At 39.7% G+C, this 144179-nt stretch overlaps 2 protein-coding genes and 36 non-coding genes across 41 annotated transcripts; 24 read left to right on the plus strand and 14 right to left on the minus strand.

The window, feature by feature from the left end:
- Positions 1-8306: 8306 nt before the first annotated feature.
- Positions 8307-53125, plus strand: LOC118216754 (doublecortin domain-containing protein 2-like). Of its 3 annotated transcripts, none has more exons than XM_035398322.1 (10): positions 8307-9026; positions 9441-9492; positions 15180-15256; positions 17257-17307; positions 18350-18484; positions 20764-20913; positions 21434-21488; positions 22255-22438; positions 46275-46375; positions 51713-53125. In XM_035398322.1, the coding sequence occupies exons 1-10, from the start codon at positions 8737-8739 to the stop codon at positions 52262-52264; spliced, it is 1647 nt and encodes a 548-aa protein (XP_035254213.1). In that variant the 5' UTR covers positions 8307-8736; the 3' UTR covers positions 52265-53125. The 3 variants fall into 3 exon arrangements, with proteins under 3 accessions (XP_035254213.1, XP_035254137.1, XP_035254301.1); XM_035398246.1 differs by having other exon boundaries at positions 8308-9026; positions 51710-53125; XM_035398410.1 differs by lacking the exon at positions 17257-17307 and having other exon boundaries at positions 8308-9026; positions 51710-53125.
- A 6317-nt stretch (positions 53126-59442) lies between these two features.
- Positions 59443-59514, plus strand: trnap-cgg. The gene has a single exon. It is a non-coding gene; the product is annotated as a tRNA-Pro (tRNA).
- A 1046-nt stretch (positions 59515-60560) lies between these two features.
- Positions 60561-60632, minus strand: trnar-ucu. The gene has a single exon. It is a non-coding gene; the product is annotated as a tRNA-Arg (tRNA).
- Positions 60633-60743: 111 nt separating this feature from the next.
- trnap-agg lies at positions 60744-60815 on the plus strand. The gene has a single exon. It is a non-coding gene; the product is annotated as a tRNA-Pro (tRNA).
- Positions 60816-62802: 1987 nt separating this feature from the next.
- On the plus strand, positions 62803-62874 carry trnap-cgg. The gene has a single exon. It is a non-coding gene; the product is annotated as a tRNA-Pro (tRNA).
- Positions 62875-63920: 1046 nt separating this feature from the next.
- Positions 63921-63992, minus strand: trnar-ucu. Its single transcript has one exon. It is a non-coding gene; the product is annotated as a tRNA-Arg (tRNA).
- Positions 63993-64103: 111 nt separating this feature from the next.
- Positions 64104-64175, plus strand: trnap-agg. The gene has a single exon. It is a non-coding gene; the product is annotated as a tRNA-Pro (tRNA).
- A 1986-nt stretch (positions 64176-66161) lies between these two features.
- trnap-cgg lies at positions 66162-66233 on the plus strand. Its single transcript has one exon. It is a non-coding gene; the product is annotated as a tRNA-Pro (tRNA).
- A 1047-nt stretch (positions 66234-67280) lies between these two features.
- On the minus strand, positions 67281-67352 carry trnar-ucu. Its single transcript has one exon. It is a non-coding gene; the product is annotated as a tRNA-Arg (tRNA).
- A 111-nt stretch (positions 67353-67463) lies between these two features.
- On the plus strand, positions 67464-67536 carry trnap-agg. The gene has a single exon. It is a non-coding gene; the product is annotated as a tRNA-Pro (tRNA).
- A 1986-nt stretch (positions 67537-69522) lies between these two features.
- trnap-cgg lies at positions 69523-69594 on the plus strand. The gene has a single exon. It is a non-coding gene; the product is annotated as a tRNA-Pro (tRNA).
- Positions 69595-70640: 1046 nt separating this feature from the next.
- On the minus strand, positions 70641-70712 carry trnar-ucu. The gene has a single exon. It is a non-coding gene; the product is annotated as a tRNA-Arg (tRNA).
- Positions 70713-70823: 111 nt separating this feature from the next.
- Positions 70824-70895, plus strand: trnap-agg. The gene has a single exon. It is a non-coding gene; the product is annotated as a tRNA-Pro (tRNA).
- A 1986-nt stretch (positions 70896-72881) lies between these two features.
- Positions 72882-72953, plus strand: trnap-cgg. Its single transcript has one exon. It is a non-coding gene; the product is annotated as a tRNA-Pro (tRNA).
- A 1046-nt stretch (positions 72954-73999) lies between these two features.
- trnar-ucu lies at positions 74000-74071 on the minus strand. The gene has a single exon. It is a non-coding gene; the product is annotated as a tRNA-Arg (tRNA).
- A 111-nt stretch (positions 74072-74182) lies between these two features.
- trnap-agg lies at positions 74183-74254 on the plus strand. Its single transcript has one exon. It is a non-coding gene; the product is annotated as a tRNA-Pro (tRNA).
- A 1986-nt stretch (positions 74255-76240) lies between these two features.
- trnap-cgg lies at positions 76241-76312 on the plus strand. Its single transcript has one exon. It is a non-coding gene; the product is annotated as a tRNA-Pro (tRNA).
- Positions 76313-77358: 1046 nt separating this feature from the next.
- Positions 77359-77430, minus strand: trnar-ucu. The gene has a single exon. It is a non-coding gene; the product is annotated as a tRNA-Arg (tRNA).
- A 111-nt stretch (positions 77431-77541) lies between these two features.
- trnap-agg lies at positions 77542-77613 on the plus strand. The gene has a single exon. It is a non-coding gene; the product is annotated as a tRNA-Pro (tRNA).
- A 1986-nt stretch (positions 77614-79599) lies between these two features.
- Positions 79600-79671, plus strand: trnap-cgg. Its single transcript has one exon. It is a non-coding gene; the product is annotated as a tRNA-Pro (tRNA).
- A 1222-nt stretch (positions 79672-80893) lies between these two features.
- Positions 80894-80965, plus strand: trnap-cgg. Its single transcript has one exon. It is a non-coding gene; the product is annotated as a tRNA-Pro (tRNA).
- A 1046-nt stretch (positions 80966-82011) lies between these two features.
- Positions 82012-82083, minus strand: trnar-ucu. Its single transcript has one exon. It is a non-coding gene; the product is annotated as a tRNA-Arg (tRNA).
- Positions 82084-82194: 111 nt separating this feature from the next.
- Positions 82195-82266, plus strand: trnap-agg. Its single transcript has one exon. It is a non-coding gene; the product is annotated as a tRNA-Pro (tRNA).
- Positions 82267-84253: 1987 nt separating this feature from the next.
- trnap-cgg lies at positions 84254-84325 on the plus strand. Its single transcript has one exon. It is a non-coding gene; the product is annotated as a tRNA-Pro (tRNA).
- A 1222-nt stretch (positions 84326-85547) lies between these two features.
- trnap-cgg lies at positions 85548-85619 on the plus strand. Its single transcript has one exon. It is a non-coding gene; the product is annotated as a tRNA-Pro (tRNA).
- A 1046-nt stretch (positions 85620-86665) lies between these two features.
- On the minus strand, positions 86666-86737 carry trnar-ucu. The gene has a single exon. It is a non-coding gene; the product is annotated as a tRNA-Arg (tRNA).
- Positions 86738-86848: 111 nt separating this feature from the next.
- trnap-agg lies at positions 86849-86920 on the plus strand. Its single transcript has one exon. It is a non-coding gene; the product is annotated as a tRNA-Pro (tRNA).
- A 1986-nt stretch (positions 86921-88906) lies between these two features.
- On the plus strand, positions 88907-88978 carry trnap-cgg. Its single transcript has one exon. It is a non-coding gene; the product is annotated as a tRNA-Pro (tRNA).
- A 1222-nt stretch (positions 88979-90200) lies between these two features.
- trnap-ugg lies at positions 90201-90272 on the plus strand. Its single transcript has one exon. It is a non-coding gene; the product is annotated as a tRNA-Pro (tRNA).
- A 1046-nt stretch (positions 90273-91318) lies between these two features.
- trnag-ucc lies at positions 91319-91390 on the minus strand. Its single transcript has one exon. It is a non-coding gene; the product is annotated as a tRNA-Gly (tRNA).
- A 104-nt stretch (positions 91391-91494) lies between these two features.
- Positions 91495-91566, plus strand: trnap-agg. The gene has a single exon. It is a non-coding gene; the product is annotated as a tRNA-Pro (tRNA).
- Positions 91567-101332: 9766 nt separating this feature from the next.
- nrsn1 (neurensin 1) lies at positions 101333-111257 on the minus strand. Of its 2 annotated transcripts, none has more exons than XM_035407072.1 (3): positions 111111-111257; positions 104709-104915; positions 101333-104243 (listed from the first exon to the last, which is right to left on the minus strand). In XM_035407072.1, exons 2-3 carry the CDS (start codon positions 104904-104906, stop codon positions 103845-103847), a joined length of 597 nt encoding a protein of 198 aa, XP_035262963.1. In that variant the 5' UTR covers positions 104907-104915; positions 111111-111257; the 3' UTR covers positions 101333-103844. The 2 variants fall into 2 exon arrangements, with proteins under 2 accessions (XP_035262963.1, XP_035262973.1); XM_035407082.1 differs by having other exon boundaries at positions 104709-104943; positions 111111-111243.
- Positions 111258-113588: 2331 nt separating this feature from the next.
- trnap-cgg lies at positions 113589-113660 on the minus strand. The gene has a single exon. It is a non-coding gene; the product is annotated as a tRNA-Pro (tRNA).
- Positions 113661-113778: 118 nt separating this feature from the next.
- Positions 113779-113850, plus strand: trnar-ucu. Its single transcript has one exon. It is a non-coding gene; the product is annotated as a tRNA-Arg (tRNA).
- Positions 113851-114896: 1046 nt separating this feature from the next.
- On the minus strand, positions 114897-114968 carry trnap-cgg. Its single transcript has one exon. It is a non-coding gene; the product is annotated as a tRNA-Pro (tRNA).
- A 1222-nt stretch (positions 114969-116190) lies between these two features.
- trnap-agg lies at positions 116191-116262 on the minus strand. The gene has a single exon. It is a non-coding gene; the product is annotated as a tRNA-Pro (tRNA).
- A 104-nt stretch (positions 116263-116366) lies between these two features.
- Positions 116367-116438, plus strand: trnag-ucc. The gene has a single exon. It is a non-coding gene; the product is annotated as a tRNA-Gly (tRNA).
- A 1046-nt stretch (positions 116439-117484) lies between these two features.
- Positions 117485-117556, minus strand: trnap-agg. Its single transcript has one exon. It is a non-coding gene; the product is annotated as a tRNA-Pro (tRNA).
- Between the last annotated feature and the right edge of the window lie 26623 nt (positions 117557-144179).

Genomic DNA, 144179 nt, shown 5'->3' on the forward strand with positions numbered 1-144179 from the left:
TTAATGAGATGAGCCACACAGCAGCCCTGATTTTTCTTATTGCCTTGTTTCTCAAGATGCATTCTGGAGTCACCACATCCGGATGAACAAACAGTCATTAAACACTCCACAGTGTAATTAGCTTGAGAAATAATAATACTACAGTAAGTTAATTTACCAGATACTCTTATCCAGAGCAAATTACATTACAGAAAAACAAAGGTGCATTTAATGTATATGAGTAATAGTGTCAGACTGGGCTAACAATATACTTAGACCAGCAGATATATATGTAACATCACAAAAGCACTAATTCAAATTAATGCTAAGCAGGAACTAAAATACAATTCCTGAATACACAGTTTACATCCATAGCGAAAGTGTAGTTACATCCATAGCTTAAGTTTTCTCTTCAGCATATATAACAGATGTTCAATTGGATTCAAATCAGGTTTGCCAGTCAAGAATTTTATCTTTTTTTGGCTTTGAAAAACTTTTTTCTTTAGACAAATCTAAAATTGTGCAGTATAGTGCCAAATCAATAAAAATATGTCTTTCACTCAAATATTATTGCACTCACTCACTGAATCAAGTATCTTAATGTGATCCAAAACAAGAACATTTCCTGTAGAATCAAAAGACAAGAGCTGGTGGCCATCTCCCAACAGAAAATAAATAAAAATAAAAAATTTGTCACCTCTCTGCCAATAGGTGGGGCTATACCAAATAATTTAAATGCCTACAACTTTACCAATCAGGCTGGAATTTTGTATGCTATATCTTTGTCAAAGGCCCCCCAGTGGCCCAAAAGACAAAAAAGATATTTTAGAAAACATGGCCGGCATCAGCCAATCAGATATCAGCAGCCATTTGACAGGCTTAGCAATGGCCAATTATCCTAAAACTTGGACTGCATTCAGAATGGCTCCCTAATTTTCATTATGAATTTGACACTCTAAATAGTTTGCTCAATATTCCCCAAAATGCACCATGAAATGTAGGGTACATGCAATGTACACGACTTGATCACCAGAGGAATTTCTTGTCAAGATGGCGATGGCTGAGCCTGAAATGAAAACAGGTAATTTGATTGGTTATTCATAAATCCAGCTGCACCATACCCACGGCTAATATATTGAGTATAACCAGCCCTGTTTCCAGGTGCACCGCACATTTAGCTCAGTCTGCTCCTTGGCTCTGATCTGAAAAATACCAATATTCACTAGCCACACCCTGAGCGCCCACGTGCCGCCCCGTTGACTGCACCCATGCGCCGTGCGACATTGATTCCACATAATAAAGCCCAGAGACTAAACATTTTTACCATTCATCCAATATGTCAGCTTAGAAATTTGTAATAGTTGCATGCTGCTTAGACCCCATTCATTTATGCTTGCGGTTATATTTAAGGGACCAAGCACAAAGTGCTGCAACCCTATTGTCTTCATTCTGATTATTACCAATGATGTAACAACATCAGCCCACATGGAGGAGTTCAAATATTGGGGTCTGATTCTGTAGTGAGGGAATAAGGGATTTGGAGATTAACCGCTGTGTAGGTGCAGCGGCCAGAGTAATGTGGCCATCGTGTTGGACGGTGGTGGTGAAGAAGAAGCTAAGCTGAAAGGCAGACCTCTTGATTTACCAGTCGATCTTTGTCCCTACTCTCACCTACGGTCACAAGCTATAGCTAGTGACTGAAAGAGTGAGATTGTGAATACAAGTGGCCAAAATGAGGTTCCTCCGTAGGGTGGCAGGGCTTACTCTCTTTGATAGGATGAGGAGCTCAGTTGCCCAGGGGGACCTCAAAGTAGAACCGCTGCACCTCCGCATTGAAAGGAGTCAGGCGAGGTGGTTCGGGCATCTGACAAGGATGCCTCATGGGCGCCTCACTCTGGAGGTGTTCCTGGAATGGCCACTGGGGAGGACACCCATGGGCAGACCTAGGACAAACTGGAGGGATTATATCCACTGACTGGCCTGGGATTGCCTTGGGATCCACTGGGATCAGTTGGCAGAAAGGGATTTCTGGGCTTCTCTGTTGCCCTGTTGCCACTGCCACCCTGATCCAGCAGTTTAAAAAATGGATGGATGTAACAACACGTGTAAGTTCTTTGAGGTGGTAGGCTCATTAACCCAAATAAATCAGACCCACAAGGTTTAATAAAATAAAATTTATTAAACAAACATCTAAACTAAAATTTTGAATGAGAATTTCAAATATTTCATATAAGGATATGGAAAGTGGACTAGCGTGTTGCTTGTGCTCACCAGCACACGTGGTGTCTGAGAACAAAAGCTCCTCTGTTGAATCAGCTTTTAGCATTTATTGCTAGCTAAATATCTCCAAGAAACCAGGGAAATGGCATGAACAAAAAGCTATTTAAATTATCTACGTCTAGCTAATCTCAGTGCACCTTGACATTATAAACATATGAGACCATATATCAAATGAGTATATATTAGTACAGGAGAGACCACATGAACTGACCTTGGTTAAAAGGAATGCAGACTGCAAACTAATGATAGCAATGGAGTACGTTAGCTATGTGGGCTAGGCGGCTGTAGCCAACTAAAAGATAACATACAATCGACAACATGCTTATTTGAAAACAAAGAACAAACAGAAGTTCCCTAAGCTAATTTATGTCTGGGTGTTTGTCAGTCCTACTGCGGGGGCACAGATGGTTCCGTGTGGTGCTAGCCTGTCCTAGGAAACTCAGACTTGGGCACTGTCTCTGGATCTCCATTGCACTGTATGTAGAAAAAGCCAGTCTCCATCCTGGATTTTCTTGTTGATCCTTCCATCCTTTTGGGAAGCCTGGAAGCTGTGATAGCTCGCTGTTGCAGGAAGGTACTGTAGACTACGCGCATTTAACCTGTTGCTATGTGGCAGAACAACAGCAACATGTAAAGTTAGGTTATGTTTACATCCAGGTCTTGATGCCTAGTTCAGATTTTTTTTCCCTATATCTACTTTTAAAAGTGACCCATATCCAATACCTGTGTTTACACAGTTTGCACTGGAAACAATCCGCATGTGTGTACGAGGGTTTGGTTACTGATATGAAAGTAATCAACCACACCTCCACAGCCATATTGCCATCTGCAATGGACACAAAACAAGACATAAATAATAATTCAAGCTATTGCTTTTCGAAGAATCCTAGGTCAACAATGAACATCCCCTGTATTTTGGCCTATACCAACTCGTTGCCCCACATAGGCATGTAACCTTGGTACTCACCACTGTACTGAGCTGTTGTCCTCCGTTAAACTTCTTTTAACATTCACTGTTACCAGCAGAAAGTGGTTGTGCAAGTAGTATGTGTTACGTGTAATTCAAATGCTAAAAAAGTATGAGAATATTGCATTTTGTATGATATGGCAATCGCAAGGACTGGGAAATTCCGATCTGTGCATTTGGATGACAGTTGCATTGGCTGATATCCGATTCCAACTGGATTTATTTCCACATATGGACATGGCCCAAAACGGATCTGAAAGTATTGGATTCCGTGAGCATATGTTTATAGTACAAATCCGATCTGTGCCACATGTGAGCAAAAAATCAGAATTGGGTCACTTTTACCAGGTGGTGTAAACCTAGCCTTAGTAAACTCCTGTATTTCCTCTAGCTTACTAGCAGTATAACAAAAAAGTATAGGAAAAACCTGAATAAATGAGTAGAGAAACATAACAAATGCAGATGCGTCCATACAGGAGTACTGCACGATGCAATAAAGCAATTAACATCCTATCATGCTCTGTGGCATGTATAAAAATTTTTGACTGTGTGGCTTTTTGGCACCAGTGCATGTGCACTGGGTACATACATGTGAAGAATTATGGTAAACCAGTAAACACAGAGCGGACATGTGAACCCACGGGGACGTGGTCCAAGAAAGCTTTCAAGCCATCTGACAAACTGAACAAAGAAAACAAGTGACTCATTGTGAAAAGACATTGCTAATGTGGTTTCTAATGTTTCCGTAAGTTAAAGTCATAAATAAGGCAGTTGATATTTTTGTAGAAGCATTCGGTTACACTTCAATAACATTAACTGTTAGCTATATACATCCGGAAAAGCTAGCTGGTAAGCTAGATAAGACTTTCAGTTAGAAAGTGATTTGCTAGCTACCTAACTGACCATTACTGTGTTTGACAACGTAGCTATAGAGCTGGATAGCTACAACTGTGCAGCCAGATAGACTGTAGAACAGTTGTACTAAGTAACTTTTCCGAACAATACAAACATTCATTGGCACTCGACTGTAACATAAGCAATTATAGCTAGCAGGCTAGCCACAACTTCTTATTTAAATTTTAGTCAAGAAGTGTGCACTGTCAGCCATTCTGTGTTCTCACAGCTATAAATAGAAATGTGGTCAGCAACTTGGTAATTCTATTTTGGCTATGTATATAAACAATGTGTAGTAATAAGAGCTTGTCATCTAAATGCAATATTGGCTTGTTTTCATTACTTACAGGAAAATGTACAATAGGGGCAAAGACAGCATTTCTATACAATTTGCTATACTATGTTGTTACTATCCTGAACTCTGGTACCGATATAATTTAAGCAGTACAAGGTGGAAATTATTCAAGATGTAATTGCCTATTGCTGAAAAATGTACTCTGTCACTTAAAAATGGAACCAGTTAATTATGCTGACTCAATTAAGTGACATTTTTTAATCATGAAATACTTGGTAAGAGATTTCAAATTCACCGAAAAAAATTTACATTCATATCCTTGTCAGCACTGGCGAGGGAATGGACCCAAATACAGAGTAAAAAACTCAAACTTCAAAAGGCAAATCCAAAAAAGACTTTAATCACAAAATGTAACAAAAGCAGGGAACCAAAGTAGAGGCCATGTAGGGCTACTCAAAAAAAAAAAAAAAACTCAAAGGTAAAACGGCAAAAAAATCAAAAAGTCCAAAAACACGCAGAAACAGAACTCGGGTGGGGCAGAAAGATGATCAGGCAGAATACACAGGCAGGAACACATGGGCAGAAAACACAAGCGGAAACACATGCAAAAACACAAGGAACCAGCCCCAGAGTCAGGGAAGCAAAGAGCTTAAATAGTCACAAAGCGAACAAGACACAGGAGGGCACAATTCACAATCAACCAGGGAGGGAAGGGGAAAACTGTCAGGCGAGGGTGCGGGAGTGGACCCAAACGCAGAGTAAAAATCGAAAATCCAAAAAATGGGGAAAACAAGACTTTAATAAACAGAGAACAGGGAACAAAGGGACTTGCAGGGCGAAACTTACAAACAACGAAAAACTTCAAAAATTCACAAGAAAAAACAAAAAATACAAAAACCCAAAAACGAGGGAAAACAGGGCAGGCAGGGCACAGGCAGACAAGCAACAGGTGAACAGGAATCAGGCGGGAACAGGTACAAACAGGTTGCAAGGCAAACAAACAAACCAAAGCAAAGCAAAAGATTCCAGCGCCAGAGTCGGGGAGAGGGAGACTTAAATAGAAAGACGCAGACGAGACACAGGAGGGCACGATGAACAATCAAGCCACAGAGAGGGAGGGGAACACGAGACAGAACGCAACTAATAATTGGATAATGGGAACCAATAAAACAATTAACAGAACACAAAACCGAGGTGCCGCCATCTGGCGGCCCAACAGAGAAACAACACAGGGGGAAGACACAGAACCCTGACAAAAACGAGACATGAACCCAAAAAAATGATAGAATAATTGAAAACAATTATATAATTAACCACAGGGGAACGAGCAGGACACAAAACAGAAGTGCCGCCATCTGGCAGCCCAAAAGGGAAAAACAGAGACAGAGGCAGAATCCTGACAATCCTTCTAAAAGTGGCTAGTAGTAGCCTACAGTTAAAAGTGGAATGTGACTTAAAGTCACTATCTGCAAAACTAGCTCTAAAAGAACGTCAATACAGATAGCGGTAGGCTATTCTATAAACTCCTGTAGCCACTGATGTTCAGTACACAAGCAAAATTTCAAGCTTACTGAGCCCACTGAACTATGAGAGTAGCCAATAATTACTAAATAAATAGAAAACACACAAAAATTACATAAATTCTGCTGATAAATTTGTCTTATGTATTATTTTATATTCTGCAGTCATCATCTTTGTAATTGGTAGGTTTTCTCATCTTTATCATCACCACTTCACCTTAATCACCAACATAACATTGTCTCAAAATAATTTAAGAGCAAATTAAATATATTAAGCTATTCTCATTATTTATTAATGTTGACTTATTTATTTTTCAAGTGATTACTCTTTTTCGTCATCAGTTCCATCATCATGCAAAGACAGAAATACTACAACTAATAACATTTTTAATAACAGTAAGCTATTAGTAGCTATATCAAAATAACAATGTAGTCAAGATAATAATATGGTGGAATCAGCATAATAGCTCCTTAATCTAAGAGCAACATATGCTAGCTTTACTGTGTAATTATCATTCATTTATTCATCATGATTCATCACCATGGGCAATGGACACGAGAGCATTATGGCACGTAACATTATTATTAGTAATATTAATAGTAGTATATAATATCAAATGAACAATATGATCAAAACAATAATGACATTTGATTCATGTAATCCTAGGTCAAGGTTTAATACTCAAAGTATTCTGATTTTGGCACTGATTTAAACCCTTGTTAAATGGCATAATATTGGCTGTATGTGCTTGGACTCCATGTATTGCTACTCCCAGCTACACTATAGGACCAAAGGTATCTGGACATCCCTTTGTCTGGGGCTGTTTATCACGGTTTGGGCTAGGCCCCTTACTGTAGTTCCAGTGAAGACAAATCTTAATGCTACAGCATACAATCACATTCTAAGATAATTCTGTGCTTCCCCAACAGTTGGGGGAAGCCCTTTTCCTGTTTCAGCGTGACAATGCCCCTGGGCAAACAGCGAGGTCCATATGGAAATTGTTTTGTCGAGAACGGTGTGGAAGAACTTGACTGGCCTGCAGAGAGATCTGACCTCTACCCCATCCAACACCTTTAGAATCAATTGGAAAGCCAACTGTGATCCAGGCCTAATAATCCAATCAGTGCCTAAACAAATGCTCTTCTCGGTGAATGGACGCAAATCCCTGCAGAAATGATCCAACATTGAGTATAAACCCTTCCCAGAAGAGTGGAGGTTGTTATAGCAGCAAAAGGTCGACTAACTAAAACGTATGCATGTATATACCATAAAATAAATGCACTCAAATCCACTTTAAGTAAATAGCAAAAAGGACAAATTTCACTCTACTGTTACCAAACTTTTGGAGGGCACGGCACATTCATATCGCACCCTTTTAATGTACCAATAAACACATGTACAGTCAGATGGGGTCACAACCATAATGTGTAGAATACATGTTACTGGTACTGGAAGGAGGACTGTTTGGTTATTCTCAGCATCTTGCTATTTTACAAACCACCTGTTAATTGTAATCTTAAATATTTCCTATTTACTCCTCTATCACATAAAGGGAGGATATATAGGCTACAGCCTATATGCAGTTTGCATAGATTTAACAAACACAGGCATGCACATGTAATGAAACAGAAAAAAATAAAAAAATTAATTTGAAGTTGGAATCTATTTGTAAGTCATTGGGTTACTTGACAAACGAAATTGCACAATACTTTTTTATAATCAAAGTTTATTTTGAGGCAGATGTCAATGGACAAATATATTTCCAAACTGGTGGTGCAGTAGCTGACTGTGCAAGTGTGTCCGTGTAGCCTAGTGTGGAGCAATAGTGGTATTTCCATGCGTGTAGAACTGTATCGCAGCCACGTGTCAAAACTGGAGATATCTCCAACACGTTTCCACTTGAGATTAAATGTACTTTTTTCACTGGACGACAACACTAATATCAAACCATTTGCTTCTCTGTTGTCATACAACAAACGAAACAAACATGTTTTGTTTTCCGCACATAACCATATCTAAGCAATAGCAATAGACTGGTGAGAGCAAGGGGTCCCTTGACACCTAATTAAAACGCTGGTTGCACGAGAGTTTTCTTTGATTCAGATCTGAGCATCGCCCGAAAATACCTTAAGTTGATCCACACAGCTGATGCATTCGATTCTAAACATTAACCCTCAATAGCCAGCACATTTGCAACCTTATACATTGGTATACTGATTGTTACACGGGGAAATACTGCACACAAAAATATGCATTCAGCAATTAGTAGCTGTGAGATTTGCCAGCAAGAGATGTTTCTATAGAAACTGTTCAAAATAACACAGATTTTCCCATGATACCCTCCTGCACCATGCAACGCGAAGTGCTTCGCTTAATAGTTTATTGGGTAGTTGCCGGTAACTACAGCGCCTCGAGCTCGGCTGCAGGCAGTTCAGGCTTCACTTTGAATTGTTTTCGCGTCCAGTCATTAGTGAATATTAAGTTTATCGTCGATAAGTATCCACCTGTTGTGAAATTTTGGATTAGAGAGTTCACTTGACATTTCAGGAGCTTTAGCCTAATTTTTCTCGGTGTGATGCATTACTTTTGCTTCGGGTAATTTCTGCTTTGTTGAGCCAGCGTGTATAGCGTATAGGTTATAATACCGACTCATGGCATTTTAATTATGACAACAATTGGATACATGCACGCTCCGGTTTTACACTTCGATTTCGAGTTCTTAACACACGTATCGCCTTTGAGAACAGATACTGCGTGATATTTCATATATTAGAACTAAATTAACAGATCATCTAACTGCATGATGAACTCAGACAAACCAAATTTTCTGTCACAGCCAGTAGTGAAAAATATTTTTGTGTATCGCAATGGAGATCCGTATTATGAAGGCCGACGTCTTGTGATAAACGAGAAGAGGGTGAGCAATTTCGAGACATTTCTAAAGGAAGTAACCGGCGGCGTGCAAGCTCCGTTTGGGGCTGTGAGGACCATTTACACCCCAAAAGCGGGACATCGAGTGTCTTCGTTGGAGCACCTACAGAGCGGGGAGCAGTATGTGGCGGCTGGAAAGGAGAAATTTAAGAAACTAGAGTAGGTAAAATTGGTCGCTGTATCTGAAGAATGACGCGGTCTCAGTTCTGTGTAATTGTATGTTACTTTTTATCATATCAGAAATGAGCAATGCTGTTGTTAACGTTTTTCTTTGCCTTATTTGGATGCAAGTGGACGCAACTGCAGTTACAGTACAGTCTGTGCAGGCATTTGGTGTCTTAAAGGTGTTAAGTTAAATGCTAAATATTGAGCACCTCACACATGAGCAAACGAAAGTTTGTGGTGACCTTTGAAACTTACAAAAAGGTCTTTAAAATAGTTTGAAATCAAAATTGTCACCACCTTTCCTTGAAAGGCATGTCGTGCAGATAATTGCTAACTTAGTGCTGCATGTTGTCTATATATTATGTACTGAACTGCTGTTTTATTTTTCAACTTGCTTGTCATTTGCAGTTATTTGCAGATTGGAACCAAGAAGAAAAAAATGCTGCAGAGTAATGGCCAGGTAAGACTTCAGGGTGTTTTGCACCAGTGGCCTGTTTACATATTTAGCACACCTGTTATGTAATACGTGTGAAAATCTGAAGAAAGTACCATCACAAGTTATCAACACCTGAGACATGTTTTTGGCTGTAAATGTGGTTAAACATATTCTGCAGTAGATGGGGCAACATTTTTTTTGTTTTCATAAAAAATAAATTGAAGTATATTCTAGTTGAGATGAAAAAGGCAGTGTACAATGTCTGAAAGTGACTGTCAAAATATGTAATAAGAAAGCTGTAGCAAAGGATATTGAAATCTGGTAAAAAAAAAAATTAAAAAGACCATTTTCAGTGTGTTATGGATCACACACAGTGTTTTGCAATCTTTTAACTAAGAGTTTCTAATCTGTTTACGAGAGTAAAGTTATTGAAATATGTACAACTGTGCTATTGCGTTTGCATGGAAAATATAGTTATTGGTAAAACTTAATCATTTATATTATAATTTAATGAGGTATTTACATTATGCTTTACCATTTGGTAGAGTCTTTCTTAGGGGAGTGCTGGTGTACTTCTCAGTATGAAAGTTTTCTGCTCCCAAAAGTATGATGACAGCTCCACCTGGTAAATTTTTTGTTTCCAGTTTATGTGTTTGAGGAAAAACCGATATATTGGCACAAAATAGGTGTGAATATTGTAATTTTTTAGCGTAGAACTGAAATAACACTGAAATATCACATGGACACTTATTAATAACATCAAAAAGTATGAGGTTGTGGTTCTTTCATCTGAAAGAGAATAATAAAAATCATCAATATTTTGTAAAAACAGAAACATGCTAATTAATTTTACACTACAGGAGATATTTCAATAATACAGCTTGAACTGGTAAAAGTATGGTTCATTCATTATGGACATTTAAATATTAATCTTTCATTTTCATATTATATTCAAATGTTTGATAGTTCAGGGTGCAGGTTTCAATTCTTCTGTTATTTACAGAACTTCACATGCTGTGCTTAGTATATATGCACCAAATCGGCTCTCTAATTTTACATCTGCATGATTATAACCTGTCACCTTTTATATACTTAATTGCTTGAAGTAATGTGTGCAGAGGTCATGTCGAAGTTGTGTTGTTACCCTTGGGTCATGGAAGTCTTGGTAGGAACACGCAGTAACAAAAGATCATTATTGCTGTGACTGTGAAAGAGATAAGTAATTTACCATGCATAATGCATGCCCACTATAATGTCACTGTGGGAATTGATTCCATGGAGCCTTGAACAGATAAACGGAACATGCAAGGGATTATTTGCACTTAAGGAAGCAGAACAAATACATGATAAGGGGTTGCCCTGCTGTTTGAGGGAGTTCCTTCGTTAGCAACCGTTCCTGTAATCTGCAGTGCTTGTCCAGAGTTTGCAGCCTCTTGTTGTATTTTGCAGATAGTTGTACCCTGGTAACCTAAGCGATGAGCAAATCTGCATGTTTGTGCTTGCAGAGATTAACCTCAGGAGTTAATTAAGGGAGAGTTACACCTACTCTGTGTATATTTTATGTGTAATACACAACGTAGTCTCAGTTTCTGCTCAGAAACTGCTATGTTTGCCTTTCTGCACAGACAAGATGCATGGCAATTCATGATCATACCATGTAGACATTTATAAAGCATTTGTGTTGTCTCTGTGGCCATTTACTTTTCTCCTTCCACACAGACCAAAACAGTAATGAGGTTCCTTGTGAAAACAAAACACATATAGGCTAGAGAAGTACAGTTTTTGTATCTGGTGGTTCAGCAAGATATGTAAAAATAATAAAATATAATAATAAGTCATCAAGTTTAACCCTCTTAAAATATGAAGCTATGTTAGAGTGGATGTTTATGTTTGCTCATCGGTTAACCAAAATGATAGAAAAGTACACTTTGGTTCAAAGAGTCATCTCAAAACCTGCAGTTTAGCTTTTTTATGTAATTTGATGTTGGAGGGGAGGGTCTGGGGCGGTGGGTTTGAACAGCCTTGGAATGGGAGTCCTAACATAAGTGGACAAATAGGGGCTAGATGTTTTTGCAGGGCCATTCATATTTCTTGCCACCATCCTTGTAACACACCAGTGAAAGATAATTTTTAAAAGAAACTGCGGTTTGTTTTGTTTATTGTCAGGCATCCCATCTTCATCACTCGCAGTTGCGTGTGAGCTCACTCACAATAGGGTGCCTGTTTTTTAGGCGGGGCCTTGATGTTAGAAAGGTGTGTTTTCTATTTCACAGGAAGGTGCGACATTTACCCTTCACTTGGTCGTTTGAGTCCGTAATCAGTTAGGCGAGGTGTAATGTTTCGCCGTCTCTCTTGTCGTCTGGGAAGGATCAATTTGTTGATGGTCTCTTTGACTGTGAATTATTAATTCCCTGGGCATAATCAGTGCCCTTGAAAGCCTGTTTTAATTCAAGTGCATACCATGGTGCCCTTGCCCAGCTCTCTTGCTGTTGTTACCATTAGCTCTTGAGTGATGGTAAAAATATCCTTTTGGTACATTCACATTGGCTTTTTCCTCTTTGCTGTGCCTCCCTTAAAGCAGAAGTATAGATGGTGGAAGCGGGTGCAGGCAGATTTTTCCGTGCCTACAAACAAATAAAATTTGGCTGGGTGGAAAAGAACCAAGACAATGAACCAGATTCCCCAGTCTGGTATGGCCAATTGTATTTTTTCTGTGTGCTGTGTCCCCAAAACATGTCAACCTCTGCTTCTTGTTACACTGTAGTTTGCAAGTTGGCCTTCCACAGACGCAAGTTAGAGGACAGCACTTTATGTGCAGCTCAACAAGCGGACTTCCTTGGTGACACGAAGGGCAAATGTGTGTTGCCCTGCAGGGCTGCTGCTCAGCGGTGACGCCATCAGGCGTTTAGGCTTTAAAATTAAAATTACTCCAACAAAAAGCCTTCAATGGCTTTTCCTAAATATTTGGGCTTAAACCTCATTGAACTCTCTGGTGGTTTTGACATTTTCACTACCCTGTTTATTTATTTATTTTTTTTACAGTTTAACCAGGTTTATCCTATACATAACCCCTCATGCAACCTCTCATTTTGTGCACAAAACTTGCCCCAAACAGGAATGGTCAAGCTTAGGCCAGGAACCAATGACTACATTAACCAATAATAAATAATAAAATATTAACATTATACATAACTATATGATAAAACACAAATAAATACCTTTACGAATGACTATCCATATAAATAAAATTATTTATTTATTTAATGCCAGGAACTGAATAATTAGGTTACAAGCTATTGAAGCAGGTGACAAATAAAAGTGACATGAATCCCAATGTATCAAACACAGTTTGAGAATAACTAGGTTTTGTAATGCCTGTAAAACAATGGTTATATTCCTATAGTTATAATACTAAATATAGTAGAATATATACATAGTATCCTTTGCATTCCATTGCACAAATAGTAACAACAGCACCCACCATATTAGAATAGCATGAATGTGTCATTTTCAGTTTCACTTTGTCCTGCATTGCATGTCGTCCTTCATGGAAATAAACATCCTCATCCCCAGAGAGTGTACTTTCACTTTCCCCTTCTGAACCATTTTCTTTTTTATTTGAATGAAGTGGTAGTTCTACTGATGATGTTTATTTCTGAGGCATGTTTCTTAAGTATGACAACTGCAGTGCTGTGTGCTTTGTGCTCAGTGTGTGTTTTCAACAGCTAATAATATTGGTGGAAAAACACTTGAAATTTAGCAAAATGCTGCCACGGTCTTCGAACACAAATATGCTTTTATTGTCGGTCGATTCAACATGTTTGAGAGTCTCCACTGCATAACAGAAAAGAAAACAATCCTATGTTTAGAAAAAAGGGTGTTATTCAATGGACATTAAAGGGAGTGTTAAAATAAGTAATTCTAGTAAACTGAATAGACTTTTAAAAAACATGCACTGTATGTACCAAAAGTATCTGGACACCCCTTGGTCTGGGGCTGTTTTTCATAGTTTGCACTAGGCCCCTTAGTTTCAGTGAAGGCAAATCTTAATGCTTCAACATACAATCACATTCTAGATGATTCTGTGCTTCCTCAACACTTTGGGGAAGGCCCTTTCCTGTTTCACTATGACAATGCTCACGGGCATACAGCACGGTTTTGTCAAGAACAGTGTGGAAGAGCTTGACTGGCCTGCACAGAGCCCTGACCTCAACTCCATCCAACACGTTTGGGATCAATTGGAAAACCATGTGCAGGCTAGGCCTAATCGCCCAATCCGTGCCCGCCTTCACTAATGCTCTTCTGGGTAAATGGAAGCAAATTCCTGCAACATCTAGTACAGTCTAAAGCCTTCCAAGAAGAATGGAGGTTGTTATAGCAGCATACGGTGGACCAAGTCCTTATTAATACCCATTTTGGATGAGATGTGGGATGTCAGTTATGCACATACTTTTGGCCAAGTAGTGTATATCACTTTGTATTTCTTTAACTACCTTTTTTTGGTGTTTTGTCTTATTTTGCACAATGCATCGAGTTTGTCAGTGTGCCAGTAATAAGCCTTGATATATTTCTCCCTTAGCCTATATAACAAAGCCGCTATAATTTCCAAATACAAATGTTAAAATTGATTCAGTTGTGTCCTTTATTTCAGGAAAATAGTCATCTTTATGAAATGAGGTCGCTACAGAAATTGATGCTGTAATGCTGGACAAGCCTGACGCCAATAGGAAATTTAAAAAAGCTACCTTTCTAAGTATTAACGGGATGTGCCTCCCAGTGGCCCCAGGAGTTAGTTTTTATTAACTTGCCTAACCAAACATATGAACTGCAAGGCACCTTTCCCCTTTATCATGGCACATTTTATTTGCGGGAGCAAAGCAAAGGTTTCCCAGGTAATTGGCACGAATGCAATCACTACTGGGCGATATTTAACGAGGCCTATTTATGAGGGCCGCACTTTCCCCCTTGGCACCCTCTTGCTCGGTCTGATTATTTCGATTAGAGAGGCCCTTCAAGGCTCGCTCCTCAAAAAACATGCACAGTACATTCTCTGACCCCTGGGCTCTGTGTGTGCCTGTTTGCGTGAGTGTGGATCACCGTTGCTAGGGAATAGTCTGCCCTGCCAGAGGACAAAACCATAGATGGTGCCAATTAACCCCTGGAGTCTAGGTGCAACTGGGGCAGCCCCTGCTCTGGCTTGCTGCTGACTGACCTGCTGCTTTTACCTCCAGCTGGAGAGAAAAAGGACAGCAGGCCACAGGAGATAGTTTTCAGACCTGAAAGTCCCCTGGGAGATGGCTGGGAGTTATCATGTACTGTGCAGGAAGTAACTTCACTGTGAAAGCGGAAAATTCAAAATACAAAAAAAGAACTGCGCGGGCTCACAAAAAAGATGAAAAGCACAGAATAGCATGTATTGTGGCACATGCTGTTTGAATCTCGATCGCGTTTAATCACATTATCATTGTCACTGATGCAAAAGGTGAGCATTAAACAGAAATGACTCCCACTGTCCATTGATTTAAAAAAAATTCTAAATGAAACAAAGCTGGTTTAGCACTTTTGCTAAAGAACAACGGGGAAAAGGTTTAGAGTGCTTCATTAAAACAAAGGGAAGAAATGTGTTTCTATCATATGTTCCAATGTTTTATTTTATTTATGTATTACATTACCATTTGAACTGTTTAAACCAGAACAGTCTTTGTTTCTAGGTGAAACCAGTGCCCCAAAGTCGGATTATTGTCTCTGCAAGATTCCTGAAGCCCATCAGAGAGCCCTGCACAATTTTGTAAGTTTAGTTCGTAAGCCCCTCCTCCTGTCACCTGCAGCAGTATTGGTATTGCTTGTGAGTATGCATGTGCATGACCGAATAAAGTCATAATCCAGTAATTAATGCCTGTAAATAATAAGTATTTAAATATTCAGACCCCCCCCCCCAGAAAACATAAACTTCGCAATCCAAATAGACTACATTACAGGCATTTAACAGATGCTCTTATCCAGAGCGACTTACACAACTTTTACATTCAATCCATTTATACAGCTGGATGTATACTGAAGCATTTCAGGTTAAGTACCTTGCTCAAGGGTACAATGGCGGTGTCCAACCCAGGAATCGAACCTACGACCTTTCGGTTAATAGCCCAGTTCCTTACCCACTGCACGACACTGCCGCCCTACTTTAAGACTACTTTCCAGACTACTTTCAAGAGAGCTGTTAAAATAATATGCATACTATATGTATGCTTACCACATCTTGGTTTTTAATTATAAATAACACAGAAACTGTCTCATAGTTAACACAGTACATCTATGGCAATGTAATTAGCCAGCACAAGGCTTATGCTTCAAAATGGAAATTTGAATTACATCCAAGATATGTGTGTTTTAACGATGGAGCTATTTCAGAACAGCTAAATATGAAATGGCATGTGCATATTTGCTTATAAAGCAGAAGGATGCTGTCGGATTCCTAGTCCTTCTTAGAAGTTTACAAAAGCAGCTGAACCTTAAATTAAGCGATTTGAGTCATCGGTTAGTGCAGGAAAATTGTCACCAGGGACTCCAACACATTGTGTCACTTCACCACATGTATTGCCTGAGTAGACTTTTCAGAGCGCATCAGAAAACTTCACTGGTCCCCTTACCAGATATACCCACATCTATGACTGTCCCAGTTTGACACTGAACACAGTATTTTGTATGCCAATAGTTTTCAAACTTGGTCCTGGCTACTTCTGTCTATGCTGGTTTTTGTTGCAAACACAATTGCATCCCCAGAGTTTTAACAAGGTAGTAATTAGGTTCTAGCAAACAATTACATAAAGAGTTGAACAATTTACTTATTAAATTAAATACTGAATCAGTAGGCACCTATTAAGTTGTAATGTTTAGTCGTTGTTGCATATACTTTGTTTGCAATGACTGCTTGAAGTCTGTGACCCACAAACAACACAAGGTGCTGAGTATCTCTGGTGATGCACTGCCAGGCCTGCACTGCAGCCATCTTCAGCCTGCTTTTTTTAGGGGCAAGTTTCCTATTCAGCATATAAATTGCATGTTCAGTAGGATTCTGATCAGGTGAAATGCCCGTTAAAAATGTTCCAGTTTTTGACTTTGAAAGACTCCTGTTGCTTTAGCAGTATGTTTGGATCATTGTCTTGCTGTAGCATGAAGCACAGTTTAGAAGCATTTGCTTGAACCTGAGCAGATGAGATGCTTCTGCACATTTAAGAATGAATTATGCTGCTGCTTTCAGCAGTTCCATCATCAATGAAGAGCCAGTACCTATGGCAGCCATGTATCATGCACAAACCATAACACCCCCCCACCATAGATGATGGATGGGGGGGGGGGGGGGGGGGGGAATGCTTTGGATCGTGGGCAGTTTCTTTTAGCCTCTACACTTTTCTCTTGCCATCAGTCTGATACAAGTGACGGTAAAGCCACACTGTACGCGACGACGCCACGCCGCATCCCCACAATCGGCTGTTTGTGGGCGTGTCACCTATTTTTGACAGACAGTTGTGTTCATTAAATGTTGACCGGGTTTAATGTCCTGTTTCATGTTATCGTTATGCCGTTGAAGAAAAATTTTAAAAATATGAAAATGTAAGATTGGATTTTGTATTTGAATTATTACGATAAACTAGACACCAGCCACGAGCTCGTCAGCAGCATTGCATCTTCTGTGAAATTTACACGATAATGGCTATCGACATACCAGAGAAACCGACAATTTCGGCAACTTTCCTCCACACTGCGTTCCTCTTGTTGGTGTCTCTATAGGAGGGCAGCGCAGGATCATATAGAGACGGGTAACCTGACACGGCAATTGCAGTGAGTTTTCCTTTCTTTTTTGAATGTGAAACGATAGAATGTGAAACTAAAATAAGAAAAAATGGGGACAATTTACTTGACGGATCATTAGATCAAATCTGATTGGTTACCGCGACGCGGTGTGGGGGGTCAAAGTTGAACTTTGGCCATCTCCCCCACGGCCTCGCCGCCTCTCGCTGCGCCACCTGCAATCCCAACATGCTTTGCAAGGAGCCACCGCCACCTCTCATTCAAAATGAATGGAGGCGGTGTCGCGGCGCTGCGTACAGTGTAGCTTCACCGTGAGTCTCAATCTGTCCAGAAAGTTTGTGAATTCTTCTGCAGACAGTAGTCACTGACACATCCACTCCTGCCTTCTGGAGATTGTTCCTGATCTGTCGGACAGGTGTTTGAGGGCTGTTCATTTTGGTGAGAATTCTTCGGTCATGAGCTGTTGAGGACTTCCTTGCCCTCCAGGACCTTTGTGATTACTGAGCTCACCAGTGCTTTCTTCTTAATGATGTTCCAAACGGTTAATTTTGGTAAGCCTAAGGTTTGGCTTATGCTTTTGTTTTTTCTTTTTTTATTTCTCAGTCTCATAATGGCTTTCTTGACTTGCATTGGCACAACTCTTGTCCTCTCTTTGACAAACAGTAATAACAGACAAGACTAGATACTGGAAGCTCTCTTATACCTGCACTAAAGAAGCTATTGAACACACCTGACTAATCAGAAACACCTGTGAAGCTATTTGTCCCAAACATTACGATGCCCTGAAATATTGGGACAATGTATAGTGCTATAATTTTTTTTTAAATTATGGAGTGCAGAGCCAAATCAAGAACAAATAAATATTTGACCAAATGTTACGTTGCTGACTGCATAGATATTCTACCTTTGTGAACCTATCCTTCAGTCAGCTTCACTGGTATGCAAGCTTGTGAGTCGATATTACTGAATGACAACAGCATTAGTATGAGTTTGAGTTCACTTAAAGATTTCACTTATAGATATGTCTGTCAGTGTCCACACCTCACATTGTTTATGTGTCACATTGTTGCAGCATCCTTGCCAATGGGGATGTGCTGAACCCAGCTATAAGGCTTCTGATACCGCAGCGGATTCTGGTTCAGCATGCGCGGGTGCTGGAAATGATTACAGAGAAAATGGGACTGAGGGTACTGGGAGGGGTACGCAGGTAAGCTGAAATGTACTCAAATTCCATCCTTGACAAGCTCTACATGGGCTAAAGTAGCTATAAAGAGACCACGTTACACAGTCCTTAACCCTTTTGCGCGAATGCCAAATCTGGCCTTATTAGGCAGTATTCTATTTAAGGCTTTATAACTCTAGATATGAGCATCGCATAGACTTGTCAAGACACCTGTACCATTTACAATGCTAAATACTTAGATTCATTTATTTCTACCTAAATCTAGGCTAAAATGCAAAAATAAAGTTATTATTCTTTAGTTCGAAATGAAATACTGAGAGATCACACACGCACACACACTGACACACACACATATAACAGGTAACACTACTCATGTCCTGGTTCAGAAACTCCATGACCACAAGTGTGTTGAAGTTTAGGGTGTTATGTGGAACTAGTAAAGATCAATGAAGCAAAAAGTAAGCAGTATACCCTGGTGTCTCCAAATCTATCCGAAAATGTATAAATTATGCATTGCTATAAATCATAACATAATCATATATATTCACTACAGATCAACTGTTTTCACTTATGCATCATTTCTAAGTGGGGATTACTATATTTAATTGGTATAATGGTCTAAGATATCTAGGAGTCCAAATACCTCTCCAGAACCTCTCCAAAAATGAATAAAATGCTTTTTGTCCAATATAAAGCATATGAATACCTAAATACAGTATGCAATCATTCACCCTTGTATGTTTGTCTGTACTCTACAGTATATAATATTTTGTTGCATGGGGATGGGATGACATTTAAAAAATGTTACTATTTTACGTTCATCTAGAACATATCAGGTCACCGTAAATTTGAATAAGTATTTTCCATCCCGAAAGAAACACACTCATGGAGATAACAATAAAAGCCAGTGTTCTAGCGTCACGATAAACCGGTGCATCAACACGTGACTGAGCCACCCATGAATGCAATAGGGCAAACCTCTTGAAAGACACTCAGTTTAATTGTGAGTTGTTTGAATTCTAACAAAGCAGGCCAGTATGAGCCACTACGCTAGCACTGCCCAGGCTAGGCTAACAATGCCTCTATACTAACAGTTATTTAGCTCCAGTTAAAAATATGCAGAGCATTATTTGCTAAGGCTAACAGTTGTCTCTTACGTCCATTGCACATATTGCAAATATAACAATGTCAAAAATATGACACAATGTAAATAATTGAAATATTACAAACAGTAATACATACATCTTCGTATGTGTCACCCTCCTTCCTTCTGCTCTTCTGACCCAGTCCCCAAATCCATGTCAGCAAGATTTTGCTTTAGCCATGTGATGAGTTGGCAAAATTTGTAAAATCTTCAAAAAGAAAAAAATGATTACGCCTCAACGAGTGCTTGTGTATTACTGCATAAGGTTACAGATAACTGTCCAATGCTGTGCTGAAGCAACCATTCATGCCGTTGTGCAAGGCTCGCAATCATTCTCATAAACTTCATGTGAAACATGGCATTCACTGTTGGAAAGATTAAACGGTCCTCTACTCGTAAAAAGCAAGTGGGGTTTTGTGTTTAGTTGAAGTAAATGCCTACCCCCACTTTATATTTGTGTGTATATTTCTCAAAGGAATTGTTCAAGATAATGAATGACCACTGAATCTTGAAAAGGACATCTTTATGTGTATAATCAATGGTAAGATTGTATATTTATTCCATATTTTGATGCAGATATTGGACGTAGAAAGATGTGGTGTAATTACACCAGAATTCCTTTTGTTTATTTCGCTATTCAGTGAGCAGTGTTTTTCACCACTGTATTGGCATACCTTCAGGCTATTTTTGGCTTTATCTATTCGCTAGGACAGAATACAAATGTTTGGTGGCGAAAGAATATTTTTATGAATAGATGGTATTGTCCAATGTGTCATGTTTAGTTGCAGTTGAGACTGGAGGGAGGGATTTCTCGATAAATGGATGACCTATGTGTCAATGCTGACACTTAGAAACTCTGTGTTTGACATAGTTGTCTATCATCTACTAATAAAGATAGAACACAGTTTGTTGTTTGCACTCATTGTTTGATTGCAAGAGCACTAAATGTCAGAGCTGAGCAATCTCAGGATTCCAGTTCCAGTACCAGGTCACAGTTCATTTAATTGTTACCAGTGTTTTGGAAGCCTGCTCATGTAAGTGTTTGTTTCTATTCCTGTTTGAATCAAATGTGGTCAAAAAGGCTTAATCTTTTTTATTTTTTTTTTATTTTTTTAAGTCTGGGCTTGGATTTAAAACAATTTAAATATGTCTTTCACAGCCTGTACACTTTGGATGGTACAATCATCAGTGAGGGGAAGGACCTGGAAAATGGACAATTCTATGTAGCTGTTGGGCGTGAAAAGTTTAAAAAGCTCCCCTATAGTGAGCTGATTTTCAACAAACCTATTGGAATGCGAAGATTTGTCGGGTAAGATTCATATGAAGTTTTGTATCATGCCTTGATGAAGTAGGCCAGTAGTTTCACTGTTCATTATCAGTAGTTTAACCTTGTAATGTTTGTATTTAGGGTTTCATTTAAGTAAGTTCCAACCTGTCCTATGTTTTATTGTACAAATACTGCTTTGAATGCTTACTGCATCCCTTTGTGAAGGGGGGCAAGGTTATATTTGAACAGTATATACTATCATATGTTATGGCTTTGTGAATCAATGAACAATGTATTATTTTTCGTATTCAGTGAGCATTCAATTTCATCCAGTTGCAGCACTTGCATTGTAGCTTTACTGCCGTTATTTAAAGTTAAGTACATATTTTGTGGAAGAACTAAGGCAACAGCATTGCAACAGAAGCAGCTTTCTTCAGAATATTCAGTTTCTTAGTCATAGTTAAAAAAAAATTAAAAATAAGAGGATACAAGCTTATTCCATTTGAATATGTTGTAAAATAGATTGTGTGTGATTTTAATTATATAACATCTAAATTTTCAGATCTAAAGCTGCATCACTACCTCCAATTTACAGATTCAGAAAACAAAATGGAAATGTAAGTGCATGCTTAATTTAAGACAAAACAGTGTTGTGCTAGCTTGCTATTTTTCCATGTCAGTGTCTTCATATGTGTGCAAGTGTCAGGCCTCTATATGCCTTACTAATGATTTTCAATTATTGTCAACTGGGTCTCCAATCCACTAGAGTTAAACAAAATACTCAGTTATGGGGTGATTTGCATAAAGTTACCCCCTGCCTGGCGGACATATTTTGTTCATTTTGACAAATTTTGCCTGTTGAAATCTGAAGAATCATAGTATTAAAAAGACAAAAACATTTTACTATAGGTGCTAGCCATCCCTAATAAGTGAAACAAGGCTCAGTGAACTGAAAAGTATATATCTCCTCCCATAAATATGTGTGGGTAAAAATAAAATAAACATTCCTAGGTACAAGTTCCCAATTTGAAGAAGAAATGAATCATCATGACCACACATAAATAGGACTTTAACAGCTGACAAACTGGGCTAGAACTGTCTGAAAACTATTCAAAATGTCATTAAAAAAACACCTCATTGATACTTGATATACCTTGTTGATATGAGACAAAAGTACAGACAGTCATTGTTTATTTAATGGTATTTACATGTATATATTTTACCATTTTACAATACCACTATAATTTGGTGCATGATCAAGCTTAGGTCGGTCACAATTAAATTCTCTTGGAGGGTAAGATCAGGAGCCAGAATAGAAGGTGGAGAGGTTAGATAATAGCAGTGTGGAATTTTTTATCCTATTTCCTTTGCTAACTTTGGCAGGTGGGTCGGGACCAGAGTAAGTCCATAGTGAGCAACGGTGAAGCGGAAGAAACCAAGACCTCTCCTCTCACCCAGCAAAAGGAGCACCTGGCCACCATCGTCAGCGAATTGTCCCAGGCCAGGCTCCTGAAGCTGAGGCAAAAGAAGAGTGGCATGACCATGAGCCTGGGAGGGCAGAGTAATGGTAAGAAAACTACCAGCACCGTTGGCTCCCTAGTGTTTCCCTTTAGATCATTGTCTGGCTAAAAGCCAGTACTTACATCTACTTGCACTGCCACAAAACCCTCAGGAAGCTGTTATTGTTTTGCAATGCCATATACTAATTTCAAATATTGAAACTTCAAAACATTCCAATAAATGCATCTCCTTTCACATTTTGCAAGACACATACAGCACATTTCATAAGGAGCTGCTGACCAAGGACTGAATATGATTTGCTTTCTCAGGGTGCACAATGGCAAACTTATTTTTAAATGGAATTCCTGCAGGTCGAACGTTGCTCAAACGGTCTGTTTGATCACATAGTGGTAGTATGTGGTGGCAGAAAATTCCCCTTAAAGCCATTAGTAGTATAGGATAGTGAAGAAAACCTTGAGTTAGCCAAGTGTCCTTATCTGATTATACTATTGTTAGGCCTTTATACATTTCCTGAAATTTGGCATAAAAAACTGAATGACACTTTTTGGGACCTCTTTTGTGTAGATACCAAACCTGCCAATCCTTACTTATTTATGCAGTGTTCTATTTAAGGCTTTTTATCTTTCTTTTGTAAATGTTATTTTAGCTTGTTGTTTTAGTTTATTGTTTTTGCTATGATGGAATACAAATTTCAGTGAACCTCCTGTATTCAGCAATTCTGATTTGTTCAAAGTAATGGCTATTGAAGTTGTGATGTGCAGGGACAGACTTAAACGCTTGATACAACACAAAGTATTACGAACTCACCAACTAAAAGCCACTAATTTACAGGGGATCAATATAGATACTGACTTTTCCTGTTTTTTGTGAATGTGTCATACACGTGTGACCGATTATGAATATCTGTTTAACAAAACTTATTTTTCTGACTGGCCACACAAATCTTCATTTAATTGTTCCATCAGCTAATTTTTGAACGACACATGAGGGTAGTGATTCACTACTACTAGTGAATATATAACATTGTGCTCCTCATGCTTTTGGAACCCTGATGATGGCTGTAAAGTGTAGGTCCAGCACGTTTTTAAATTCTTCTTCCCGTGTTTAAATAAAGGCTTTTAACTTCGTCATTATGAGTGCCTTAGATTACCACTTTGTTTTCATATTTTTGACTGGAAAACTGAACCTCCTTTTTTGATATATTTGCATTTCCTCCTCTTTCCAAGAACACCTTTTTGGCTACTATCTTCATCTGTGCAGCGCTCCTTCTCTAACTGCACAATGTTTTAACAATGTTATCACTGCACCCCAGAATACTGGCATGCTTTGGTTTAAACTTTACACTGATATACACTGTTGGCGTACTTAGTAGAAGTAGTTTTCAGTGACACTGTGGGCTAATTAAGCTATGTGGATGTTTGTGAGTAACCCTGGCATTATATTTGGAAAGAGATGTTGAGTTTTGTTAATGTTAATTTTTGCCACTTTGAGGCCACTATAGCTAGGGACCCGCTCACGTGCGTTGTATCAGTGTGAGCTGCAGCAGATATCTAAACGCGTCAAATCCCAGTGAAACTATTGATAGATAGTATTCTATGTTTGTGGAAACATACTTAATTACATTTTTGGATGAACTGCCCCTTAAATTTGAAATGTATTTGATTTTTGCAATCAATATACCAGTGTTTTCAGAATGCAGCATACATTATTTCAGCTTTTCTTTTTAAAAAAATCTATTTGCTCCTCAATTTTCAACCCACTATTCACTTCGTTATCACAAAATTGATTTGAACATAAACAAATTCTTTGATGCTGCTCTTAGGTTTCACAATAAGCTGTATTCATAATGTGTCTTGTGCTTCTGGCCTAAATAAATAAATAAATTTGGCCTGCTTAAAGCCCTGATCAATGTTTTCACAGATTAGTTATTATTATATTATTAATATGGAAATTATTTGTATGGGACAAATAATGGCCAAGAATACTTCAGCAAACATATTTTCATTTTGAAAATATTACGTACCAATCATCCTTAGTTTCCAAGGCAGTTGTGTCTATGAGGCCTTTCTGTATGACCATTTTTTGTTCTAGTATTTATGAAATTATAACTGCGAGTGGCCAAGTATTAATAGCCACGATGAAGCCAGTTAGTTTGCCGAGTCCACAGTTCCTCATGTCTCAAACCAGTTCCAGTGAGCAGTAATAATAATAATCATAATAATAATAATAGATGCCTCACACCTTTGGTGATATTCCACTAACTGAACAGTTATACCATTTACAAACATACCATGATCATAATTAAAAGCAAAATAAAAATGATTGTTATTCAAAGTGTATTTAGATATTGCTGCTTGCTATACCATCTTCCAGGTGTACCTGTCATTTTTTTATTTGTCCACATCTGTAATTATATTTATCTTAACAATATGGGCAGAACAATAGAAGTCCCCTGCTGGGGAATTCCATCAGTAGTCTGCTTGACACATTGCTTGGATTCTATTTGGACTGGGGAAAGTAAGGGTGCATTGTGTGTAACGTACCTCAAGGGGGCAGCATGCATATACACAATGTCAATTCCACCTGCAGAAAATGGAATTTGTAACCAGACTGTTGCATCTATGTACATGTCCTTTCTTATGCATACCTTATGCATATATATAAAAAAGTATATCTAATATGACAAATAAGAATAATTATTAAACTGCCTCTCTACATCATATAGATGCTCCATAGCATCCATACCTTAATGTGATGTTTTGAAGCCTCCAGTTTTATTTTTGCCTGAGGTGGCATATGCTTGCATAAGTGTAAAATGTGACTTTTTTGTTATTTCTGCTGGTGACAGCCAATATCTCACAGAATAATTGGACTTATGCTAAGTGGGAAAGTAATTGGCAGTGAACAGCTCTGGGCTGTAATGACCCCGAGGGAGTTTGTTTGTAGTCAGGATGAAACACTGTGCCCAGGGCCAGTCCAGGTGGTGCGAACACTGGTGCTCTCTTGGGGTGAGCAGTCCTGGGCAGATGGCTTGGGCGGTTTAACTCGCGATAATCTGCAACTTGCAGTGTACATTGGCCATCACCATGTTCCCAAATGAACCCTATCCCACAGCGCGTAACTTTGACCTATATAATTGTGGTATGAATCAGAAACACAGTTACTGTATTTTAGTATTGATTCACAGGCTAGTAAAACAAAAGCTTGACCAGACAACAGATGTCAGTGGATGCAAACCAGCAGCAGTAGCTTCATTACTGGTGGGGGGGCAGGTCTTGCCTTTGCTAAGCTGTGCATGTTCAATGTTCATTTAATAACGGCATGATGTAATGTCTGGGAGCTTATGTAACGTTTCTCCGTCAAGCCACAAGATGGCACTTGCGCTCCAGGATAGTGGTGCCCAGTGCAGACTAAAGGCATTACATCATCCTCCATATCCTGCTACACTTCAGCCTTTGTTGAAAGTGGACATTTAAAGGAGATTGTAGATTCCTTCTTGCCTTCTTGAAAATACTTATTTAATTTTCTTTTTTTTTGTTGCACAAAGTCATTCAGATATGTATGTGTACATCTTTTGCAGTGTGAGAAAAGGCAACAGTAGCTGCTCACATAATAGTGCTCATCAGTATGCAGAATAGGGCACCCAGATGGCTGATGGGGGAGATACTAATTTCCCTAGGTGATGAGGTACATCCAGGCCCCGTGCTCTCCCATCAAACATCCTGCCCCTCTGCGTGCATTCTGTAATTAATTAGCATCATCCACTGTGGTGATTTAGCAAAGATTTTTATATCTATGTCGTTATTCAACTTGTTTTTTTAATTTTCATTTATTTATTTATTTGTTGACCACAGGTATTGAACATTTTAGACTATGTTGGTCATTGGAAAATATCTGGTCACTGAAAGGGTTTGGAATATCCTTGTTATCCTGTAAACACTATTATATTTGTATGACTCTGATTTGATCTGATAGCAGAAACAAGCTGTAGGTCATTGAAGGTGCTAACGCAAGGTGTTTGAACATTTATATTTATTGTATGAATTTGGAGCTATTAATCCCCAGTGCCTTTCACTTTCATCTCTCGAAAAATCTTCTTTGTCATTAGATTTAAGTATGGCATGAAGTGGTAGTTCTCCTAATAATGTTTATTTCTGAAATGTGTTTCTGAAGCATTGGAACTGCAGCACTGCATGCTCTGTGCTTTATATGTGTTTTCATTAGCTAGTACTATTGGTGACAGAACAGCCAAAATGTTGTGAAATGTAGTCATGGTTTTCATATGCAAATCTGGTTTGATTGTCGGTAAATTTGACATATTTGAGAGATGCCAGTCTTTACTGCATAAAAAAAGAAAATCCTAAGTTCAGAAATAAGAGTTATTCAACGGAGATTAAAGGGAGTGTTTTATGACGCCAGTAGGCTTCATCTGAGTTAAGTGTAATCACCTTTTTTCCAATGAGCAGGACTTACTGAAGACACAATATTGAGTAAGAGCTGTTGACAATGGAAACCATTTGTTGTTTCATAGGCCACATCCACTATATGACCAAAAATATCTGGACAACCCTTGGTCTCCGTCTGTTTTTCATGGTTTGGGCTAGGCCCCTTAGTTCCAGTGAAGGCAAATCCAGCAAATCTTGTATGCCACAGCATACAATCACATTCTAGATGATTGTGTGCTTCCCCAACACTTTGGTGAAAGCCCTTTTCTGTTTCAGCATGACAATGCCCCCGGGCACACTGTGAGGTCCATATAGAAATGGTTTTGTCAAGAACGGTGTGGAAGAACAGAGCCCTGTCCTCAACCCTATCCAACACCTTTAGGATAAGTTGGAGAGCCAACTGCTAGCTAGGCCTTGTCGTCTAATCAGTGCCCATCCTCAATAACGCTCTTCTGGCTGAATGGATGCAAATCCCTGCAGCAATGCTAAAAAATAATAATAATTGCTAAATAATACAGTATATAGCTGCCAAAAAGAGAATGGGGGAACTTTGCTTTTAGTTATTAATTCTACATGTTAGGCATGATTGGTTGTTGTTATTCATGCAATCTCATGGAATGTCCAAGGTCTTTATGGAGCTGATAATCACACAAAAAGTTTGGATTACTGGAAACATTAAGGATCATCATTTGCAGTTATCCTGGAATGGCTTTTCAAATCTGCTGATAATCACCGATTTCTGAATAAGTATGACAGACTTGTCTCATTCTTGTGCGGGCAGTAAAACTGAAGGAGTACTTATATTATTTTCTAGAAAATTAGCATTTATAGTCAGCTGGGGATGCTATGAGCTGTTTGGCATGCAAACTTAGTTCATGGAACAATACAAAATAATTATGTTGTCATTTTCATGTATGCTCATGATCTGTCTTTTCTACAAAGTATTACTAATGTTTTGATATGAAGTTTCTGGAATGACAGCTCATTATAGGATGAGGCTGTAATGCAGATTCTGACACAGTGAAGGATAAATCCTCTGTAAATAAAAATGAAAACTGCAATTTCTTTCTCCTTAAAACATTTTACTGCCAACACTAAAACATGTGACGTGCTGCATCTGAAAAATAATGCTGTATGTCCGCACATCGTAAGACATACTCATAGATTGATTTCTTAATAGCCTCACCGGCAATTATTACACATAACAGATTTTAATATTCTGCCCGTTTTACTGTTGAGCTAGTGTCCAATAATCAGCATTTTAGTACGTTAGCAAAACATCAGGGCTCAAAATGTTAGCATTTTAATTTATCTCTCTTGTAGAACCACTGTTAACAGCTGCATTACAAGCATATATTAAGTTGAATACTCTGCCAAAGATCTTCAGGTCTTACGGGAAGTGTATGAGTGCTTTATGAAAGGAAGCTTTATCAGAGGATACATATGCACAGAGCATTACGTGTTAATCCTTTGTGCATAAATGATGAAAAAGGTATGGCCTATATTAAGATAGAAAGTATGGAAAGCTGTTTTGGAAACAGTTTTCAAAATGCAGTCTGAAAATGAAGAGCTGTAATGGAGAGAGCACTCCTGAAAATGATAGTTTGGTTTTGGTCTCCTGAAAAAATCAGAACCACACCAAGAATACTGAAGCTATGAAATTGGGATTTTATGAACTGTATTCTCCTTTAAGTAATCTCTCTGTCGTACTATAACAATGTTAAAATAGCCCATTAAAGAGCTACATCTCTCAGCCTGGCTTTGCAGATCCCTCTCCATGTCAAAAATGGCCAGCCTCTTTTGTGCATTTTCAGAGAGCTTGAGGTCTAGGAAGAATTTGGAGAGGAGTTGAAGTCACTTAGATAATGTGCTGTCTAAGCTAAAGTTAAGAGGGTGAAGAATGGATTCCCTCATTATTATCTTATATTGGTGCTGGAACACCAATATAAGAGTAATGCAGGGGTTCTCCATTCTTTGCATGTGAGTCTAATTTCCATATTCAACTGTGTTGCCTTGTTGAATGAGGTGCTTCTGTTCATGCTAAAATCTGCGTGATCATGATGTTACTTGAATGTGTGAAATCACGAGAGCTTGGAAATGAACAGTTACGTTTTCAGATATAAAAATTCATATTGTGAAGTTGCTTATGTGAATTCTTCAGTAGTGCATCAGGGTGTTGACATATTTCATTTTAATTGTAGTAACATGTTTTAAAAGGCTGTCTTGGCGTTTATCTTACTGAATGACAGAAGTGTTGCACATAATAAGGTTGGGTGATCAGACAAATACATTGGGTACTGATGGATGATTTTGCCGGTTTTGCCGATTTAAGGCCCTTTATTTTTTAGATGCAACCAGCATAAATTTATAGCATAAACCACTCTGTGGGTCTGGCGGTCTCTAGTTTGGTCTGCTTGTCCAGAATGCTCAAGTTGAACTACGTGTGAGCGGAAGTGCAGGAACAAGCAATACTGTCACTGCTGATTCTGAGACACCGCTATCTAATCTCCATACCGTGTACCAGTGCGCTTTTGGACTAGACACCGAAAAGCACAGCCGGAAAGATCTCAAGGTGGTTTATTTTTAATTGAAGAAGAGTAGGCATATTGCCTCAATAAAGGTAGATCAGCAAAGAAAGACTATGGATGTCTGCGTATAAGAAAAAGGCAGATTTATTTTGAATACATAATTAATTTTTTTTTTTGGTTCCCAGCAGTCCCACTCAATGTATCACACAGCGAACACAGCGCTCCACTCAGCGCCTGCGTGGCCTAAGGCTGCGGGTTAAAGGAAGCAGCTGACTGACAGGGGCGTGTTTCTGAGGAAACACACAATCTGTCTACACTCTCCCCAGCTGGCAGCAGGGGCCGTGTATGACCATGCTTGAGAATAGTTTGTGAATTTGACTTTCCAATTTTGGGTGGGATTAGAAATGACAAATTTATTTCTAGAATTAAATTAATTAATTAAAAAATAGGCCCCCATGCCCCCCAACCACACACACCCCCCCCCCCCCCCCCCTTCAGAGGACAAATGCATTGGTGTTCGACCATTGCAGAGGTGACGTAAGCCGATGGGAAGACTTTTTTTCACATTGCCCAACCCTAGTATATAACAAAGACGATTCTTGTACGAATAACCCCCTTTTTACAAAAAGGTCATGCTTTCAAGTTGATCTATGTATTTCACGAATGTCAGGTTATTTTTAATAAGGCTTCAGAGATCAGTCAATATAACCATATTTTATGGCAATAACTGCACAATAACATGACTACTTATACATGTAATGTATGTCTAGAGGCTTTGGCTGATTGAATCAAGAAAAATTGGTTATATGGTGGATCTGTCCAAGGTCCTGAAGAGTTGGCTCAGTAAAAATTAAAACAGTTTATGCAGTAGATTCAACTGTCTCATAGAAGACCAAATTCTTTATTAACAGGCATGCAAATAGCCTTCAACCAAAATCTGCTTATTAAAAATCTTTATTGTTTTTTCAAGTGTAAAGATATCTTGGCTGATCATTAAAATCAAATCAAATAAAAAGGAAAGGCTTGTATTGGCTTTTGTATATCAGTAGAAACATTTAAAAAAAATTTCGATTTATCTTGGCGTCAGAAAAGCTTGACCTGTCCCTAACCCAGCCTATTTGTCAGTGTCCGAATCATACCACGAGCATGCCAGTCTTTGGGGCATCAGCACTACAACAACACAGACTGTGGGTTTATAGGTCAGAGAGCTTCAGAGCTCCATCATTACCATCCAGGCTAATCACTGCATGCAGACTCTGAAAGGCCCATCCAATTTGACATGGGCTTTTTGATTACCAAGGCTATGCGTGGTCAAATCAACAAAAGAACTCAGAGAAGGACTATGGTCTGATAATCATGCTTTTTTATGTTCATAAACAATACTCTTCCCTAAGGCAGGAGATATTACTGAAATATTTTTTTTTGTTCTTGTTTTTGACTTACTCTCCCATGAGAAATTTATATTTGTCAAAAGAAACAGATTAATCCCTTCAAGAAAGATGATGTACTCAATGGCCACCATTGTAATTTTCCACAATTAGGCTAAGCACTATGCTTAGTCTCACAATTCAGCATCAGTGTGGAGCACAAAGGAAGCTCGGCACACAAGGCTGAGTGCAGTCTCAATGCCGTAGCACTTTATATCTGCTGATTCAATCAGCAGAATTATGAAAATTAAATTGCTTTTGTAAAATCTTTCAGTTAATTTTGTGAAGGCACAATTTCAGTTTCAACGGCCGTAAATTTTGGCCAAAAGCAGATTCTTTCATTTTAACAGATTTAAAACAGGAGAAAATTAATTGTATTCTACCTGGTCTACCAAGCATAAGGATAAGGTTTTTGAGGGAAAAAATACATTGTATTTTCCAAAAATCAAAATGTTTTTTACTCTTCGAGCTGAACAGGTCATTTTGGGTAGGCGTGCTTTGAGTTGATTGGTTAAGCTCTCATGCTCAATGCCCTGATTGGTTAAATAACCAGGAATGCCACAAGCTCCGTTCCCATCTCCTGCCTCACATTCCTCCTCCGGAAAAGTGAACAAACAAAAATGACATCTGTAAATCATCCAGTACACTGTATATGTTTGAGTCAGAGTTGGATCTTAAATTTAGTCACAGTTCAAGAATCAAGGGCCAGACAGGAACTGTCCGGACGATAAGCTTTTTATATGTAATCACAAACTAGGTCTATAGTTTAGCTTACCTATCACAAACCTAGCACTAAATGCCACTAAAATACAGGACCTTTGAAGTTGTTTTCAATTAATTGGTTTTATCACTTTGAACTTACTAAGCATTGAAATTACATCTTAGTTTAAACTTAACGTTATTACATTACAGGTAGAGTGACTTAACCTCTTAGCGCAAAGCCCCTAGTGGTCGGCACGCCGGCGTGTCTAGATTGCTCAATTCATACATTCTGTGCTCCTGCAACCAAATTATGAGTTTAAAACACAAACTCTGTGTTCTAGCTTTATTAGTAGACAATTCAGTACAACTATGCCGAATACGGAGTTTCGCAGCGCCACCATTGTCGCGCTGGTTGTGCATTTACCAAGCACCCCCTCCCTGCAGTCTCATCTGTAACTACACCCCTCACGCGTGACACACTGGATGACAGTGTCAATCTGGGCATACATGAAAACATTTTTTACTACTAAAAATTTGTATTCCGTCGTGGCAACAAGATAAAGCCAACAATAGCCGAAGGTATGCCGGTACAGCTGTGAAAAACACTGAAATAAACTAGATGCATTTTTTAAAAATGATACCATGTCATTCTACTGTCAATATCTGTGACTAAATATGGAATAAATGTACAACCTTATTGGTTTTACGCGTAGAGATGTCCCTTTCCAGACGGAGTGGTCATATATTGTCTTGGACAATCCGTTTATGAAATATACAATCATTTGTGACACCTGGGTACCTTCCAAAATAGCTGTGCATAATACCACACATTGCTTTCGGTGTTGCCGTCCTTTGTAGTACAATTTGGCTTGATCAACAGTTAATCGATCGAATAGGTGACAGGATAAGCTTTATAACAATGTATAATATGGATACTTTTACTTTTGGAATAGCGTTTTATATCCCAGCGTTTGTCTAATTTATAGCTGCACTACGCATTCAGTCGTAGTGCAGCTGGCGAATTTTTATCAATGACTTTTGCCGTTTCTTGGAAAATACTATTATTCTTGAGAAATTCTGAGCATGGCTAAGGCATATGTTTGCTGATAGACCTAGCTGATATACTGTTTTCTGGGCTAAGTTAGAACTTGGGAGCCACAGCATTCATTCTGTCTCTATCTACTGAACACAGATAAGATTTCATCGTCCAAATGTAAGTGTTACTGCTGAACAAATTTTGTTTATATACGTATTTTTGAAATTGACTCTTTGTCTTTAAAAGAGGTTAGTGGTATTTTATAATGAGGATATTTCACACTGTGGTCAAGGGGTTTCTGATCCATGCCATGTATAATTTAACCTGCTGTAAATGTCCAATCTCTCAGTATTTCATTGAAAACTAAAAAAAGAACAAATTGATTTTAGATTTTTTGCCAAGACAATTGTGGCACTTTAGTTTATAGTCATAATTTAGGAAGAAATAATCTAAGTTAGTATTGTAAATGGTACAAATAGCTTACTTCATTTAAGCCATTTTCCAAGTCTCTGTGATGCTCACATCTGGAGTTACAAAGTTTTAAATAGGGTACCCCCTAAATGGGCAAAGATTGGCCATATTTGGCATGTGCGCTGAGGGGTTAACCAGTGTCTACACTTTATTTACATTGTATCCAATTATACATCTGGATATATAGTGAGACAATGCAGGTACCTTGCTCAAGGGTACAACAGCAGTGTCCTACCTAGGGATCGAACCTGTGACCTTGAGGTTATAAGACCAGTTACTTGCCCAATTATTTGTAAATAACTAGTTTTTGACAGTAATGGCACTGTAAATTTCACATCACAAAATCTTGACAAAATTTAACATTCATTGTGAAAAGCTGTGAGCAACACAACAAAAAGAACAGACCTGCAGATAACATATTGTTCTTGCAGTCAATATAACCAAAGTATTAGATATATTTATTAGATTGAGAGGACAGTAGAAATTAATTTTGAAATATCTTTCCCCCATCCATCAGTGTAATAGCTTCCTAATGCTGTGCTATGGAGATGCACAGAGAGGCAGGTATGTTTACAAATGCCTGACCAATCACATGGAACCTGTGGCACCAAATTACATTACATTACATTTATTTGGCAGATGCTTTTATTCAAAGCGACGTACAAAAAGTGCATTTCATGGTCATAGACAACTACTAAACACAGGTTCAATAAGATACTTATTTTATACAGCTATTTCTAGCCAAGAACACAGTTTAGTTCACACAGTGAACACTATAACTTGGGTAAAACAAACTTTCATTGGCTTTTAACCTCCACTGTATTTCACAACAGCAAAGAGATGGACATTATTGTGATACAATGACAGATAAATCCAGGAAAGCTTGTTCAGGACTGAATGAATTGCATATACCTTTACAAAGATAATGTGTGTTTGACTGAACCACTGCCCTTGGAACTACAAATAGAAGATGTCCATTGTCACCTGGCAATTCAATTGTGGCATTAAGCAAGTTAAAATAAAAAGGAAGCTATAAAATAAAAATATATGTACCAGCTAAAAAATCATAATAATGGATTTGTTCAAGCGATATTATTATTATTATTATTATTGTTATCATTATTATTCACTTACCCCTTATTATTCATCGGAACCTCATGTTGAACTGTAGCATTTGTCTTTATTTTTTATTCTTATTTTATATAACTAGCATGCCAAATTTTGAGCTGCTTACTGTTATGTTCTCAACCCCAAGCTCTTGAACGCAAATTAAATCTTGTGCACACATTCAATCAAGACAGTGACAGTGTCAGTAGTGAGAAAGCTCAAAGAGGAATTTAAATCAAAATAAAATACCAATACTACTGAAGGAACAAAGAGGATACATTGAAGAAAAATTAAGTTGTATGCCATCTATAGCCTTAGGAAGCCTAACAGTAAATGAATTTAATAATAAATAAATAAATAATATGAATCATAAATGCAGTAAGCATTTCATCTGCCGCCCATTGTTCCTATAATGGCTTATTATTTAATAATGCTTTGTTCAGTTTACTTAGAAATATGAACAGATAGATTTGAACATAATGCAATGTAATATCTTATGGACTAAGACATTAAAAAATAGTTTTATTTGTAAAAAAATAAAATCTCTAATCACAACACCGTGTTTTTGGCTTATTATCATGTCATCTTATCATGTGGGAGAATCAGGTCTATGTTACCATTGTTATATGTTACTATTGGGATAGAACATACATACTTGTGGCTCCTGACCACAATTAGGTGCAAACAGTGGAATGTACAATTTTGATAACAAAAAAGGTACATGAATAAAAGGTGTATATGTATTCAGGGGAGAAATATTGTAACAAGTGATGGGGCACTAAGGAATTTAGGAATCACAGTGTTACGAATTGAAAGCCCTACAATGTTGCAATAACAAAGAGGGTGGAACTGATTGTAACATTTAACCACCACAACCACTAGCCTACACAAAGACGCAGCCAACACGCAGAGGTTTTAAAAGAGAAAACGATTATTTATTATATACAGCCTAAAGAATCCTAAAACTAACAGTGGCAGTCTAGCTAAAGTCACACAAAGGCTAATTATTAGAGCCTCATCGGGCAGCCAGCACAGCAGTCCAAGTCCTCCGTGAGGCCGGTCCACTCCACCAAGTCCAACTACAGGGATCCCGTGATGTTAGCATCCTCTGCTGGTCAGGTACTGAACTGCCGGATACAGCGCGACTAATCCAAATCTTTTAGCTAACTTAGAGGTTGGATAGAATCCTCGGAGCAGAGCGAAGTCAGGCGTGGCTTTCAGCAGCAGATGAAAAGACGGTTCTCCTGCGATGACGGCATCCAGCTGTTATATAGGTCCGCATCTTTTCCTAAGCGTTGCTCTGCAACAGTCTCCGGCGTCCCCAGCTATGGCCGCATCTGGTCCGGTCTCCGAGCGACGACACCGGCGTCCTCGTCACCGTGCATCCTCCAAAACGGTTCCTCCGCGACAGTCGTCGGTGCGCCCTTCCCAACAGCATCCTCCAAGTCAGGTCACCCGGCAACAACATGCATGTTTACCTCCACCTGTGTAGGGGAACACAAACAACCAGCAATACCCAGCCAAAAACTCAAAACAGTAACATCCCTTAATGATAATTGTGTTCTAAATAATACACTGGGATGTAACACACAGACAGCCACCTTATCTGTAGTTAATCCACCTATAAGTGAGGTGAATTGCCTGGGATGGGGGGGGGGGGGGGGGGTCAGTAAACATCTGTCTTTAATATTGGCTAACAATTAAACGAAATACTGTTTTTTTTTCCATTTTCACAGTTTGTCACTAAAACCCACTGGAGTGAGTTTGTGAAGAAAAAGTGCAATGGTTGCATTTACTTTTCAATTCCCAGTTCAAATCCTGATTGAATAGCAGCTACTGTATATAATTCTCTGCCTATTATCCTCAAGTACTACAGAACAATACCAGCATGAATACACTGCACCAATGTCTGTTATTTTATAATGCATAAAATACTCATTAAATTATTTCCATTCAAATTTTAGGACTGTCAAATTAATATAACGAGTTATCATTTGGAAACATGCTCGTAATCAACCTTCCAAAACAATTTGGGCTTTAAACGGTAAAAATAGTAAATGTGTAAATTAAAATTGAGCAAATGGAGAGGAGATTTTAGACAGAGAGCTCTATAAAAGCACATCAAGCACTTACGAGTTCTGGAGAAAATTGATTGAATAAAAACAGAAAAATTATTAAACTTGCTGACAGTATTAATTCAATTATCCACAGGAAATGAAACGTAATGATGGAATTGGTGGGCCTGCTTTCACGTCTGCCTGTAATGCACTAATGTGGCTTTAAAGCAATCATTTGATGTTCACATAACGACTTCAATCCTCAGCCTCCCTGCTTGGGGAAGCATGCAACGTTTTTTTCCTCCTTTAGTTTCTTAGCAATTTTAAGGCACATTAAAATAATGAATTACCAACAACGGGGTTAAAGTACATTCTCTGCTGTTGTAATTTAATTTCAGAGGAAAATGCTGAAAAAATCAGCGTGAATTCTGTAACAAAGAAACACAGCTCTGTTTAGTACAATATGGAAATCAAAAACGGCTTTGACTTTGGTGAGGATTTTTAAAAAAAATTTTATTTCTGTAAATACAGAAATAGCTTTAAAGTGGTAAAACAGTCATATACAGTATAAACTAAACTAACATGAGCAGCAATGCTCATTGATTTGTATGTTAAAACTAAATTTTAGTTTCATTAATCTTATTTTCATTCAAACTGCTTTATACCTTGGAACCTTGTCCGAAGTTGGAAGTGTATACTGTAGTGTATTTCTTAGTTGTATTTGCCCAGGTCAGTACAAAACTATAGAAAATATACCAAACACTAAAATATTGTGTTAAAATCTTAATGTTCCCTTTGAAATAATTCACAGGCCTTGATGAGAATGAGCAAAAAGGGCTGCATGGTACTAGTAACAAGCTACATTTTATGTTAAAAATTCAGAAAAATATATTTCTTTATACTAATGCAATTGTTTAGAGAAAAACACACACATACATGCACACATGCACGCACAAACACACAGATGTAACTTAGTCATTTGGCAAAGCCTTCAAATGGTTAAAGGTACTTTTTAAAAACCCTTGCGTTCAGTAAGTTTATGCAAGTTCAGGTACGCAGGCCAGATAATATAAAATTGCTGAAAAACAACATCTCAGAACGGTAGAAATGGCAAATAGAACCCTGTAATTCTCAGGTCTCGATTTCCGTGATTGGCAGCTCTAGGTCATTAAGTTGTACGGCCTTGTTTGCTATAATGCTGTACTAAAAGGATGTGAGCAACCAGTATTCGATGCAAAAAGATGCTATCTGTTAAATGTTACAAAGTGCTCTGCATTATAGGATGTGTAACATACAGATGTTCAATAGTGGTTATTAACAAATATAGGTACTTGCATTTAACATGATGGTGTATGTGACACCATGTTTTCACCAATTCGGCCTTCTTCTAGTAATGTTCCTGTAATGATGATCATTTTAACCATGTGCAAGTAAGTACATGTATGTATAACATTGCTGAACTGCTGGACCTGTTAAGCAACACTAAGCAACACCCAGTATTCTTTAAATATGAATACACTTCATTGTGTACACTAGTATACTGTAACCTAAACCTTATTTCAGGGTAAATTTAGGATATTCTGAAATATTTTTGTTTCATATTTTTTTTTGCTCTAGTATTCATTATTACTAAAAATCTAATTTAAACATTTCATATGGACAGATTATATAACCAACGTGAGAAATTATGACATTAGTTAATTGCTTCAAGTATCATGACATCCCTCAATGAAAAGAAAACCAAGGAAAATGTAGTTGGACAAATGCAAACAGATTTTTAAAAAAAAATAAAAGTACACCAGCACTTTAATTTAGCTCCCACTTCTGTACTGTTTAAACTCATCGATTAATCTGAATGGTTGGATTTCTTTTTCATGTCAACATTAAAAGAGGCTTAAAGTCACCTATATTGCCACCCTACTACCTAAGTAAATAAGTAATACTTTAGTAACACAGAAAGTGACAACAGTCAGTAGACTGGCGAAGTATTCCATAACAAATTCCTGTTTATTCTCAAAAATACCAGGGTAAGACGGAACATTATCAGGAAATCACAGGCTGGCATAATGATAAATCATTCAGAAATAAGGGTCTTTTAGCTCATTCTCATTTCAGAACATTCCATTTCTTATTTCTGCATTTTGTGTTATGCAATCTGTAATTAGAGCTGAATTGAAATGTATGTTACAACTGCAGATTGCATATGCTTAATATATAAATTTCAGCTAGTGCACCAACTATATTTTGCCAGCACACACACACAGAAAAAATAATTCTGCTAACTTAAAATAATATATAAAAACATAATCGGAAAATAATTGGAGACAATTCAAATGTGTTCAAAATGTATGGTGCGACAGTGCAGACAGTTTATAAAATACTTGTAATGTCCCTAAAGGACTTAATCATGCCTGCCCAAGTCTTCTTAACATCACATGCAATGAAATTCATCTAACACTACATAACACAGACATTTTACTGGATTATGGTAATTCTGTGAGTAGAAGGGTTGTACAGAACTTCAAATAGCATGCAAGGTAAACAAAATTGCATTTTTATGTATGTCTTGAGAATCAGATAATTATGTATGCATGTTTTTGTACTGGGACTTTGCAACTGTGTTCTGCCTGAAAATATGTTATTTTTGACAGATATTTTTCACAGTAGAATGAAGGTTTGGACAGATACACTTTACAATTTATATTCAGAGACAAGGTAATGAAGCCACTGGGAATTAATCTTCTTAGATGTGTCTTTCAGCTGAGTGGAGCCATTTAACAACATGAATATGATAATAAAGTGTGCAGATATGTCAGATGGCTTGCAGCTCCCGCAGTCTTACTGTTGCCCCATGTAGTGCAGTCAAAAAATAACCAGTCAGCCAAATATGAATTTTTGACCCCATGATTACCAAAAAAGGTTTTAAAAAGTTACAGCGCTATTCACATGGGAGTATTGAACTCCAGCCAGAACTCCATCCAATGAAAAAGGGCCCAGGTGTATCCATTTTGATTTAGAATCTAAATGAAGAATGGAATCTTGAGGGGAAAAGGGGATGACTAGCCCTGTTTTTATTGTACTTTCGCTGATGTGTGTGGTGAAGGATGAACTGTGAGTTCCAGCTGCGTTAGTATAGTGGAGGGGAAAAGGTGGCATACGTCTAATTTCCTTGAGGGCGCTACTGCCTGCTTTTGATCCAGCGGGGAAAGAGAGAGCATAATGTGATGATTTTTAATCTCATTATAACAATGTACTTGTAGGGGGGACCTGTGAGGGCCAAGAGATACACTTAAATTAAAATGCATCCTTTTGAATCAGTTGTTTTATTCAGTATTCAGATCATTCTTTTAAAGTCTGATGCTAAATGTTAAGGTTAAATTGTGTGTGTGTGTATATATATATATATATATACGGTGAGCTCCGTAATGTTTGGGACAAAGCCATTTTTTTCTTGATTTGGCTCTGTACTCCATAAATCTTTTCTAATCAAACAATACATATGTGGGTAAAGTGCAGATTATCAGGTTTATTAAAGGTTATTTTTTATAAATTTATGTTGGCTTTGTTTAAGCTTTTTTTATGGGTTTTGGTTTCACCATGTAGAAATTACTGCACTTTTACTGACTATCATCTCTGGTGATGTTCTGCCAGGCCTGTACTGCAGCCATCTTCAGCTCCAGCTTGTTTCGGGGAATAGTTGCCTTGAGTTTCCTTTTCAGTTTATGAAATGCATGTTCAGTTGGATTCAGATCAGGTTAATGGCTTGGCCAGTCAGCTGTGGTGTTCTGCTCACAGGACTCAAGGGGCTCATTCCAATCACTTATATTCTCTCCCTGAATCATGTCTATATGTCCTTTCCTCGCTCCTTAGATCCACCCAACGAAGGCCACAAGGAAAGGAGCGAGGAAAGAATGGACAGAGGAATCAAGTAAACGTATATTAGGAAAATGGAACGTCCCTGGTCATTCAAGTGTCAGATTGAAAACACATCAGTTACAGACGTGGCGGATGGGCAGAGGTGGCTCAGCTCTATCTTTTATACGTCATGTTCTCAAAAAAAAAAAAACTTCCGCAAAGGATGCACTCCTGTATCCTCCCTGAAGCATCCTCCGAGAGCGTCCTCGCACCTCCCAGGATCATTTAACAGATTGGAATAACCTTAAAGATGGCTGGATCAATTTCTGGGTCAGGCGAGGACCAATAAGATGAGGATGAGATAAGTGTTAGGAATGAGCACTCCTGTTTGGCTTTTGGTTGGCCAGTAAAAACTGTGAAAGAGAGAATGAAAGGCTGCTTCAGCCAAAAGGCCAAACAGTCAGAATTTGGTGCACGGGTATGATAACCCAGCATGCTTCACAGCGCCACTGAAATTATAGCTTTGTCTGCCACTGTAGCCATGTTCCGCTAGCTAGAACATTAGCCAGGTGAGCTCGCTGCATCTTCCAGTACATGGGTAGACCACAAAAAGTAGATGCAAATATGTACGGATATGCCTCCTACGCATATTGGCGTGACACATACTTGTCAGAAGATTATTATTATTTTCTTTTTAATCCAATAAGCCACCTTCAAAGGGTCACAAACACCCCCCCCCCCCATGTTCTGAAATGCACATGAAGTGAAAAGCGGGATGTGTCTACTGCATTGTCACTCCTTTTAACGCTACATGAAACAGGATCTTTCATTTTCCAGCAGGGATTCCACCCTGTTCTGAAGATCTGACTCAAAGAACGGCAGACCTGTTCATGTGCATCTTGGTTGTATTCACTTTATTTTAACACTACTAGGAACATTATGGGACCACAATGATAAGCTAATTCCCAAAGGCAACATCCATTTTTATGAGATGAGAAGGCAACATTTAATCTTGTTGTTTGCTTATAAAACTGGCTTTCACCTCACTGATAGTTAGATTAACTACGGGGACATTAATCACTGCTTTTCAGTTCTGTGTATCCATTAACGCATAAAAGATTAACTGTTTCATAAGCAGTCACATGTGGCTAGCAGAGTATTGCCTACATCAGTGGTTTTTCAAAGGCGTACCATCAAGGCTTCCCAAGTGTGCTGTGAAATAAGAGGCTAATTAGTGTTAAAGTTTCAGTTTTTTTTCCAATTTAAATGTTTATCAAGGCCCAACAATCTGCCTTAAAGTCTTAGACTTGCCTAAATTACATTAAAATAATTGTATTTAAAAATTGTCTTTCCCCTGTACCTGTGAAATTAAACCCATTCTCTTATTCTGAGATCTTCAGAATGTCTTCAAGATTCAGACTTACTTAGCCACTTTAAGAACAAATGCAATTTGAGCAAACAAAAACTTATGTTAAAAGCTCAGAAAGAAAATAGTGGTGCCCAGGCTGGAGTCAAGTCAAACTTAAAGTGCATTTTTACAGTCTGAAAATACATCACACCAAAGAAAATAATATTAAGAGGAAAAGGCACATGGGAAGAGTTCAGGGTACAGGAGAAAGACATGAGATATTAGACAGAAGATGGGGGGCTGGGGCTGCTGTAGTATTCTACCATCACAGAGTCCAGATTATAGTCACACAATATACAGCCCAGGCTCAAGCCTGTGCTGTTTTTGATCACAGTGTTTATTTGTGCTGGATGATTTTTAATATCTTTTAAATTGGTTGTGCAATGTGTCATATGACATGTTGTTTTCTCCTCCTAATTTTCATTTTATTATTAATCTATTAGATGTCAGAATAGCTATGTTTATGACTAGTATTGTAAAGGAGCTTGTATCTGACCTGTAAATTTACCAGCATGTTTTTACAGGGATTTTGTGTAACATAATATCTGTTAGACAAGACTTTTTTAAAGTCTGAGAAGGTTGCTTAACATCTGAGACAAAGTTTTCAATGATTATCCTTTTTGCACTCAGATAATTAGTGATAGGTACATCTTTGTCTGTCCTCACCTCTCTCACCTCTTTTTTTGCCATCCTATTTATTAAAAGGCCGAAACCTTCCCTGTTAATACCGAACCAGTCAGCAGGACCTCACGCACGCATGCACAGACAAAAATGTCTTTTTCAAGTAAAAGTTAAAAGTGGCGTGCCTAGAAATAATTTCCTTGTGCAGCAGGAAGCAGATATATATTGAATTTCTTGCTGAACATGTAAATGGGCCACAGGCTGACAACACAGACAGCACTGTCTTTGAAAATTGTGTTTCAGGGAGACAGGCACAAAGTAACCAGTCATCTTCAATGCCTGGCCTAATCTATTGGGTTTAATGAAGGCAAGATTTTTAAATTTTGTATTTAATTTGATTTAGCATTTTTATGAGGCAGGCCCCCGTGCTAAATCACATTAAAAATGTTTATAGTCGCATTAACTTTCTTGCTTACAGTCAGTGCTTTGGACTACAGTTAATAAATGCAACCGATTTACATAAAATATTCAAAGAAGCCCATTATTGCCACAGCGTTTCATCTCTGCTGCTAAACTTCAATCAGTTTTGCATTTGAAATGCATTAAATGTCTTGGTAAAATGTTATAATCTGCGCAGCAGTATTTTTTTATAGTAGGTATTGGGGGAAACGGAACTTATGTGAAGCGCATTAATTCCCCTGCTTAATTATTTAAAATGTATCGATTTCTCGCGCATTATTTCAATTTATAACACATTAAGTATTTAAAAAATTCATGTAATTGTCTTGTTTATCAGAGCATACAAAGCTATTCTTGTTATAAATCAGAAATGGTGACTTCAGGCCTCTGAAATCACATGGACATTTTAACTGCTTTTGTTTAATTTATTGCACCATTTTGCAATGGTGAGCAATTTAACCAGGCCATCAATATGATTTTTTTTTTTTTTCAAAAAGTATTTTCTTTGAAATCATTACCATGTAAATGGCGAGGTGTCGTAAGCATCCGTTCACTCAGTTTTCCTGCAGAGGCTGTGTAAATATGCCACATACGTGAACAAACAGTGTCATATGAGTGTCCTTGAAAATATATTCCGGCACCAATTTTATTCAAGGTATCGTTTATGGACTACGTTTTATCCATGGCCTATATGTTGAAATTTATTTTTCTGTACATTGTGGAGGATTATTGATAGATTTGCTCCTACATAATTTCTAACACCAGCACCTTCTCACCTCACCATGGTGACAGAATGGAGCCCTTCTATACATCTCAGTGAATTCTAGGAAGGATTCTACACAGTAGTGTTGCTTGCACATTTGTAAATGCATTCCTTTGTTTTTGCTCCCCTGTTTCTTCCAATTTTGAAGAGATTTGGGAGAGTGCAGACAAGTATGTGTTTTCTTCCAAAGCAAATGAAGTGCCATTTATTTGCATTTTGCTCATGTGCTTCCAAAATATAAGTATGATATAATAATTATTTTTATTGGTCATACAGCTAAATTGCAGCATTGCCATTTTTACTTCTAATTTCTATTTTGTCCTTATTTCAGTATCTCCATTTCTGGTGAGCTGACTTTCAGCTTTGAGATAATAATGGAGGGGGTATGAAAGAAGAACCCTGAATACTATTCACACTAATGTCTTTCTTCTTGATAAGTTATTAAGATTCTGTAGGAGTGTTGTCCACAGGTACATTGGGAGTATTATTGGAAATTACTTTCAATTTAATTTGTAACATTTGATGCATTAGGACTCTAATCAGGATTGCACCTGGTCATGTGCATGAGCACTGACCCACATTTGGATTTCTGACAAAATAAGGAGAAAAAATGGAAATGGTGGAAACAGCTGATATGAGAGGGTTTAGGTGTGGTTTTACAGAAGTTACCGTGCGACGTGGTGAGCTGAAATTTCTCCCCAAAATGCTAGGGGTACAGTGTGTATCATTTTTTAAAAATGAAATATTCCTAAATGACCATGAAAATGTGTAGCTGACTGAGAATGAGATTCGGTGGGAGAAATTCAACACCTCAGACTGTGTTTGTGTACTGGAAATTTCCGTATGAAATTGCAAATCGGGGCAATCCATTGTATATGAAGAAAATGACACTGCGAGTGATGAATTTAGGGCCGTGTCCAAAGCCCACCAAATCTTGCAGGTCCTAACATTCAGTGGCCCGCAGTGGCATTACAGGGTGCCTGGTGGGTCTATGGGAACTGGTTGATTGTTTGCACTCTCTGCGGCCAAATAACGAAAGAAGGCCAACAAGCCAGCTAGGTAGATTGTTATTTCAGTTCCCATCTAGTAAGACATTTAAGTTAACTAGCTATGTAATTTGGTTACTTGGTAACTGCAGATATTAACCCAGCTTGAAAAGCTAACAAGACAGTGTCTGAAGATGACTTTACATAACCATATAATTAGCAAATGCTTAAATTATAATAAACTGAAACGTACATTAATGTGTACAATTATAATATGTTTTCAGCAGGAAGGATCCCCTCATGTTCCCTCTCCATGAATGCAGTAATTGCTGTATCTTAAGGTCTGAATGCCGCTTTAATGGCTTTCATTGAGCTGACCACTTGTCATTCTGTTTTACTGAAATTTATCAGTTTCATTTTTGGATTATATTGATTGCATTTTTAGCTATTTGCCAGTCTTCTGTCATGCTACGCTAGAAAATCATAATGATTTCCTCCTTTTAAAGAAAGGATTTTTTCCACTGTACATAATATTCTGCTTGCAATCTAGTAGCAAAACTATCAGTTTCAATACTGAACCATGTACTTTACACCATATGTAGTCTTTCGCAAGGTTCTGGTCTTATCTTAGGTTCTGGTCACATAAAAACACAACATATGCAAAGAGACAGTAGTCTAACATATTACCTGGGTGGCTGACATTTCATGTAATTTCTGAATTTTGAAGAAACTGATATTTTCCGTTGCTATTGTCTAAGTCCATGGTCTTCTATCCTCCCTCAACTTTCAGAAGACACAGGCTGTCAGATTTCTGTGCAAGTTGACTTGCACTCTTTGTAATGTTGATTTTCATTTGAATGTCAATGCAATGCTCATTCCTTGCCACTAGGGTGAAGACTTGCATATTGCGCTTTAAAATAACCAAAACATTAAACAGCAAGACCTCTTTTTTCATGATGAATTCTGTCCTATTGTGTTTTATCCATTTATTTGCACTGGCAGTGCATATCATGCAACAAATTGTAAACAGAAAAGGCTCACCTCACTATTATACACACACACACACACACACACACACACGTGCGCATATGTGAACTCACAAATGTACACACCCACTCTCACACACACACACACACACACACACACACACACACAGGTCCATCTCACAGAGATGGAGGCTGCATCTACGATTGTAGATTTGTCACTAAACCTGGGCTCTGGGGAATGTTCTCTGCTGCCTTTTGAACGAGGCTGATGAGAATCTGGCCCAAAATGCCAAGCCGGATGAGGGTGCGGTATTCCTCAGTGTGCTGTAAGATAAGATAAGGAGGCTTTATTGTCTGTGAGGAATTTAACACACCTTGATATGCAGTATTAAAATTGATATATACTGTATATATTGGAGTAGTCATATTGAAGAACAGTGCAGTGGCTAATAACATTGTTTTGTTTGACTGGGTGCATTCAAAATCTATTTCCCGACTGGTACAAATTCATGATCAGGGGTGTTTCTTGTTTCCAGTGTGCTGCATGCTTTGTATCTGTCTCACAGAGTGAAGATGACAAATCTAAGCCACTGGTTTTCCTCTTTTTACATATTTGGTGGTTATCTGATCTATAAATGTTTTGTAGAATCTACAGACATTTTCGAGAGTTCTTAGTTCATACCAGAGGTGGCCAACCATGATCCTAGAGAGCCACAGCATGGCTGGCTTATCTTCAGCCTAACATCAGCAACCGTTTCTAAGAGCTCTGTGACATCACATGTTTTCACACATTTCTTTATGACGTGGATCATTTCAGATGAACATTTCACATCTAAAATCAATAACCATTTCATTTATTTCCTTTGTTTTGATTTTTCGTTTATTTTGGTTTTAAGTAAGGGAATAATTTCGGCATGAAGCCATATGTCATTGTTAGAGGCTGTGACACCCATTTCAGGGTTCACCACACAGTGTCAGTGTTGCACCACTGCTGTCTGACTTTAACACCTCCGGTTTCTGCCCTGACACAGACGATGGAGAACAGGGGGCCGCGGAGGGTCCTGGAGAGAGCAGCGGCAACCAGGAGGCACAACCCCCCGAGGGTTCGAAAGATGACGCTTGTGCTGAAGAGGTTAGCCGACTCACATCCCTGCATAACACACAACATAAGGAAACCTCCCCTCATATTTTGAGATTAGCAACTGGTGTAAACAAAGTATCTATACATGCGATAGTTCTGTTCATTTTCTCTGAATCAAGACAGAAAATTAGCCCAGTATCTCATGGGCTCACTGGCTCCAATGCGTTCACTTATTCTTGAATTTGATTTGCACAGGGTTTGAATTAGTTATTTGGAGAATGATCACAATAATTTTTTTCACTTTCTTATTTAAGATGTGATTATAGAAAATAGACAATGACAACTGTGCCTATTGATGTTATTTATATAGCTGTTTATTTGGTAGGCACTCTCATGTTGCCATCTTACATCATATATATATATATATATAAATATAAATACACATTGGCTAGAACAAATACATCATTGGAAGATGGTGAAATTATATGAAACATATTTAATTTTACAAAATTTAATGATTGGTGTTGTTTTTATTTTGCTTAGAAAAGCATAAATTCATGTTAAGAAAATGTTAAAAGAAAACATTCTGGCAATATTTGTGCTTTCCTACAATATGAACAAAATAGCTCCGTAACACAACAGGCCGAGCACATTTGTATCTTTTATTTTGTTGTGTCAATGTTTATTTTGTCTATGTGCATGTGTGTGTGTGTGTGTGTGTGTGTGTGTTTAAGTGTGTATTCATTGTTTCATTTCAAATCCAGTGTGCTGGAGTTGAGAAAACATGTGTCACTGTACAAATACAGACTGCACTGTGTGTGTGTGTATGTGTTCGTGTGTAGCTATTTTTTGTGTTGCTATTTTCAGATGTTACACAGGGGGTAAGAAGGATCCTCTTGCTCTCTTTCAAGGTTGCTTATGATACACAGGGAATGTTTTATGTATGAATTTTGACAAGCAAGCAATGCCCACCCAACACACACCTGAATTTCATTTGCTGCCAGTAACAACATGCCTTGCACCAGATCTCAGTATATTAGCCAGCCAGGTGTTCCAGTGAACCCTTTCAGCCAAGTTTAGGAAATATGTTATCTCCTCCACCATTTCTTGTAAAAAGCAGTTGGATTCACTTTCAAGAGGCAGATTTTTTTTTAGCAAAGTTTCAGTGTTTCCCACAGGTTGAGAATTTATTTTTGCCGGTCGACTCTGTGTACGTGCTCGGGTGGGATTGTTTGTACTGTTTATTTATTTAATTATTAATATTTTGTGGTCGGGCAGTTGTATTCATTTATTTTGACTTTACCCATGCCTCCAGATGAAAATTAAATATGTAGTGGTGACAGAGAGAATGAACAGAATTCAAAAGGAACCCAAACTGAAACAATGTTTGCAGTAATGGTCTCAGTTGCAGACAAACCATCATGCTCTCTGAATGGTTTGGAGGGTAATATAATTACATACAAATCCTGAACATAAGTTAAGGATTGGTGCCTTTAAAGTCATTAGTGCCTGATATCCAAAATGCCCTAATTCCTGAACACAATTCCTGAACACAACATAAAATATGTAGGTCTAACTATTAACCATAACTGTTACTATAACTGTGATGTTATGGCAACCTATTTGTGGTGCAGTTTCTCCCTCCTTCTTCTCTAGCCTTCTTTTTTTTTAAGAAGAATATTTCTATTCCCTGTCACAAGTGCAAAGTTAACGTTTTCATTAGCTATCTAAGCTAACATTAGCTGGGTGAACACTGATGGTTGCTAAATGGTAGCTAACATTAATCCAAGTAATGTTGATAACTTTTCAGTCATGGTTAGGGCAGAGGACACGTTCTTTTGAAGAAACGATGCATAACAATAGCTACATGTTTACCGGTTTTGAAAACCTTAAAATATTTTGTTACCTGGCACAGATATGGTCACACTACTGTCCTTTTAATTATGTTCGCGTCCAGGGACTGTCCTCCCTGCTCTGCTCTACATACGCTGGCTATGACGGAGCAGGGAGGGTTAACTCACACAGCAAAATAAGTTGGCTGTATGTCACTCTGACATTTTAAAAGAAAAAATAACGAATACAAAAGTATAGTGTGTTGCTTATAGAAATAGGCAAGCGACAAATTTGGAAAAATCTTTTTGGGCGGGGGGAAATCTATTCAGACAGGACCCCCAAATAAATGAATTGTATGAGAAACACTGTTGCTTTTACCATAAGTGTTCAACTGAAACGAGATTTCCTATTTCACTGAAGTGTACAGTAGACTTCACCATCGCATTTAAAGATATTTTATACAAAGATAAGATTGTAAGTTGGCTTCTGCATTAACACACATATTTTTCCCTGTTTTATTTCTGCAACTAGTATCGGGGTTGGTGCACCCCACATTGCTTAGAAACAGGTACTCTAGGAATTGTTGTTGAAATGTAATTGGCCTGTCCTTGGATAGCGATAGCAAGAGAATAGTTTCACCACGAATGTGAGACATTGCTTAGTTTTTGTAAAACTTCATTGACAATAAACGCTAGTCGTATTTCTAGTAACCATTTTAGACCAGTTTGAATATTCAAATGTGTTCTATTATTTTATCTTTTTATTGGTCAAACTTTCAATTTTGTAGTTTTCATTCCAAATTTTACTGAGACTATACAGTGATACCGGAGGTTGCAAGCTGAATCTGTGTGGAAATATATTGAGGAACAGGAAGTTGCTGGACTTACTCAATATTCTTTCCATTCCTCCCTGACAATACCACTCAGTGATTGCCTCTAGAATAGATAAGAATGAACACAATGTAACAAGTAAGCAGGCGAGGGAATGTTGAGGCAACAGCACAAATTCCAAAATGTCAATACAGTTCATTAGCTCAGTGACTGTTAAAATGTTTACAGCAAAACAAATCAGTACTGACAGTCGCTTAGGTGTGAGCTTTGTGTTCCACAATACATGTAGTTAGTGATGCATTGACCAAGACTCCAGGAACAGACTCCAGGAGCCGAGAGAGCATCTCAAAAGCAGTCCAAGAGAACTCTGGAAAAACATCCTGATACATTCATTCACCTACCTTTATGGACAACAGTTAAAACCCAATACATGAGGTCACATCCATATGATATAAACACCAATTATTTACCTCCATGTTGACAAGCGCCCACTCCCTGGGCAGTGCTCCCTGCCGGTTACCTCATCAGGGTGCCTCTCTCTGCTCGATGTCCAGGCACCTGCTGTCATGCCATGAGATAGCTTGCCATTATAGCCTTGAAGCAATGACACCTGACACCCTTTGGTTCCCAAACATTAAAACTGTAAGACAGTGGAAAGTGAGATTATAAACGCACAGGAGAGATAATTAGATGATACGGTAACAACAGGACAGAACAAGCACTCAGGACATTCCAGTTCCCACCCGTACTATCCCATCAGGCCCATTTCCCTTACTAGGCCTTTTGCCTCTCAGTACACACACTGGTACGCCTAAACCAGTCCAGCAGTAAGAGTGTGAATTCCAGCATGCTACATCAGTCCCCTGTTTAGTTCAACGGACTCAAGCTCAACCCACATAAATTAACCTTACCTTACGGTCCATTACATTACATTACATTACATTAATTTGGCAGACGCTTTCATCCAAAGCGACGTACAATAAGTGCATACTGGAGTTTGTTGGAATAACTACAAAACACAGGTCCAATAAGGTACGATACTCATTATGTTACAGTTATTCATAGCCATGGACACATTAAGTCTAGTTCAAACAGCATAGGCTAGGTCAGAGAGTAATGTTCAGTCAAACTAGGAGGCATGACAACTACAATGCTACAACATCAAGATAATGATACAAATACAAAGTGCTGGATGAAGGTAACATGAAAGTGCATATGGAGGTGCATGTGGAACATGAGAGTGCTATAGGAACAAAGTAGAAGGATATAAGAATGATCCTAGATTGGGAGTGCCCTACAGAGAGGGGATACACAGTCCAGGTTAGTCTGAAGAGATGAGTCTTCAGACCATGGTGGAAGACGGGAAATGACTGAGTGGTTTGTAGAGGAAGAGAAGCTCCGTGTTAGGGACGAGCGAGAACCATTCACCCGGATGGCGGGGGGTGCAAGTCATCCTGCTGTAGCAGAGCGGAGTGGTCGAGCTGATGTGTAGGATTGAATCATGTCCTGTAAGTAGGTGGGGGCTGCCCGTTTGGCTGCAGTGTAGATGATGGTCAGGACTTTGAATTTGATCCTGGCAGGTACCGGTAGCTAGTGGAGCAACCTCAGCAGGGGAATGGCGTGAGAGAACTTAGGAAGGTTGAACACAAGTCGGGCAGCAGCATTCTGAATCATCTGTAGTGGCTGTATGGCAGACGCTGGCAGGCTTGCAAGGAGGGAGTAGTGCAAGCTGGCAGGCTTGCAGTAGTCAGAACGGAAGGTCACCATTGCCTGGACAAGTAGCTGGGTGGAGTGTGTAGTCAGGTATGGTCGAATCCTCCTGATATTGGACAGGAAGACTCTGCAGGACCGTGATGATCCCTAAACCTAGTCACATTTGGGATGAATTACATGTATTCTGGCTTTATTAACATTAGCTTTATTACAGATCATAGAACATAGCTCCAGTTTCATAGTGGAATAGCATGAATTATATATTTGATTTCTATTAAGGGAATAGTGCACTTCCCGTTTCTTTAATAGCTTTTTTCAGTTTTAGTGCTTGTTTTTGTTTGGCCCAGACAATGAAGGATATTTTAGATCTTTTTTTTATTTTTTTTAAATTATGACCTGTTGGTTTGATAAAACATTTTTTGCAGAATAATTGTGTAAGATGCTATCAATAGTCATTTAATATTTTTGATTGAGTGTTGTTCAATAGTACTGCGACTAAGTCTTAAATGATTGCTAATGTTATGTCTTGCTGCTAGTTGCCCGTTTAACATTTTTTAGGCTGTGGTGCACTCTAGTAGTTTGTACCCGAGCCATAAATTAACCTTGTACAATCCAGAGCCAGTTAAGTCCACAGATCGATAGCTAGTTAGCTACGTCGGTACACATCAAAAAGGTATTCTAGCTATTCATCAACAAGAAGAAGTCTAAAAAGTGGTTATCGGTCTTGCTGTTTGAGTCGTGCGGGTGCAGCCAGTAGCATATTTTGCTTGGAAAAGAAGGTTATTCATGTGGACATGCAAAATGTCAACCCATTTGACAAGAACGTGTGTGGGTCAAACTAACTATTGAGAATTGATCCAAGAGTTGTATCCATTCAGGAATCTGTTCAGGCCAGAGACTGCAGACAATGTGTGCACGGCATGTATGTATACTGTATCAATGCACAATTATGATATCAAACATTATCATTTTAATTGATAACTGAACCTTGACTTTATCGTTACAAAAGCAGATTTCGGAAGAAGCTAAAGGGACGTCTAAAGACCCTGACGACTGCACAGAGAAGGATGAGGGGGTCGAGAAACCCATCGAGGATGGAGATGGTGGTGGTGGAAAGGAGGAGAAGAGTGAGGAGAAAAGCGATAGCCCTTCCCCTTCTAATGAGAAAAATGAAGAAAAAAGTGACAACTCTGCATCTGCCCCAGAGGAAAAAGAGACTGAAGGGAAATTGGAGGAGGGAAAGGAAGAAGCAAAGCCGGAGGACAGGGAGCCGGATAACACGGGCCAGTCTGGCGAAGGAGAAGTAAGTGGCGACGGTACAGAAGAAAGCCCACCAGCAGAGGCCGTCTCCAAGGATCAGGGTGAAGAAGGACAGGGTAGTGTCGTAGAGGACAAACCAGAGCAGGAGAAGGCTGGGAGTTCTGAGACCAAGAAGGAAAATGCCGAGGAGGAGGAGGAGAAGCCATCAGACCAAATTCAGGAAGAACCGGAGAATAAAGAGGAGGAAGAAAGTGGAGGACACAAAGGGTCAGAAAAGGAAGATCAAGGAGGAGAGAAAGAATAAGCAATAGGAATATGCACTGAATTGGTTGACAAATAAGACAGAGGATCTTATATAGGTAGAGAAACAGTAGAACGCTACCATAGATGTACCCGTTTAATCCTAATATGGGAAAATATAAAAAATGCGGAAGACATTGAAAATCATGTCACACTATTATCTCCAAACAGAACTGAAGAAATTCCTATGTCCATAGGAGGCTTATTTTTACTATGCTTATTTCCAAACAAAATGTGATATAAACACATTATACACACACACACAGCATAAAATCTATTGTATCCAGACAATATAACGTGAACTTTATATGTAATGTGCAAATAATTACGCAATTAAGAAGGAATGTGTCCTTTGCTTTAAGTGGAAAAGGATAATTATTATTTAATATTAAATTTAGAAATGAGAAGAAATGTATTTTTATAATTTTCAGTTTTAATTGTTTGTCTACTTTAATGCTTAAAGCTGCAAGACCATTCTCTTGTCATATACTCTCATATAGTTTAGCAAACTCTGTTAGGGTTTGTTAATTGTAATTACTAAGGCACTCTTGTCAAAGCATTTCTATGGAAATATAGGGAGATCTGCCAACACTAATATCGTCAGGCTCTAAGATTAGCAATATCTTTTTTAAACATTGTACATGTCTTGATTTATTTGTATTTCACGATTATATGAAGGCATTATTTCTGATAATGGCAATTATTAAAGTAGTGCACAGCCAAAAAGCGATATATTGTCTCTTACAGAAAATGGTAGACATTTACTCAGTCCCAGTACTTTCCAGTGAGCACAGTTAGGCTGCATTCTGTTTGTTTGTACAATGTGTTTGACATTGTATCGCAATTAAAATACATTTTCAATGTACACCGCTTGTTTTGGAGAACAGTCAATGTTGACGTGGTATATTTTCCACTGTATTTTCAGGACCATGCACTGAAGTATATTCCAGTGAATACTGGTGAGAGAAGTTTACCACTGTTTACTCTTAACCACCCAATTATGAAAAAGCCAGCCATTCCTTGGATATAATGGGTTAATGAAAAAAACTGTTGTATGCCCACCTCCACTTCATTAAGTGTTATAACACAGATTCAGTCAACAAAAGAACAGATTTCTTTTTTTTTTGCAGTGATGATTGCAATAGAAGTCAAAAGATGACTGAGTTCATGTCGAAAATCAGAAAATTCCTATGTTCACGTTTTAGTACTGTATGCAGGGGTTGACATTAATACCCGCCAAATGCGAGTAGAATTGGCGTGTGGCGTGGCGTGTAACTCTTACTAGCCACTTTGGCAGATGACATTTTGGTAACATTTTCTATGAAAAAAAAATTGTAGTTTACAAAAGGCATCTGAAATAATTCAGTCAATTAGAGGTGATTCTACATGATACTACAACTCCCACGAGCACTGGGTGTACATTGTGTGCTCATCCCATTGGCCCATCCAGTGTGCTGCCTAGTGTCTTGCCTCCTCGGTCCAGCTGTAAGTGTAATTGATAAGAAGGAGAACTTGGCCAAAATCAAACCACTGTCAAATATAGCACTGCTTACAAACTGTGTATTGAACTTTAAACACAATAGTGGGGAGCCCAGATTCAGATTGTTGCTCTGTTGTGATTCAGTTATGCTCGGAAAACACAGAATTGACCATTAGTGCCGCACGAATCACAGAAAACAACAGTAGCCCAGCGAAGGAGCATAACTTTGACAGATGGACATCCATGATTTTAGAGTCACTTGTTTATTTAGCAATGGCAAAAAAAGAACAGAAGAAAGTAGGCTGTTTGGTTTAACCCTGTGGCATAAAATGCATACGCCTACACAGGTGTAGTTACTGTATTTTCTCACCGCCAATGGTATTTTACAATTGCAATTTAAAGCTAAAGTAAAAATTAAAAAATAAATAAACATGCATCTGCAGAGCTGTCAACGTTGGTGTTATGAAATGAATATAAGCACATTATTTTCACACAATGCTCAATACCATTCGATATAGCAGTTCTCCTCAATTCGGCTATAGGCAGGTAAAATCATTTTTATTTGCATCACAAAATTGCACACTGTCACACACCGCGACCCACCCGTTTCTGAACAGAAGAGTTGGACACGGAGATACGAGAATCCAGGAGTTTCTGGTCTTTATTTCACACTTGTTAGAGAGAGAGAACAAACAAAACTGCTTCGCCCTTCACCCTCACAGGATTGGGGTAAAAATTACAAAGAAACACAACAAACTAAAACAATAAAGACAAAATAATGAAACTATGCACACTTTCCAGCCTTTACCCGTGCTGGTTGTTGCTCTCTCACTCTCTCTCTCTTCACTTTCTCAGTCACCTCCACCTACTGGGAAGAAAGCACACTTTAAATACCTGGATTAATTACGGATGCACTCCAGGTGCGTGTGCCTACTTAACCAGTAGGCGTGGTCCTCAGACTGCCCTGAACCTCTCCCACAATCTGAGCCTTGCCACACTCCTCCACAGCCAGAAAGCCAGAATTTCCTCTCAGGAGAGGAAATCAGCACAAGCGTTAGCGGACCTTCCCGGCCTAGCGAAATAGCTGGAGAGCCAGATACCACCGGGTAATCCGAGAGTTGGTGTCTTTCATTTTATGCAGCCATTGGAGGGGGGCATGATCTGAATAGAGGGTAAAGGATCGACCCGGGAGGTAGTACCAGAGAGTCAGTACAGCCCACTTTATCGCAAGACATTCTTTTTCAATGGTACTGTACCGACTCTCCCTGGGCTTGCGGTTGATGTAGAGCACCGGTTGCTCCTCCCCATCCAACTCCTGGGACAACACCGCCCCCAGTCCTCTATCCGAGGCATCGGTCTGCAGGAGGAAAGATTTATCAAAGTCAGGGCTAATCAACAGAGGACCACCACACAAGCATGCTTTTATTTTCAAAAACTGCCTGGCACTGCTCCGTCCGCTGGACCGGATCAAAAGCTCCTTTTCGAGTGAGGTCGGTTAAGGGACCTGCGAGGCTCGTAAAGTCCGTAATAAATTGCTGGTACTAATTTTCTAATCCCAAGAACGACCTCACTTGTTTTTTAGACATGGGTTGGGGACAAGCAGCTATAGCAGCAGTTTTATCAACCAAAGGACTTGTCCCCGGCCCAAGAGGAACCCCAGATACCGTACCTCCCTCTGCCCAATTGCACACTTCACGGGGTTTGCCGTGAGTCCCGCCCCCCGCAACATCTTTAGGACAACTGGCAAATGCTGCATATGCCTCCGCCAATCGTTACTATGAATGATGATGTCATCTAAATAAGCCGCAGCATATGCAGCACGTGGTCTTAAAAGCCGGTCCATCAGTGCTGGAAGGTAGCGGGTGCCCCATCCAAACCGAACGGGAGGGTGACAAATTAGTGTAATCTGAACGGACTGGAGAAAGCCAATTTCTCTTTTGCTCCTGGAGATAAGGGAATCTGCCAGTAGCCCTTGGTTAAATCCAGTGTCAAAGTGTAAAAAAATTAGCAGTGCCCAATCGGTCCAGGAGCTCGTCCACCCGAGGCATCTACGTTTACCTTTCGGCGATCCACACAGAAATTAACCAACCCATCTGGCTTGGGAACAAGCACGATGGGGCTACACCAATCACTGTTCGATTCCTCAGTCACTCCCATCTCTAGCGTTTTGCCCAATTCTTCCTGAACGAATTTCTTTTTATGTTCAGACAGTCGATACGGGTGACTTCCAACCACGGTGCCCGAGGGGGTATGTATGCGGTGTTCTATAAGATCAGTTCTTCCTAGTAGGGGTGAAAACACGTCAGAAAACTACCTCTGTTTGCTGCTTCAGAGTCAGATGGCTGTCAATTGGAACCGGACAGGTTTTTCCCAAATTAGAAATTTCCGGTCCCATTTGACCTGACTTCCGTTGTCGCAAGCAAAGCAGGGTCTACCTCTCTCCACAGTTTTAATAAATTGAGATGGTAGATCTGACGTACTCCACCCCTGTCAGAACAAATAACCTCTACATCCCCAATTTGCCGTGTGACCTCAAAAGGTCTTTGCCACTGAGCAAGTAATTTGGGATGCTGATGATGGGAGTAAGACTAGGACTTTGTCTCCCAGTTTAAATATTCGCAATTGAACTCCCATGTTATATTGCTGCTAAAATGCCATGGGGCCTTTGCCCGTACAATAGCTCAAATGGGGAAAACCCCATAGAGGCTTGGGGAAACTCTCTCACAGCAAATAACAGGGGGTCAATTAATTTACCCCAATTTTGATCAGTGTTGGCGAACATACAAATCATTGTCTTCAAAGTTCTATTAAATCGCTCCACCAACCCATCAGTTTGAGGGTGGTAAACACTGGTTCTAATAGACTTCACATCCAACAATTTGTACAGTTCTTTTAGTGTTCGTGACATGAATGATGTGCCCTGGTCTGTGAGAATATCTTTTGGGATTCCCAAAAAATAGCGCCTCTGCAATAGTCTTAGCCGATATATTGCGAAAGGCTACTGCCTCTGGGTGTTGTGTTGCATAGCCCACTAGAACTATTACAAAACGATAACCTCTGGAACTTCGTTCTAATGGTCCGACGAAGCTAATGCTAATTCTTACGAAGGGGACCTCTATTAAAGGAAACGGTTGCAACGGAGCTTTTGGAATGGCCGCTGGATTTACTTTCTGGCACTCTTGGCACTCCGCACACCACCGATGGATGTCACCCCATATGCCAATAAAATCGGACCATTATACGATAGAGTGTTTTATCCTGCCCCAAGTGACTTGCCATCGGATTGTTATGAGCCGCCTGAAAAACCATTTTCCGGTGGCTTTTTGGTAGTAAAAGCTGTGTATTTTCCTCCAGAGTATACAGGTCCCGACATACCTGATATAATTTGTCTTTAATTATACAGAAATAGGGGTATGTCACTGCCCTCTGCTGGTTAAGAAACCTACCATCAATTTTAATCACTTGGTCAGCTACTCGACTCAGCGTTTCATCCTGAGATTGTTCGAGAGAGAAGTCAGTCACACGGGTGAGCAATGGAGGTCAACTAGTAGCTGCCCCCGCCTCCATGTCAGACATTTCTGCCTCACTAAGATCCAGGTTTTGCCCAGCAGACGACCCCTCCCTCGAATCTGCGTCATTTGTGACCAGCTCCTCCTCAGCTGCAGCAAAAGGGCAATAAACACATCCCCCTTGTTAGGCCCCTCCTGCTATTTTTACTCTCGCCATTTCTTTGAACCCCGGCCAATCGTGTCCCAGAATGAGCGGGAGGGGGGTGCGGAGACTAACCCCAACCACCACACTATGCTTTTCTTCCCAAATTGAAAACTCAATCTGTGCGGTCGGATAGTAATGTATATCCCCGTGCACACACATAATTCCCACCTCCGTGAGTCTATCAATTGCCTCTGGTGGAACCAGACATTGGTGCACAAGGGTTCGAGAACAACCCGAGTCCAACATAGCCTGGACTGTATTCGACTTCCACACGCACATGTCATCGCCATTATTTAAAATTGTGGATACATGTACTCTTTGTACTGATTTGTCTGCTCTCTCTCTCTCTCTCTCTCTCTCTCTCTCTCTCTCTCTCTCTCTCTCTAACACACACACACACACACATACAGACACACACAGTTTACTCAGGTTGAATAGTTTCTGTTCAAATAAAATGGCATGTCCAAACAAATGCATGCAGTTACATTCTCCAGTATATTTATTGTTTTTTTGTTTTTTTTTTGCGGGGGGGGGGGGGGGGTCATTGAAAATGCTGAGTGGCTAATGACTTTGGGAAACCATTTGCTACAGTGGTTGGTGAGCCAAAAAGTTCATGTCAAGCCCTGACTGTATGTATGTACAGTGTTGTGTCATGTTCTAATTTTGTGCAAAAGATACTGTTGACCAGCTTCAACAATTCACAAATCACATAAATCAAGAATGTTGAGGTAAGTATGTTTCCAGAGGTTGTAGGCCAGGCAATGTGCATGATGCAAGATCAGCTGGAGAGAATAGAAGGCCACTGAGGAGTGAGTTTCAGTAAAGGTAGGATACAGCTATACTCAACATTTAACTTAACTCATACATTTATGAGGGTCACATTATTTGACACCAAGATGTTAATGAAATAGAAACTGAAATCATTAAGTCTCTGTCAAACACTCAATGTACTCAAGAGGTTTTCTCCTGTATTTGTACATTTATGGTTTTACCTGAATTCACAATTTTCCAACATTCAAATCCCGCATCAGCTGCGACCTTTTTTCAGGTGGTGTGAATGACTAATAAACAGTGCTTTGTATCTGTGAGTAACTTGTCTATAAATGTGGACTATGAGATTTATGCATACACATACATGCAAACACACATACATTGTACCCAGTCCCGGATGTAGACTGCTGGGGGGGGTGATTTTTTTTCCAAGGCACAGTGTATGCTGTACAGTTTACAGGTCTGAATTGCTGAGAAAGATCATTGACTTAGTCTTTTCCGTTGAATTTTATGCACAATCACAGTTATGTGCTTGTGGTCAAGAAGTTAATATCAGACTCAGAGGTCATGTTAACATAGGATTTGTAGGATAATTTGTGACGAGTAGCACAGTGGACCTGGGTCAAAAAATGCAAACAAAACTTCTTACAGCTGTAAAGTTTACATAACAATGTTTCACTTTCTTATGATGTCATAATAAAAACACTAAAAAATTATTTAATTGACTGATTGTAAATTTGACTGCATCTACTATGCATTTATGCCCTAGCATAGTATTTCACAGGTGATTGGACAGGCTTCCGTTTGAACATTGCTGTTTATGCATCCATGATGTCAAATTTCAGTCATTTCTGAAATATTAAATTCAAAGACTGTGAAACACTGTGCTTTCATGTTTTAAGTTTGCAGGCATGCATTTCATTCCCAGATGGGGGATTATTTATCTCTACGATAGCCAGAACAAGCCGTACTGCTTTCGCCGAACACAAATCCGTGGCGATTTTTAAATTGTATTCGTTTTGCTTTGGCACCCCACTGGGCCATTTACGAAAACACCGCCACTGCCAGGATGCAGACAGCCGTATGGGACTGGCATGGAACAATGCTCATATCTGCAAAGGAGTATTACCTCTGCTGTCACAAAAGATTCAGGTTTTTGGCATGTTTTGTTTTTTGACATTTCAGAGGCCCATGGCGGTGTGCAATAGTTGAATGGGGGCTCGTTGGTCTAGGGGTATGATTCTCGCTTCGGGTGCGAGAGGTCCCGGGTTCAAATCCCGGACGAGCCCTAGGATACTTGCATCAGTCCCGTATCGCTTGCAGGCGGTCCAGCATTCCGACGGGTGGTTTTGTCTCAACTCTGAAAAACGTGACGCAGTGCAAGGTTTCTTCTATGCCAGCGATGACTTTCTGATCGCGTGCTGCTGTTACATGATTTACGACTATTTGGTCAAAATGGCAGCGGATGCGTTTCAAACCCTTGCCTCCCTGGAGAGCGGAGAGTAAATGCAGCACCTTGGACCCATGGGCCACGCTCTCTCGCATCGATGAACCTGCCTGTGAGAAATGCATTGGTTTCTGACAGTTATAACGCTTCTAAGTATTTCTTAAGACTTTCACGGGCATACAAAGTACCATTTCCAAAAGTCCTGTGAGTTTAACCACTAACTTGTACATTACACCTCATTGAAAATGTCAAATTGAAATGAACAGACTATGTTTGCAATACATTTGTATATTTAACTTTGACCTGCTGCTATATGCTTCTGAGCTGCCATCACATGCGCAAAAAACAATATAATTCAATTTGAAAATGAATTTTTGCTTTCACGACGACTAATGTCTACCCTTTGGTTTGAATGAAAAATGCACTGAGCAGCAGTGCACTGAGCAACACACCAATGTTCCATTTGCTTCTGATGTCATAATAAAAACACTGAAAAAATGATTTGATTGACTGATTGTAAATTTGACTGCCTTTACAATGCATTTCAGCCCTGGCAGAGTATTTCACAGGTGATTGGAGAGGATTCCCTTTGAACATTGCTGTCTATGCATCCATGATGTCAAATTTCACTCATTTCTTAAATAGTAAAGTCATAGAAGGCGAAACACTGTGCTTTCCTGTTGTAAGTATACAGGCACGCTTTCCGTTGCCTGATGGATATTATTTTTCACTACGATAGCCAGAAAAGACTGTACTGCTATCGTCCAACAGAAATCTGTGGCGCTCAGCTCACATGGATTTTGAAATTGGATTTGTGTTGCTTCCGCACCCGACCGGGTCATTTACGAAAACTTCACGACTGCCCGGAAGCAGATAGCCCCACTAAACTGCATTGGCCGGGAATCGAACCCGGGTCAACTGCTTAGAAGGCAGCTATGCTCACCACTATATCACCAATGCACATACCTGCAAAGAAGTATTACCTTTGCTGTCGCAATAGATTTGGGTTTTTGGCGTGTTTCGATTTTTGACATTTCGGAGTGCCATGGCTTTCAGCAACAGTCAATTGGGGGCTCGTTGGTCTAGGGGTATGATTCTCGCTTAGGGTGCGCGAGGTCCTGGGTTCAAATCCCGGACGAGCCCGGGCAGAGATGCATATGTTCTGTTTTGTTTGCAGGGAGTCGAGCAATCTGGTGCCTGGTTTTGTCTCAACTCTGAAAAATGTGACGCAGTGCCAAACAACTGCACAGATACTAGCGAGGATTCCAATTTACCATTGCTCTCTATGCATTCATGATGTCGAAATTCAATCATTTCTGAAGTGTTAAATTCACGGATGGTGAAACGCTCTGCTTTCATGGTCTAAGTTTGCACGCGTGTGTTACGTATTCTGATACAAATGATTTACCTTTACATTGGCGAGAACGAGCCATACAGTTGAAGTTGATCCATTGCACTAAGGGCACTGCTTCGTGTACGTTGCAAACTCAGATAACCCAATAGTTTGTTTACATTTCAGAATAAATTCAGGATTTTCAGTTCCACAAAGTCATTTGACGATTTAGCCCGACTGGTTATCGGGCCAACAGAGTGTTAAGTCCAAATGTGGAAAACCACAGGTTTATGGTTAAGTTTGCAGGTGAAATCACGCACAAACAAACAGCCAAAAGTAAAATGATGCAGAGAAAAAAATTTCAAGGAATAATATGAGAGTCAGGTACAGTACCAATAGCACGGAATGTAAATTGCAGTGTAAATTGCATTCAATTGGCATATCGGTGTGTTCATCATATCTCCTGACCATGCATGAATGAACACTATTGAGGTAGCTTTCAACTGCAAAGGGTTTCACATTGGTTATATATTTACATAATCAGAAAGAAATAAATGTTTTCATAGCATTTCCAAATGTTCTGTGTGTTTAACTACTAACTTGTACGTTACCCTATCGATATTGTTAAAATGAAATAATCAGACTATGTTCACAATATCTTTGTATATTGAACTTTGACCTGCCGCCAGCTGCTTTAGAGTTCCCGTCACATGCGCAAAAAAAAAAAAAACAATATAATTCAATTTGAAAATTAATCTTTGCTTCCACGAAGATTAACGTCTACCCTTTGGTTTGAATAAAAAATGCACTGAGTGCACTGAGCAACATTAACAGGTCATGTCCTTAGAATTCTGTATCATTCACATCCTTTAGTTTTATTGTTCCATTTATTTGTGCAAATGTGCTACCAAAAGAAACCCGTTTCTAGCAGGATTACATTACAATTACATTTCCTCACAGTATTCAATTAAAAGTATTGCCTAATCACATAGGCATCCACAGGTTTAAAACATTTTTTGGATATTTTCAATGAAACATTCACCCCATTCATGTATAGAGACATGCGGTTCTGTAGTGAACTAATTACAGGCACTCTTTAGCCCTTGTGGGACATTATTGCATACACACTGCAATGTGGCATGATCTCCTTTCCCTTCACAAAAAAGAGCCTCTTCTTACAGCTGTAAAGTTAACACACCAATGTTCCTGTTGCTTATGATGTCATAATAAAAACACTGAAAAAATGATTTAATTGACTGATTGTAAATTTGACTGCCTTTACAATGCATTTCTGCCCTGGCATAGTATTTCACAGGTGATTGGAGAGGATTCCCTTTGAACATTCCATGATGTCAAATTTCAGTCATTTCTTAAATAGTAAAGTCATAGAAGGTGAAACACTGTGCTTTCCTGTTGTAAGTTTACAGGCACGCTTTCCGTTCCCTGATGGATATTATTTTTCACTACGATAGCCAGAAAAGGCTGTACTGCTATCGTCCAACAGAAATCTGTGGCGCTCAGCTCATATGGATTTTGAAATTGGATTTGTGTTGCTTTCGCACCCGACTGGGTCATTTACGATAGCGTCACGACTGCCAGGAAGCAGATAGCTTCACTAAACTGCATTGGCGGGGAATCTACCCAGTGTCTCCTGCTTAGAAGGCAGCTATGCTCACCACTATACCACCAATGCACATACCTGCAAAGAAGTATTACCTTTGCTGTCGCAAAAGATTTGGGCTTTTTTTGATTTTTGAAATTTCGGAGGCCCATGGCGGTCCGCCATAGTCAATTGGGGGCTCGTTGGTCTAGGGGTATGATTCTCGCTTCGGGTGCGAGAGGTCCCGGGTTCAAATCCCGGACGAGCCCTAGGATACTTGCATCAGTCCCGTATCGCTTGCAGGCGGTCCAGCATTCCGACGGGTGGTTTTGTCTCAACTCTGAAAAACGTGACGCAGTGCAAGGTTTCTTCTATGCCAGCGATGACTTTCTGATCGCGTGCTGCTGTTACATGATTTACGACTATTTGGTCAAAATGGCAGCGGATGCGTTTCAAACCCTTGCCTCCCTGGAGAGCGGAGAGTAAATGCAGCACCTTGGACCCATGGGCCACGCTCTCTCGCATCGATGAACCTGCCTGTGAGAAATGCATTGGTTTCTGACAGTTATAACGCTTCTAAGTATTTCTTAAGACTTTCACGGGCATACAAAGTACCATTTCCAAAAGTCCTGTGAGTTTAACCACTAACTTGTACATTACACCTCATTGAAAATGTCAAATTGAAATGAACAGACTATGTTTGCAATACATTTGTATATTTAACTTTGACCTGCTGCTATATGCTTCTGAGCTGCCATCACATGCGCAAAAAACAATATAATTCAATTTGAAAATGAATTTTTGCTTTCACGACGACTAATGTCTACCCTTTGGTTTGAATGAAAAATGCACTGAGCAGCAGTGCACTGAGCAACACACCAATGTTCCATTTGCTTCTGATGTCATAATAAAAACACTGAAAAAATGATTTGATTGACTGATTGTAAATTTGACTGCCTTTACAATGCATTTCAGCCCTGGCAGAGTATTTCACAGGTGATTGGAGAGGATTCCCTTTGAACATTGCTGTCTATGCATCCATGATGTCAAATTTCACTCATTTCTTAAATAGTAAAGTCATAGAAGGCGAAACACTGTGCTTTCCTGTTGTAAGTATACAGGCACGCTTTCCGTTGCCTGATGGATATTATTTTTCACTACGATAGCCAGAAAAGACTGTACTGCTATCGTCCAACAGAAATCTGTGGCGCTCAGCTCACATGGATTTTGAAATTGGATTTGTGTTGCTTCCGCACCCGACCGGGTCATTTACGAAAACTTCACGACTGCCCGGAAGCAGATAGCCCCACTAAACTGCATTGGCCGGGAATCGAACCCGGGTCAACTGCTTAGAAGGCAGCTATGCTCACCACTATATCACCAATGCACATACCTGCAAAGAAGTATTACCTTTGCTGTCGCAATAGATTTGGGTTTTTGGCGTGTTTCGATTTTTGACATTTCGGAGTGCCATGGCTTTCAGCAACAGTCAATTGGGGGCTCGTTGGTCTAGGGGTATGATTCTCGCTTAGGGTGCGAGAGGTCCTGGGTTCAAATCCCGGACGAGCCCGGGCAGAGATGCATATGTTCTGTTTTGTTTGCAGGGAGTCGAGCAATCTGGTGCCTGGTTTTGTCTCAACTCTGAAAAATGTGACGCAGTGCCAAACAACTGCACAGATACTAGCGAGGATTCCAATTTACCATTGCTCTCTATGCATTCATGATGTCGAAATTCAATCATTTCTGAAGTGTTAAATTCACGGATGGTGAAACGCTCTGCTTTCATGGTCTAAGTTTGCACGCGTGTGTTACGTATTCTGATACAAATGATTTACCTTTACATTGGCGAGAACGAGCCATACAGTTGAAGTTGATCCATTGCACTAAGGGCACTGCTTCGTGTACGTTGCAAACTCAGATAACCCAATAGTTTGTTTACATTTCAGAATAAATTCAGGATTTTCAGTTCCACAAAGTCATTTGACGATTTAGCCCGACTGGTTATCGGGCCAACAGAGTGTTAAGTCCAAATGTGGAAAACCACAGGTTTATGGTTAAGTTTGCAGGTGAAATCACGCACAAACAAACAGCCAAAAGTAAAATGATGCAGAGAAAAAAATTTCAAGGAATAATATGAGAGTCAGGTACAGTACCAATAGCACGGAATGTAAATTGCAGTGTAAATTGCATTCAATTGGCATATCGGTGTGTTCATCATATCTCCTGACCATGCATGAATGAACACTATTGAGGTAGCTTTCAACTGCAAAGGGTTTCACATTGGTTATATATTTACATAATCAGAAAGAAATAAATGTTTTCATAGCATTTCCAAATGTTCTGTGTGTTTAACTACTAACTTGTACGTTACCCTATCGATATTGTTAAAATGAAATAATCAGACTATGTTCACAATATCTTTGTATATTGAACTTTGACCTGCCGCCAGCTGCTTTAGAGTTCCCGTCACATGCGCAAAAAAAAAAAAACAATATAATTCAATTTGAAAATTAATCTTTGCTTCCACGAAGATTAACGTCTACCCTTTGGTTTGAATAAAAAATGCACTGAGTGCACTGAGCAACATTAACAGGTCATGTCCTTAGAATTCTGTATCATTCACATCCTTTAGTTTTATTGTTCCATTTATTTGTGCAAATGTGCTACCAAAAGAAACCCGTTTCTAGCAGGATTACATTACAATTACATTTCCTCACAATATTCAATTAAAAGTATTGCCTAATCACATAGGCATCCACAGGTTTAAAACATTTTTTGGATATTTTCAATGAAACATTCACCCCATTCATGTATAGAGACATGCGGTTCTGTAGTGAACTAATTACAGGCACTCTTTAGCCCTTGTGGGACATTATTGCATACACACTGCAATGTGGCATGATCTCCTTTCCCTTCACAAAAAAGAGCCTCTTCTTACAGCTGTAAAGTTAACACACCAATGTTCCTGTTGCTTATGATGTCATAATAAAAACACTGAAAAAATGATTTAATTGACTGATTGTAAATTTGACTGCCTTTACAATGCATTTCTGCCCTGGCATAGTATTTCACAGGTGATTGGAGAGGATTCCCTTTGAACATTCCATGATGTCAAATTTCAGTCATTTCTTAAATAGTAAAGTCATAGAAGGTGAAACACTGTGCTTTCCTGTTGTAAGTTTACAGGCACGCTTTCCGTTCCCTGATGGATATTATTTTTCACTACGATAGCCAGAAAAGGCTGTACTGCTATCGTCCAACAGAAATCTGTGGCGCTCAGCTCATATGGATTTTGAAATTGGATTTGTGTTGCTTTCGCACCCGACTGGGTCATTTACGATAGCGTCACGACTGCCAGGAAGCAGATAGCTTCACTAAACTGCATTGGCGGGGAATCTACCCAGTGTCTCCTGCTTAGAAGGCAGCTATGCTCACCACTATACCACCAATGCACATACCTGCAAAGAAGTATTACCTTTGCTGTCGCAAAAGATTTGGGCTTTTTTTGATTTTTGAAATTTCGGAGGCCCATGGCGGTCCGCCATAGTCAATTGGGGGCTCGTTGGTCTAGGGGTATGATTCTCGCTTCGGGTGCGAGAGGTCCCGGGTTCAAATCCCGGACGAGCCCTAGGATACTTGCATCAGTCCCGTATCGCTTGCAGGCGGTCCAGCATTCCGACGGGTGGTTTTGTCTCAACTCTGAAAAACGTGACGCAGTGCAAGGTTTCTTCTATGCCAGCGATGACTTTCTGATCGCGTGCTGCTGTTACATGATTTACGACTATTTGGTCAAAATGGCAGCGGATGCGTTTCAAACCCTTGCCTCCCTGGAGAGCGGAGAGTAAATGCAGCACCTTGGACCCATGGGCCACGCTCTCTCGCATCGATGAACCTGCCTGTGAGAAATGCATTGGTTTCTGACAGTTATAACGCTTCTAAGTATTTCTTAAGACTTTCACGGGCATACAAAGTACCATTTCCAAAAGTCCTGTGAGTTTAACCACTAACTTGTACATTACACCTCATTGAAAATGTCAAATTGAAATGAACAGACTATGTTTGCAATACATTTGTATATTTAACTTTGACCTGCTGCTATATGCTTCTGAGCTGCCATCACATGCGCAAAAAACAATATAATTCAATTTGAAAATGAATTTTTGCTTTCACGACGACTAATGTCTACCCTTTGGTTTGAATGAAAAATGCACTGAGCAGCAGTGCACTGAGCAACACACCAATGTTCCATTTGCTTCTGATGTCATAATAAAAACACTGAAAAAATGATTTGATTGACTGATTGTAAATTTCACTGCCTTTACAATGCATTTCAGCCCTGGCAGAGTATTTCACAGGTGATTGGAGAGGATTCCCTTTGAACATTGCTGTCTATGCATCCATGATGTCAAATTTCACTCATTTCTTAAATAGTAAAGTCATAGAAGGCGAAACACTGTGCTTTCCTGTTGTAAGTATACAGGCACGCTTTCCGTTGCCTGATGGATATTATTTTTCACTACGATAGCCAGAAAAGACTGTACTGCTATCGTCCAACAGAAATCTGTGGCGCTCAGCTCACATGGATTTTGAAATTGGATTTGTGTTGCTTCCGCACCCGACCGGGTCATTTACGAAAACATTCACGACTGCCCGGAAGCAGATAGCCCCACTAAACTGCATTGGCCGGGAATCGAACCCGGGTCAACTGCTTAGAAGGCAGCTATGCTCACCACTATATCACCAATGCACATACCTGCAAAGAAGTATTACCTTTGCTGTCGCAATAGATTTGGGTTTTTGGCGTGTTTCGATTTTTGACATTTCGGAGTGCCATGGCTTTCAGCAACAGTCATTTGGGGGCTCGTTGGTCTAGGGGTATGATTCTCGCTTAGGGTGCGAGAAGGTCCCGGGTTCAAATCCCGGACGAGCCCGGGCAGAGATGCATATGTTCTGTTTTGTTTGCAGGGAGTCGAGCAATCTGGTGCCTGGTTTTGTCTCAACTCTGAAAAATGTGACGCAGTGCCAAACAACTGCACAGATACTAGCGAGGATTCCAATTTACCATTGCTCTCTATGCATTCATGATGTCGAAATTCAATCATTTCTGAAGTGTTAAATTCACGGATGGTGAAACGCTCTGCTTTCATGGTCTAAGTTTGCACGCGTGTGTTACGTATTCTGATACAAATGATTTACCTTTACATTGGCGAGAACGAGCCATACAGTTGAAGTTGATCCATTGCACTAAGGGCACTGCTTCGTGTACGTTGCAAACTCAGATAACCCAATAGTTTGTTTACATTTCAGAATAAATTCAGGATTTTCAGTTCCACAAAGTCATTTGACGATTTAGCCCGACTGGTTATCGGGCCAACAGAGTGTTAAGTCCAAATGTGGAAAACCACAGGTTTATGGTTAAGTTTGCAGGTGAAATCACGCACAAACAAACAGCCAAAAGTAAAATGATGCAGAGAAAAAAATTTCAAGGAATAATATGAGAGTCAGGTACAGTACCAATAGCACGGAATGTAAATTGCAGTGTAAATTGCATTCAATTGGCATATCGGTGTGTTCATCATATCTCCTGACCATGCATGAATGAACACTATTGAGGTAGCTTTCAACTGCAAAGGGTTTCACATTGGTTATATATTTACATAATCAGAAAGAAATAAATGTTTTCATAGCATTTCCAAATGTTCTGTGTGTTTAACTACTAACTTGTACGTTACCCTATCGATATTGTTAAAATGAAATAATCAGACTATGTTCACAATATCTTTGTATATTGAACTTTGACCTGCCGCCAGCTGCTTTAGAGTTCCCGTCACATGCGCAAAAAAAAAAAAACAATATAATTCAATTTGAAAATTAATCTTTGCTTCCACGAAGATTAACGTCTACCCTTTGGTTTGAATAAAAAATGCACTGAGTGCACTGAGCAACATTAACAGGTCATGTCCTTAGAATTCTGTATCATTCACATCCTTTAGTTTTATTGTTCCATTTATTTGTGCAAATGTGCTACCAAAAGAAACCCGTTTCTAGCAGGATTACATTACAATTACATTTCCTCACAATATTCAATTAAAAGTATTGCCTAATCACATAGGCATCCACAGGTTTAAAACATTTTTTGGATATTTTCAATGAAACATTCACCCCATTCATGTATAGAGACATGCGGTTCTGTAGTGAACTAATTACAGGCACTCTTTAGCCCTTGTGGGACATTATTGCATACACACTGCAATGTGGCATGATCTCCTTTCCCTTCACAAAAAAGAGCCTCTTCTTACAGCTGTAAAGTTAACACACCAATGTTCCTGTTGCTTATGATGTCATAATAAAAACACTGAAAAAATGATTTAATTGACTGATTGTAAATTTGACTGCCTTTACAATGCATTTCTGCCCTGGCATAGTATTTCACAGGTGATTGGAGAGGATTCCCTTTGAACATTCCATGATGTCAAATTTCAGTCATTTCTTAAATAGTAAAGTCATAGAAGGTGAAACACTGTGCTTTCCTGTTGTAAGTTTACAGGCACGCTTTCCGTTCCCTGATGGATATTATTTTTCACTACGATAGCCAGAAAAGGCTGTACTGCTATCGTCCAACAGAAATCTGTGGCGCTCAGCTCATATGGATTTTGAAATTGGATTTGTGTTGCTTTCGCACCCGACTGGGTCATTTACGATAGCGTCACGACTGCCAGGAAGCAGATAGCTTCACTAAACTGCATTGGCGGGGAATCTACCCAGTGTCTCCTGCTTAGAAGGCAGCTATGCTCACCACTATACCACCAATGCACATACCTGCAAAGAAGTATTACCTTTGCTGTCGCAAAAGATTTGGGCTTTTTTTGATTTTTGAAATTTCGGAGGCCCATGGCGGTCCGCCATAGTCAATTGGGGGCTCGTTGGTCTAGGGGTATGATTCTCGCTTCGGGTGCGAGAGGTCCCGGGTTCAAATCCCGGACGAGCCCTAGGATACTTGCATCAGTCCCGTATCGCTTGCAGGCGGTCCAGCATTCCGACGGGTGGTTTTGTCTCAACTCTGAAAAACGTGACGCAGTGCAAGGTTTCTTCTATGCCAGCGATGACTTTCTGATCGCGTGCTGCTGTTACATGATTTACGACTATTTGGTCAAAATGGCAGCGGATGCGTTTCAAACCCTTGCCTCCCTGGAGAGCGGAGAGTAAATGCAGCACCTTGGACCCATGGGCCACGCTCTCTCGCATCGATGAACCTGCCTGTGAGAAATGCATTGGTTTCTGACAGTTATAACGCTTCTAAGTATTTCTTAAGACTTTCACGGGCATACAAAGTACCATTTCCAAAAGTCCTGTGAGTTTAACCACTAACTTGTACATTACACCTCATTGAAAATGTCAAATTGAAATGAACAGACTATGTTTGCAATACATTTGTATATTTAACTTTGACCTGCTGCTATATGCTTCTGAGCTGCCATCACATGCGCAAAAAACAATATAATTCAATTTGAAAATGAATTTTTGCTTTCACGACGACTAATGTCTACCCTTTGGTTTGAATGAAAAATGCACTGAGCAGCAGTGCACTGAGCAACACACCAATGTTCCATTTGCTTCTGATGTCATAATAAAAACACTGAAAAAATGATTTGATTGACTGATTGTAAATTTCACTGCCTTTACAATGCATTTCAGCCCTGGCAGAGTATTTCACAGGTGATTGGAGAGGATTCCCTTTGAACATTGCTGTCTATGCATCCATGATGTCAAATTTCACTCATTTCTTAAATAGTAAAGTCATAGAAGGCGAAACACTGTGCTTTCCTGTTGTAAGTATACAGGCACGCTTTCCGTTGCCTGATGGATATTATTTTTCACTACGATAGCCAGAAAAGACTGTACTGCTATCGTCCAACAGAAATCTGTGGCGCTCAGCTCACATGGATTTTGAAATTGGATTTGTGTTGCTTCCGCACCCGACCGGGTCATTTACGAAAACATCACGACTGCCCGGAAGCAGATAGCCCCACTAAACTGCATTGGCCGGGAATCGAACCCGGGTCAACTGCTTAGAAGGCAGCTATGCTCACCACTATATCACCAATGCACATACCTGCAAAGAAGTATTACCTTTGCTGTCGCAATAGATTTGGGTTTTTGGCGTGTTTCGATTTTTGACATTTCGGAGTGCCATGGCTTTCAGCAACAGTCATTTGGGGGCTCGTTGGTCTAGGGGTATGATTCTCGCTTAGGGTGCGAGAAGTCCCGGGTTCAAATCCCGGACGAGCCCGGGCAGAGATGCATATGTTCTGTTTTGTTTGCAGGGAGTCGAGCAATCTGGTGCCTGGTTTTGTCTCAACTCTGAAAAATGTGACGCAGTGCCAAACAACTGCACAGATACTAGCGAGGATTCCAATTTACCATTGCTCTCTATGCATTCATGATGTCGAAATTCAATCATTTCTGAAGTGTTAAATTCACGGATGGTGAAACGCTCTGCTTTCATGGTCTAAGTTTGCACGCGTGTGTTACGTATTCTGATACAAATGATTTACCTTTACATTGGCGAGAACGAGCCATACAGTTGAAGTTGATCCATTGCACTAAGGGCACTGCTTCGTGTACGTTGCAAACTCAGATAACCCAATAGTTTGTTTACATTTCAGAATAAATTCAGGATTTTCAGTTCCACAAAGTCATTTGACGATTTAGCCCGACTGGTTATCGGGCCAACAGAGTGTTAAGTCCAAATGTGGAAAACCACAGGTTTATGGTTAAGTTTGCAGGTGAAATCACGCACAAACAAACAGCCAAAAGTAAAATGATGCAGAGAAAAAAATTTCAAGGAATAATATGAGAGTCAGGTACAGTACCAATAGCACGGAATGTAAATTGCAGTGTAAATTGCATTCAATTGGCATATCGGTGTGTTCATCATATCTCCTGACCATGCATGAATGAACACTATTGAGGTAGCTTTCAACTGCAAAGGGTTTCACATTGGTTATATATTTACATAATCAGAAAGAAATAAATGTTTTCATAGCATTTCCAAATGTTCTGTGTGTTTAACTACTAACTTGTACGTTACCCTATCGATATTGTTAAAATGAAATAATCAGACTATGTTCACAATATCTTTGTATATTGAACTTTGACCTGCCGCCAGCTGCTTTAGAGTTCCCGTCACATGCGCAAAAAAAAAAAAACAATATAATTCAATTTGAAAATTAATCTTTGCTTCCACGAAGATTAACGTCTACCCTTTGGTTTGAATAAAAAATGCACTGAGTGCACTGAGCAACATTAACAGGTCATGTCCTTAGAATTCTGTATCATTCACATCCTTTAGTTTTATTGTTCCATTTATTTGTGCAAATGTGCTACCAAAAGAAACCCGTTTCTAGCAGGATTACATTACAATTACATTTCCTCACAATATTCAATTAAAAGTATTGCCTAATCACATAGGCATCCACAGGTTTAAAACATTTTTTGGATATTTTCAATGAAACATTCACCCCATTCATGTATAGAGACATGCGGTTCTGTAGTGAACTAATTACAGGCACTCTTTAGCCCTTGTGGGACATTATTGCATACACACTGCAATGTGGCATGATCTCCTTTCCCTTCACAAAAAAGAGCCTCTTCTTACAGCTGTAAAGTTAACACACCAATGTTCCTGTTGCTTATGATGTCATAATAAAAACACTGAAAAAATGATTTAATTGACTGATTGTAAATTTGACTGCCTTTACAATGCATTTCTGCCCTGGCATAGTATTTCACAGGTGATTGGAGAGGATTCCCTTTGAACATTCCATGATGTCAAATTTCAGTCATTTCTTAAATAGTAAAGTCATAGAAGGTGAAACACTGTGCTTTCCTGTTGTAAGTTTACAGGCACGCTTTCCGTTCCCTGATGGATATTATTTTTCACTACGATAGCCAGAAAAGGCTGTACTGCTATCGTCCAACAGAAATCTGTGGCGCTCAGCTCATATGGATTTTGAAATTGGATTTGTGTTGCTTTCGCACCCGACTGGGTCATTTACGATAGCGTCACGACTGCCAGGAAGCAGATAGCTTCACTAAACTGCATTGGCGGGGAATCTACCCAGTGTCTCCTGCTTAGAAGGCAGCTATGCTCACCACTATACCACCAATGCACATACCTGCAAAGAAGTATTACCTTTGCTGTCGCAAAAGATTTGGGCTTTTTTTGATTTTTGAAATTTCGGAGGCCCATGGCGGTCCGCCATAGTCAATTGGGGGCTCGTTGGTCTAGGGGTATGATTCTCGCTTCGGGTGCGAGAGGTCCCGGGTTCAAATCCCGGACGAGCCCTAGGATACTTGCATCAGTCCCGTATCGCTTGCAGGCGGTCCAGCATTCCGACGGGTGGTTTTGTCTCAACTCTGAAAAACGTGACGCAGTGCAAGGTTTCTTCTATGCCAGCGATGACTTTCTGATCGCGTGCTGCTGTTACATGATTTACGACTATTTGGTCAAAATGGCAGCGGATGCGTTTCAAACCCTTGCCTCCCTGGAGAGCGGAGAGTAAATGCAGCACCTTGGACCCATGGGCCACGCTCTCTCGCATCGATGAACCTGCCTGTGAGAAATGCATTGGTTTCTGACAGTTATAACGCTTCTAAGTATTTCTTAAGACTTTCACGGGCATACAAAGTACCATTTCCAAAAGTCCTGTGAGTTTAACCACTAACTTGTACATTACACCTCATTGAAAATGTCAAATTGAAATGAACAGACTATGTTTGCAATACATTTGTATATTTAACTTTGACCTGCTGCTATATGCTTCTGAGCTGCCATCACATGCGCAAAAAACAATATAATTCAATTTGAAAATGAATTTTTGCTTTCACGACGACTAATGTCTACCCTTTGGTTTGAATGAAAAATGCACTGAGCAGCAGTGCACTGAGCAACACACCAATGTTCCATTTGCTTCTGATGTCATAATAAAAACACTGAAAAAATGATTTGATTGACTGATTGTAAATTTCACTGCCTTTACAATGCATTTCAGCCCTGGCAGAGTATTTCACAGGTGATTGGAGAGGATTCCCTTTGAACATTGCTGTCTATGCATCCATGATGTCAAATTTCACTCATTTCTTAAATAGTAAAGTCATAGAAGGCGAAACACTGTGCTTTCCTGTTGTAAGTATACAGGCACGCTTTCCGTTGCCTGATGGATATTATTTTTCACTACGATAGCCAGAAAAGACTGTACTGCTATCGTCCAACAGAAATCTGTGGCGCTCAGCTCACATGGATTTTGAAATTGGATTTGTGTTGCTTCCGCACCCGACCGGGTCATTTACGAAAACATCACGACTGCCCGGAAGCAGATAGCCCCACTAAACTGCATTGGCCGGGAATCGAACCCGGGTCAACTGCTTAGAAGGCAGCTATGCTCACCACTATATCACCAATGCACATACCTGCAAAGAAGTATTACCTTTGCTGTCGCAATAGATTTGGGTTTTTGGCGTGTTTCGATTTTTGACATTTCGGAGTGCCATGGCTTTCAGCAACAGTCATTTGGGGGCTCGTTGGTCTAGGGGTATGATTCTCGCTTAGGGTGCGAGAAGTCCCGGGTTCAAATCCCGGACGAGCCCGGGCAGAGATGCATATGTTCTGTTTTGTTTGCAGGGAGTCGAGCAATCTGGTGCCTGGTTTTGTCTCAACTCTGAAAAATGTGACGCAGTGCCAAACAACTGCACAGATACTAGCGAGGATTCCAATTTACCATTGCTCTCTATGCATTCATGATGTCGAAATTCAATCATTTCTGAAGTGTTAAATTCACGGATGGTGAAACGCTCTGCTTTCATGGTCTAAGTTTGCACGCGTGTGTTACGTATTCTGATACAAATGATTTACCTTTACATTGGCGAGAACGAGCCATACAGTTGAAGTTGATCCATTGCACTAAGGGCACTGCTTCGTGTACGTTGCAAACTCAGATAACCCAATAGTTTGTTTACATTTCAGAATAAATTCAGGATTTTCAGTTCCACAAAGTCATTTGACGATTTAGCCCGACTGGTTATCGGGCCAACAGAGTGTTAAGTCCAAATGTGGAAAACCACAGGTTTATGGTTAAGTTTGCAGGTGAAATCACGCACAAACAAACAGCCAAAAGTAAAATGATGCAGAGAAAAAAATTTCAAGGAATAATATGAGAGTCAGGTACAGTACCAATAGCACGGAATGTAAATTGCAGTGTAAATTGCATTCAATTGGCATATCGGTGTGTTCATCATATCTCCTGACCATGCATGAATGAACACTATTGAGGTAGCTTTCAACTGCAAAGGGTTTCACATTGGTTATATATTTACATAATCAGAAAGAAATAAATGTTTTCATAGCATTTCCAAATGTTCTGTGTGTTTAACTACTAACTTGTACGTTACCCTATCGATATTGTTAAAATGAAATAATCAGACTATGTTCACAATATCTTTGTATATTGAACTTTGACCTGCCGCCAGCTGCTTTAGAGTTCCCGTCACATGCGCAAAAAAAAAAAAACAATATAATTCAATTTGAAAATTAATCTTTGCTTCCACGAAGATTAACGTCTACCCTTTGGTTTGAATAAAAAATGCACTGAGTGCACTGAGCAACATTAACAGGTCATGTCCTTAGAATTCTGTATCATTCACATCCTTTAGTTTTATTGTTCCATTTATTTGTGCAAATGTGCTACCAAAAGAAACCCGTTTCTAGCAGGATTACATTACAATTACATTTCCTCACAATATTCAATTAAAAGTATTGCCTAATCACATAGGCATCCACAGGTTTAAAACATTTTTTGGATATTTTCAATGAAACATTCACCCCATTCATGTATAGAGACATGCGGTTCTGTAGTGAACTAATTACAGGCACTCTTTAGCCCTTGTGGGACATTATTGCATACACACTGCAATGTGGCATGATCTCCTTTCCCTTCACAAAAAAGAGCCTCTTCTTACAGCTGTAAAGTTAACACACCAATGTTCCTGTTGCTTATGATGTCATAATAAAAACACTGAAAAAATGATTTAATTGACTGATTGTAAATTTGACTGCCTTTACAATGCATTTCTGCCCTGGCATAGTATTTCACAGGTGATTGGAGAGGATTCCCTTTGAACATTCCATGATGTCAAATTTCAGTCATTTCTTAAATAGTAAAGTCATAGAAGGTGAAACACTGTGCTTTCCTGTTGTAAGTTTACAGGCACGCTTTCCGTTCCCTGATGGATATTATTTTTCACTACGATAGCCAGAAAAGGCTGTACTGCTATCGTCCAACAGAAATCTGTGGCGCTCAGCTCATATGGATTTTGAAATTGGATTTGTGTTGCTTTCGCACCCGACTGGGTCATTTACGATAGCGTCACGACTGCCAGGAAGCAGATAGCTTCACTAAACTGCATTGGCGGGGAATCTACCCAGTGTCTCCTGCTTAGAAGGCAGCTATGCTCACCACTATACCACCAATGCACATACCTGCAAAGAAGTATTACCTTTGCTGTCGCAAAAGATTTGGGCTTTTTTTGATTTTTGAAATTTCGGAGGCCCATGGCGGTCCGCCATAGTCAATTGGGGGCTCGTTGGTCTAGGGGTATGATTCTCGCTTCGGGTGCGAGAGGTCCCGGGTTCAAATCCCGGACGAGCCCTAGGATACTTGCATCAGTCCCGTATCGCTTGCAGGCGGTCCAGCATTCCGACGGGTGGTTTTGTCTCAACTCTGAAAAACGTGACGCAGTGCAAGGTTTCTTCTATGCCAGCGATGACTTTCTGATCGCGTGCTGCTGTTACATGATTTACGACTATTTGGTCAAAATGGCAGCGGATGCGTTTCAAACCCTTGCCTCCCTGGAGAGCGGAGAGTAAATGCAGCACCTTGGACCCATGGGCCACGCTCTCTCGCATCGATGAACCTGCCTGTGAGAAATGCATTGGTTTCTGACAGTTATAACGCTTCTAAGTATTTCTTAAGACTTTCACGGGCATACAAAGTACCATTTCCAAAAGTCCTGTGAGTTTAACCACTAACTTGTACATTACACCTCATTGAAAATGTCAAATTGAAATGAACAGACTATGTTTGCAATACATTTGTATATTTAACTTTGACCTGCTGCTATATGCTTCTGAGCTGCCATCACATGCGCAAAAAACAATATAATTCAATTTGAAAATGAATTTTTGCTTTCACGACGACTAATGTCTACCCTTTGGTTTGAATGAAAAATGCACTGAGCAGCAGTGCACTGAGCAACACACCAATGTTCCATTTGCTTCTGATGTCATAATAAAAACACTGAAAAAATGATTTGATTGACTGATTGTAAATTTCACTGCCTTTACAATGCATTTCAGCCCTGGCAGAGTATTTCACAGGTGATTGGAGAGGATTCCCTTTGAACATTGCTGTCTATGCATCCATGATGTCAAATTTCACTCATTTCTTAAATAGTAAAGTCATAGAAGGCGAAACACTGTGCTTTCCTGTTGTAAGTATACAGGCACGCTTTCCGTTGCCTGATGGATATTATTTTTCACTACGATAGCCAGAAAAGACTGTACTGCTATCGTCCAACAGAAATCTGTGGCGCTCAGCTCACATGGATTTTGAAATTGGATTTGTGTTGCTTCCGCACCCGACCGGGTCATTTACGAAAACATCACGACTGCCCGGAAGCAGATAGCCCCACTAAACTGCATTGGCCGGGAATCGAACCCGGGTCAACTGCTTAGAAGGCAGCTATGCTCACCACTATATCACCAATGCACATACCTGCAAAGAAGTATTACCTTTGCTGTCGCAATAGATTTGGGTTTTTGGCGTGTTTCGATTTTTGACATTTCGGAGTGCCATGGCTTTCAGCAACAGTCATTTGGGGGCTCGTTGGTCTAGGGGTATGATTCTCGCTTAGGGTGCGAGAAGTCCCGGGTTCAAATCCCGGACGAGCCCGGGCAGAGATGCATATGTTCTGTTTTGTTTGCAGGGAGTCGAGCAATCTGGTGCCTGGTTTTGTCTCAACTCTGAAAAATGTGACGCAGTGCCAAACAACTGCACAGATACTAGCGAGGATTCCAATTTACCATTGCTCTCTATGCATTCATGATGTCGAAATTCAATCATTTCTGAAGTGTTAAATTCACGGATGGTGAAACGCTCTGCTTTCATGGTCTAAGTTTGCACGCGTGTGTTACGTATTCTGATACAAATGATTTACCTTTACATTGGCGAGAACGAGCCATACAGTTGAAGTTGATCCATTGCACTAAGGGCACTGCTTCGTGTACGTTGCAAACTCAGATAACCCAATAGTTTGTTTACATTTCAGAATAAATTCAGGATTTTCAGTTCCACAAAGTCATTTGACGATTTAGCCCGACTGGTTATCGGGCCAACAGAGTGTTAAGTCCAAATGTGGAAAACCACAGGTTTATGGTTAAGTTTGCAGGTGAAATCACGCACAAACAAACAGCCAAAAGTAAAATGATGCAGAGAAAAAAATTTCAAGGAATAATATGAGAGTCAGGTACAGTACCAATAGCACGGAATGTAAATTGCAGTGTAAATTGCATTCAATTGGCATATCGGTGTGTTCATCATATCTCCTGACCATGCATGAATGAACACTATTGAGGTAGCTTTCAACTGCAAAGGGTTTCACATTGGTTATATATTTACATAATCAGAAAGAAATAAATGTTTTCATAGCATTTCCAAATGTTCTGTGTGTTTAACTACTAACTTGTACGTTACCCTATCGATATTGTTAAAATGAAATAATCAGACTATGTTCACAATATCTTTGTATATTGAACTTTGACCTGCCGCCAGCTGCTTTAGAGTTCCCGTCACATGCGCAAAAAAAAAAAAACAATATAATTCAATTTGAAAATTAATCTTTGCTTCCACGAAGATTAACGTCTACCCTTTGGTTTGAATAAAAAATGCACTGAGTGCACTGAGCAACATTAACAGGTCATGTCCTTAGAATTCTGTATCATTCACATCCTTTAGTTTTATTGTTCCATTTATTTGTGCAAATGTGCTACCAAAAGAAACCCGTTTCTAGCAGGATTACATTACAATTACATTTCCTCACAATATTCAATTAAAAGTATTGCCTAATCACATAGGCATCCACAGGTTTAAAACATTTTTTGGATATTTTCAATGAAACATTCACCCCATTCATGTATAGAGACATGCGGTTCTGTAGTGAACTAATTACAGGCACTCTTTAGCCCTTGTGGGACATTATTGCATACACACTGCAATGTGGCATGATCTCCTTTCCCTTCACAAAAAAGAGCCTCTTCTTACAGCTGTAAAGTTAACACACCAATGTTCCTGTTGCTTATGATGTCATAATAAAAACACTGAAAAAATGATTTAATTGACTGATTGTAAATTTGACTGCCTTTACAATGCATTTCTGCCCTGGCATAGTATTTCACAGGTGATTGGAGAGGATTCCCTTTGAACATTCCATGATGTCAAATTTCAGTCATTTCTTAAATAGTAAAGTCATAGAAGGTGAAACACTGTGCTTTCCTGTTGTAAGTTTACAGGCACGCTTTCCGTTCCCTGATGGATATTATTTTTCACTACGATAGCCAGAAAAGGCTGTACTGCTATCGTCCAACAGAAATCTGTGGCGCTCAGCTCATATGGATTTTGAAATTGGATTTGTGTTGCTTTCGCACCCGACTGGGTCATTTACGATAGCGTCACGACTGCCAGGAAGCAGATAGCTTCACTAAACTGCATTGGCGGGGAATCTACCCAGTGTCTCCTGCTTAGAAGGCAGCTATGCTCACCACTATACCACCAATGCACATACCTGCAAAGAAGTATTACCTTTGCTGTCGCAAAAGATTTGGGCTTTTTTTGATTTTTGAAATTTCGGAGGCCCATGGCGGTCCGCCATAGTCAATTGGGGGCTCGTTGGTCTAGGGGTATGATTCTCGCTTCGGGTGCGAGAGGTCCCGGGTTCAAATCCCGGACGAGCCCTACGATACTTGCATCAGTCCCGTATCGCTTGCAGGCGGTCCAGCATTCCGACGGGTGGTTTTGTCTCAACTCTGAAAAACGTGACGCAGTGCAAGGTTTCTTCTATGCCAGCGATGACTTTCTGATCGCGTGCTGCTGTTACATGATTTACGACTATTTGGTCAAAATGGCAGCGGATGCGTTTCAAACCCTTGCCTCCCTGGAGAGCGGAGAGTAAATGCAGCACCTTGGACCCATGGGCCACGCTCTCTCGCATCGATGAACCTGCCTGTGAGAAATGCATTGGTTTCTGACAGTTATAACGCTTCTAAGTATTTCTTAAGACTTTCACGGGCATACAAAGTACCATTTCCAAAAGTCCTGTGAGTTTAACCACTAACTTGTACATTACACCTCATTGAAAATGTCAAATTGAAATGAACAGACTATGTTTGCAATACATTTGTATATTTAACTTTGACCTGCTGCTATATGCTTCTGAGCTGCCATCACATGCGCAAAAAACAATATAATTCAATTTGAAAATGAATTTTTGCTTTCACAACGACTAATGTCTACCCTTTGGTTTGAATGAAAAATGCACTGAGCAGCAGTGCACTGAGCAACACACCAATGTTCCATTTGCTTCTGATGTCATAATAAAAACACTGAAAAAATGATTTGATTGACTGATTGTAAATTTGACTGCCTTTACAATGCATTTCAGCCCTGGCAGAGTATTTCACAGGTGATTGGAGAGGATTCCCTTTGAACATTGCTGTCTATGCATACATGATGTCAAATTTCACTCATTTCTTAACTAGTAAAGTCATAGAAGGCGAAACACTGTGCTTTCCTGTTGTAAGTATACAGGCACGCTTTCCGTTCTCTGATGGATATGATTTTTCACTACAATAGCCAGAAAAGGCTGTACTGCTATCGTCCAACAGAAATCTGTGGCGCTCAGCTCATATGGATTTTGAAATTGGATTTGTGTTGCTTTCGCACCCGACTGGGTCATTTACGATAGCGTCACGACTGCCAGGAAGCAGATAGCTTCACTAAACTGCATTGGCGGGGAATCTACCCAGTGTCTCCTGCTTAGAAGGCAGCTATGCTCACCACTATACCACCAATGCACATACCTGCAAAGAAGTATTACCTTTGCTGTCGCAAAAGATTTGGGCTTTTTTTGATTTTTGAAATTTCGGAGGCCCATGGCGGTCCGCCATAGTCAATTGGGGGCTCGTTGGTCTAGGGGTATGATTCTCGCTTCGGGTGCGAGAGGTCCCGGGTTCAAATCCCGGACGAGCCCTAGGATACTTGCATCAGTCCCGTATCGCTTGCAGGCGGTCCAGCATTCCGACGGGTGGTTTTGTCTCAACTCTGAAAAACGTGACGCAGTGCAAGATTTCTTCTATGCCAGCGATGACTTTCTGATCGCGTGCTGCTGTTACATGATTTACGACTATTTGGTCAAAATGGCAGCGGATATGTTTCAAACCCTTGCCTCCCTGGAGAGCGGAGAGTAAATGCAGCACCTTGGACCCATGGGCCACGCTCTCTCGCATCGATGAACCTGCCTGTGAGAAATGCATTGGTTTCTGACAGTTATAACGCTTCTAAGTATTTCTTAAGACTTTCACGGGCATACAAAGTACCATTTCCAAAAGTCCTGTGAGTTTAACCACTAACTTGTACATTACACCTCATTGAAAATGTCAAATTGAAATGAACAGACTATGTTTGCAATACATTTGTATATTTAACTTTGACCTGCTGCTATATGCTTCTGAGCTGCCATCACATGCGCAAAAAACAATATAATTCAATTTGAAAATGAATTTTTGCTTTCACGACGACTAATGTCTACCCTTTGGTTTGAATGAAAAATGCACTGAGCAGCAGTGCACTGAGCAACACACCAATGTTCCATTTGCTTCTGATGTCATAATAAAAACACTGAAAAAATGATTTGATTGACTGATTGTAAATTTGACTGCCTTTACAATGCATTTCAGCCCTGGCAGAGTATTTCACAGGTGATTGGAGAGGATTCCCTTTGAACATTGCTGTCTATGCATCCATGATGTCAAATTTCACTCATTTCTTAAATAGTAAAGTCATAGAAGGCGAAACACTGTGCTTTCCTGTTGTAAGTATACAGGCACGCTTTCCGTTGCCTGATGGATATTATTTTTCACTACGATAGCCAGAAAAGGCTGTACTGCTATCGTCCAACAGAAATCTGTGGCGCTCAGCTCACATGGATTTTGAAATTGGATTTGTGTTGCTTCCGCACCCGACCGGGTCATTTACGAAAACTTCACGACTGCCCGGAAGCAGATAGCCCCACTAAACTGCATTGGCCGGGAATCGAACCCGGGTCAACTGCTTAGAAGGCAGCTATGCTCACCACTATATCACCAATGCACATACCTGCAAAGAAGTATTACCTTTGCTGTCGCAATAGATTTGGGTTTTTGGCGTGTTTCGATTTTTGACATTTCGGAGTGCCATGGCTTTCAGCAACAGTCAATTGGGGGCTCGTTGGTCTAGGGGTATGATTCTCGCTTAGGGTGCGAGAGGTCCCGGGTTCAAATCCCGGACGAGCCCGGGCAGAGATGCATATGTTCTGTTTTGTTTGCAGGGAGTCGAGCAATCTGGTGCCTGGTTTTGTCTCAACTCTGAAAAATGTGACGCAGTGCCAAACAACTGCACAGATACTAGCGAGGATTCCAATTTACCATTGCTCTCTATGCATTCATGATGTCGAAATTCAATCATTTCTGAAGTGTTAAATTCACGGATGGTGAAACGCTCTGCTTTCATGGTCTAAGTTTGCACGCGTGTGTTACGTATTCTGATACAAATGATTTACCTTTACATTGGCGAGAACGAGCCATACAGTTGAAGTTGATCCATTGCACTAAGGGCACTGCTTCGTGTACGTTGCAAACTCAGATAACCCAATAGTTTGTTTACATTTCAGAATAAATTCAGGATTTTCAGTTCCACAAAGTCATTTGACGATTTAGCCCGACTGGTTATCGGGCCAACAGAGTGTTAAGTCCAAATGTGGAAAACCACAGGTTTATGGTTAAGTTTGCAGGTGAAATCACGCACAAACAAACAGCCAAAAGTAAAATGATGCAGAGAAAAAAATTTCAAGGAATAATATGAGAGTCAGGTACAGTACCAATAGCACGGAATGTAAATTGCAGTGTAAATTGCATTCAATTGGCATATCGGTGTGTTCATCATATCTCCTGACCATGCATGAATGAACACTATTGAGGTAGCTTTCAACTGCAAAGGGTTTCACATTGGTTATATATTTACATAATCAGAAAGAAATAAATGTTTTCATAGCATTTCCAAATGTTCTGTGTGTTTAACTACTAACTTGTACGTTACCCTATCGATATTGTTAAAATGAAATAATCAGACTATGTTCACAATATCTTTGTATATTGAACTTTGACCTGCCGCCAGCTGCTTTAGAGTTCCCGTCACATGCGCAAAAAAAAAAAAAACAATATAATTCAATTTGAAAATTAATCTTTGCTTCCACGAAGATTAACGTCTACCCTTTGGTTTGAATAAAAAATGCACTGAGTGCACTGAGCAACATTAACAGGTCATGTCCTTAGAATTCTGTATCATTCACATCCTTTAGTTTTATTGTTCCATTTATTTGTGCAAATGTGCTACCAAAAGAAACCCGTTTCTAGCAGGATTACATTACAATTACATTTCCTCACAATATTCAATTAAAAGTATTGCCTAATCACATAGGCATCCACAGGTTTAAAACATTTTTTGGATATTTTCAATGAAACATTCACCCCATTCATGTATAGAGACATGCGGTTCTGTAGTGAACTAATTACAGGCACTCTTTAGCCCTTGTGGGACATTATTGCATACACACTGCAATGTGGCATGATCTCCTTTCCCTTCACAAAAAAGAGCCTCTTCTTACAGCTGTAAAGTTAACACACCAATGTTCCTGTTGCTTATGATGTCATAATAAAAACACTGAAAAAATGATTTAATTGACTGATTGTAAATTTGACTGCCTTTACAATGCATTTCTGCCCTGGCATAGTATTTCACAGGTGATTGGAGAGGATTCCCTTTGAACATTCCATGATGTCAAATTTCAGTCATTTCTTAAATAGTAAAGTCATAGAAGGTGAAACACTGTGCTTTCCTGTTGTAAGTTTACAGGCACGCTTTCCGTTCCCTGATGGATATTATTTTTCACTACGATAGCCAGAAAAGGCTGTACTGCTATCGTCCAACAGAAATCTGTGGCGCTCAGCTCATATGGATTTTGAAATTGGATTTGTGTTGCTTTCGCACCCGACTGGGTCATTTACGATAGCGTCACGACTGCCAGGAAGCAGATAGCTTCACTAAACTGCATTGGCGGGGAATCTACCCAGTGTCTCCTGCTTAGAAGGCAGCTATGCTCACCACTATACCACCAATGCACATACCTGCAAAGAAGTATTACCTTTGCTGTCGCAAAAGATTTGGGCTTTTTTTGATTTTTGAAATTTCGGAGGCCCATGGCGGTCCGCCATAGTCAATTGGGGGCTCGTTGGTCTAGGGGTATGATTCTCGCTTCGGGTGCGAGAGGTCCCGGGTTCAAATCCCGGACGAGCCCTAGGATACTTGCATCAGTCCCGTATCGCTTGCAGGCGGTCCAGCATTCCGACGGGTGGTTTTGTCTCAACTCTGAAAAACGTGACGCAGTGCAAGGTTTCTTCTATGCCAGCGATGACTTTCTGATCGCGTGCTGCTGTTACATGATTTACGACTATTTGGTCAAAATGGCAGCGGATGCGTTTCAAACCCTTGCCTCCCTGGAGAGCGGAGAGTAAATGCAGCACCTTGGACCCATGGGCCACGCTCTCTCGCATCGATGAACCTGCCTGTGAGAAATGCATTGGTTTCTGACAGTTATAACGCTTCTAAGTATTTCTTAAGACTTTCACGGGCATACAAAGTACCATTTCCAAAAGTCCTGTGAGTTTAACCACTAACTTGTACATTACACCTCATTGAAAATGTCAAATTGAAATGAACAGACTATGTTTGCAATACATTTGTATATTTAACTTTGACCTGCTGCTATATGCTTCTGAGCTGCCATCACATGCGCAAAAAACAATATAATTCAATTTGAAAATGAATTTTTGCTTTCACAACGACTAATGTCTACCCTTTGGTTTGAATGAAAAATGCACTGAGCAGCAGTGCACTGAGCAACACACCAATGTTCCATTTGCTTCTGATGTCATAATAAAAAGACTGAAAAAATGATTTGATTGACTGATTGTAAATTTGACTGCCTTTACAATGCATTTCAGCCCTGGCATAGTATTTCACAGGTGATTGGAGAGGATTCCCTTTGAACATTGCTGTCTATGCATACATGATGTCAAATTTCACTCATTTCTTAAATAGTAAAGTCATAGAAGGCGAAACACTGTGCTTTCCTGTTGTAAGTATACAGGCACGCTTTCCGTTCTCTGATGGATATGATTTTTCACTACAATAGCCAGAAAAGGCTGTACTGCTATCGTCCAACAGAAATCTGTGGCGCTCAGCTCATATGGATTTTGAAATTGGATTTGTGTTGCTTTCGCACCCGACTGGGTCATTTACGATAGCGTCACGACTGCCAGGAAGCAGATAGCTTCACTAAACTGCATTGGCGGGGAATCTACCCAGTGTCTCCTGCTTAGAAGGCAGCTATGCTCACCACTATACCACCAATGCACATACCTGCAAAGAAGTATTACCTTTGCTGTCGCAAAAGATTTGGGCTTTTTTTTATTTTTGAAATTTCGGAGGCCCATGGCGGTCCGCCATAGTCAATTGGGGGCTCGTTGGTCTAGGGGTATGATTCTCGCTTCGGGTGCGAGAGGTCCCGGGTTCAAATCCCGGACGAGCCCTAGGATACTTGCATCAGTCCCGTATCGCTTGCAGGCGGTCCAGCATTCCGACGGGTGGTTTTGTCTCAACTCTGAAAAACGTGACGCAGTGCAAGATTTCTTCTATGCCAGCGATGACTTTCTGATCGCGTGCTGCTGTTACATGATTTACGACTATTTGGTCAAAATGGCAGCGGATGCGTTTCAAACCCTTGCCTCCCTGGAGAGCGGAGAGTAAATGCAGCACCTTGGACCCATGGGCCACGCTCTCTCGCATCGATGAACCTGCCTGTGAGAAATGCATTGGTTTCTGACAGTTATAACGCTTCTAAGTATTTCTTAAGACTTTCACGGGCATACAAAGTACCATTTCCAAAAGTCCTGTGAGTTTAACCACTAACTTGTACATTACACCTCATTGAAAATGTCAAATTGAAATGAACAGACTATGTTTGCAATACATTTGTATATTTAACTTTGACCTGCTGCTATATGCTTCTGAGCTGCCATCACATGCGCAAAAAACAATATAATTCAATTTGAAAATGAATTTTTGCTTTCACGACGACTAATGTCTACCCTTTGGTTTGAATGAAAAATGCACTGAGCAGCAGTGCACTGAGCAACACACCAATGTTCCATTTGCTTCTGATGTCATAATAAAAACACTGAAAAAATGATTTGATTGACTGATTGTAAATTTGACTGCCTTTACAATGCATTTCAGCCCTGGCAGAGTATTTCACAGGTGATTGGAGAGGATTCCCTTTGAACATTGCTGTCTATGCATCCATGATGTCAAATTTCACTCATTTCTTAAATAGTAAAGTCATAGAAGGCGAAACACTGTGCTTTCCTGTTGTAAGTATACAGGCACGCTTTCCGTTGCCTGATGGATATTATTTTTCACTACGATAGCCAGAAAAGGCTGTACTGCTATCGTCCAACAGAAATCTGTGGCGCTCAGCTCACATGGATTTTGAAATTGGATTTGTGTTGCTTCCGCACCCGACCGGGTCATTTACGAAAACTTCACGACTGCCCGGAAGCAGATAGCCCCACTAAACTGCATTGGCCGGGAATCGAACCCGGGTCAACTGCTTAGAAGGCAGCTATGCTCACCACTATATCACCAATGCACATACCTGCAAAGAAGTATTACCTTTGCTGTCGCAATAGATTTGGGTTTTTGGCGTGTTTCGATTTTTGACATTTCGGAGTGCCATGGCTTTCAGCAACAGTCAATTGGGGGCTCGTTGGTCTAGGGGTATGATTCTCGCTTAGGGTGCGAGAGGTCCCGGGTTCAAATCCCGGACGAGCCCGGGCAGAGATGCATATGTTCTGTTTTGTTTGCAGGGAGTCGAGCAATCTGGTGCCTGGTTTTGTCTCAACTCTGAAAAATGTGACGCAGTGCCAAACAACTGCACAGATACTAGCGAGGATTCCAATTTACCATTGCTCTCTATGCATTCATGATGTCGAAATTCAATCATTTCTGAAGTGTTAAATTCACGGATGGTGAAACGCTCTGCTTTCATGGTCTAAGTTTGCACGCGTGTGTTACGTATTCTGATACAAATGATTTACCTTTACATTGGCGAGAACGAGCCATACAGTTGAAGTTGATCCATTGCACTAAGGGCACTGCTTCGTGTACGTTGCAAACTCAGATAACCCAATAGTTTGTTTACATTTCAGAATAAATTCAGGATTTTCAGTTCCACAAAGTCATTTGACGATTTAGCCCGACTGGTTATCGGGCCAACAGAGTGTTAAGTCCAAATGTGGAAAACCACAGGTTTATGGTTAAGTTTGCAGGTGAAATCACGCACAAACAAACAGCCAAAAGTAAAATGATGCAGAGAAAAAAATTTCAAGGAATAATATGAGAGTCAGGTACAGTACCAATAGCACGGAATGTAAATTGCAGTGTAAATTGCATTCAATTGGCATATCGGTGTGTTCATCATATCTCCTGACCATGCATGAATGAACACTATTGAGGTAGCTTTCAACTGCAAAGGGTTTCACATTGGTTATATATTTACATAATCAGAAAGAAATAAATGTTTTCATAGCATTTCCAAATGTTCTGTGTGTTTAACTACTAACTTGTACGTTACCCTATCGATATTGTTAAAATGAAATAATCAGACTATGTTCACAATATCTTTGTATATTGAACTTTGACCTGCCGCCAGCTGCTTTAGAGTTCCCGTCACATGCGCAAAAAAAAAAAAACAATATAATTCAATTTGAAAATTAATCTTTGCTTCCACGAAGATTAACGTCTACCCTTTGGTTTGAATAAAAAATGCACTGAGTGCACTGAGCAACATTAACAGGTCATGTCCTTAGAATTCTGTATCATTCACATCCTTTAGTTTTATTGTTCCATTTATTTGTGCAAATGTGCTACCAAAAGAAACCCGTTTCTAGCAGGATTACATTACAATTACATTTCCTCACAATATTCAATTAAAAGTATTGCCTAATCACATAGGCATCCACAGGTTTAAAACATTTTTTGGATATTTTCAATGAAACATTCACCCCATTCATGTATAGAGACATGCGGTTCTGTAGTGAACTAATTACAGGCACTCTTTAGCCCTTGTGGGACATTATTGCATACACACTGCAATGTGGCATGATCTCCTTTCCCTTCACAAAAAAGAGCCTCTTCTTACAGCTGTAAAGTTAACACACCAATGTTCCTGTTGCTTATGATGTCATAATAAAAACACTGAAAAAATGATTTAATTGACTGATTGTAAATTTGACTGCCTTTACAATGCATTTCTGCCCTGGCATAGTATTTCACAGGTGATTGGAGAGGATTCCCTTTGAACATTCCATGATGTCAAATTTCAGTCATTTCTTAAATAGTAAAGTCATAGAAGGTGAAACACTGTGCTTTCCTGTTGTAAGTTTACAGGCACGCTTTCCGTTCCCTGATGGATATTATTTTTCACTACGATAGCCAGAAAAGGCTGTACTGCTATCGTCCAACAGAAATCTGTGGCGCTCAGCTCATATGGATTTTGAAATTGGATTTGTGTTGCTTTCGCACCCGACTGGGTCATTTACGATAGCGTCACGACTGCCAGGAAGCAGATAGCTTCACTAAACTGCATTGGCGGGGAATCTACCCAGTGTCTCCTGCTTAGAAGGCAGCTATGCTCACCACTATACCACCAATGCACATACCTGCAAAGAAGTATTACCTTTGCTGTCGCAAAAGATTTGGGCTTTTTTTGATTTTTGAAATTTCGGAGGCCCATGGCGGTCCGCCATAGTCAATTGGGGGCTCGTTGGTCTAGGGGTATGATTCTCGCCTCGGGTGCGAGAGGTCCCGGGTTCAAATCCCGGACGAGCCCTAGGATACTTGCATCAGTCCCGTATCGCTTGCAGGCGGTCCAGCATTCCGACGGGTGGTTTTGTCTCAACTCTGAAAAACGTGACGCAGTGCAAGGTTTCTTCTATGCCAGCGATGACTTTCTGATCGCGTGCTGCTGTTACATGATTTACGACTATTTGGTCAAAATGGCAGCGGATGCGTTTCAAACCCTTGCCTCCCTGGAGAGCGGAGAGTAAATGCAGCACCTTGGACCCATGGGCCACGCTCTCTCGCATCGATGAACCTGCCTGTGAGAAATGCATTGGTTTCTGACAGTTATAACGCTTCTAAGTATTTCTTAAGACTTTCACGGGCATACAAAGTACCATTTCCAAAAGTCCTGTGAGTTTAACCACTAACTTGTACATTACACCTCATTGAAAATGTCAAATTGAAATGAACAGACTATGTTTGCAATACATTTGTATATTTAACTTTGACCTGCTGCTATATGCTTCTGAGCTGCCATCACATGCGCAAAAAACAATATAATTCAATTTGAAAATGAATTTTTGCTTTCACAACGACTAATGTCTACCCTTTGGTTTGAATGAAAAATGCACTGAGCAGCAGTGCACTGAGCAACACACCAATGTTCCATTTGCTTCTGATGTCATAATAAAAAGACTGAAAAAATGATTTGATTGACTGATTGTAAATTTGACTGCCTTTACAATGCATTTCAGCCCTGGCATAGTATTTCACAGGTGATTGGAGAGGATTCCCTTTGAACATTGCTGTCTATGCATACATGATGTCAAATTTCACTCATTTCTTAAATAGTAAAGTCATAGAAGGCGAAACACTGTGCTTTCCTGTTGTAAGTATACAGGCACGCTTTCCGTTCTCTGATGGATATGATTTTTCACTACAATAGCCAGAAAAGGCTGTACTGCTATCGTCCAACAGAAATCTGTGGCGCTCAGCTCATATGGATTTTGAAATTGGATTTGTGTTGCTTTCGCACCCGACTGGGTCATTTACGATAGCGTCACGACTGCCAGGAAGCAGATAGCTTCACTAAACTGCATTGGCGGGGAATCTACCCAGTGTCTCCTGCTTAGAAGGCAGCTATGCTCACCACTATACCACCAATGCACATACCTGCAAAGAAGTATTACCTTTGCTGTCGCAAAAGATTTGGGCTTTTTTTTATTTTTGAAATTTCGGAGGCCCATGGCGGTCCGCCATAGTCAATTGGGGGCTCGTTGGTCTAGGGGTATGATTCTCGCTTTGGGTGCGAGAGGTCCCGGGTTCAAATCCCGGACGAGCCCTAGGATACTTGCATCAGTCCCGTATCGCTTGCAGGCGGTCCAGCATTCCGACGGGTGGTTTTGTCTCAACTCTGAAAAACGTGACGCAGTGCAAGATTTCTTCTATGCCAGCGATGACTTTCTGATCGCGTGCTGCTGTTACATGATTTACGACTATTTGGTCAAAATGGCAGCGGATGCGTTTCAAACCCTTGCCTCCCTGGAGAGCGGAGAGTAAATGCAGCACCTTGGACCCATGGGCCACGCTCTCTCGCATCGATGAACCTGCCTGTGAGAAATGCATTGGTTTCTGACAGTTATAACGCTTCTAAGTATTTCTTAAGACTTTCACGGGCATACAAAGTACCATTTCCAAAAGTCCTGTGAGTTTAACCACTAACTTGTACATTACACCTCATTGAAAATGTCAAATTGAAATGAACAGACTATGTTTGCAATACATTTGTATATTTAACTTTGACCTGCTGCTATATGCTTCTGAGCTGCCATCACATGCGCAAAAAACAATATAATTCAATTTGAAAATGAATTTTTGCTTTCACGACGACTAATGTCTACCCTTTGGTTTGAATGAAAAATGCACTGAGCAGCAGTGCACTGAGCAACACACCAATGTTCCATTTGCTTCTGATGTCATAATAAAAACACTGAAAAAATGATTTGATTGACTGATTGTAAATTTGACTGCCTTTACAATGCATTTCAGCCCTGGCAGAGTATTTCACAGGTGATTGGAGAGGATTCCCTTTGAACATTGCTGTCTATGCATCCATGATGTCAAATTTCACTCATTTCTTAAATAGTAAAGTCATAGAAGGCGAAACACTGTGCTTTCCTGTTGTAAGTATACAGGCACGCTTTCCGTTCCCTGATGGATATTATTTTTCACTACGATAGCCAGAAAAGGATGTACTGCTATCGTTCAACAGAAATCCGTGGCGCTCAGCTCACATGGATTTTGAAATTGGATTTGTGTTGCTTCCGCACCCGACCGGGTCGTTTACGAAAACGTCACGACTGCCCGGAAGCAGATAGCCCCACTAAACTGCATTGGCCGGGAATCGAACCCGGGTCAACTGCTTGGAAGGCAGCTATGCTCGCCACTATACCACCAATGCACATACCTACAAAGATGTATTACCTTTGCTGTCGCAAAAGACTTGGGCTTTTTTCGGTTTTTGACATTTTTGAGGCCCATGGCGGTCCGCAATAGTCAAATGGGGGCTCGTTGGTCTAGGGGTATGATTCTCGCTTAGGGTGCGAGAGGTCCCGGGTTCAAATCCCGGACGAGCCCTAGGATACTTGCATCAGTCCTGTATCGCTTGCAGGGGGTCCAGCATTCCGACGGGTGGTTTTGTCTCAACTCTGAAAAACGTGACACAGTGCAAAATTTCTTCTATGCCAGCGATGACTTTCTGATCGCGTACTGCTGTTACGTGATTTACGACTATTTGCTCAAAATGGCAGCGGATGCGTTTCAAACCCTTGCCTCCCTAGAGAGCGGAGAGTAAATGCAGCAGCTTGGAACCCTGGGCCACGCTCTCTCGCATCGATGAACCTGCCTGTGAGAAATGCATATAGTATAGAGAATATATAGCATATAGAGAAATAGTATTTCACAGGTGATTGGAGAGGATTCCATTTGAAAATTGCAGTCTGTGCATCCAATTAAATATAAAACATTTGGAAATCATTTAGAAACAGAAACAGTAAATAGAAATATATTTTGTTTCACTACATTAATCCACAATTCTAGCTTTTTTGGGCACACAGGGAAATTGTTTGGCTGAATACTCAGTTCTCATTGATCTGAGGGTGTGCATTATATATTTTTTTTCAGTAACAGTTATGAAATGAATATGCAGCAAGATCCAAAATTATAAAGCAGTTAACCCCTTTGTGCAATGCCCCTAGTGGTCGTCATGCTGGCGTGCCTAAATTGCTCAGCTCTCTCAGACATTCATTGCTCCTGCAAACAAACTAGCAGTTGAAAATAGAAAAAAGAACGTGTTTGTTCTAGTTTGATTAGTAGACGATACACAACAACTGTGCCGAATACAGCGCCACCATTGTCATGCAGCACCTCCTCCCTGCAGTCTCATCTGCAGCTATACCCCCCACCTATGACACACTGGACAATGATGTCTATCTGGGCATTCACAAAAATATCTTTCACCACTAAAAAATTGTGTTCCGTCATAGTAACAAGATAAACCCAGCAACTGCCCTAACAAATGCCAATACAGCAGTATAAATGCTGCTCACTGAATAATGAAATAAACAAGACAAATTTTTCTAAAATTATACCATGTCATTCAAATGTCAATATCTGGGACTAAAAATGGAATAAATATACAACCTTACCATTGGTTTTACGCGTGGAGATGTCCCTTTTGAGACTGAGAGGTCATATATTGTCTTGGACAATCCGTTTGTGAAATACATTCACCCATTTGTGATGCCTTGGTATCTTCCAAAATAACTGCGCATGCTGTTTATGGTGTTGTCATCCTTTGTATTACAATCTAGCTTGATTGACAATTAATCTTTCCAAATGGAAACAGTATAAGCTTTCTAACAATGTATAACATGTCCTATTTTACTTTTTGAATAGTGTTTTATAAACCTGAGTATCCGAAAGTTGTGAATCATCATCGCCGCCTTACGCATTCATTCTGAAGGAGCAGTAAAAGACACTGCTCCAGGTGAAACAATAATGATCAGTTTCGTCTTATTTTGTAAATGATTATTATTGGGGAATTCTGAGCATAGCTAAGCCATATGTTTGCTGATAGACCTAGCTGACAGTTTTCTGGAATAATAGTCAGGAAAGGAGAGGACAGCATTGATTCTCTGTCTCTATCTACTGAACACAGATAAGATTTCTTCTTAGATATGTAACCTTCAAATAGGTTAGTTGAATTTTATATAATGAGAATTTTTCACACTGTGACATAAGTATTCATTGCATGTTCAGCAGATTTTGTGTTCATGCACCGGATGTGATGTGACTTGGAACATTGCCAAAATGTGGTGGATGGTTGAATATTGTTTTAATGTCATCCCACCCACATACAAGGAAAAATTACATACTGTAGAGTAAAAAAAAAAATGAGTACACATTTAGGTACTGTACCACATTGTGTAATACTGTTTTTGCATTATTTTAAAATCTGATTATCAATGTTTCATCTTAAACCTTCATAAAAGGCATATTTATATGCTGTATATAATGGACAAAAAGCATTTTAGTCATTTTTGGAGAGATTTTGGATATGTTTCTGGACCCCTAGATATGTTAGACCACTATAATGACGAAAAGCTTGTAATTCTCACTTGAAAATGATACAACAGTGAGTTTATTGAGTCAACACAGTTGATTTGTAGTGAAATATGTGAATATGTTGTGATTTACAGCAATGCATAATTTAGACACTGGGTACACTGCTGACTTTTAGATCTTTAGTAGTTCTACATATCCATCCTCAGAATTTACCCACTTGTGGTCAAGGAGTATTTGATACAGGACACGTATAGTTTATTTTGTCTTATATATGGGATTTCTCAGTATTTCATTGCAAACTAAAAAAGACCAAATTCATTTTAGGCAATTGCATTTGTGGCACTTTATTTCTTCCTAAATTATGAATATAAGCTAATCTAAGTTAATATGGTAAATAGGACAAATGTATTGCTTAATTTAAGCCATTTTTAAGTCTTGGTGATGCTCACATCTGGAGTTATAAAGCTTTAAATAGGGTACCCCCTAAATGGACAAGGATTGGCCAGGTTTGACATGTGTGCAAAAGGGTTAAACAGCAATGTCATTCTTTCGGTTTAATTAATGTTACATCACCTCCCATTTTCAATGTCCAATTTCACAATTTATGGCAACACTGTGTGGCTATTGTAGCTTATAGCTTGATTTACAGTTGCCAACCATCCTGAAAAATATGAAATCATCCCTTATTTGGACAGTAGAATAGGAATTTTGTATTTAACTCTGGGTTACAGGATGCATTTTCTGCTGTATCTTGTTCTGTTATGTGAACGATTGCATTTATAGTTTAACCGCTGTTATGAATATTATTAACAATAGTAAGCTATTTAGCTAGCTAGCTGGGATAACAAGCATGCCATAAAACTATTTTGACTTGCTGAATTTTAATATTGGCTAGGTAACAAGCGATGGCAAACCTAGCATATAGCTATCTTGCAGTCTAACCCGGTTTCAAAGGGTTTTAGAAAGACACTATGTCTACAGTGCCTGACCACACCATTTAAAAAAGCAAGACAGAGCTAGAGAAATAAATTTGTTTGACTTATGGTTTTGTGCAATTTTTTTGGTGGTAATTGTAAGGTATAAAAACGAGAAGGAACTATTTTTCCTGATAGAATCATTGTTTTCATGGAATTAACAACCCAAGGTTTTTGCTTAACAATGGTGCAAATAGAACTATCAGCCAGAGTTTAAAATAACAACGGTCCAAATACAACTATCAACCAGAGTTAAAACAATATGCCCAAATGGCCCGAGAGGAATATTTCAATTTCATCTGATTTAGTCAATAAAAATCAATAAAGCTGAAAGTATTAGCCTAATATATAGTCATTGTCAGTAAACCAGTTTGGGCTGTCTCTTTATTGTAAAATAATGCACTTTGGGGGTGGTTAAGCAATCTCCTTGTGGTTTATATGTATGTATAGTTCAATAGCAGTTGGGTTGGTCGCATCAGATTACTGGGTGATTGCATCCTATTAAAGGTTGACAACTCATTTTTTCCTTTGCGGTTGAGTTGTCCAAGCAGCACTTCCTCTTCACAAAACAGGACTTCTTGATAATGTTTCCTTCCATCATACCTACGAAGCAGTTTGTCTGATATCTGACATTTTTTGCATTGCCGGCTACTTCCCATGTTAATTGCAAAATTTGTTGACATCAAAATCACCTGTTGTTTAGTTTTAAAGGAGTGAAGCATTCAAATAAGGTTGTCAGCAGAGGCAAATCCAAATGAGGAAAACCATTTGATGCCTCTGTTCTCTGTGTGTCTCTGCTACAACCTCATGCACATGCTTCACCTTTTACAAACCTGTTCTGTCGTGCTGTGAGCTGGGAATTTGAAATCAGTATTAGTAATTTGCAAATCCAGAAATCAGCCCCACTGCTGCTTGACCTCTGCACAAGCTTTTTTTTTTTTTGACAGCAGCTTCTTGGAAGATATCATGACTTGTTGCATCCACTGTGGATATAAATATTGTATATCATAATTCCCGGACTCTTACTGTTAGCGTCACGTCTTCTTTGGGTATCAACTAGTTTAACTTTTATTCTTCTCATAAAACAAAAAATTACAAAAGATGTGCCCAGTACTTATATGGTTGATATTGATACCAATGGTTTTGTAGTTCTTGCGAATTCAGGAAGGAGTGGGGGATCTTAGACATAAGACATATCCCACGAGTGATTATTGATAACATCCTTGAACAGTTGTTTAATTTGAAAATTACAGCATGAATCATCAAGTAAAGAGAGACTCACCTCTAAATAATCAAGCCTCAGAGGTCATTTCAAGGCCAAGGTAATTAAAGATACCATTACAGAACAGACTATTGTCTGTATATGCTTGTCTGCAGGTGTGAGTGGGGATAGGTTATGTGGTGTATAGAACTGACTGCAAGGGCTGCAACTACACTTTTGGCATATAAGGACTGTCAATCTTCCTCATGCCACTGAATGTGTGTATATGTGTGGTTTCTGCATGAATGTAATGTGTGTGGCTGCACAGTAAACAAACTAAAGCAGTATTTAGGATGACCATGGGTTAATTCCATCTTTAGTATGCACTAAAAGAAGACGAAGATAAACTGGAACACATATCTGAATGAAAGTAATTCATTTCTGAACTACTTTCTTTCCTAAATGACAATGAATAATCATAGCTGTTACTTGATTTGCATCTGTTGCTCAATTGGGAATATATACAGGACAAAGATGTTTAATGCCCCCCATGACATTTCACCACATGAAGAGATTGATCAGCTTTCACTGAAATAAAAACATCATTCCATGTATTAATCGCAAGTTCCTATGGAGACAGTCTAGAAGGGTCAACTGGCAGTGGCCTAATCAATTTCCCAGCAGAAATGAGATCCTGCTTTTTTCTGTTCAATTTGAAATGGCCAGTCATAATTATAGGCTGCTCCTTTTCAATGCATTATCTGACCCAGCTTGCAACCATACTGTGGCCCATTAATGGCCTGCCATCTGTCAGTCCGCCAGCATTTTGCAAATTGGCACTATAGCAGTCTTCCATTTGACAGCTGAGGCAAGGATATAGATGAGGATCAACAGAATGTAACCAAATTGTTGATTAATGGCTTCTAAAAGACTACTGTAATGCTGATTTGGAAAATGCTGGAGCTGGGGCAAACCTGTGGAGGTGCACAATAAGACACAGGGGTTGGTTGTTTAGTTAGTCTACCTCTTGACATGACATTATGGCCAATTATGCATCTTGCTACATGACTCAGTATACAGCATTTAGGAACAGTAACCTGAACAGATGACAACTGTAAAAACACAACAGATGTTCCTGCCCAAGATTAGGGGGGCAAGGAGAGCTTGTTCATTTACAGTGTCAGCTAACATGACCGCACAATTCAAATAATTTCACAGTAGACACAGTACCAAGATAGCATGTTTATGCCATATATGCACAAACAGTGCATGAAAAAATAATTCACACTTTGAGAACAGGACAGGAGCACCCGTCACATATGGGGAAACACATTAGCACAAATTGTGGTGCATGATTGAGACATACTTGCTCTATTTTTGCAGTGTGGACCTGTGCTGTGCTGACATCTATGGGAAAGAAGCACAAACTTCAATAAATTAAAGATGAGATGGAAATAATATGGATTCATTCAGGGTGAGATAATGGATGTGCTTTAGTGTTATTCATTTGTGTTATTTAAGCAAAAACAGACAATGGTGAATATCCAATTTAAGAGATACAACTGACACAAACCCCACAGGACTAGCTTACACGCTAGGTGGAGGGCAACTTGTTTGACATAAGGGCAGGTGTGTGTATACTCGATCCTCAGGACCCACTGTGTACACTTGTGTACCCTTCCATAAATAAAACCTCAGAGTAGTACTGAGCTGCTAATTGTACTGTAAGAGGGAAGTCAAACTGGGACCCAGAAAAGGCTGGCATTTGTACGAGCCGGCATGCTGGGACGCAGCCTGTACTTCAAAGGACCCGAGAGCCTTGTGGTAAAACAATAAGTTACTCGGACTTCCTCTGGATGAGCAGGCCATTTGGCTCTCTGGACTGTTACCCTCTGGACAAGACTGAGATAAGGGGAACTAGTCTCTTTGTCTGTGGTTGTGGGTGTGTGTGTTTTGGGGTCATAAAGGGTGAAATGTCTGGCCAAATGGTGGGGCAACTGTGCGGGACAGTACCACAGTGTCCTTATGTGGGCCCCTCTGCCATTACACTTTTTATTTCTTTTCTGGATCTGGACTTTAAACCATCTGTTTATCCTATTTACAAACCCCGGAAAACCGTACAAACCATGCACATGTTTTCATTGTATTATTGTATTATGCCTTATGTAATAATAACATGGATTGCATGTAAAATCCTTAAACAAAAGGGTATTTTCATGACAACTGCACCATAATATTAAATCCACTTGACATGTTTAGTATGGACGTATTCAGGAAAATTCTAGCAATTGAATGAAATATGTTTCATACCAAATAGAATTTAATAAAACATAGTTACAGAAACTCAGGAAAAACCTAACACAATGGAATGTCCTCTCTGGTAATCATCTCCTTTTCCCAATTTCCCCACTAATTGTTTTAACAACCGCCTCCAAATGGTGGGGGCCGAAATTCCAGATTTTACTCGGCCAGGTTAATTTATGGCAATGCCGCCTAGATCAAATGCGGGATTTGGCTTAAAAGGAAGGGAGACAAAGCAATCGAGGAAGATCGTAACCGACTTCCCACATTGCACATACGCTGTGCTCTGTGTGTAGATAGAGAAGGAAGATCGTAACCGATTTCCCACATTGCACATACGCTGTGCTCTGTGTGTAGATAGAGAAGGAAGATCATAATCGACTTCCCGCATTGCACATACTCTGTGCTCTGTGTGTAGCTAGACAAGGAAGATCGTAACCGACTTTCCACACTGCACTGTGTTCTTTGCATAGCTGAACAGGGAAGATCGCAATCGACCTCCCACACTGCGCAGACTCTGTGTTTTCGTGTGTAGCTAAACAGGCGGGGTAAGAACTTTTTACTCTGTATTTATGTTTTTAAACCTTATAATTGATTGTGAATTTGAAGCTAATGACCTACCTGCCTGTTCAATAAATTCTTCTTATTTTTAACTTGCGTGGTCTTCATGACTCTAATCCATTTTATCTTCTTTTCAGCCGAAATTCCGATTAAATACTCAGGGGGACAATTATGACTAGGACCTACTGATCAGGGGTCTAGTACAGCGAACGTCTTTAGTGAGGTCTTCAAGTTAGATAGGCAACCACGATCTGCCCGCTAACGGGATTGGTGGTATTGGTTCTGGTGTTTTGGCTTAAGAGGACCCATGGGCGTTATACGCCGGTTCTTGTCAAATTCGCCTTAAGGAGCCCGATAGATACGCACTGTCCTGGGCTCATAACTATCTATGCACAAAGGAAGGCATGTATTATGGTGGTCCGCCTCCTACCCTCTGGGGGCCTCACCGAACTGAGATTTAACAATAGTGCTAAACCCGGGAGCATATATTGAGGAATGATGGCACAAGATAGAGTCGAGTGTAACCACTCCCAAGTTCCACGTATAGTTAAACCCAAATTTTAAATTATAATTTAATATGGAGTCAGATTATCACGAGGGTAAAACCTAGTAACTGTTACGCTTACTTGCTGTGGTCATGAATATATTTGATGTGTTGTTCTGCGCATTTGTGAATATTCTGATGCTCCCATTGGAATATTGACAGTCCGGCGACAGATCAGATATATCTTTGATGACAGCATAGCCCCGTTTGCGAACGGAGAGTAACCAGAATGCTACTGGTCCGTTTCAGGCCAGTCTTAAGCGGGATATGAAGCAGCACCTTCATATCTGACCCGTGGCGACGGAACCAGTGCATTCTTAAGTATAATTGTGCCCTGTTCTTATGAACAGAGGAAAAATAACTAACATCTCCGGTTTTGAATCACACCAGCCAAGGGAAAACACGCGGTGCCTTCCCCTCCAGCTACAAACCCTCATTGGTCTAGCTGTGAGGTGTTTACAGTACAGTACTTAATTAGACACTTTGGGCCAGAAGTAGTTTAGTCTACTTTCAGGCTTAAATATGACACGTTCTGCCCCAGAAACATGCATGTTATGTATCAAACAGGTGCACAGGGCTCGAAGCGCAGTATGCATCGACAAGAAACATCACAAGGTGTGCATCTCTCCTTAATGCATATGCATTTAAGGGAGGATCACGCAAATAATGTGTGGCTGATTATGTATCCCATTGAATTTACTAAAGTTTGCACAATTAGCGAGGGTCAATTTTTGTGTGAAATTTCTCTGCCTCTAAAGAGCAGCATCATTGCGTAGGTAAGTCAGTGACACAGATATAGGCCCAGAATATGCACTCAAGGAGAGAATCTTTACAAAAAGACACACTATTTCAACTCCCTGAGCAAGTACAGATTAAGCAGTCAAGCAATATTTAACGCTGGGCATTTGTCACAGAAAATATTGACAGGTTGTAGAGAAGTTATGGCAAAGCTGTTAAAAATCACGAAGAACTGAAAAAATAGGCCAGAATCAGTGTTTTAAAAAAATGTATTAAATTAACCGTAGATCTACAGCAGTGGGGAATGTTTGAAATAACATGCACAACTGTAGTGGCAGTAACAAGTGCTTGAAGTTTAAAAAATGAGCAGCTACCATAATTAAAAAAAGAGGGTACTATGTGTGTTTTATTTCTTTTAAGTTAGATGTTGTAGCTTAATTGCAAAGTTTCAGTCTTTGATGGAACATCTCTTGCCACAGACAGGTTAAACGTTACCGTAGCTACACGAGAAGGATCGAGCAGCATCAAGACGGTTGATACGGTCGACATATATTTGATTGCAGTTACTGACTGGAGGCTGTGTTATAGTTGGCATCCAAGAAATCTCAGAAAGCAGTAAAAATGGGTAACTGCTAAAAAGAGACAAAATCATGGAATCTATGATGCCTGCACTTCTGTGACAAACACCCAGCCATAAAACTAATTTCTGTCTTGGAAGAAATAAAAGATTACCTAGAACCCCCCACACAATATTCTATTTCATTCCACCAATAGTCAAGCTCCTTGCAACATTACACTCACTGGACTCTGGATTGATTCAATCAACAATTACCACTACAGCTGGAATATACCGGTTTGCTTTTTGTTGTGTGCTGTCCATAGTGCTCTTGTGGCACACCAGCAGATACATACTGTCACACGCCAGCATGACACCCCTAGGAGGGAGATGCGGCAGTGCCGGGGAACACCACTGGTTGTCGCATGGAGAGAGAGAGAGAGAGCGCACCCACACAAACACAAAATCAAATAAACGACCCTCCTCACCCTTCCCCCTCACGGGTGCCGGGCGAAAACAATAAAATAAAACAACAAGCTGAAATAACGAAGACAAAAGAAAGTAAAACAGCGTGACCACTTTCCCGTGCGCCGCCCGTAGCTGGCCCACCTTTTCAGCCGGCTCCAGCTCCTCCAGCATCCCAGCTGAGGATCACTTCTTTTGGTCCTTCCTTTTTGCTTGAACCAAGCTCCAAAGTAAAATGAAACTAAAATTATAAACGTTTCATGTGAGCTCCCGGTCTCGGCTCCGAACTGTGGAGGGCAGCACGCCCTTAAGCACCTGGGCTGATTAGCTAACGCAACCCAGGTGCGTGTGCACTCTCCACCAGCAGGCTCAGCCGAGACCAATCCGGTTCACCGCTGGACTGAATGCCACACATACATTTTCCCACATTCAAGATATTCAATGCACTAAACAAGAGTTGTTTTTTTAATTGTGTCATTTAAGCTCTGCTACATACTGTACACAAAATGTGATTTGTAGGCAGTCCCATTGCGTAATGTCCATGTCTGATTATGTAATTAGCATGTAGCCTTAGTAAATGAGACGTTAATTTCACTGCAAACACACCGACATACAGTACACTCATCAGGCTGCAATTAGAGTTTTATGTACATAAATCTGGCCCTTTATGTCTATTGAAGGATGATATACCCTCTTAAGGTCATAGTACATTAGAAATAGTGTATGTCACAAAGAGAAAACATTCTACATTCACACTCCATAATTACTAATCAGTCAGGTCAACTGATGCCTTCATTTTCTGTTTCATGCTGTATAACAAATTATGCCTTTAGAAAGTGGGTACATTTTTTGTTTGATTTAATTATATATTGACTGCTGAAATAATTGGGGTCCTAATGATTGAAAGTATTGTATAACTATACACAGGAAATTGTTGGCCTTTGGCTCCCTGGCCATGGGACGGATCCTCCTTCCCTGGCCATAGAACTGATCCTCTTCTGAGTCACGTACACAATTAACATCTCTGGTCAACAAGGGCATAATGATGTGACTGCCCCCTTCCTCTTGTGACCCTGCAATAAACTCACTGCTTCATCAGTTAGACATCAGTTTTGGGCAGGAGGAAAATGAAGAGAATCAGATTTAATACGCTTTAAACATTAAATCAGTGGTAACTGTTTGATTAACAGCTCCAATACCATGAGCCAATCATATGTTTGCGTACCCAAAGTAATCTACCAATAAGGTTCCAGGGAACAAACATGGGGTTCTGTTGCATCAGTGACTTTGTGAGCATAAAATCTTACAAAAAAAACTTAACAACTTTGCTCTGAGGGTAAAGACACTTGTCTACCCAACCAGATGCACTGCTTAAGGACATTGCCGGACTTAGCTGCGCGTTTCAACTTGCACCTCACTCAATCACTGAGACCTGCCTGAGTTGGCCAGCCATCGTCCATGAAATACATAATGCTGGTCTATTTCCCATTGACAGCTGTTTTGAGGAACAAGTATCTACAGGCTTTTTCTGCAATATATCCCATGCGGCCTGACCCAAGTGGAAGATCTATGCATAACCAAGTTGCCTTGACTGGAACCAGTCGTGACCCCGGCTTTTACAAAGAAGTCTTCCAGGATCACACACACCAGCAGTGGCCTTAGACCAGCTGATGAGCTGATGCATCACCTAACAGAATTAAGGAATGTCCTCTCTTTCTACTGCTATTAAGTATTGAAATGCATTTTATTTTACACTGACATCAAACAATAGGATAGCATAAAACTTGTAATACCTGATTAAGTCATTTTACTACTGTTGTTGTGTGTGTTTTGCTATCCATGTGTTGGTCTGAAATAGCAAATTCCCTGACCTTGTTGTTTTAACTTTAACTTAATTTTGTGAGGCTGATTAAACTTTGTCTTGTCTATGTTATTTCACTAAATTGGGCTCTACAGATGTGCAAAATTCTGTTCGGTTGTTGTGTTGTTCTGAATAAGCCTGACCAAACTTCACTACAGTATGGTTACCTGGTCACTGAAACTATGCAAAAAATTTGAGTTGACCAAGAATGACAGAGCAAATGGGAATGAGCCAGATCTGCATGATGTTGGAATAAGCCTAAGTAAAAAATGATATTAGAAATTAAACCCATGCTTTTAGCGACCTTAATTGATAAAGATATTGACTGTAAGAAAACCAGCATGCACAGTGGGCCCCAGGATAGAGTGTGAAGACTGCTCCAGGGTAGCTGAAAGGGAAGCATTGGACTCAGAAGACGCAGAGTCCCGATGCTGTATGTGAATTAAATGCATAATGTGCACTTAATCTGTCAATGTGCAAAATCTGACACATTTTTTCAGCTGTAGGCCTCAGCGATGTCACCCTCTGTCTTGTATCCCATTGATTTCATTTTGCGATTTACAGCATTGTGTTTTGTGTCAAAAAATGCTTTTTAAAAAAATCATCTGGAGATTCAAACTGCACCAGGAATGAGTTTCAACATTTCAAAACATCAATCCACCCATTTATCAGGAGCCTGGAATTTAGTTGAACTGACGAAAAGGTAAGCTTAAAATTCCATTTGCACCATTAAGACAAAATTCAGTTGTAGAGTTTAGTCTGGTGCTCTGACACAGAGCAGCACCTATAGGTCAGTGCAAAACATTCAGATTAGCACTCCAGAACTACAGCTAACTGATGTTCACAAACAGTGTTAGTACCCAATTATATTGTAATAAAAACAGATACAACATTAACAGTGCTGAATATTAAAAGAGAAAAATGGTCACTTCGTCCTGCTACACTGAACTGAGACTGTTGCCATTGCCATTCTAAATGTCCTGCCAAAGCCCAATCTTACCAATAATCAGGAGTGCCCAGTTCCTAAGGGGCTTTTACATTAGCATCTACTGCGCTCTTCACCACGTAAGCTGGCCCAGTGGGACGCATCAGGTCTCAGAAACCGGCTGAATGTTCTGCGCTTTGGATAGGGTGACGGGGATCCTCCACTCTCCGAGCGTGGGAGCCTTCCTGATGGGGTGGACGGCGGCCTGCAGCTCGGCGAGCTTCTCCTTGAACCTCCGTTGCAAGCAGCGCTCCTCGCTGGGCTCCCCCCGGGTGAAGCTGGACAGCAGCAGGCCCGCGGCCGCCAGGACGCCCCCTGCGCAGAACAGGACGCCGCCGACCAGCTTGCAGACTTCCAGAGCCCGGTTGAAGTGCGCGGCGCGCTTGTCCACAAAGAGCAGCTCTTCCTCGCCGAAGGCTTCGATTTTGGGCGGGGCGGCGAAGCCCACGGTCAACACGGTCAGACCAACGACTAGCATCAGGGTCCCAAACGCGAGACAGACCTGCAGGTGGAAAAACAGAGCAGTAGAGACGGAGGACAAAGGAATGAGGAAATGCAAACATACTTATAGCCCCATTTCAAACTGGGAATGATAACTGTAACTATATGCATAAGGGCTGTCTGTGACCTCACTGTCCATCCATCCATCCATTATCTATACCCACTTATCCTGAGCAGAGTCGTGGGGGGGTGCTGGAGCCGTGACCCTGCTCTCACTGCCGGCCATGATCTCTCTGTATACAGTGCAATTTTCTTTACAATTTTTATACATTGCACTGCCCCAACACAGTATTGGCATCAAAAAAGATCAGAGTTCACACATAATTTCAATTACCATGAAAGTACAGAGGACGAACTCCCTCTTAGAAGTAAATAATCTGCACAAACAACACACAATATTACATGCACGGAGGTGTCTGAGGTTGGCTTTCCCATGAATCATTGCAGGGCCCAATGATGTTCCTACCTTCCCAAGGATAGCGCTCCACCTGCTGGGTGATTTCTGAATCTGAAAGTCTTCATCCCGGTCCCAGATGGAGGCTGTGCACTCCTCATAGAAGTGGTGCAGGTAGGACCGGACCCCGTAGTGCTGGTGGTGGTTGTGCACCGTGCTCTGAGATCGCTCGCCATGGTCAGACCCACAGAGTTCTGAGCAGGAAGTCATTCTTCACACCTGCCATGCAAACACAAAATAGTGTACACTGGAACAGAGTATGCAAAAAAGCAGTTAAATAATTGTATAATTCTGCATTCATGGAATGAAACTGTTTTTGACTCTTAAATAATATATGTATTTGGTGCACATTCCAAAGAGGCAAACTTGCTCAGAACATGGGGTGAAATGGTTCTGTATGTGAAAAAGAAAGTAAGATACTGCTAACTTTTACAGTCACTGACAAAGTTAACAGTAAAGCTGTCAAAAGTGCCATGAAATTGAGTTTGAATATTAGCTTTTGTAATTAGTTAGAGTTCGAATATATTCAAATATCATTTGCATATAATTCACAAAAAGAAGCTGCTTATTTTCGGGCGCAATATGCACGTGACGCTCCCTCTAAACTGGCCTGCGCGTTATTTTCCACAAGCGGGCAGTACAATAGAGGACATCGGTGAACTTTCATACTAGGTTACTACATCTGGGGCCTCATTTATAAAACGTATTTTATATCAACTGTGTGGCCCATACGTAGAAAATCACATCAAAGTAGTGATTTATAAAATTTCAACATGACTCGATTTGACCGTGGAAACGGTTGTGGCTCTACGTCAGGTCTTCACTTGACGTATGCACACACAAGTTAATTTTATAAATGAGCCCCCTGCAGTTTCTATAGCCTAATGCGCAAATGAATAAAGCACTTTCTAGTGGATGTAATTTGCCACAACTCGGCATTTCACAATAATAGGGGAATGATAGTTTATAGGAAATCCCTGTTTATTTCTTAACACAAAAACTGGTAAAACTTGTATAGCCTAAAACAACATAAATTACTTACTCTGTTTAGTTTAACTTCTTTCATCATCCAATTTTATCAAAATCTTCAGAACAGAAAGGAAACATAGCCTGCCATGGGAACATTATTTAGCCTAAATTGTTGGCTGACCAGATCTGTTGAGTGAAGTGAAAAAACATTCTGGCTCACGAGGCTAGCTGACCAGTAACGTTAGGTGTCCATGGAGCTGAAAGTATCACCGGAGGCTATTGGCAAGGCAAACCAGGCGATCCACTTGCTCTGGGTCCAGGGCAGAACGTTTTTTGTTGACAGAGGCAGTGTTAGCACAGGAAATGATCTTTGCGTGCATGAACGATTCGCCGTATGAAATTAAAGCCTGTATATTCATGTTAATTACAAAACGCGGGATCCAAAACTAATATTCGAATGCTCAAATTTAGGTTTGAACTTTAAATAAAAAAAATATTTTCAAATATTTTTCAAACTTCAAATATTTTTTGACAGCCCTAGTTAACAGCATACTTAATTTACAGTAATTAACAAGATAAGGGAATCATGTCACTAGCATTGAAGTTACACCTGCAATAAAAAGTAAAAATTGAAATCTAACCATAGCACCATACTGTAGCAATGTGCCATTGGGTGCTACAAAATGAAAAAGAACCTGCTAGCAATTTTGTTGGACAAATATGAATTAAATATGAATTATAAAATGTAATTGATTTATCTTTTTATTTTTTTTTACCACAGGTGATGTCATTTAAAAGCCTTCCACAGTCAATATGTTTCCACTTTGAATAAGTTACTGATCCTGATTTACCTGTGTATATGTATGCCATGGCAAACAGTGCATTTGCATTTGATTACTGTCACTGTCAGTGAGTAAGAGTGCTCAAAAGTTGAGTTCCTAGCAGCTAGCTAGTTAGAACAGTTAACTACCTTCACTACAATCAGTGTGGTTGTGGTTGCTAAACTAAAGCCAGTTAGGTAGTCAAGTCTGTGCGAATTCACCTAAATACCAGTGAATTTCCAAACAATGTGGGACAAACCAAACCTACCAGCTATACCAAAGATAACTGTAGGTAGGTGAAATCCTCATAGGTAGTTACGCAAATGAAATAATTCCACCCAACCAGAACTATGACAACCAGCTAGCTAAGAAGGTGCCAGGAAGTATTTTCTTGTTCTGAATTTGCTCTGCATCACGAGGGCCGACCTAGATTAAATCTTATTGGTCTGCTATACAGAATTACAACATTAATGACATCCAATAATCTGAACCAAGTGGTTTATAAGATTACATAAGCAAGCATTTTCACCTTTGGTTTTTTATAAATGGGGTATGCAAGTGTCATTCTTCACATTTTCTCTCAAAACCTCAAAAGAGAACAGGAAAAGCTTGATAATGTGGATTTTGGTGTGCAAGACCTTCAAGCAGTTCACCACCTTGCTTCTTTTCACGCCACAGCCCACAGCCCACAGCCAAGTGCCCACAGAGCTGTTTCACTGGGAGACATGTTGTGTGCCGCTTCGGGAAGCAGTCCACAGATGGGCGTCTGATTGACCAGCAGGGGTTGCTGATACATGGACCCCAAACAATGCAATCACCACATGCACATAGCACCATGGAGCTACCAGCCGGTCTGCACTGGCATGGTCCCGATTCAATACAAGACCATGCAGCTCATCCTTTCACCAGCATGGTGCCTTAACTGGATGAGCCACCCAGCAGTGCCCCAAGCTGTTGAGCTTTAATTAGACCCTTATATAATGTGTCATGAGGGGTGATTTACTCTGTAAATGCCATATTGTGTCAGAAACAGATATCTGTGCTACACAGAATAAAACCTTCATATTAATTGAAGGAATTTATATCAGTCAGATCACTTCAGACAACTGCTTTCATGTATTATTTTGCTGTAATACTTTCTTTGACAAGATTTTTAAAGTGGTTGCATGTTTAACCCCTTTACCCCATTTAGGGGTCCAAAAACCAATCCAAAACTTCTCTGAAAATGAATAAAATGCTTGGTGTCCATTATAAAGCATAGACATATGATCCGTGTGATGGTTTAAGATTAAACATTCATATCACATTGAAAAACAATGCAAAAACATTGTGACACACTGTGGTACACACACCTACAGTGAGCTCCATCATGTTTGGGACACAGACATATTTTTTACTGCTTTGGCTCTGTACTATTACATTTATAATCAAATAATTTTGATTATATACATGGTTTAAGTGCACATTCTCAACTTTTATTTAAGGGTATTTTATACACTTTGGATTCACCTTGTAGAAATTACAGCACTTTTTATACATAGCTCCCATTCCAGGGCACCATAATGTTTTGGACAAATGTCTTCAGGTATAAGACAGCTTTCAGTATCTAGTCTTTTTCAATGCAGGCTTTTGATTTCCTCTGGAGCATGTTATTGGTGTTTGTCAACATAAGGACCAGAGTTCTGTGAATAAAAATAAAAAAAGCCATCATGAGGCTGAGAAATAAGAAAAATACTGTCGAGGCAAAACCTTAGGCTTACCAAAATTAACTGTTTGGAATATCATTAAAAAGTCCCACAGTACTGATATGACTGGGAATGTGTCTCAAGTAAAGTTGAAATGCCTAAACATTCAGTTGAAATGAACTGAAACACTCAAAACAGTTGCCATTCATTTTTCCATCTCCTTCAACAAAACAGTCAAATGCAATCTGAATATTTAAATATTACACTAACTTAATAAATTCAAAGTATCAGTACAATCGCCAGTCAGAGGAGCTGATGCGTGGGTCATCCTGCTGACATACTGTAGACGCATTTGGATGGGCTTCATGGTGTGGTATGGAATCCAGGCCTTGTGGCTGCCCAACCCACTAAGAACTGCACAATTAGCACCCCAGATAACAAGCGATTCTGGGCTGGATCGGCACTGATTCTGGGATCAAAGTCAGTAGTGCCAGGCCAGAATCGATGCAGATCCGTACTGGAGTCACTCCCTATCTGGGAGCATCACTTAGGCAGGAGGATTTCAGTGAGCAGCGCATCTACATGTCACTGTCCACCAGTAATCCCCCCCCCCCACACACACACACACACATACACACCCACACACCCTTCCCCTCCTGGTCAATTGGGCACCCATGGTCTTGACAAGTAGGACATTAATTGTCCTACAGCTCAGTGTCAGTGTGAGCTTTAAATGGTGGACTGCAAAGTGAAAATGAACAGGTTGTCTATGTTATTGACAAAGTAAGTTGAAATAGGCAGCGGACAGCATTCCATTCATTGGTGCCTGTCATTACAGCAGGACAGAAACACATCTGCATCATCATGACTGAGTCAAATAGATCAGAAACACGTAATTATGCACCTTCATATCATAAAATCAGCCATTGCTGTAATATCACCTATTTATGATCAGTTCATTGTTCTAACCACAAAAAAAAGTCTGACCTCAATAACAAGAGATCAATAGCTATATGAAGTCTCTAGGCCCACCTTTGGGCAGAAGAATCTTTGTCTTGCCACTGCCATCCACAATAGTCTCTGCTAACCAATCAACCAGTTCTGAGGCAAAGAGAGACTTTTTGTGTCAGCTCTCAGATTTGTACCACAGAAAATGAAAAACAAAAATGCATTCAAATTTAGTCAGGAAGTTAATACTGACAAAAACATGTGCCATATCCCAGTTACTTTGTATGGATGCTCAGGAAAAGAACATCAGCCTGTGGAGATGAGTAATCCTGGTGTTGCAAAATGTGTCCCTGCTGGCTGAGTGTGGTTTACTCAGAAGCAACTCAGGTATAACACTCTTAGAATTCATCAACAATGTTCACATTGCAGTTTCAATCAATATTCTAACATCTTGACTCTGTATGCAGATTTTGAATGTACATGTTTGAGACTAAAGCACCAAAGCATTAAAATAGCAAGTTTTGGTGACAGTCTCCCATTACTAAAGTTCACAAAATCCTATATTTTTGAATGTGCAGACTAATTGTGTTCTCAATAATGATTGCAACATACAAGTTATTGTTAATTTTCAATGTGGTATGTGTTGACTGAGATTTATGTAAAACTGCAAATAAAGGAGAAACAGGGTTATACATGGAATACATAAAACACTTGCCATTAATAAAACTATCTCAAATGAAATTGTTTCTAAGTAGACTTTTCACTTCCCTATTTGTAATGTTGCTCATGCTTTCTATTTTTTGTTTTTGCGACATGTAAATTATCTAATAATACTTGTTTGTTACTATTTGTTTGCTGCTGACTTGAAATCTATTTAGGACACAAATTGTGATAGGAGGGGTTATTATATTAAAGAACTCTCGTGAGGCATTTTACAGGACTAACAAAGAAAAATTTACATGTCACATGAAGAATGGACTGAAATATAAATTTGTCCACATCAGTATGACGAGACATCAGCTTAATATTACAATATGTGCAAATTAGTACACTTGTAGTATTTCTCAACATCAATAGTGTATTTTCACCAAAAAAAAATATTAATAGGCAAATATTAATTTATGGGGGTTTATTTGTGTTGTTTGTTCCTGACCTGATGTGAAAACAAGAGTAGATACAACCTCTGTTTTAATCAGTAGCCTTACGTTATTATTCTAAGGTGAAAACTGTCAAGCGAATATGCTTTGATAGGTTTTCAAATCACACATGCGTTGTTCACAAGCTGTCATTGGATTGACAGCGATCAAATTAAACAGTGTGATCAACTAAAACATATACATATTTTCACACGTAAAGCATCTATACACAAACTGAAATAGTCCGAAAAAATTTGAGGCAACGAAATACGGTTCACCTAAATAATTATAGTAGTATGAATTTAATTTAATTCTCATTTTAACGCAAATCCGTACAATGAAGGTAAACGAAACATTCTCTGTGGCATATCCATTCGTCACCAATGACGTAGGAGTCATATTTAGTTATTCAGCACCATGGATAGCACCCGGCAATTATGAGAATACAATGTTTAAAATTATTGCATACTGTGTTCAGCTGTAGAGTTTAGTTTTATTATTTCTTGTTTGCAGTTACACCTTCATAAGAACGCGAAATTATACTCAATTAGATTCGACTTTTCTTTCTCCTTAATCGTTATTAACGACGAATAACTAAATTGTAAACAAACGCCTGCCTACATTGTGGAGTGATTAAACACATCAGATGACAAACTTTGACAGAACATCGCATCGTAAATAAATGTTCTCTTTCGTAAATTAAAAAGTGTATATACCAATGCCACGTACATAACCGAAGATCACTTACATTAATCCCCTACTGGGTCAAATCGTTTCATTCGTGAGCCGCAACATTCTACACCAAAACACGGAAACACAAAGTTTTATGGATAGCATCTTTAAACATATTCTCACCATGTTTGTAACGCTTTATTCCAAATCTTGAATAGAATAATACCAATCACAGCCCGAACAGTGATCACTTTCCGCTTTCCCTTCGCTTTGGTCCCATCACTCTGTTTCCCCTCACAAGCAATCGATGATTCAGACATTCACACATCCCAGCGCGCATGCGCACACTCCGTTTCAGTCTCCCCGTGGATAGACACACAGCTGCTAAATTATATGATTCAATGTGCGTAGGAGACTATTGTTTTCAAGGTTACCAGTGGTATGAAGAATATACGCGAAAATGGACAATGCGACACAAAGTTATGATGAAAGTAAATTGTCCTTCAGCACTCATAAAACATCTTGCATACATTTTAAAGATAGTTATTTCACTTAATTAATGCAAGACACACTAATTCATACTAAGTTATATTGAAGATAGTATCTACACCGCGAGGAGAAGTATCTACTTAGACTAGTTTTTTTTTTTTTTTTTAACAAAAAACAATTACAAATATGGAAATGTCTGATGAATTCCATGATATAATAATGTTCACATGTGTAGTAGAAATGTTGTATAACCCAGATAGTAGTTAGTAGCTGACCACTGAAACGGTGAATTAATGTGCTAATTCACATACTTTTTGTCTGTAAGAACACACTGAAATGGTTATTTTGCCAGTGATGCACAACACACAGACAGTGGTCCACACACACGACATTGAGATAAAACATTATTTGTTGGGCATTGGCTGTAGAAAGTATATCAGTCCCTATTGATTGTTTTCTGTGTTGCAATGTCAGATTAAATATACTGTATGTTGAAATAGCATTTGTGTCCAGCTTCTATATAAGATACTCTCAAGAAGGTCAAAATGAATAGTATCTATACAGCTAAATGAAAAACTATTGGGACAGGGACATAATTTAAATTGTTTTGGCTCTGTACTCCCAGCACATTGTATATGAAATAAAAGAATGAATATGAGATTAAAGTGGGGACTGTCAGCTACTTTGAAGGTATTTATATTGATACAGCCCTTTGTATACATGCACAAAACAACAAAAAATGTCTTCAGTCATGGTGATTACATCAAGAATATAAGAGGTTTGTTCATTCACAAGAGCTGCCTTGGAGTTAAGTCTTATATTTCGTAATCCAAATTTCACAGTAGTATTATTTCTGGAATGAATAGCAGTATGTATTGTATTAATATTTATGGAATATTAATATTAAGATGTTTCTACCAGAAACTGTTCTGTTTTCTGATTCTTTGAATAGGCAGTGATATCATGTAAAGAAGAGTATTTATTGTTTTTCAGAAATTTTGGATTAAAATTGTTATACAAAAAAAAAAAACTTTTTTAAAAGTGTATAAATAATGTGAACATTACAGCATTAACCTCTTATCCAGAAATAGCTGATATGGGTGCAGGCTTTCATTCCAACCAAGCAGTTACAAACCTGATTCTACTAATCAACCTCAAGAGTCTTTCCTAATAGTGCCATATAATGTATCTTAAACATAACTAAGATTGATAACTGATTCTCACTAATGATCTTGGATAAAGTTGTTCTATTCCCTGTATTGAAATGTCTATTAATGCAATGCAGTAATCATAGTGTAACACTGTTGTGAAAACATTTTGACAAAAATAATTACTCCATCAAAGATATGAAACATTCACTGATTAATGGGAGGCCCTGAATTCAGACCATATTCTATCTCACATGCTATTTTTAGATCTGCCATTGACGTACTGCTAGAAGCCAGTATTAGTCACCACCTTTTCTGTGTGGGGAAGCACAGAGATGCAGAATTTTAATGCTTGTGACCAAAGACATAAACAGATATGCCGACTTACTTTGCAAAATACAGGTAATGTCTAAATCCATTTGTAATATAAATCAGATATTTAGTGTAAATTGTTTACTGTATATGATAGTGGAGTGAATCACGTGCTTTCGTCATTTCATGTTGCCCAGTGCATTCTGTTCTTTTTTCACTCAAACAAAATGGTCGTCACATTAGTCGTCGTGAAAGCAAAACTTAATTTTCAAATTAAATTATATTGCATTTAAGTGTATGTGACGGCAGCTCTAAAGCAGTTGGCAGCAGTTCAAAGTTAAATATACAAATATATTGCGAACATAGTCTGTTCATTTGAATTTGACATAATCAATGAGAGAATGTACAAGTTAGTGGTTAAACTCTCAGGAAATTAGGAAGCAGAACTTTGAACACCCGTGAAAGTGTTAAGAAAAACTTGGCGTGGCCCAGGGGTCCAAGGGGACTCTCCAGGGAGGCAAGGGTTTGAAACGCATCCGCTGCCATTTTGACCAAATAGTCGTAAATCATGTAACAGCAGCACGCGATCAGAAAGTCATCGCTGGCATAGAAGAAATCTTGCACTGCGTCACGTTTTTCAGAGTTGAGACAAAACCACCCGTCGGAATGCTGGACCGCCTGCAAGCGATACGTGACTGATGCAAGTATCCTAGGGCTCGTCCGGGATTTGAACCCGGGACCTCTCGCACCCGAAGCGAGAATCATACCCCTAGACCAACGAGCCCCCATTTGACTATTGTGACTATATTTGACTATACCGCCAAGGGCCTCAAAAATGTCAAAAATCGAAAAAAGCCCAAGTCTTTTGCGACAGCAAAGGTAATACATCTTTGTAGGTATGTGCATTGGTGGTATAGTGGTGAGCATAGCTGCCTTCTAAGCAGTTGACTTGGGTTCGATTCCCGGCCAATGCAGTTCAGTGGGGCTATCTGCTTCCGGGCAGTTGTGAAGTTTTCGTAAATGACCCGGTCGGGTGCGGAAGCAACACAAATCCAATTTCAAAATCCATGTGAGCTGAGCGCCACAGATTTCTGTTGGACGATAGCAGTACAGCCTTTCCTGGCTATCGTAGTGAAAAATAATATCCATCAGGGAACGGAAAGCGTGCCTGTATACTTACAACAGGAAAGCACAGTGTTTCGCCTTCTATGACTTTACTATTTAAGAAATTAGTGAAATTTGACATCATGGATGCATAGACAGCAATGTTCAAAGGGAATCCTCTCCAATCACCTGTGAAATACTCTGCCAGGGCTGAAATGCATTGTAAAGGCAGTCAAATTTACAATCAGTCAATCAAATCATTTTTTCAGTGTTTTTATTATGACATCAGAAGCAAATGGAACATTGGTGTGTTGCTCAGTGCACTGCTGCTCAGTGCATTTTTCATTCAAACCAAAGGGTAGACATTAGTCGTCGTGAAAGCAAAAATTCATTTTCAAATTGAATTATATTGTTTTTTGCGCATGTGATGGCAGCTCAGAAGCATATCGCAGCAGGTCAAAGTTAAATATACAAATGTATTGCAAACATAGGCTGTTCATTTCAATTTGACATTTTCAATGAGGTGTAATGTACAAGTTAGTGGTTAAACTCACAGGACTTTTGGAAATGGTACTTTGTATGCCCGTGAAAGTCTTAAGAAATACTTAGCAGCGTTATAACTGTCAGAAACCAATGCATTTCTCACAGGCAGGTTCATCGATGCGAGAGAGCGTGGCCCATGGGTCCAAGGTGCTGCATTAACTCTCCGCTCTCCAGGGAGGCAAGGGTTTGAAACGCATCCACTGCCATTTTGACCAAATAGTCGTAAATCATGTAACAGCAGCACGCGATCAGAAAGTCATCGCTGGCATAGAAGTAGTCTTGCACTGCGTCACGTTTTTCAGAGTTGAGACAAAACCACCCGTCGGAATGCTGGACCGCCTGCAAGCGATACGGGACTGATGCAAGTATCCTAGGGCTCGTCCGGGATTTGAACCCGGGACCTCTCGCACCCGAAGCGAGAATCATACCCCTAGACCAACGAGCCCCCAATTGACTATGGCGGACCGCCATGGGCCTCCGAAATTTCAAAAATCAAAAAAAGCCCAAATCTTTTGCGACAGCAAAGGTAATACTTCTTTGCAGGTATGTGCATTGGTGGTATAGTGGTGAGCATAGCTGCCTTCTAAGCAGGAGACACTGGGTAGATTCCCCGCCAATGCAGTTTAGTGAAGCTATCTGCTTCCTGGCAGTCGTGACGCTATCGTAAATGACCCAGTCGGGTGCGAAAGCAACACAAATCCAATTTCAAAATCCATATGAGCTGAGCGCCACAGATTTCTGTTGGACGATAGCAGTACAGCCTTTTCTGGCTATCGTAGTGAAAAATAATATCCATCAGGGAACGGAAAGCGTGCCTGTAAACTTACAACAGGAAAGCACAGTGTTTCGCCTTCTATGACTTTACTATTTAAGAAATGAGTGAAATTTGACATCATGGATGCATAGACAGCAATGTTCAAAGGGAATCCTCTCCAATCACCTGTGAAATACTCTGCCAGGGCTGAAATGCATTGTAAAGGCAGTCAAATTTACAATCAGTCAATCAAATCATTTTTTCAGTGTTTTTATTATGACATCAGAAGCAAATGGAACATTGGTGTGTTGCTCAGTGCACTGCTGCTCAGTGCATTTTTCATTCAAACCAAAGGGTAGACATTAGTAGTCGTGAAAGCAAAAATTCATTTTCAAATTGAATTATATTGTTTTTTGCGCATGTGATGGCAGCTCAGAAGCATATAGCAGCAGGTCAAAGTTAAATATACAAATGTATTGCAAACATAGCCTGTTCATTTCAATTTGACATTTTCAATGAGGTGTAATGTACAAGTTAGTGGTTAAACTCACAGGACTTTTGGAAATGGTACTTTGTATGCCCGTGAAAGTCTTAAGAAATACTTAGAAGCGTTATAACTGTCAGAAAACAATGCATTTCTCACAGGCAGGGTCATCGATGCGAGAGAGCGTGGCCCATGGGTCCAAGGTGCTGCATTTACTCTTCGCTCTCCAGGGAGGCAAGGGTTTGAAACGCATCCGCTGCCATTTTGACCAAATAGTCGTAAATCATGTAACAGCAGCACGCGATCGGAAAGTCATCGCTGGCATAGAAGAAATCTTGCACTGCGTCACGTTTTTCAGAGTTGAGACAAAACCACCCGTCGGAATGCTGGACCCCCTGCAAGCGATACGGGACTGATGCAAGTATCCTAGGGCTCGTCCGGGATTTGAACCCGGGACCTCTCGCACCCTAAGCGAGAATCATACCCCTAGACCAACGAGCCCCCATTTGACTATTGCGGACCGCCAAGGGCCTCAAAAATGTCAAAAATCGAAAAAAGCCCAAGTCTTTTGCGACAGCAAAGGTAATACATCTTTGTAGGTATGTGCATTGGTGGTATAGTGGTGAGCATAGCTGCCTTCCAAGCAGTTGACCCGGGTTCGATTCCCGGCCAATGCAGTTTAGTGGGGCTATCTGCTTCCGGGCAGTCGTGAAGTTTTCGTAAATGACCCGGTCGGGTGCGGAAGCAACACAAATCCAATTTCAAAATCCATGTGAGCTGAGCGCCACAGATTTCTGTTGGACGATAGCAGTACAGCCTTTCCTGGCTATCGTAGTGAAAAATAATATCCATCAGGGAACGGAAAGCGTGCCTGTATACTTACAACAGGAAAGCACAGTGTTTCGCCTTCTATGACTTTACTATTTAAGAAATTAGTGAAATTTGACATCATGGATGCATAGACAGCAATGTTCAAAGGGAATCCTCTCCAATCACCTGTGAAATACTCTGCCAGGGCTGAAATGCATTGTAAAGGCAGTCAAATTTACAATCAGTCAATCAAATCATTTTTTCAGTGTTTTTATTATGACATCAGAAGCAAATGGAACATTGGTGTGTTGCTCAGTGCACTGCTGCTCAGTGCATTTTTCATTCAAACCAAAGGGTAGACATTAGTCGTCGTGAAAGCAAAAATTCATTTTCAAATTGAATTATATTGTTTTTTGCGCATGTGATGGCAGCTCAGAAGCATATCGCAGCAGGTCAAAGTTAAATATACAAATGTATTGCAAACATAGTCTGTTCATTTCAATTTGACATTTTCAATGAGGTGTAATGTACAAGTTAGTGGTTAAACTCACAGGACTTTTGGAAATGGTACTTTGTATGCCCGTGAAAGTCTTAAGAAATACTTAGCAGCGTTATAACTGTCAGAAACCAATGCATTTCTCACAGGCAGGTTCATCGATGCGAGAGAGCGTGGCCCATGGGTCCAAGGTGCTGCATTTACTCTCCGCTCTCCAGGGAGGCAAGGGTTTGAAACGCATCCACTGCCATTTTGACCAAATAGTCGTAAATCATGTAACAGCAGCACGCGATCGGAAAGTCATCGCTGGCATAGAAGAAATCTTGCACTGCGTCACGTTTTTCAGAGTTGAGACAAAACCACCCGTCGGAATGCTGGAGCCCCTGCAAGCGATACGGGACTGGAGCAAGTATCCTAGGGCTCGTCCGGGATTTGAACCCGGGACCTCTCGCACCCTAAGCGAGAATCATACCCCTAGACCAACAAGCCCCCATTTGACTATTGCGGACCGCCAAGGGCCGCAAAAATGTCAAAAATCGAAAAAAGCCCAAGTCTTTTGCGACAGCAAAGGTAATACATCTTTGTAGGTATGTGCATTGGTGGTATAGTGGTGAGCATAGCTGCCTTCCAAGCAGTTGACCTGGGTCCGGTTCCCGGCCAATGCAGTTCAGTGGGGCTATCTGCTTCCGGGCAGTCGTGAAGTTTTCGTAAATGACCCGGTCGGGTGCGGAAGCAACACAAATCCAATTTCAAAATCCATGTGAGCTGAGAGCCACAGATTTCTGTTGGACGATAGCAGTACAGCCTTTTCTGGCTATCGTAGTGAAAAATAATATCCATCAGGGAACGGAAAGCGTGCCTGTATACTTACAACAGGAAAGCACAGTGTTTCGCCTTCTATGACTTTACTATTTAAGAAATGACTGAAATTTGACATCATGGATGCATAGACAGCAATGTTCAAAGGGAATCCTCTCCAATCACCTGTGAAATACTCTGCCAGGGCTGAAATGCATTGTAAAGGCAGTCAAATTTACAATCAGTCAATCAAATCATTTTTTCAGTGTTTTTATTATGACATCAGAAGCAAATGGAACATTGGTGTGTTGCTCAGTGCACTGCTGCTCAGTGCATTTTTCATTCAAACCAAAGGGTAGACATTAGTCGTCGTGAAAGCAAAAATTCATTTTCAAATTGAATTATATTGTTTTTTGCGCATGTGATGGCAGCTCAGAAGCATATCGCAGCAGGTCAAAGTTAAATATACAAATGTATTGCAAACATAGTCTGTTCATTTCAATTTGACATTTTCAATGAGGTGTAATGTACAAGTTAGTGGTTAAACTCACAGGACTTTTGGAAATGGTACTTTGTATGCCCGTGAAAGTCTTAAGAAATACTTAGAAGCGTTATAACTGTCAGAAACCAATGCATTTCTCACAGGCAGGTTCATCGATGCGAGAGAGCGTGGCCCATGGGTCCAAGGTGCTGCATTTACTCTCCGCTCTCCAGGGAGGCAAGGGTTTGAAACGCATTCGCTGCCATTTTGACCAAATAGTCGTAAATCATGTAACAGCAGCACGCGATCAGAAAGTCATCGCTGGCATAGAAGAAATCTTGCACTGCGTCACGTTTTTCAGACTGAAATAGGTTGATCTTGAGAGGCTCGTGGCCTGAGGCCTACGGATGGAGAGAGCGGGGTGCCTTTCCAGGAAGGATGTGAACCAGTCCTTCCCGGCCATCTTTGTCTGGGTCCACGCCACAGGGTACTGACACTGGTACCTGACAGCCAGCTTATATGCAAATCTGCAGACCTGGAAAACACAACATGAATGATGAACTACAGGGTGGGTTTTCATCCACCAATCTATGGTTGTGTTGAAGTAGTGTTTCAGGGGACCACAGACAAAATGTGGGGGAGTGCTGTTATTCTCAACCGTATCTATTTATTACTTGTTCTGTCAATTATTTATTATTTTATGTATATATTTTTAACTATTAATTATTTATTGTATCATCATTATACATTTTTATATGAACTGATGTATTTGAACTGCTTTAATCTATATCAATTATGGCCACTGTTTTAATACATTTTTTATGAGTAGCCTATGATAACAAAAAAACGATTCTATTGCAAGCTTACCTCTTTAGGACTAAGTCCAAAGTATATGTCAGCTGTCTTTAGACTGTCTTCCTGGGTATTGCTGAACACACGGTTGTGTGCCCTGTAGCCTGGCACCTTCACTTCCTAATCCTGACTGCTCTTCAGACGTCTGATAAATCTGAACAGCGCCACATGGAATAAGCCGTGCTTTTCTGCGCTACTGCGTACAGATAGCTTTCCCACTAGGACACTTGTGCTGTCTGTCTGCATTTGCTGAAAATAAACCTCGCTGTGTCTTCCTAGCTCTATTTCTCGGCATGTTCTGCAAATGTAACAAAAGAAAATGCATTGTAAGTCATTGTAAAATATCGCGGGACGAAAGTACCAATGTTACTTTTGTCCCTCCATGGGACGTTACCTCCGTCCCTCCCCTCTCTACTGTCATTTCTCCCTGGCTTGTATCCAAGACTTGCTAGCATGAAACTTGACACCTATCCTATCATTTAGTCACTAGATGTCTTAAGAAAATTACTTATGTTTGCAATTGTGTAAACACAATTCTACAATTGAAAAAGACTTACGGGACCATTTTTTTACTTACCTCGCGAGAAAAAGTTTTCTGACGGAAGCTCCACCAAAGATGCTCCGATGGCGCCGGAATTTTGAATGAATTTTGAATTTCGTGCAATGTTATATGCACGTGCACACGTAACCACGTCATTGCAGCTCCCGTCATTTTCAGGAAAATGCTCATTTTACTTTCGCCCTCCGTTACTTTTGTCCTGGCTCTCCCCTCTGGAATCTTGGCCGTTATAGTGTTAAGGACCAGTTTGGTATCTGAGCAGAGCACCTCGATTTTAAAATGATCTGCAATCAACAGAAGGTCAGCTCTCCTGCAGCTGTCCAGCTGTTCGATTGTCGGGTCATCAAGGAACCTGTCAAGCTCGAACTCCATGGCAACGTATCGAAACGCTGAGTTCAAACCAAAGAGAGAACAGCGTTCTACCACGGGTGCCAACGGCAACAAAATAATGAAACTAAACTGGTTTGGGTATGTGGTAAATGGCAATACAAGCACAAAGTAAGAAAGTAGCGTACCTCAAAGTGACACTTTATTTCAAAATATTTTACATCAAATTGTGTATAGTTAGAAACATTCTGCTGTCAGAAATGCCCATCTCAGCCAAAACAGATATAAGCAGTTAGTGGTTGACCACGTTAAATGCAGTGGCAAGTGATTCCGTCACAGCTAGGATGGCAGTCTCTGTTGAGTGCCCAGTTCGAAATCCAGCCTGGTGATAGTCAAGCAGGTTGTTCTGATGGAGAAAATTACCTATTAATATTTGGCAAGTTCGTAAACTCACAAGATGATATTCAATTGCAAAGTCTGACTTTATTTAGAAATGACGAAAAAAGACAAAATGAGACATCAAACCATTATAATTACATATCTAAGCGATTAGAAGCATTCACAAAGGCAATAGCAAATCCGACAGCTAAACAATTCACAATATTATTAGCAAATTCAATAGCTAAGCAACCATTAGCAAAGCACATAGCCAAACTAATAGCTAAACTATTATCAAAATATGTAGCCACACTATTAGCAAAACATATTGCTAAATCATTCACAATACCATTTTAAAATCCAATACCTAAACAAGTAGCTGAACCATTAGCAAAGCACATAGTCAAACTAATAGCCAAACTAGTTGCCAGCCAAGTAGCAAGACTAATAGTCAAACAAGTAGCTAAGTAGCAGAAGTATTTGCAGAACAGTAAATCAAACCATTAGCAAAGTACATAGCTAAACCATTCACAATGCAATTTCTCAATCCGATAGCTAAATGAGTAGCTGAAAAATTAGCAAAGCACATTGTCAAACCAATAGTCAAAACAAATAGCTAAGCGAGTAACAACACTAATATCCAAACCAGTAGCTAAGCTAGTAACCAAACTAATAGCCATGCTAGGAGCTAAGTGAATAGTAGCTAAGTGAAAAGCAGAAACCATTAGAAAAATCAGTCGCAAAGTCAGCTGTAGACCTTTGCCGAGTCATTTCCAACTAGCTCCACAGTTAGCTTAACAGCTAGCTCAGCAAATAGTTCAGCAGGTAGCTTAGCAAGAAGCTCAGTAAGTCACAAAACCGATTGCATTGCACAACGCAAGTAGCTGAGTAAGTATCACAACTGAAAACAGTTCATAAATGCAAGCAGCAAAACATTGCATTGTAAATCACATATGTGAAGGTTTTTGCCGTAATCACCCTCCATCCATGGAAGTTTGGTGTTTTAAATGTTTTTTTGTGTACTCTTGTCTTTCCCTGTAAATGTGTTTGGTGTATGTCATTTTAATAGAGCTAGGTATGGGGCCAGCAGAGCAGAAGGGGTAACCATTGTGACTTCTGGTAATAAAAGTGGATAACAAGATTTATCGTAAGTGTGATAATGTATGAAACCCTTTTTGTAGTGAGATCAGATACTATGGTGATTGTAGTGTGTAGAATGGTTGTGAACACTGGAGCAATTATAACTTGGTAAACTGTGTATGTTATTTCTACGGATGAATGACTTCGCGCTGCAACTCAGCTGGAAGACGGTGATATGAACTGAGTTCAAAAATAAAGACTGTGTCTTTTATTTGCCTCATTGGTTTGCGTGTTTCCTCTTGGAAGTCTGACTCTGAACCAAACCAATTAAAAAAAGATAGTGGAAGCTTATTCTATTATCTTGAATGCGCATGCTATAATTTCTTTGGGGGTTGTTTATTACTTGGCCCATACAGATTTTATGCGCAATGAAGGATATTTTAGATACAGAAATTTCTGATAATCAGCCATTTTTACAATGGCTGTTACAGGGGCATGTGGGAGTCTGTGCTGTACAATAAGAAAACACATTATTTTATACACCCACTTGCTATCTTCCCTGATGGTAGTGCAGTAGATATCCCACCTTTTTTGTGAAAATACTCTATTATTGCATGACCATGCTCAGGCAGTCAGCATTAGAGAGCCACAGTATTAGTGTCCTTGCTCTCAAATCCCTGTCATCGGAAGAAACAAAGTCCTGTCAGTATTACATGACCATTTTTTCTACATCAGTGGACAATGAAACTAGGTTCAAGCATTTACAAGATGATGGATTTATGATCAATTTCATGGTGATTTCACACTTCTAGCCCCATTCAGTGCCATTTTTGGGTCCTGTATACTCATCCATCAATTTTAGTGACAGCTGTAATATATTACAAGAAAAACAGAGTTGAATGGGATTTTAAAATTGGGGACTGCTGGTCTTAATAATACTATGACAGCATCTGTCAGGTGGATGCTTAAAATAATAAAATGGCCCCCCTGCCAACCAAATTCTTGCAATCTGGGAAGAGACCACTTACCAGATTGCAAGAAGCCATATGTTGGAAAAGTTCATTAACTCAACCAAATATTCTATCAGGGATTGAGCATCTGGAATCAAGACTAGTTGTCTATTGGCCACAGTATAAGGATCAGAACTCTAGGGCATGTGAAGAATGATGAGTAAGGTTGACCTACACATCAGCTTATGAACTCACTCTGACACATGCAGCGCAGAAAGTTAGCTCCTGGGTTGTGTGATATTTGTCTGCCTCCAAGATGAGGTGCCAGCGAAAGTGGTGGTGTTTGAGTAAATTCAACCAGGTCATTACTCACCTTCCATCAACAGGTCCAAATCATTGTATGACAATCATTGCACTCTATTATATTACATATATAGGCAATTATATTAACGCTGATAGACATTCATCTTAAGGTATGGAACTACCATCTGTATGTTCTGTGTACTTTCGGAATAAAAAACGTGATCAGGAGACCTCTTTTTTTTCAATGTTTTAGTCATCTGGCGACTGCAACAGAAGCAACAACAACAATCAATTCTCCCATAAAAGAATTGACAGGTTTCTTAAATGGCCAGTGTTGGCAAGGTGAGATCTGTCAGACACAAATGACGTGAAATTATCCATCATTTATAAATGTCATGCACCGTTCTCCCTTGGTCCTGGTGTTAGTCAGAAGGTTAATGTGAGCTGTGGCTTATGTCTCACGTTTCCTTTTTCGGACCTTGCAATATTTGGTAACTGAGCTGTGGAAATGAACCTTAAGCACACCGGGTTACAATAAATCACGCGCCCGCATGTCCCTCAAAGCAAGCTCAGGTGAACCTTGGCGAATTTAGATTGAGAAGCCTTCCCAGTCTTTCATATGTGCACACATGACCTATGACCCCTGCTTAATGGATGTTTAAAAATACAACCCATGCAGAGACTGCTGCTGTTCACGATCATTCTCTCGAAGGGAAGCCTTTTTAATTAGACCTGTTAATTCATATGCTTCGGGCCAAATCGCACGCCAACCCAAATCTCTGTCATCTCTTGGCAGCAATTACACAGAGCAGATTTACAGGAAACCTTTTTCCCTCACTATGCTTGACTCCTCTTGTTTCATTTTCCCCCAATAATGAGTCAATTTATGATATTTGACAATGACTGATGAAAACATTTAGATTCACATTTTCAAGTACCTCATAAATAGATCTTTCTTCTGTGTTAATATACTACTTAACTGCATTAGTTTTATAGTTACCACAGGTAGTCATCAGTTTGTAATTGTTATTCATATTGAATCTTCTACTGAATCGTTTGTGCTTTGAGATTAACCATTAAATGATATGTTGCCACAGAATAAAGGAAGTTGCAAATTATATACGTTATTGGAATGACCATTTAAATCCATCACATTAACACTGCTAATAATAATAATAATAATTAAAGCCGCAAGCGGCGTTGGGAGGGGTCCAAGCATTGGCAGCATCGCGCCCCCTATGGAGCGATTTTAAAATGGCTGTGTCCTCATGGTCATACGCCTTCACCCAACATATGTACTGAATATTGTGATGATCGTATAAAAAATTGATGACTTGTGGCCAATTTTGTGCTGAGACGCTGGCTGATGACTTAGTTGCGTCGCCATGGATGTGTCCTGACAGCTTCACGTCAAGGCCTTGACTATGTCGTAACATTTAGATGGCATGGCGTAACACTTAGATGGCCGAGCGTGTATGTACAGCTGCAGCGCTTCCCTGCCGCAACTAAAAAAAGCGCCACACTAGTGTTGTCATGATAGAATAGAATAATAATTAGAAAAACAAATTCATGGTTTATGAACAACCTGGTTCATGAACAACCTTTAAGTTGAAGCCTCTGCAACATATGAATATGCAGAGGCCTATAGTGTTACAACACTGAACAATGGAGAAATATGTTAAATATATTTCTGAAATTGAACAGTTGTAAAGTAAATAATCTTTAAAACAGGTCTTTCACCTTTAAATAGATTTAAAAACAGCATATTGTAATAACAATACAGCATCTATCTATAATAAAATATTTCCAAATTGGAACACCTATTGCTACTGAAGTGAACTGAGTCAAAGCTTGCGCTGAATCAAAGAGCTGAGTGCACAAGCACAAGTCACCTCACTTGCCAACCTTAGTTGCTACTGCCTTCTAGCGAAGATTCTGACAAACTACACTTTTCATCCTCTAAATCAGTAATGCGGGAGACAATTTTCCCTGGCTTTTATATTTGACTCAAAACTACCGAACGTCGGAATATTCTAATACCGAACCGTTAATTTTTTTTCTTTTCTTTTTTTTTAAGTGCCGAGAAAGTGCTGAAGTTTTGGTATACTGTGCAACACTACGTCAGACACATATTCCAATCCATTGCTCAGTTTAGCAGAGAATGCACATTTCAGAGCGCCACAGAGACAGATAGAATAATAACACATGAATGCACATTTCAAATAATAACTACGACATTGAGAAAAAACGGAAAAAAGACCTTATATCAACTCGCGAATTGCGTGGTCCGCGCGAAGTAGACTACCGTTTTATTTATTTAGACATTGGCAAATAAGAAACGTTTTAGTTGCGTTGACCTATAAAACGCTATTCCAAAAGCAAAGTCAGACATGTTATACATCGTTAGAAAGCTTATAATCTCACCTACTGAATACATGAATTGTCAATCAAGCCAAATTGGACTAAGAAGAACGACAACGCCGTACGCAACAGGTGTGGTATTACGCACAGCTATTTTTGAAAAAATCCGACATTTCACAAACGGATTATCCAAGACAATATATGGCCACTCATTCGCAAAAGGGACATCTCTACGCGTAAAACCAATGGTATGATTGTATATTTATTCAATGTGTAGTCCCAGATATTGACTGTAGAATGACGTGGTAATTTTTTTAAAAAAAGTTAGTCTCGCTTATTTCGTCATTCAGTTAGCAGCGTTTTCACTGCTGTATTGGCATATTTTAGGGCTAATGTCGGGTTCATCTTGTTGCTACGGAATATTGCATTACATTACAGGCATTTGGCAGACGCTCTTATCCAGAGCGATGTACAACAAAATGTATAACCATAACCAGGAACAAGTGTGTCGAAAACCCTAGAGGGCAGTAGCCTACCGTTCTAAGTGCAGGGAACAACCGCATTGTTCAATTTAAACCCTGTAGGTTACACTGATTAACACTAACACAGACAAGAACAGCAACAACGCAGTCTATGAAAAAATTCAAGCAATAGTTAAGACGAGTTAAAACTAAGTCACCTACGAAACAACTACCTAGTTACAACCCTAAGCTTACAGTCAATTTAGAGATTAAATTGAGAATACGATTTCTCTCAGCATAATGACGGATTTAAAGACTAAACGAACTCACTCGATATTGTCTTCAAATTGACCGTATTATTTATTTTGACATTGGCAGACTACAGCATAAATTGCGTCTTTTGTTTATATTCAATATTAGTAATTGCAGCGAGAAACTGCAACTCTAGGTCATTATGTGATGGTAGCAACGGAACGAAGCGGACTATATATGTATTAGGCTACCGTTATTATTTCATTATACCAGCGTGTTTTCGCGCGTTTGCACAGAAACTCAGAACCCATAAATAAAATGGTTTAGCTGTTTCTCAGCATAATGACGGATTTAAAGAGTAAACGAACTCACCTGTTATTGTCTTCAAATGGATCCATGTCAAAGAAAAGTAATGATTCATTCTCTCAAAGCTTTACCGTAGCGTATTATTTATGTAGACATTGGCAGAGTACAGTATAAACTGCGTCAGTTGTGAATATTCAATGTTAGAAATTGCAGCGAGAAACTGCAGCTGTAGACACAAGATAGTCTGTTATGTTATGGTAGCAACGGAACGAAGCGGACTATGTATGTATTACCGTCATTGTTTTATTATACCAGCGTGTTTTCGCGCGTGTGCACAGAAACTCAGAACCTATCAATAAAATGGTTTAACTATTTCTCAGCATAATGACAGATTCAAAGACTAAACGAACTCACCCGATACTGTCTTCAAATGGATCCATGCCAAAGAAAAGTAATTATTCATCCTCTCAGAAAGCTTTTACTGAAAAACTTTTGGTCGCCTATCCTAGCATGCACGCTAGGTGGCAGTGTCAGACCGTGCTTTCACTGATAAAAACTAGCGTCGCCATGGTTGTCGCTTGCCGTAAAGAAGTTTACTCGATGTCGTAATCGTTTGGATTTGGAGCTCCAGCTTTTCCGCACCCCACCTACTGAAAAAGTCCAAATGGTGTGCAAACCATATGGCGGACATAGGTGCTCCCAATAGGAAAGTTGTAGAGCACATTCAGATGCATCAGTCGATGAAGTTTTGTGTTGATCTGACTTACGGTGTGGGAGTTATGACCTTTTAAACTATGATCCTTTGTCATAGCGCCACCATCTGGCCGACATAGGTGATTTTTAGTGCCTGAGTAGTGGGGGGCCATAGGAACCCACCTACCAAAGTTGGTTGCTCCAGGACTTATGGTTGCTGAGCCTCAGACATTTTAGCTGAGAAAACTGCCACGCCCCAACTAAAAAGTCTAAATGGCGGGCAAACAATATGGCGGACATAGGTGGGGCCAATGGCAAAGTTGTAGAGCACGTTCAGATGCATAGGTCGATGAAGTTTTGTGTTGATCTGACTTATGGTGTGGGAGTTATGGCCTTTTACGCAAAACCCTTTGTTATAGCGCCACCATCTGGCCGACGTACGTGGTTTTTAGTGCCTGAGTAGTGGGGGGCCATAGGAACCCACCTGCCAAATTTGGTTGCTCCAGGACTTATGGTTGCTGAGCCTCAGACACTTTTAGCGGAGAAAAATAAGAATAATTAAAGCCGCAAGCGGCGTTGGAAGGGGTCCAAGCATTGGCAGCATCGCGCCCCCTATGGAGCGATTTTAAAATGGCTTTGTCCTCATGATCATACGCCTTCACCCAACATATCTACTGAATATCACGATGATCGTATGAAATATTGATGACTTACGGCCAATTTTGTGCTAAGAGACGCTGTCGGATGACTTAGTTACGTCCCCATGGATGTGTCCTGGCCGCTTCCCGTAAAGGCTTTTACTATGTCGTAACACTTAGATGGCATGTCGTAACACTTAGATGGTCCGGCGTGTATGCACAGCTGCAGTGTTTCTCCGCCGCAACTAAAAAAGGCGTCACTAGTGTTGTCACGATACCAAAATTTTGACTTTGATACCGATACCAGGTGTAGTATCACGATAATTGATACTGAAACGATACTGATTCAATACTCGGTACCTAACGATACTGAAAATACCTTAATAGATCAGAAACATAATGTCCACAAGGGATGACCTCATTTTCGAATTCACGGTTTATTAAAAACCCTGTTTATTAACAACCTTTAAGTTGAAGCCTGTTCAACATATCAATAAGCATAGGACAGTAGTGTTACAGCACTAAACCATAGAAAACTATATTAAATATATTTCAAAAATCTAACAATTGTAAAGTGAATTATCTGTAAACAGGTCTTTCACTTTAAAATATATATAAAACAGTACATTTCAATAACAATACAGCATCTTCCTATAAGAAAATATTTACAAATAAGAACAGGTATTGCTACTGAAGTGAACTGAGTCTAAGCTTGCGCTGAATCAACCACGAAAAATACACAAGCACAGGTCACCTCACTTGCCACCCTTAGTTGCTACTGCCATCTAGCGAAGATTCTGACAAATCATAACTTTTCATCCTCTCAATCGGTAATGCGGGAGACTCATGTCCCTGGCTTTTACATTTGACGCAAAACTACCGAACGTCGGAAAATACTAATATCGAACCGTTTCTTTTTTTTTTTAAGTACCGAAAAAGTGCTGAAGTGTCGGTGTACTGTGCAACACTATGTCAGACACATATACCAATCCATTGCTCAGCTTAGCAGAGAATGCACATTTCAGAGCGCCTCAGAGACAGATAGGATAATAATACATATTTCATATAGCCTAATAAATACGACATTAAAAAAAACGAAACGAAAAATCAACTGGACATTCCTGCTAGCATGCGTGCTGCGCGAAGAATCCCTTATTATTTATTTAGACATTGACAGACTACAGCATTTGCGTCTTTTGTTTATATTCAATAGTAATTGCAGCGAGAAACTGCAGCTGTAGACACAAGAAAGTTTGTTATATTATGGTAACAACGGAATGAGGCGGACTACATATATAGGCTATATTTACCGTCATTGTTTTATTATACCAGCGTGTTTTCGCGCGTTTGCAGAGAAACTCAATTACTATCAATAGAAATGGTTTAGCTATTTCTCAGCATAGCCTAATGACGGATGGAGATGGGACGAAAATAATTTTCAACCGTCCACCACATTTTAGCAACGTTCCAACACTCTCGTAATCACTGTTCCATGGGTCACAAAAACTATTACACTAACGCTTACATTGCAGTGTGAAAAATCCACATTATATAATACCACTAACCTATTTAAAGACACCCAATTTCAAAAAGAAGGTATATAACGAAAAGAACGTATATAACCGAAATATTTTGAGCAGTAATACTTACATAGCAACATGACATTTTATCTGTGTTTAGTAGCCTAGTATAGAGACAGAAAATCAATGACAAAGTCCTATCCGCTTCTGTTTTGCGTCAGAAAACGGTTTCAGATAGGTCTATCAGCAAAGAAATTGCTTAGCTAAGCCATGAAGTCCTCAATAATAATAGTACTCTACAAGAAATTATGAAAATCGTTGACAACGTTTAGTTAGGTGAATTGTCTTTTATGCTACGCCACAGTGAATGCGATAAGAAAATATTCCGTTGCGCTGAACTATAAAACGCTATTCCAAATGAAAAATCATGCATGTTATACATCGTTAGAAAGCTTATACTCTCACCTACTGAATAAATGAACTGTCATTCAAGCCAGATTGTACGAAAAACGGCGACAACGCCGTAAGCAACAGGAATCACAAACGGATTGTCCAAGACAATATATGACCACTCAGTCGCAAAAGGGACATCTCTACGCGTAAAACCAATGGTAAGATTGTATATTTATTCAATGTTTAGTCCTAGATATTGAATGTAAAATGACATGGCATAATTTTGAAAAAAAACTTTGTCTCGTTTATGTCGTTATTCAGTGAGCAGCGTTTTCACTGCTGTATTGGCATATTTTAGGGCTAACGTGGGGTTTATCTTGTTGCTACGGAACATTAAATTACATTACAGGCATTTGGCAGACGCTCTTATCCAGAGCGACGTACAACAAAATGTATAACCATAACCAGGGACAAGTATATCGAAAACCCTAGAGGGCAGCAGCCTACCGTTTTAAGTGCAGGGAACAATTGTATGGTTCAACTTGGACCCTGTAGGTTAAACTGATTAACACTAACACAAACAAGAACAGCAACAACGCAGTCTATGCAATAGTTAAGACGAGTTAAGTCCCCTACGAAACAACTACCTAGTTACAACCCTAAGCTTACAGTCAATTTAGAGATTAAATTGAGAATACGATTTCTCTCAGCATAATGACGGATTTAAAGACTAAAGGAACTCATCCGATATTGTCTTCAAATGGACCGTATTATTTATTTAGACATTGGCAGACTACAGCATTAATTGCGTCTTTTGTTTTTATTCAATATTAGTGATTGCAGCGAGAAACTGCAGCTGTAGGTCGTTATGTTATGGTAGCAACGGAACGAAGCGGACTATATATGTATTAGGCTACCGTCATTGTTCCATTATACCAGCGTGTTTTCGCGCGTTTGCACAGAAACTCAGAACCTAAAAAATTATTTTTTTTAAAATTATAAAAATTAAACGAACTCACGGTCACTGTCTTCCAATGCTTCCCGACGGTCAGACCGTCCCCTCAGTGAAAAAAACAAGACCCTACGGCAATAGTTAAGACGAGTTAAGTCACCTACGAAACAACTACCTAGTTACAACCCTAAACTTACAGTCGATTTAGAGATTAAATTGAGGATACGATTTACAGCATAAATTGCGTCATTTGTTTATATTCAATATTAGTAAATGCAGCGAGAAACTGCAGCTGTAGGTCATTATGTTATGATAGCAACGGAACGAAGCGGACAATATATGTATTAGGCTACCGTCATTGTTTCATCAGACCAGCGTGTTTTCGCGCGTTTTCACAGAAACTCACAACCAATAAATGAAATGGTTTAGCTGTTTCTCAGCATAATGACAGATTCAAAGACTAAACGAACTCACCCGATACTGTCTTCAAATGGATCCATGCCAAATAAAAGTAATTATTCATCCTCTCAGAAAGCTTTTACTAAGAAACTTTGGGTAGCCGATCTTAGCATGCACGCTAGGTGGCAGTGTCAGACCGTGCTTTCACTGATAAAAACTAGAGAAAACTGGTTGTCGCTTGCCGTAAAGAAGTTTACTCGATGTCGTAATCGTTTGGATTTGGAGCTCCAGCTTTTCCGCACCCCACCTAATGAAAAAGTCCAAATGGTGTGCAAACCATATGGCGGACATAGGTGCTCCCAATAGGAAAGTTGTAGAGCACATTCAGATGCATCAGTCGATGAAGTTTTGTGTTGATCTGACTTACGGTGTGGGAGTTATGACCTTTTAAAGTATGATCCTTTGTTATAGCGCCACCATCTGGCCGACATAGGTGATTTTTAGTGCCTGGGTAGTGGGGGGCCACAGGAACGCACCTACCAAATTTAGTTGGTCTACAACTTATGGTTGCTGAGCCTCAGACATTTTAGCGGAGAAAACTGCCACGCCCCAACTAAAAAGTCAAAATGGCGGGCAAACAATATGGCGGACACAGGTGGTCCCAATGGCAAAGGTATAGAGCACGTTCACATGCATATGTTGATGAAGTTTTGTGTTGACCGGACTTATGGTGTGGGAGTTATGGCCTTTTACGCAAAACCCTTTGTTATAGCGCCACCATCTGACCGACGTACGTGATTTTTAGTGCCTGAGTAGTGGGGGCACATAGAAACCCACCAGCCAAATTTGGTCGCTCCAGGACTTATGGTTGCTGAGCCTCAGACACTTTTACCGGAGAAAAATAATAAGAATAATAATAATAATAATAATAATCCTAACAGATACAATAGGGTTCCACCAGCTTCGCTGCTTGGACCCCTAATAATAAGCTAACAATTCTGTCTGAGGAAAGAGATGTTATACTTCAGTATGGTCTAAGTGACTACCTCTCCATTGTAACCATTAATGAACATTCAATTACCATTTAATTACCTCTTTTGCTTTGGCCTTTGACCAATGTGGTACAAAATGTGAAAAAATTAAACAAATTCTGATCCTTTTGCTGTTCCTCTATGTACCCTCATCACCTGTTGTCAGAATAAACACCCTTGATGCCAACTGGGCACAGGGCTTTTGATGTTGCTGAAAGAAATCAGTGTGTCCAACAACATATGTATCCATTTGAAATAAATGTTACTATGATATAATATAAATAATAATATATAAAAAAAATATAAATTAAATAACATACCATGTTGATGTTATCTTGCATCAACATGATGTCCTGTCTGAATCTGGTCGCTCAACGTCTGCGACTGCATTGCAGTCTGGGTTTCTGAAACATTCTTTCATTTGACTTGAAATGGTACTTAAAGGACAAAGTGGAAAAAGTTTGAAATTTGACATATGTCCTGACAACGCTCACTAAAGGCCACTAAAGATGTGTTATAGTACTGCTACAAGTTATAGACAAAGTAGTTAACACAAGACCAAATTTTTAAGCAAATGTATTCCACAATTAATTTGCAATCAGAGTAATAAAAGCACAGAGATGGGTAAAATAAAATTGTAAAGAAGGAATTGTGTCAGAAGGAAGTTTCCCAAGCAACTAGTCCAGTGTAAAGGTGGAGAGCTTTAAGTTTAATGTCCTTCTAGCAGTCAACATCAGAAAGAATGACCCTGTCTGGCAGATTCTCTAGGCAGGGAAGTACTGAATGCTGAAAGCACCCACTAAGTGACCCCATATTTGTAGTTGGAAGTAGCACTTCATTCAAAATAGTTCTTACTAACTTCTATAGAAACTAAATGCATAAGACCAAAAGCAAGCTGTGGTCCTATTTTAATTGCCAATTTGCAGTTTTAGACCTCTCTGATTATCCTCATTACGATCCTGTTCCAGAGATGCATCAGTTCTTAAAAGAAAATGTCACTCAAAAAGAAAAAAAATAAATGTTGCATAATAGATCTGGCTTTATAAGATAGCACTCCAAGAAGTGAAACAAAGTGACATAGCTCGGAAGAGCTATGGTCTGGTTTAACACAAAAAGTATATGTGCTTCAGCACTTGACATTTATAGTGATTTTTGTCTTTGAGTTTTCATAACTATTAACATTTGTGGGTACTCAGTCAAGAAAGCGTCTGTGTTGAAATAATGTTCCTACCGTAAAAGTTCATCTGGAAAGACAGTGTATACAGCCATTTCTGTTTCCTTTGCCTGACAACTCTGCGCTTGGGTCCAACCTGTCAAAACCCTGACATATGGTGCTTCTCAATTGACCAGCACGGCACGGTACAGGACGGCAAGCATTCGTATCCTACCCGTGCCATGTTGACTGTTGCACTTCTCCATTACACAACAGACCCGTGAAGGTAGGAGGAGTCATGGGAGGAGTAAAACGGAGTAAAGTGTTCTAAATGTGTAATAATGAACTCTTGTATGTATTTCTATACTCTGTACTCTTGTATGTTTTCTTGTATGGGGATGGGACGATATGAAAACAATTTTCACCGTCCACTACGTTTTGGCAATGTTCCAACACTCGTCATCTCTGTTGTATGCATCACAAAAACTATTACACTACTAACGCTAACATTACAGTGTGAAATATCCACATTATATAATGCCACTAACCTATTTAAAGTCACTCAATTTAAAAAATAACTTGTATAACCAAAATATTTGAGCAGTAATACTTACATTACGTCTTACGTCTTTTACTGCTATCACAGATAGAATGCATAAGTGAATGCGATAAGAAAATCTTTGGTTACGCTGACCTATAAAACGCTATTCCAAAAGCAAAATTAGATATGTTATACATTGTTAGAAAGCTTATACTCTCACCTACTGAATAAATGAATTGTCAATCAAGCCAGACTGTACTAAAAAGGGCGACAATGCTGTAAACAACACGTGTGGTATTACACACAGCTCGTTATTTACGAAGGTACCCAGGCATCACAAATGCGCGTATATTTCACAAACGGATTGTCCAAGACAAAATATGACCACTCAGTCTCAAAAGGAACATCTCTACGCGTAAAACCAATGGTAAAGTTGTATATTTATTCAATATTTAGTCCCAGATTTTGACTGTAGAATTCGCTAGTTACTCTCTCTTGCTGTTGTGGTATTTGAAAATGGCGGTTGCTGCCGGTGAACAAACTGAACATGTAATGACGTATTTGTGAGGATTTCCATTGACCAATCAATGGTCTGCAGTATCGAATTGCAGCACGGATAGTACCTTTGGTACCTACCCCAGAGCAGTAGCTAAAATCGGCACGGGTACTTGCGGCCCGGCACGGGTCAGGTGGCAGTGGAGAAAGCAAAACAAAGCAGGAGCACGGATTCCGGCACAGCACAGCACGGTGGTGGAAAAGCGCCATTACTGACCTAATCACCTGTTTGAAAAGAACCGGTAATATCTCTCTAACATTAAGTATTATGTGAATGTAATATAATATGCTTATATTAATTTAATAAGATCAGCATTGAAGCTCTGCAAATTCACTTTTATTTTTAAATTGTGATTACAAAATATCAGTATTGAAGGTGTAAACCTCCGGTTAAATCAAACACCACAACAAGCCTAGCTAATGAAGCACCAGAGAGGTTGCAGGATGCTGTCTTCCACTAAACAACATGGCCCCAGTGTTCATTTTTATGGTTAACATTGCCTCTAGGAACGCTGACATCACTTCTGCTGTTCATTAAAAGCAGTGTGTAATGGCCTATATGTAGTATATCTATATATTCACTACATTACATTACATTACATTACAGGCATTTAGCAGACACTCTTATTCAGAGTGACTTACACAACTGAAATACAATATTCAAAATGCATTCTATTTTTTATTCTGAATATGTCACAGGTCATGTGACCATGACACATCCACCATGTTTGAGTACATTATAACCATTCTGTGTGGTATACAACCACACGTTATTACCTCTTACATAGCTATAGTACATTTAAATAAAGTGATAATCCAGATTTATAATAACTAATTTCTGCACAATTTAGGGTTGCTCAAATCAAGCTGATATGGGAAACTCTTCCAGGTTCAATGGCAGCCGAGGATGAATCTGGGTCACTCTTGTGGACCTTGACTCGGCTGCAAGCCGAACCGCCATCGTTGCCCTACTTCCTGGTTCAGGCACAGGCAGATGGTATGCCAGTCTACTGAAGACCTTACTGTTCAGGTACAGTCTGGGAAACTGGCCCCCTAGTTTGTCAGTCCATTTGTGATTCAGTGGCGGTTTACTCCCTGCTGCTGCTATGGTCTGTGTTGGTCCATCTGAAAACCTATGCTTCCAGACTCAAGCCAATAGCCTCCAGCCCCTTGGCTGCCCCCTCAGCAACCGCCCCTGATTTTAATCATTGCTGGCCTATACCAACCGCTGCTGTTGGATTTGTCATTCCATCTCGTATCTAGTGGACTGGTAGGGGTAAGTTCCCAAATAGCGGTCCTGGTTTCCTGCTGAGAACATCTTAGATCCTGACTTCACCAGAGACCTCCACTAGTATCATCCTGGCCAGCCTGGAGAAATATTGGGAGCTGTTCATCTGAGAGGGGGTGATGTCCCATTTCCAGCTTCTGACCACTAGAGGCCGCCAGTTCCCCGATCCTAATGTCTAATTTTTCCAATGGCGCGTAGGAACTGCCGCCATGGGCTATGCATGGCAAATTGTGGTCACTCACTCACTCATTCAATCACGAGCGACCTGTAGGATGCATGCACAGGTGGTGCTTCGTTTAGCAGGATGCATGCGCAGGTGCATCTCCCAAAATCACCACTTCGAACAGCACAAGATTTTTAAGCACAGCTTTATCGCCTAACGTTACTTTCGCTAACCCTAACGTGTTAGGGTTAACCTACTTAGCACGTACCACCGATACAGATGTATGGACACATGGAGGATAACAAATAACGTTGCAGAGGTGAGGACATGCCATAGCTAGCTAGCTATATAATTAGCCAAGTTTTACTCATGACACTTTGTACAGGTGTGCTGTGGGTCTGCATGGTTTCGTGCTTGTTGTCTGATTGTCTTCCCCTGATTTTATTGTAATATGTATAGGTATAACTTGGCGGGATGGCATACCTGTCATCTCAATTAGTTTCACTTGTTCCCACTGTTTCATGGCTTGGTCTAAGTGTTGTGTTAGCATGCATTTACAGCCTCAAGTCTCTTGCTGCGCCTAGTTTCCCCAGTGTTTCCTAGTGTTTGGTTTTGCTTGTTATTTTGTTTGTTCCAGTACCATGTCCTCAATAAAGTCTCTTCATTCCTTCACTTACCTCTGCCTGCTGTGTCAGTGTGTTTGGATCCCTACCCTGAGCCCTGATAGAGAGGTCATGTCTTTTCATGTCTTTTCTCCCCTCAGGAGTCTGGTATCCAGACTGCTTTTGAAGTGACACACATGGGGTGATTATCCCACCCACCATCTCCTCCTGCTGATGGTATATGACTGGATGAAAATACCACCGGGAAGAGAGATACTGCAAAGTTCAAATGAAATTCATCAACAATGCACAGAGCATACACAACACTGTGGAGACTGGCTGAACTGTTTGTGAAAGAAGAAAACGCTCGCAATAACTGGACAAATGCTGTTGGAGGCGAATAATAATAAAAAAGCTTTATTAAGGATGTCATGTGTGTTCAGACATTTGATTGGATAGTGGAGTATCAGATGGAGATTTGGAGAAAGTTTTACCCTTGAGCTATGACCCATTCCATGTCAGCTTTTTTTTTTACAAAGATATGGGTAGGGGTCTTAGCCCCTCTCATTGTCTGACTTCATTGTAAACACACAATTTCCTTTTCATTCTTTGGCTTACTCTCTAATGCCAGTCTCCAACTGCCTTTCCTTTTCACGGAGTAAACACTGGGCATTCCTCAATGGAAGCGTGGCTGTTCAGCTGGAATTTGTCTCCGGAAGGTGAAGGCACCATCAAAAGCACGAGGCTAAGTCATATAAAAGATGTGAACCTTGAGATTGAAACACACTGCATAATTTCCTCCGGCATCTCTGAAATGGTTCAATAAATCTCTGCAAATGGACATTTGCATTGTTGAGCTCAATGCATTGCCATCTATGAAATAATCAGTCAGCACACCTATCTTTCTCCTTTCATCTCTCGTAATTGCCACTTCCTTGTGCCCTGGGTGCGTTGCTTTCATGGTTGAGAAGAAACAATTATTATATTTCACGATGGTTATCATAGAAACGGCACAAACAAAATGCCTCACAGCTCTCTGCCAATTTCTAACCCGACAGCAACATTTTGGCCTTGATTTCCTTTGTTCTGTGCTATCCCAGTTTTCCCTGGGTGCTGATCTGTAAATCCATTTCAGAGCTATTGTGAGTCAGTTTCAAGGCAGGTTGTGTGAAGTACGGTCTTTTACTCTTGTTCTTACACACATTCATTGCATCTGTCAAAATGTTTAGAATAACCTCTTCAGGGAACAGTTCACCTAGAATAAAAAAAAAAAATCTGTTTATATTTAAATCCATATGCCGTTATGTATGTTTTATTGTGGTAAATTGTGCTATTTTGACAAATACAGTTTGATACAACTATCATTTTTAAAACATATTTTTGAAATTATGCTGTGCTCTAAGAAACCAAACATCTGCTCTGCCAAGTGTACTTCAAGTGCTTTGCTAAAATTTTGAAGGAATCCTATGAAAAATGACTGTTGATTTTAAAATTGCACGTGATGACGAGGGGGCATTGATCATGAATGGTTATGCAGGCATACTATTCATGTTAAACAGGGGTAGAGTTTTTCCCAACTATTTCATCTTGAATAATTATTAGTATATGGTTTAATGTATGTGGTGTCTTTAGTTTGTGTTTTGTGAAAATTTTCTTTATGTTTTAATTCGAAGGAAAATTGCACATTTAAAAAAGTATTTAGGGCTACTTTGAGGCTACTAAGGAACTGTTAGCGCATGGGTGGGACCCACAGCTTGGTGTTGAATCTGGACCATGCCATTACCATCTGTGGTCAGCAGCCGCACTGAGTGAGCTGGCCAGGATCATACCGTCTCATCATGTTTCTTTAATCTTTCTTTAATTTTCTGTACAAGTTCTGTTGATAGTGTGGGAATTACTTTTCTTTGGCAGCACACGCCTATAATTAAGGGCTGTGCAGCAAGGAACGACACAATTTAGGGAGAAATAGGCCTAGTAACAGTATTAAGAGTAGCGAATTGAATGAGTGTTTATGAGAAAATTTGGATAATATAATGTACTTTCCTACAAGTTATAAAAGAAGGCAGACATTTTTTAATTAACCCTTAAGAAATGAGGAAAAGAGACAAAGGTGCATGCTCTGTTATAATCACTAGTAGGCTTGGTAGTAATGGAATGAGCCACCAGCAGATACCCACACTTGTAAAGCATAAGCTCAAACATACTCCTTCTGACAGGGTATTGGGTCCTTTTGCCTTGATTCCTTTCTCTATTAAATGCTGAACACTAGCTGGATTTACACTCTTCTGTACTGTCACGTATATTTTCTCTGTAATCTTGCACAGTATTGCAACTGACTGATTTGTCTGAAGCTTTCCTGCTTTAGCACTATTCTTGTCTTGTTTGGGACTGCAGGTTAATTATTTGGGGTAGGGGCTGGAGCAGTATGGGGAAGAGTGGGAGGTAAGTACACTGTCCTTATTCATTCTCAGAGTAATCACATGTTTTGTGCTAGTACACAACCCAATAATTTCAGCTACTACGCAATCTCCCTTGTTTGCCAGGCCTTCTGCTTCTTGTGATTGCTGGCTGGGTCAAATTGTTGCTTAAATTGAACTCCTACTAACAGGTGCGTATTCCGTCTTTAAACAGCTTTTGTTAACCAATTAAATGCTTGTTATTCAGGATGAAGCAAAACAAACCTGTGTAGCCAGGACCCCGAGTTAAGCCTTTCTGTCGCAACCGAGGAGTCAGCACAGAAATTAGGTTATGAGCCATTCCACATCAATGATGGCTCGTTTCACAGAAAGCCATCAAAGATCTTATTAAGATTGAAAAACACTGGCTTTTGTTATTGATAAAATTCAATGAGTTTTCAAGACTGACACGTCCTTTATTTTCCTGACAGGGGCCTCCTTTATTGGATATGCATATAAATCAACAATAATGCTCTGTAATAATTGGCTGCGTATAACCATGGCAACAGCAATAATATACATAGAATTCCTCTGAACCATTTCATTGAAGGTAAGCTCAGACTGAATGCTTTAATTAAAATCAAAGTATCCTTGTGGCAAAGGAAAGGAAACACGATAAATAAATCCGTTTCCTGCCTTTTCCCTTTCTACACTGTCCTAATCGCTTGATTCATTTTGATTTAAAAAATTATAATAATTATAAAATAAATAAGCTTCAGATAAAAAATCCCACAATTTTAATTATTTGTCTCCCCCAGAACAGTTTTTCCTCAAGGGGAGATGATATTCATGTTTTCTATCCCCCAACTCGAAGAAGTTCTATAACATATTGCATATGCCGTAAAATAACTTCAAGCTCCAAAGGTATTAAATTGTAATACCACTGGAGCTTGAATATCTAATCATGGTAACACCTGAAGAAACGTAATCTCCATCAATATTGTCATCAAGATATGATATGGATATAAATACTTTATAAGTTAGTGTTAAGCTGTCAATGAACAAATTTAGCATTTTTTATGCTAACCCATTCAATATACATGCAATGCTATTTTATCTGAGGGAAAAAATGCTATACCTATTATTTATATATTTATCATAAATACCCATTATTTATCCCCCCAAAAAACAGACCAGGGAAAAAACACTGTGTGTAAAATCCCAGTGTGTATGATACTGGCATCTTCAAAGGGTGCAAACATTTTGCTGCCATGATATAATAGTATGGCACATTCAATCATTTCTGTTGTTTTACAGTAATGTGCAAACTACCAGGGGCTCCCCAGGTTCCTTAAAATCATGTGGCAAAGAACCAGCACTTCAATAAAATGTTCAGTTTTTAATACCGTTATAAAACACCCTCTGCAAAAAAGGGACGCCAACATTTCATGCCACTATATTTGACATGTAGCTACAGAGTACAATGTAAATGTTCAATAATGACTATTATCAATATATTACCACAGATGTGGTAACCAGGCAATGCTCATTCTATCAAATCTATCATTCTATCAAATATGCAACTATAAATTAATTATTGTTCCATTTGATCTGCTGCAGATTTTGAGGTAGGTATAGTCTTAAAAGAATTACCAAATTGTCGGTGATGGTGGTTCACATCATGTGACAAAGGCCCAGATTCAATCAACATTTTATTACCTTTGACTTTCCAATAAATTCAGGTTTTTATTTTATGTAATTATTTAAATCACTAACACAGTTTGGGGAGCTGGACTTGCCAAGCAGGAAACAAACCCAACAGCTGCGTATGTTAGTCACTAAAGTTTTAAGGGCAGGTGCTGAAGGAATATATAGCTGTGCTCAGCTATACGGTGGTGCAAACCATTCTGTCTGCAATCTACTGGCCCTCGCCTCTTCCTCCTGGAGTAGCCTCATTTTTATCCTGCTGAACAAGCTGTGCCCTGGTGAAGGGATAATGGTTTCCATGGTTACAGTCATCAAAAGGTCACCTTCAGGAAGTTCCCTTCTGTGTGCGTGGTGAACGACACTTGAATAATGAAACTTGCTAGAGAGGCTGATAAAAAACAGACCTCATTATGTTGTTTGACGCTTTTTCCTCCAATTCATTTAGATGATGACCAAGCAGCCCATCTCCATGCTGTTTTCGTTCCTTTATTAAAAAGCTGATCAATTTCTTAGAATTTGATGCTGGACAGAAATCTAAAATGACTCCCTCGTGCTTTGTTCATCAAACTACTGCTTTGTGATCAAAGACACAAAACTGCACAAAGATATACTATAAGCACTTCTATTTTGCTTGTACCAGGAATGGCAAGAGTGGAAGATGGGTGAAAAGAAAATGATGTGCAGTGAGTGATTGACTCTCCCGAAGGAACAGATCATAGATAAGCAATATGGGAAACAAAGCACTTAAGCACATTAACTCCTCATATGCTGACTGAATTTTTAGTAACCTTAATAAGCACAGTTCTTCATAATGATGCACAAAGTTGGCTGTTGCTGGACCTGAGTTACCCGACCACTCTTAATAGTCCTGGCTTGAGAACAAATTGAGAACACATTTGTTTTAAAATGCTATTTTTGATTTCCTACATTTCCTAGTAAAGTTGCCTGTGTTTAAAAAAAAAAAAAAAAAACATTAAATTAGTGAAAGAAGAACATTGCCTTTTTCACATTTCTTTATATACGAAGTGCTGGTTGTGGCAAAAACGAATATCAATTTGACAGAGTCAAACTCACACATTAACACTTGGACTTCAACAGAAGAATGATGCATTGTTAGAATATACATACATTTTCCTGTTAAGAGACATCCCTCAGACCATTTGCATGTACGCGTCTTACAATAATAAAGATGACTTCCTTGCATACACTGCCCTGTTTGACTGTGTTCCTGATACTGTAATTCTATCCTCGGTCATAATAATAATAGAAATTATAAGAAGGAGGAGAATCTATGCATTATATGCCACTGTTTATCTCCAGAGCTCAAAATACTAAACCGTGGAGGGGTGGAAACACTACTCAGCCACCACAACTGTGTAGCAGCAGCCGTGTGTAACAGTTTTCACCAGAAAGCTTGTCACACATAATCAGTGGTGGAGAGTAAGGGGTTATTAAACCAGTTAAATTAGGGGATGAGTAGGTGGGCAGATAGGCAGAGCCAGGTTGGGAATGTAGCCAGGAGACCCATGAATGCCCTGCTCTCTTGAACAAACTCGAAACAGCCAAAGCTGAACTGCTAAACAGAGTTTTACAGTTCAAATTCATTTGCATCTGAGGAATCATTAGTCCGGCAAGAGCCAAGTGCATTTATCTGCGCTTGATATTTCAGTGCCTTGTAGCTCATGATCTCCCTGAAAAGGACGCTCACGGTGTGATTAATCAAAATGGATCATTTTGCAGATGACACTGTTTACACGCATGATTAATCATCACTTAGTTTCTCAGTAGTCATCTACGGTGTGGGTCTGACAGATGATTATTCCATTTCCAGTTACTTGTTAAAGAGGGAAGCAAAGAAAGGCATTTAAATTGTAAATCTATCTGTGCATTTAGGAAACAGATGCAAACACAGAGGTTTGAATGCAGTTTCCTGAAATGACACAAGCTTCTTAATCCTCTCAGAGCTTTTGCTGAGTTGGCTGGAAGGCTGGAAACAAGATCAAATAAAAGTGAATGATGTTGAATGGAGGCCCAGTTAACAAGTTTCATTCTCTTCAGATTGATGGATTTTGGTCTATATGATCCTTTTGGTGGATTCTAAGAACACAAAATATTTTTTCCTATGAGAATTATTTTATTATTATTTATTTTTCTGTATTTAATAAATATAGACATTCAGATTTTTAAAAAAAACTTAATTTACACACATCCTTAGTGATATCATTTGTAATTTTTGTATGTTCATATGATACCTAATGAGACATGTAGTTATATGTCTTATTGATCCATGATATTAAGGATATCACGATTAAATTTTATGCTTCCATGTGTTAGTCTATTAAAAATCACTATATTGCAGGGTAGCCATTTTACAGGGCATTTGAAATTAAGATTGGGAATCACTTGTGGAATTGCTTTAGTAGTTGAAATTAGAGATTGTTTTTTATTTATTTTTAAGATGGCTGGCTTCTAGCTGCAGGCATGAGCATAATGGTGTCAAGTAAAAAAGAAATGCATATATTCATGCTTATAGCCCTTTTTAAAGTTACTAAAAAAAAAAAAAGTAATATTCAGCCATTATGGTCTGTTTTAATTGCTTTATTTGATCACAGAAGTATGTGTAATGCTGGAATTTCCACTGTTGAGCTTGAATTGAGATTGAATGTCAGTTATACAATATTGCCCACAAGTCATCAGTGAGGGTTTTCAGTTAATCACGTGCCATGACATCCCCAAGCAATCATTCTAGAGCCCATGGGAATTATGTGCTAAGGGGTAGTTAAAAGAGGGCCTGGAATGCACCTTAAAATCATTACCCACCAGACCCTACCCTCACTTTTACTAGTGAATGGCACACCTAGAATATGTGTCTCACGAGACATCTGGAAATGGCAGGTTCTAGGCACGTATGAATGAACAGAATGTGCTCATTATCATAATGATTCGTTAGCACATTGAACATGCATACATTAAAATGAGCCCATTGAGTAGATAATTTTGCTAAGTTATTGTTCTGTTCCTCGATAACACACTCAAAAGCAAATAATAAAGCTAATAATACATTTAAAAAATTCAGATGACTGTTATAATGCACTGATATAGAACAAAGCTCTATATAATAAAGTCTAAAATGTTGCCTGACGTACAGCTGACTGTTGTGTGATGCATAAGGTTTAAACATCTATTGTCAGGTACTGGGCAGTTTTATTACGGGAGGGAATTATATCAACTCCTACTTTATTATTGCAACTGCAATTATCACAATTACAAAATTTTTTCTCTTGCTCCCATTATGATTTTTCTGTTCTTACGGAAAATGGGACAATTCGTATATATGGGTTTCATAGAACATCTCAGACTCGCAAGGCTAAGCAAAAATATTTGTGAAACCTTTTGTAGAAGGTTAATTGTGGATCCTGATAGATTTTGGGATGGTTGCGATGGTTTCTGAAATGCCCCTTCTTACTTTCTTTGTTCAGAATAATTTCCCCCTTCATGGATTTGTGCAAGCACAGCTCAACCAGTTTGGAATTTAATGCTGGCGACGATTTATCTTCTCCCAGAAGAGCTTAACATTAGAATGTACCCTCAATTTTCAAAAATTCTATCAACAGAAGACTGCCAGTACAGACTTTACCATTACCAATGTTGCCCCCTAGTGGCACAATGTTGAATTGTCTGGAACAAAAGTAAAAAGGTATTTTGTATTAAATTCCACTTGAAATGTTTATATTATCATATGTCCGATGCATTATTTATGTGTTTTGTAATCATGTCAATTTATAAAGAGTATGGCACAGAAACATAATTTAATAAAAAACATAAAAGTGAATCACTGACAAATGTGAAAAACAAATGTACAGGAACAGAGGAGATGCAGCACTCATTGGATGCAACACTTACTGGAACAGATAATATATGCAAGGGAATAAAGGAATAGTTGTAGTAGTTGTGCTTTACTGGTTCCACAAAT

Source organism: Anguilla anguilla, chromosome 1 (assembly GCF_013347855.1).
Source record: "Anguilla anguilla isolate fAngAng1 chromosome 1, fAngAng1.pri, whole genome shotgun sequence".
Lineage (NCBI taxonomy): Eukaryota > Metazoa > Chordata > Actinopteri > Anguilliformes > Anguillidae > Anguilla > Anguilla anguilla.

Excerpts from the sequence above, each read along its gene's own strand:
- LOC118216754 (XM_035398246.1), top strand. The coding sequence starts at position 8,737 with ATGATGAACTCAGACAAACCAAATTTTCTGTCACAGCCAGTAGTGAAA. Across the intron at positions 9,027-9,440 it reads GAGAAATTTAAGAAACTAGA|TTATTTGCAGATTGGAACCA; the intron begins GTAGGTAAAATT and ends TGTCATTTGCAG. Across the intron at positions 9,493-15,179 it reads TGCTGCAGAGTAATGGCCAG|GTGAAACCAGTGCCCCAAAG; the intron begins GTAAGACTTCAG and ends CTTTGTTTCTAG.
- nrsn1 (XM_035407072.1), bottom strand. The coding sequence starts at position 104,906 with ATGACTTCCTGCTCAGAACTCTGTGGGTCTGACCATGGCGAGCGATCT. Across the intron at positions 104,244-104,708 it reads GGAGCGCTATCCTTGGGAAG|GTCTGTCTCGCGTTTGGGAC; the intron begins GTAGGAACATCA and ends TTCCACCTGCAG.